Source organism: Triturus cristatus, chromosome 12 (assembly GCF_964204655.1).
Source record: "Triturus cristatus chromosome 12, aTriCri1.1, whole genome shotgun sequence".
NCBI classification, from domain to species: domain Eukaryota; kingdom Metazoa; phylum Chordata; class Amphibia; order Caudata; family Salamandridae; genus Triturus; species Triturus cristatus.
This window is the reverse complement of record NC_140595.1, coordinates 703,868,151-704,012,329: the sequence shown is the minus strand read 5'-3', so window position 1 is coordinate 704,012,329 and position 144,179 is coordinate 703,868,151. Positions and strand designations below refer to the sequence as shown.

At 45.6% G+C, this 144,179-nt stretch overlaps 1 protein-coding gene across 1 annotated transcript; it reads right to left on the bottom strand.

Annotated features, from left to right (window-relative positions):
* Nucleotides 1-29,314: 29,314 nt before the first annotated feature.
* On the bottom strand, nucleotides 29,315-140,193 carry LOC146780156 (hydroperoxide isomerase ALOXE3-like). Its single transcript, XM_085636702.1, has 14 exons — nucleotides 139,962-140,193; nucleotides 112,008-112,212; nucleotides 107,554-107,635; nucleotides 91,445-91,564; nucleotides 91,185-91,288; nucleotides 76,630-76,802; nucleotides 73,463-73,606; nucleotides 61,135-61,338; nucleotides 58,492-58,578; nucleotides 58,241-58,410; nucleotides 43,201-43,322; nucleotides 40,993-41,093; nucleotides 32,271-32,441; nucleotides 29,315-30,227 (listed from the first exon to the last, which is right to left on the bottom strand). The coding sequence occupies exons 1-14, from the start codon at nucleotides 140,106-140,108 to the stop codon at nucleotides 30,048-30,050; spliced, it is 2,010 nt and encodes a 669-aa protein (XP_085492828.1). The 5' UTR covers nucleotides 140,109-140,193; the 3' UTR covers nucleotides 29,315-30,047.
* Between the last annotated feature and the right edge of the window lie 3,986 nt (nucleotides 140,194-144,179).

Genomic DNA, 144,179 nt, shown 5'->3' with positions numbered 1-144,179 from the left:
TGTCTTCATGGTTCGGTGGCGGGTATTACGTAGTGCATAGGTGCATGAATGAGTGGCTCACTCTTTGTATATGTTGAAGACAGCATGTGTGCAGGACTGTATGGGTGGATGAGTGTGTGTATGGGTGTGTTAGTGAGTGAATGACTGTCTCAATAGTGTCTTTATGAGTAACTACATATGTTTTAAACTAGTATATGTGACTATTGGTGTAAATAAGTGAGTATATGTGGGAGTGAGACATTGGAAGAGTTCCTGTATGAATAAGTATGTGTTTCTATAAGTGATTGTTTAAAAGTATGTGTAAGTTTCCGTAGAAGTAAGTGTGGTGGTGTGTGAATAACTGTATATGCAAGTAAATGTATGTTTTATTCTTTATTAGCATGGGTGACTATGTGTGTGAGTAGCTCTACGGAGAAGTGGCATTGTGTAACAGGATGTATAGGTGTATGAGTACATATGATAAGTGAGTACATGTATGAGTGACTGTATTGAACTGTTGGTGAATGAATGGATGTGTATGTGGATCTTAGAATTACTGAAGAGGTTGTTGTAACTGTTATTGGTATGTCCATTCTTTTGTAAATTTTAGTCTCTATTTTTGTATGTGTGTATCAAAGGTTATATTAGGGTGAGAGGAGGTCTACCACTCTATCACAAGGATGATGTCATCAGTGATGTCATTTGAGATGTCATCAGTGATGTCATGAGTGATGTCACTGACCATGTCATGAGTGATGTAATATGTGACGTCATCAGCAGTGCATTGCGGGCGCGCGAGTTATAGTTAGCTGAACTAACTATAACGTGGCAATTTCAATGGTTTTTTACGAGTAAAATGTCCAGCTAACTATAACATGTGTGAAACCTATGGTTTTTTTCACTGAATTTCTAAGGTTTTTTAAATCCTAATTCCTAACTATAACGTGTGTGAAACCTATGGTTTTTTCACTGAATATATATATATATATATATATATATATATATATATAGCGATAGCTACTAGGTAGTTATAGTTAGGACCAAAGTTTCCATAGCAAAAGTGTTTTTGTTTTGCCAATAACATTGGCGCCGCTTGATAAATCTTCACAAAATTTTCACAAAACTTCAACCTTTTTGGTTCAGCTGCTGTATTGAAAGTGTTGGGGTTATTTGTCAAGTGGGGGCCAAGATAAAAGGAGGGTTCCAAAGTGAATTTTCCTCATGTTAAGTCTATAGGGATTTTTCATTTTTTGAACACGACTACAGGCCAAACCGCTAAACAGAATTACACCAAATTTGGCAGCAAGATAGATGTTGGTTCAGAAAGCACGCTTTTGTGATTTGGTGTAAATCCGTTGAGTAGTTTCAGAGACATTCAGGCTTAAAAAAAAAGATATCTGCGAGCCCAAAAGCCTACTGAAATCTGATTGGCTGCCAACACTTCAACAAGGAAGCGTTGGCAGCCATCTTAGGATGAATATACATGATAACACCCTATTGAAATGCATTGTAGTGAATGGCAGGTTTTGAGGGTCCCAAAAAGGAACATATATACAGGATCATAAGTTAACAAATTTAGTTACAATATAAATAATTTGTTGATGGTACCATACTAATTTTAGGAATTGTGGTGTGTTCTAAGGTGATTTTACCCCGTGGAAAAGCCTTCTGCTGGGATTTCAAGAGTCATGTTTGAGAGAAAAATTGTTTTCTCATAATTTCTCCATTAAGGTTATGGAAGGTGCTCCAGAAGCTAAAATGAGAGCATGTTTTTGGTAAAAATACATTATCTTTCTCAGCCATGTGAAAATAAAGTCTCCCAGAGTGTTCTAAAGAACAACTAGAGCACTAACTGTGTTAATTATGACAGAAGTATGGCACGCCTGAAGCCCTCTTGATTGAATCAAAGTGGTAAAACCTAAAATATTTAATTTAGAAAGGAACAAAATGAGGGGGATCAGTTTATCACAGAAATTATAGTTAGTGCTGTAGAAAGAAAAAGTAGGACACATTTTAAGAGAGTTCTCAAATAACTTCCTCTTCTATTTGATTACAGCATTCTGACATGCAGACTGAAACATGCACTTTCAACACATGCACACATGCAGACTGAAACACGTCCTTTCAACACCAGCAGCAGACTGCCAGTTAACTCCCTGGTGATCAGCAGTTTTACTATAGGTCTATAATAAGCAACCAGAGTGCTAATATTCAGAATTTATGCCAAAGGTGTGGCACAAATGAACACATTCTTGATGGAATCAAAGTAGAAAACTACTGAGGATACAACAGTAAATGATGAAATGAGGGAGCTTCATAACAAATAAGTCTCCCAAAATGGCCACCACAGAAAAGAGAGTCCAAATATAGCACAAATGTCACCCAAATGTATTCCAAGTGTAGCCTAATGACAGAAGTGTGCAAAACACTTAATTATTTAGCTTTTTTCAGTTTTATTTAGTGCATTGGCCGAAAGTTATAGGAGTGCTTTACATGATCATCAGTTACATTACACAAGAACACATTCAATTTGGTTTTAGGCAATGGGGAGATAAAGTAATTTAATCCAGACATACAGAATGTTTATCTGATGCTGAAACCTGAACCTAGTTCCCCAGTTGCAAAGTCTGAAGCTCTTACTGTACGCCACATCCTCAACTGGAGAGAAAACAACATAAAAATAGAAAATTATTTAAAAGTGCTTTGTTGCTATTTGAGAACTCAGAAAATATGTCCTCAGTTTAGTTGTTTAGAGCACTAACCATAATGTCTAAGAGAATAAGACCCGCACATGGAAAAGGTACAGAGGCAACAAGATAACCACGCTGTGCAGGTGGGAGGGGCAAGGTGACAGCACAATGGACCATGGTAAGCAGGGAAAAGGGGCCAACCATGACGTACAGGCAAGAGAGACTGTGGCAAAATAAAAGACCATTGATGGCAGAAGGAAGAGGCAGTGGCAGTACAACTATAAATGCCAACAGACCCGATTCAGGCAGTAGACTCCCAATGTTTTTAAGCCCAAAAGGCCTTTATTTTATTTGCCTCCTGCGTAAAATCTCCTCTTTTTCAATGTAAGTCAATGGGGAAAATCGATTCCCCAGGTTTTTTTTCAAAATCTCCCTCTTACCAAGTTCAAAATGTTGGCAACTTTGGTACATTAGATCACAGAGTGCAGGAGGAAAGGGATAGAGACATGGACTCCGATAAGAGAGGGCAGGAGGTAGATGGCAGGGGCACCAAATTGACCTTACAGGGCAGGCGTCAGGGGTTGCAGCAGCACAATACATCATACAGGGCAAGCGCGACAGCAATGCTGCCAATGGACCATGGAAAGCTATGGGGGGGGGGAACAGTGCCATGCACATTGACAACAGAGAGCAGAAGAGAAAGAGGCAAAAGCAGCAAGCTGACCATAGTGGACAGACAGGAGTGACAGTTGCAGTATAACGGACCATAAAGGGCAGGAGAGAGGGGGCAGGGGAACAACAGAGGACCAAACAAGGAAGGAGGGAGGCGATAGGGTTCTGCACATGGAAAACGGAGGGCAGGGCAGGTGCAGCAAGTTGGCTATGGAGGGCAGGTGGGATGGGCACTGGAAGCACAAAGCACCATTAAGGGCTACAATGAGACTATAATGGCATACACAGAGTCAACGGAGGAAAGGTTGGAGGGAGTCAGGGTCAGCAAGCTGACCACACAGGGCATGTGGGAGGGGCTGTGGCAGCACAGAAGACCATGCATGGCAAGTGGGAAGGTTAGTGGCAGCACAACGGCAATGGTAGGCAAAAGAGATGGGGGCAGGGGCATGCACAAAAGAACATGGAGGGCAGAAGGAAGTGGCAGCAAAATGGACCATGGAGGATAGGTGGGGGAGGACAGGGCATGGAACTTGGACGGGGAGAGTGGAGGTGGCAGGGACAGGTGGCAGCCAACTGACCCTGCTAGGGAGGTTGAAGGGGCAGCTCGACAGAATAGTCAGAGTGGATAGGAGGGTGGCAGGCCCATGGAATATTGTGGGCAGGAAGGAGGGAGCAGGGGCACACAGACATCAGAGTGCAGGGGGAAGGAGAGTAGGGACAGCAAGCTAAGCACAGAGGCTCGCAGGAAGACAATGATGATGCTTAGAATTGGGAAATGGAGGGCAGGAGGAGCGGCAGGGACATTGAGTAAAATGGAAGGAAGTGGCAGCACATTGGACCAATGAGGGTAGGAGGGCGGGGCTGGTGCATGGACTTGACAACAAAGCGTATGGAGAAGGTGGATGGGACAGCAGACTGACCATTTAGGGTAGTTAAGAAGGGCTGTGGCAGAACAACGCTACACACTGCTGTAATGTGGGAGCAGGGTAATGGACAATGCATGGCAAGAAGGAGGGGGGCAGGAGAAGCAAGCTTGGGTGGAGCAACACAATGCCATGCCAGGCTCTGTGTGCAGCTCCACCCCTACTGTGCATTGTGATAGGCATGAAGTATACCATCCATGTTAAAATGCCAGGTTCTAAGATTCATAGAAATAGGGACAGATAGGAGGGATACTGCAGATTATATACTAACTTTAGAGATAACAGTCAAAATACAGTGCCCAGATCTTCTCAAATTTCTTAAGTCCCCCAATTCGTGCAGCATAGGTTCGTTCGCATCTTTTAACCTGACCCATTTTCCAAACCCAATCAATTTTAGACGGAATTAAATCTGTTCGCCATCTTTGAAGTAAAAGTGATCTGGCAACAGCCATGCCAATATATAAAAGTTTAATCAACTTCCCCCGTAACCGAAGATCTGGGTCATAACCCCACACTATCAGTCGATCGTTAAACCCAATTGATATCAAACATTCTGCTGCCAGATAATCAAAGATATCATTCCAGAATTTCTGAATCAAGGGGCACTGTAATATTATATGAGTCCAATTGGCTGCAGTGTGAATATGGCACCGGAAACACTGCCCCGATTGACTGGGATAAACCTTAGCTACGAAGCAAGGGGTTCTATACAATAGCCACTTGCTGAAGTATAACATCCTTCTCCAGTTAGCCCCTCTGACTGAGCTAAAATTTAAATTATTAATTGTAGACCACATATTTGCTGTAATTTCCAAGTCCTCATGTTTACCCCATTTTGTTATGGCCTTGGCCTCCAGATCAACCCCTTTAATTATGGCCAAACATTTTTTCCAATCACCCGGCTTTTTCACTACCCTATCTTCCAACAAGTCGTAAACTAACTGTTTCTGGACGATAATCTGAAGCAAATTAAGTTTGCTAAAATATTTACTGAGAATATTATATGACCCAAGGAGGAGGAAATCGCCGGGGATTAATTGAGACATTTCACTAACATTCAGCCATCTATCATTCCGGAGAAATTCGGAGAGTTTATGAAAACCAGCCTTGGTCCAATTTTGTATAGTTAAAAATGAATCTCGAATACCTGCTGAAACAAAAAGATCAGTTATTGGGGTTGTGACATAAATGACTGGAATGGAATACCGTCTACAAAATGCCTGACGTTTATGAAAAAAACAAGGTAAACACTTATATCTTACTAATTTATGAGATCTAAATATTGTTAATGGGCAGTGGATATGATTTTCTTTGCATATTAAATTCATAAAGAAGTTAATAAAAAGACCCGAATGTGGACCCTGCTTAAATCTAGACATGTATTGTCCAAAATACATGAAAAATAGTATTCCCTCAAATTGGGGAGGGGTAAGCCACCGTCTTCCAATTTCTCATATAAAGTACTAGGTGCAATTCGGGGAACTTTCTTGCCCCACAGGAACGATGTAAACATTGACTCTAATTTAGTAAAAAAGGAGTTCACTAAAACACAGGGAATTGCTGAAAAAAGGAAATTGAACAGTGGAAGCAGCAACATTTTGATCAAAGCGACCCTACCGAGAATGGTTAAAGGGAGAGAATTCCATCTTGAAAAAAGGTCCTGGACTTTTCGTAGCAATGGGACGAAATTCAAATCATATAATTCTGAAAATTAATAGTGAAAAATAGACCCCTAGGTACCTCTTGGGATTAGAATTTAAGCACAGAAGAATATCGGGTGTAAAACCCTAGATGCGCACCCACACAAAATTATTTCTGTTTTTCTTTTATTAATTTTGTAGCCACTGAACGGTCGAAAATCTGGAAGGCTTTTGCCTGTACTTCCTCCTCCGGCTTAAAAATAAGCATAATATCGTCGGCGTATAATTTAACTTTACCCATGGTTGGAAGCGGAGGGCAAATATCCCTATTATTCCTGATTGCTATCACGAGAGGCTCAATAAAAAAGGCGAATAGCACTGGGGATAACAGGCATCCTTGTCTGGTTCCCCTTTTAACTTTTACTTGGCTGACCTGAGTGGCATTAATGATAATACTTGCCTCTGCATTCATATATAATTTCTCAACCAACCCTGTAATTTTAGAGGGTATGCCAAATTTCGTTAAAATACAAAATAAAGTCTCCCAAATAACCAAATTAAGTGCCTCAACTAAAAAATGGGTATTGGTTCCGAGCTGCCTCCCGGCTATAAAACCATTCTGATCAGGATGGATTAAATGCGAGGCGATCCCATTAAAATGATTGGCTAAGAGTTTAGTAATTAATTTGTAGTCAGAATTTAAAAGTGTTATCAGGCGATATGAGTTAGGATCTTCACTATTTTTACCTTTTTTTTTAAAAAACTGACTACATTCCCTTTTCTAAAAGACAGAGGTATGGACCCTCCTTCAAGAATTGAATTTACCAATAAAAGGAGATAATCAACAATTACACTAGCGAATGCTTTTAAAAACTCGGCAGGGAGGCCATCCGGCCCGCAGGCTTTACCATTCGGGAGATTAATAATAACCTTCCCTAGCTCTTCTTTTGTGAATGGTCTTGCCATATTCCTTTTTTCTAAGTCTGTTAAGACATGTAATTCATTTTCCTGGAGAAAATCTCCCAAAGATGACATATCGATAGATTGTTGTTGGCCATATATCCTCTCATAATGTTGTACCATGATGTCTCCTACTGCTCCCAAGTCCTCCAAACGAGAACCTGAAGTGCGGCATCTTATTGCAACTATTTGATTACTTGCAGCCTGTTCCCTTGCCTGCCATGCCAGAAATCTGCCTGTATAATTGCTTTCCTCATAAATCTTTTGCCTATCCTGCTGAAATAGGGATTCACTTTTAGCATAATATATATCGGCCAGGTTCTGTTTAGCCTGATTCAACTGTCGACGGTTCGCCACCGAGGGGCTAGAAAGGAATCTGCCAAAAGACCTTTGCACTTTTTGCTCAAGTGTTTGCTTCTCCTCCTTCCTATTCCTTGAGTTATCCGCATCTTTGGCAATAGCAAGCCCCCGAAAAATGACTTTAAACGAATCCCAGACCACATGTAGTGGAGCTGAGTCATGATTTCGCTCAAAGAGCTCTCTGATTTCTGATTTAATAGAAGAGACACAGTTTTCCTCAAATAAGTATTGTCAATTTAGGTGCCATCGTTTGGAGGTTTTGCTGCATTCACCCAGTTAACTCCAAAATAATCAGTGCATGGTCCGAGAACCCATTCTGAAGAATTTTCTGTGTATTAAAAACCAAACGCCTGGAGATAAGGAAAGAAATCAATACGGGAGAAAGTATGGAATCTCCCTGAAAAGCAGGTATAAGCGATTTCAGTGGGAAATGCAGCCAGCCACGGGTTAGCTATATATAGCTTTGAACCATTTTAAGAGAATTTCGCTTTAACTGTTTTTTTGCGTTAGATGAGGAATAAAGTTTTGGATTCATTAACAAATTCAAACACCCCCCCCACAATTAGATCACCTGATACTTGGATTAATGATTGGAAGAATTCCTCATATGGGGTAGGATTATCCTCTACTGGGGCATATAAACTAGCGAGCGTCAAAGATCTGTGTCCTAAATTACAGGCGAACCAACACCATCTTCCACTTTGATCACTCGCCGAATTAACTACCTCAGTCTGAAATTTCTTACTGAGAAAAATCGCTGTCCCCCTGTGGGCTGCAGAAGATGAAGAGAAGCCCCTATACGCAGCCCAGGATTTAAACATTGAGAAGTCTGCTATTTTCCCCGCTGGTATATGGGTCTCTTGTATCATGATAGCAGAAGGGTTCTCTGTCTTAATCCAGGCCTCCATGGCCTTCATTTTCTTATTATTATTGAGGCCATTTACATTAAAAGAAACCACCTTCAATAATTCCTTATTTCCCATTTGTCTTGTTTCCAATTGTGCCATTTACGGAAAATGAGACACACTTCTATATACCCAGAGAGTCTGAAAATATTAGAAATCCCTCTTTGACACAAAGTTTTCTACCAAAAGGCCAGCAAGATAACATGTCGCCCCTTCTTCCCCCTCCTTCCTTTCTAAATAACGATGGACAGATGTATTAAAGCCTAGAATATGGTTTTCGTTTTTTCCCACATGCTCTCTTTCCACCCCCGTGTTCCTACCCTTGGCCCATTGTCACCCCGGGCAGAATGCCTGCTCAGAACCAGACAACCTATTCCCCCCACCCTTCTACTGGCACAATGACTTAGTGCCTAGAGCTGCCGGGCAGCCCTCCCCCCCTTCCCCTCCCCTCCACTTCTTAAACGAAAAAAGCAACATTTTAACAGCATTAGTCATCTTAAAAGAAAAAAGCAAAAGAAAAGGGAAAAACAATAACAGTCCTCTGTGAACAAGAAACTCTTTGCCTTCCAAGAAAGAGACCCCCAACCGCCTGACTAAAGACTAATTTAATGCCATTAGGGTTTATCCACAGAAATCTGTTGCAATAATTCCTGTGCATCTGGAACACTGCGAAAGATGTGGAATCTGCCCTTGACTAGCATTATCAGCTTACTCTGCTGGGCTATCATGGCTTGCGCCCCCTGTGCCTTAAACAAATGTAGCATTATGACAAATTATTTCCACCTTTTCGCTGTGGAGGCTGACATGTCTGAAAAGATACGACATAATGGCACTTCTGCAGAGGAAAACTGTCTTTGTTTAATGGCTCTTGATAAAATATGTTCCTTGACCCTAAAGTCCCCGAAGTTAACCAAGATAGTCTGTGGGAACGTAGCATTAGGAGGGAGGTGTGCTGGGACACGGTGGGCTCTCATTATCGTCAGATCACCATTAAATTCTGGGAGGACATTTTTCTTTATAAATGAGTCAATCCATTGTAGCGTCTGCAGACCCTCGATGCCCTCCGGGATGCCAAAGATTCAAAGATTTGAGCGCCTGGAATGGTTCTCTAACTCCTCCAACTTAAATTCCAGCGTGGATCTCTAGGACTGAAAGGTGGCGACTTTGAGATTCATAGATGACACTTGATCTTCCAATTGGGAAATCCTGGTTTCAGCCTCCGAGAGCCATACCGGGATCTGAGCCATGTTTTCCTCAATCTTTGTCAGGCGGGCATGGATTGCTGCAATTTCAGCACATTGGGAAGTTTTTAACTCACAAATTTCTTCCAGAATCAAATTAAGAAGACTCTTAGCGTCCCATTGCATGGAAAAAAAACTACTGTCTAGAGAAGGATTAATCTGATTTACGTTGGGCCTGTCCACCGCCTGTGGGCCCTCTGAATCAACCAGCACAGACTCCACTGGTAACGTCAAAATAAACACCTCTGGGGCCACCGGAATAGAATGATACATGGATCATCCTCCAGCTGGTGGATTTAACATGCCTAAGGAAGGAAGGGAGGGATGACTACCAGTTACAAGATTTAGAGTCTCCAGACCTGAGTCCGATGAATTATCAGCTAGTAGGAGGTCATTCCCTTCCATCTCCTGCTCAGCTTCAACCAAGAGCCCACCCTGTTTGGCTTTAAAAAATATAGGGTACCTTCTAGACTCTGTAGTTTCCCCCACTGCTCTATCAGGTGTCATAATTACTTAAGTCGAAGCAGAAGATATTGGTTATTGGTGAATCCACCCTAAAGGAAGACAACCCACTGGGTCTAATGGTAGAGTCTGAATCCGCCGAGGCTGCTTTGTGATGGTCTTGTTTAGTGGCCTCAGCACATGCCCTCTCAGAATATTCAGACACAAGGGGATGGTCTTTTCTGATGGCAGCTGCGTGATTTGACCACGCCGCGGCCTGTCAGACTCCCTTTTTAGCTTTTTGGCCCAAAATCGGAGACTCAGACTGAGCAATCCCTTTAGCTCCTTTGGTAAGTTTTCGCATAATGTACTGCTTGCAAAACCCCTCTGCCAGTCACTGACCAGAATTTCTGCCGAATTTATTTATGGCACCTTATGGGACCTCCTCAGCGACTCTCAACCAAGGTTGATTTTTCTCGCTTGCGCTCAACAAGTTGATATTGGGGAGTGTAAGCAAGGAAAAATCTTGCCGGGAGGTGGATTTTTCTTGCTCATTCTCACCAACTTGACGTTGGGGAGCTCGAGCGAGGAAAAATCTTTTGAGTAGGTTGATTTTACTCACTTGCACTCATCAAGTTCATGCTGGGGAGCACAAGCGAGGAAAAAAACTCTGCTCAGCTATGCGGAGCAGAGTTTTTACGGAACTCCGTGTGCTCCGCAGAGCATGGAAAACTCCACAAACACCGCCAACGGAGCAGAGGTCACCGCCCAGGCTAAGTCCTAACTGTGCAAGGTTGTGGTGTTATTTTGCCTGATCATCTTTTTTCCAAGGGCATACTAATTATCATTTTTCGGGCACATAGGATAGGATAGGATATATGCTTGTATAGCGCTCGAATGCCATAGCTTCTTGGCGCTGGTGTATGTGAAAATGGTACAGCCTGTGTTACCGGGGAACTAGATCTAAGTAAACAGCCATGCTTTCAAATCCCTCCTGAAGGACTGTCGATTTAGTTGGAATCTCCTGGCTATTGGCATTCTGTTCCATAACTTTGCCGCACAGTTTGAAAAAGTTCTGCCGCCCCATCTTAACCGCCTAATCCTATTGATCTGGAGAAGGCCTAGATTACTGGACCTAAGGACACGAGCGGGGATATAGGGTAAAAACATTTTATGGATGTCCCTAGCACCTCCCCCATAAAGTGCTTTATGAACCAGGCATAAAGCCTTGAATTCCACGCACTGCTGTACAGGAAGCCGATGCAACGCCTTAATTCCTACCGAAGTTGATTGAACTCTAGGTATATTTAGAAGCAGCCTTGCTGCGGCATTCTGTAAGGACTGCAATTTTCTCATCTGGGTTCTATCAATGCCCAACAACAGGGAATTGCAGTAATCAAATTTGGATAACAAGAGAGCCACCAGCACCGTCTTTTGTAATTCCTGTGAGATGAAAGGAAATACCTTTCTCAAGGTTTTTATTAGAAAGAAACAGGAAGAGGTTAGGCTGTTTACCTGCGCAGAAATCTTTAACTGGTCATAAAAGATGACTCCGTCCGCACCTGGACCGCACCCAGCGCCAGAACCCCTGGACCATGCACCCCCCCCAACACCAGACTGCACTACGACGCAAGCACCCTTCACGCACTCAACACCAGACGAGACCACCCCTGCTACCGGGCCACCCCGAAACGCACCCAGGGGCCTTTCACCTGCCGGAACTGCAGATTCACCAGCATCCAACCCTTCACACCATCAGCCAGAGAACCCAACCACCTCCGCTGCATCCTCCTCAACACCCGCTCCGCTCGCAAGCACGCCGAACTCTGGGACCTCCTAGACTCCACCGCCCCCGACGTCGCCTTCCTGACGGAGACCTAGCTGAACACCACCTCAGCACCAGACATCGCCATAGCCATCCCACAGGGCTACAAGATCTCCCGCAGAGACCGCACCAACGGAGTGGGAGGAGGAATCGCCATCATCCACAAAGACTCCATCAAAATCTCAACGAACTTCGACGACACCCTCACCACCGCCGAGCACATGCACTTCCAGATCCACACCGACCCCAACACCACCCTCAGAGGAACTCTCATCTACTGACCTCCCGGACCCCGCCCACAGTTCAGTGACACCATCGCTGATCTCATCAGCACCACGCCCTCACTTCCACGGACTACATCCTCCTCGGGGACCTGAACTTCCACCTCGAGAACAACAACAACGCCAACTCCACCGCCCTGATCGACAACCGTGCCAACCTCGGACTCAAACAGCTCGTAACGACACCTACTCACGCCGCTGGACACACGCTTGACCCCATTTTCTCCGCAAGCCCCCACGTCTCCTTCAACCACACCACCGAACCACACTGGACCGACCACAGATGCGTCCACTTCACCTTCAGAAAACCCACCACACACCACCGCACCCAACAGCTACCACGCCGCTGCTGGGGCAAGGTCACCGAGGACCAACTGACTACCGCCCTCGCCCTGAGACCACCCACCGACCCAGACACCGCCACGACCAACCTCACACAGTGGATCAACGACTGCGCCAACACCCTCGCCCCTCTCAAGACCTCTACAACCAACCACACCAACAAGAAAGCCGCCTGGTTCACCGAGGACCTCCGGATCTCCAAGCACACCTGTCGGAAGCTGGAGAAGAAATGGCTCCACGACCGAACACCAGACAACCACACAGCCCTCAAGAGTGCCACCCGTAGACACCACCAACTCATCAGGACCGCCAAGAAGACTGCCTTCAAGGACCGCCTAGACAACAACGCACACAACACCAAAGAGCTCTTCAGCATCGTGAAAGAACTCTCCAACCCCAGCTCCAACACCAACGACATCCCGCCATCTCAAGACCTGTGCGACTCCCTGACCACCTTCTTCCACCGCAAGATCACCGACATCCACGACAGCTTCAACTCCGACCCCCCCGCACCCACCACCGAGTCCACCACCCCTGCTACTACCACTCGCACCAGTCGCCTGACCGTCTGGTCCAGCGTCAGCGACGAAGACACCATCAAAACCATGAACTCCATCCACTCCGGATCCCCATCGGACCCCTGCCCTCACCACGTCTTCAACAAAGCCAGCACAACCATCGCGCCCCACCTCCGGAAAACAATCAACTGTTCCTTCGAGACAGCAACCTTCCCAGAAAGCTGGAAGCACGCCGAGATCAACGCCCTTCTAAAGAAGCCTAAGGCGGACCCCAAGGATCTCAAGAACTTCCTGCCCATCTCCCTGCTCCCTTTCCCGGCAAAAGTGACAGAGAAGATTGTCAACAAACAGCTGACCCGCTACCTCGAAGTTCACAACATCCTGGACCCTTCCCAATCCGGTTTTCGCAGCAACCACGGCACCGAGACCGCCCTCATCGCCGCCACTGACGACATCCGGACCCTGATGGACAAAGGAGAAACAGCCGCCCTCATCCTCCTGGACCTATCAGCAGCCTTTGACACGGTCTGCCACCGCACCTTATCAGCACGCCTCCATGACGCCAGTATCCAAGAGAAGGCCCTGGCCTGGACCACATCCTTCCTCTCCGGCAGAACCCAGAGCGTCTGCCTCCCACCCTTCTGCTCCAAAATCACTGAGATCATCTGCGGCGTCCCACAAGGGATCCTCCCTCAGCCCGACGCTGTTCAATATCTCCATGGCTCCTCTCGCCCACGTCGCACGACAACACAACCTCAACATCATCTCCTACACCGACGACACCCAGCTGATCATATCCCTCACCGAATATCCCCACACCGCCTAAGCTAACCTCCACAGAGGAATGAAGGCCGTAGCCGACTGGATGAAGGACAGCAGCAAGCTGAACTCAGACAAGACGGAGGTCCTCATGCTCGGACCCACCCCATCAGCCTGGGACGACTCTTGGTGGCCCACATCACTTGGCACAGCCCCGGAACCCACGGACCACGCACGCAACCTGAGGGTCATCCTCGACTCCACTCTCTACATGACCAAGCAAGTCAACGCCGTCTCCGCGTCCTGCTTCAGCACCCTCCGTATGCTCCACAGGATCTTCAAATGGATCCCCCTCGACACAAGAAAAACCGTCATCCAGGCCCTCATCACCAACAGACTCGACTACGGGAACGCCCTCTACTCAGGAACTACGAACAAGCTCCTGAGACGACTCCAACGCTTCCAGAACGCCTCGGCCCGACTCATCCTCGACGTCCCCCGCCGCAGCCACATCACACTCCACCTGAGAGGCCTGCACTGGCTCCCCATCAACAAAAGGATCACCTTCAAGCTCCTCATCCATGCACACAAAGCACTGCACAACACCGGACCCACCTACCTCAACAACCGACTCAGCTTCCACACCCCCGCCCGAAGCCTCCGCTCAGCCAACCTCGCCCTCGCCACAGTCCTCCGCATCCGGAAAAGCACCGCCGGCGGCAGATCCTTCTCCTACCTCGCTGCCAAGACCTGGAACACTCTCCCCACCATCCTACGACAGACCCAGGACCTGCTGGCCTTCAGAAGACTCCTCAAGACCTGGCTCTTCGGCCAGTAGCACCCCCCCCCCCTCCCCAGCGCCTTGAGACCCTCTCGGGTATGTAGCGCGCTTTACAAATGCAGTGATTGATTGATTGATTGACTCTGACGTTTCTAACCTTAGACACGGGGCAGGGGCATTCCCCTGATCCCACTGGCCACCAGGAATCATTCCACAGGGATCGGCCCTGACCAAACTCTATAACCTCCGTCTTATCTGTGTTGATTTTCAGGAAGCTGTGATTCATCCAGGTCATAATCTCAGTAAGGCATGCATGAAACCTAACAGCTGTATCTTCAGGTTGTTTAGCTATCGAGATTACAAGCTGAGAATCATCAGCATAAGATACCAGGGCGAATCCATGCTTTCTGATGAGTCTGGCCAGGGGAAGGACATAGATGTTAAACATCGTCGGGGATAAGGCCGATCCCTGTGGAACCCCACAAGGAAGATGGAAACTGTCTGATTGCAGACCTTCCCAGTACAGGCTCTGTTCCCTTCCCTCCAGAAACGATGTGAGGAGGGTCAGGGCAGTACCCTCGATCCCAACTTCCTTCAGCCTCTGCATTAACACCGTGTGGTTCGCGGTGTCAAAAGCTGCTGACAGGTCTAAAAGTACCAGGACTGCTCTACCCCCTCCGTCAACTATTCTACGAACCTCCTCTGTTGCTACAATCAAGGTTGATTCGGTAGAGTGGTATGACCGAAAACCGTGTTGAGTAGAATCTAGCAGGTTATTAATGTCTAGATAATCAGTCAGCACCTTGTTTACTGATTTCTCCAGGATTTTAGCTCCTATTGGTAAGCCAGCTTTCAGATGATAGTTCTTAGGTTCCGTAGGATCTAGGGTAGACTTTTTCAAAATCGGTCTGATGATTGCTTTTTTCCAACATACTGGGTAGCTACCTGATTCCAAAACTTGATTGACTAGAGGGGTGAGTTTGTCAACGATTCTCCTAGCAACCAAATGCATAACCGCTGGAGGACAAGGGTGTTTTGGTGAACCAGATTTCATGGAAATGAAAAGCTTGTGTACCTCATCGTTTGTAACTGTCTGAAAACATGCTAATCTGCAATGCATTGATACAACGTCGGATGATTGACATGACTTATCCGAAACCATTGGAGTGTTCAAGAGATCATTATGAATTACTTGAACCTTGTTCTGGAAATATAGGGCCAGTTTGTTGCACATAGCTTGGTCTGGTTGAAAAGCATTAACTTGCTGCGATTTAGACAGAAATGTGATAGTTCTAAAGAGTTCCTTAGTGGAGATTCCGGCTACCTCTATCTTAGTTGTGTAAAATAATCTTTCTGCGGCAATGATTGCATCCTTGTATTGTTGGAGGACAAGGTTATAGATAGTTTTCTTATCTTTGCTATAGTCTTGTCTCCAAAGACGTTCCGCTCTATTACTTTTAAACATTTCAGCTCAGGGCTTTACCAAGGTGACAAAGTCTTTACTCTCTTGACCGTCACTAATGTTTCAGGTGCCACACAGTCGGCCGCTGTCAAGAGCCATTCATTAAACAGAGACGCTGCCTCATTATTGTCCTTCGCCCGCGATAGAGGGAAGTAGCCAAGGGCCAACTCTAAATCATTGGTTTGGACTTTGTTCCCTCGTCTGGTTTTTACCTTAACTGCTTTGGTTTGAATATGATGATTCGGCTGCATGACCCTGATATTGAAGTCGATGGCCTTGTGGTCTGTCCATGGGAGGTCAGTTACTCTAGTCAGATTGATGTCGGCATTGTTAGAAAAAATACCATCTAGGGTATGACCCACCTGATGGGTGGGTTCAATGTCTAGTTGGCTTAAGCCGAAAGCTGCTAGGTTATCTAGTTATCTGACTGTATCTGAGTTGTTTGATAGTTCCAGGTGATAATTAAAATCGCCCACAATTGTGAGGGGATGGGAATCTGTGTAAGACTCCAAATGTGTCATTAGTGCCTGTGTGAAAGCAGCCCTGGTTCCAGGTGGGCAATAAATCAGAAGTCACTGAAAGTTAAAAAGATTATTTGATTTTATACTATAGTACAGCACCTCCGCTGGTAGATATGAAATGGCTTCCACACGCACCTTTAAAGAGTCTCGGTATATTATAGCTATACCTCCCCAGAGGCTCGAGATATTCTTATATTTCATGCTCATGTGAGTCCCATGAGCTGCATTTCTGACTAACGTAGCCATAATTTCGAAGGAATTCTATCAGCATCTATAGCCTCACACAAACTTGAAAGTCTTTCGAGCGGCAGCCGAGCCTCACACAGCTCATCTGACACCTCTGAGGAACCTGTGTGGCCCCCCTCCCCAGGCTGATTTTGGCCACAAGGACCCCATCCCCCAGTGCCCGGCCTGTAGTGTGAGTTCCCTGGTCCCACCCAGGACACCCACTCTTGAAACGTTGAGGACCGCGGGGGAGCCTGAAAGCTCCCGTTATTCCTGCCAGCTACACGCCTCTTGCGGGAGCTGGCATTTCTTTGAGAACCAGGGAGCTGCTAACGTGCAGCTCCCTGGATCTCAAAGCAATGTCTGTTTCCCTGCTCACTTAATAGCGGGGAGGGAAACAATCATGCTCTGCTTTCAGCAAGCGAGAGCGTTTTTGCTCTTGCTTTGCTACATCTTGGCGGGAGCATCGCTCCCACCAAGCCATAGCAAACTGCAATGTCCCAGGGGTGGGCACCCCGGAACATTGATGGAGCCGGCCCTGGGGGGTGGCGGTCCCCAGGGTCATCTAGGGCTCCTGGGGGAGGGCCTGTTGGACTTGGCCTTTTTGGCAGGTTCACCCCTAAACTTTTTGCTTTTTCTGTGACCTGATATTGGTAGTGTTTAGCCTCTGCGCACTTTAGCACTGTGGCCCAGTGTAAAGTGTGTGTGCTTTCTGAGTGCGTGTGGTAAGATTGGCCTGCCCTCCCATAGGAATGCATGGGGGATAAGTGTATCCATGGTAATTGCTGGTATAAGAGGAGTGCAGGGCTGAGTTTATTATGTATGAGTTTGTGACAATAAATGCTGCGCAACAGTGTGCGAAGATTTATGGTGACTGGTGGAAAAGTGTGTGCTTTCTGAGTGTGTGTGGTAAGATTGGCCTGCCCTCCCATAGGAATGCATGGGGGATAAGTGTATCCATGGTAATTCCTGGTATAAGAGGAGTGCAGGGCTGAGTTTATTATGTATGAGTTTGTGACAATAAATGCTGCGCAACAGTGTGCACAGATTTATGGTGACTGGTGGAAAAGTGCCACTTTTAGAAGTTGGCATTTCTGTGTGCTATGTGTCTGCCTGCCTGATGTGGAATGCATGTCTGGCTTGTGAGTGACAGGAGCTGAGGGATGTGGGTGGCTCCAGGGGACAGGGTGAGTAAGCCCAGTGGTGAATAGAGAGATCTGCATCTAGATGGGAGGGAGGAGTTGAACCTGGGACCTCAATAGGGCTGTGCCTTCTCTCCACAATGCTGGCTCCACCCCCTGTGGTGCGTCTGATCACTGAGCCCCCACCTTACAAAGGGGAGAGGATCTCAGCAAAACAAAGTGCTCCAAATCCCCCCTAAACCAGTTCTGACTGGTATCCCCAAGCCCTGTGCTGTGACACAAAGTACGTTTGTAATATAAATATAGGGGCTGTGACCCCAGGAAAATGTTCTGTTGTGCTGTTCCTGACTTGAGGGGGGCCTGCTGCTGCTGCTGGGCTCCAGGAGGAACCACCACTAGGGACTGCCTCCCTGCTGGAGTGCCCTGCGAGCTGGCCTGCCTGGGCCCAGCCTTTGCCCCTTTTTCTCCTGAAGGGCTCCCCCTGGACTTTGATTCTAGCGCCTTGGGAGCGCTTGGCTTTCATTTTTAAAGAGCGCTTTGCTCTCTGCAGCTGAGGAGTAGCACTTCTATTTTTAACTGCAGCACAGAGCTGCTATAATTTTAGAAGGAAATCCCCGATGTGGACATTCCCCCGCATTCTCGCAATCCTCTTTATTTAAGGAAGCGGGAGTCCACCCCGCTGTTTTGAGCGCTCCTGCGTGGGAGCCTACCCGCCTTTGCTGTTATCTACAGCGGGTGCCCACCCCTCAATTGCCAGAATCGGAGTGGGTGCCCACCCCGCACTTCTGTGCACTGAGCGAGTGCCCACTCCGCATCTTTGCCGTTTATTCATCGTTTTTTTAATATACATAGCGGGTGCCCACCCCGCAAGTGTCTTCCTTTTAAGCGGGAGCCCACCCCGTAATTGCTGACAGTGAAGGAGGAAAGAAATCGCCGCCGGCACCACGAGCAGCAACCTGGAAGAAGAAAGCAGCGTTGCCTGCTTGTGGGCGGGGTTTGGCTAGGAAGCAGGAAGTGAAGGAAGGTCTTGGAAGGCAGGGCTCCCGCAGCTGCGGTGTGAGCCCTGCGTGTGGTTCCGGACATCTCCAGCGGGAGCCTACCCCGCAGTGAGGAGCCTTCCCAACAAGGTTCCCGCAGCAGCCACGGGAGGAGCGGAGTCCCCAGGAGAAGAGCCGGCTGCCACACTCCTGCTCCTGCCTACGACAGAAGAGCCGGTGAGTGGGGCTTGATTTTGCTTATGGTGGGAGCCCCACGAGTCGTCCAGTAAGGTCCTGTGGGAGAGGTGTTGCCGAGACCCTGAGAGAGGAGGTGCCGAGTGATCAGCAGCGCCCCTGCAGAGTCCCGGTGAGTGTGGACCTGAGGAGAAATCCCGGGTGCCAGGAGTGGCACCAGAAGTGCCCGTGTTGGTCTCTGGATACAGCGGCACCGCAGTTGCGAGCCACTGCAATGCTTGGGCAAGTTTCGATTTCTTTCTGAGTCCCAAAGCGGGACTCCAACGTAACTTGCACAGTTGTGCCAGTACTCTCTTGGGCAATTTCTTTTTAGAAGTCCCGGAGTGGGACTTGGGGCCATTTCAGTTTGAGAGTCCCAGTGTGGACTCCTAAGGCCCCACCAGTGCCAGTGCGTGTTTTGTGGTTTTTCCAGTTGCCCTGCGAGAGCACAGGCAGCTGCAACGTGGGGCATTTTTGGTGATAGAGTCCCAGAGAGGGCTCAGGGAGCATGCAGGTGCCCGTGCTCATTTTCACAGCTGCTCAGCAATTAGTGGGTAGCTGCTACGTTTAGGCAAGTTCATTGTGCACTTTGCTCTGCTGCTTTTGCAGCCCGCCCTGACATTCTGGACATTGGGCATGTTGAGCCCCTGTGAGAGGCCAGTTGGCCTGGGGCCAGTGCCAGTGCGTTGTGCCCCCGATTAGGGCACACTGTTTTGATGCCAATTTATTTCCTAAGGTGATTTAGGTGATGCATATGCCTAATGTGATGCCTACAAGGATTTATGCTGGTGGGGCCTATGGCGTAATGTGTTTATGCTACTGAGGTTTGGGCTTAATATGTTTTATGCCTAATGTGATTATGCTGAGGTCATTATTGTGCCAGTAGTGACTGGTTGTGTTTTATATGTACTTACCTTTTCTGATGGTTCTGACCGTGGCCTGATTGGCCAGGTCCTGTATATAATCCCCTGTGAATATTGCCTGGGGCCAGTTGGCACAGTGTATATTATGTGATTATGTTTCTAATGTATTTATGACAATATAAGGCTATTTTTTTATATAACCTTGTGTGGAGTTCCTCTTGTAGTGTGCCTAGGGCTCGTGCCAAGCTACCAAGGGGGTGAGTAGGGGTTATCATCGGCGTGTAACTCCCTTGCCCTGACTAGAGTGGTGGTCTCTCCCTGGCTTTGGCACAAGCCTTAGCCAACCAGAGATCCCATTTCTAACAAGGCCCCATGCCCTGCTCCCATATTCTATTTTGCCCCGGGGAGGTGGCGGTCCCCGGGGCTAGGACGGGGATCCAAGAGGCACCCTCCAGTAATTAAAGAAACAAGACCCGGGGAGGTGGTGTTCCCTGGGGCACTGGGTGCCAGGGTGGTCCCTTGGGCTTCATTTACTCACAGGAGGGGGGCCTATGCACTCCCTCCTTTATTTTTACCATGCCCCGGGATTTGGCCCACTGCGGGTCCTCAGAAAAATGAGAAAATAAAGCTTTTAAACTGCCAAGATATCTGGGGGGGTCAGGGTATTCCTACCCTGCCCACTTTCTTTATTTTTTACTTTTTTTCTGGGAATTGGCTTCAAGCTGAGTTCCAAGATGGCTGCCAACGATTCCTGGTTGAAGTAGAGAGACCAGTGTTTGTTAGATCACGCCTAGGAAGGACAAGGGAAGTGAATAATCTCTACTTTGTGTGAAGATGGACATTTCCTGCTTTACCTGATAAAGTACAAGGGTGACTGTACTGCGTTGATTATTCAGAATGAATATCTGCCTCCATGGACTTGCTTCAGGGTTGTGAATGCAAGCCACCTACACATATACTAGAGGGAAATTAGGGTGTCAACTTCTTTGAACCACAGTTCTCAAAACGAGGTGTGTGGAGATAAAAAATCCTAAAGCAGAAGGACCCCGTGGCCCAGTTGGAGTAATGCTAGCTAACTACAAGGGTGCTGGGAGGATTATGTGGGTCTGTTACCTGTTATGTGGAGACTATTACATATTTGCTAAAGGAGCCTGAATTTACTAAAACAAATCAAGAATAAAATAAAAAGAAACCCCTTCCTGAAAGCCTACAATATGTTCACAAAGAAAAAGTGTACACCAAAAAAGGTCTTTCACTTCTTCTCCCCTTATCTGGCCTCTGGGAAATCTGTTGCTCTCTAGTAGATATTCTTGGGACTCTGCTACCCACCTGTAATCATTTTTAATATGGAATGATTTTTAATGTTTAATTGTGCTTTTTAAAACCCTGTGCAAATTTTGTCTTGATTTAGCAAAGTTTTGGTTTTGCCATTTTTGCTATTTGGAGCCAGGGATATTTATCCTTCAAAACAATATTTCTCCTTTTTTCCATTTAACATATTTCATCATTTTTAAGAGATTCTACTTGTTAAATGTATATCTTGCAAACAAAATCTGTTTTTTAAATTTGAGAAGTGTATTTCTTTAACTGCACTGATATTTATTTTAGCTTTAGTGCATTATTCACTTTCCTCTGTAGGTTTGACATCCTGCTCAGTTTATTCCACCAAAGGAAGCCAAAGATATCCTTGTGGGAACATAGAAACTCCATGAAAGACAACTGTGGATGACTTTTCACCGACATCCTCATTGACAAAACACTAACCAACTAGATATCTGACAGCAACTTTGGCCACAGACTGAAAAATGGCATCAAACTTATCTTAATTAGTGAGGCCATTGAGGAAGCTGTTGAAGCTGTTGCTGAAAATGGGACCAATTCAAGAGAAGACAGACAAAAATCCAGAAATCTGGAGCTATTTAAGATTTTCTTTCCTATAGATTAAATTCCTAGTAGTCTTATTCTGTAAGACATCACCCCTTCCTTGGATGAAGAGGATTTTTCCAAGTCACTATCCTTTCAACATATGTCAGAAGAGAAAGAATGATGATAAAACTAGGAAGGTGAAGGCATGGAGGAGGAGAAAGATGTATAATGTATAGAGATTTATGCCAAAAGAGAAAGCACACATGATGGAATCAGTAACACCGTGGGACATTCCTTTGTCTAGACCTGAACAACCCGAAGTATCAGGTAAAAGAACCTAGCCAAAAGGGATTTCAGAACTCAGTCTGAGTTTGAAAATCACCAGGAAAGAAAAGCTTTTCTTTCTTGAGTCCCTTCACTCACCAGGGTTTCCCCACGGTGACATGCTTAATCATCGGGGCCATCTCAGCCCTCTACGGACTGAGGCGTGCTACAACTTGCGGATTATGTAGAAGCACTGTTGTGACAACTATGTCTGGTGCAGAAAGTGTAGTGGAATGGGCTAATGTGAGTTTAAAAATACCTAGCTAGTGGGCAAAATTATTTTATTCTTGCTCCTAGTTGGTATAGACTAAAAACGGGGTTGAATGCTGGAAGACCTAGCTATAATGGGTTAGGTGTACCTACCATTTTGTCAACATGTTTCGAGCATTCCCCAAGCTCTTCGTCAGGACTACACAGGGACCTGACGAAGCTAGGTCTTCCAGCATTCTACTCCGGAGCAAGAATAAAATCATTTTGCCCACTAGCTAGGTATTTTTAAACTCACATTAGCCCACTCCACTACACTTTCTGCACCACACATAGTTGTCACAACAGTGCTCCTACGTAATGCGCAAGTCGTAGCACGCCTCAGTCCGTAGAGGACTGAGATGGCCCCAATGATGAAGCATGTCACCGTGGGGAAACCCTGGTGAGTGAGGGGACTCAAGAAAGAAAAGCTTTTCTTTCCTGGTGATTTTCAAACTCAGACTGAGTTCTGACATCCCTTTTGGCTAGGTTCTTTTACCCGATACTTCGGGTTGTTCAGGTCTACTTATATTTGGAGGGTGGATCTAGCCTACACCTCTACCTCCCCCCTATTTATTGAAAACATTCCTTTGTCTGCAAGCAAAGAATAATACACCATGACCTCAAGAACTAACTGTGAATCTTCAGTTTAGCAGGTAATCAGATCTGGGCCCACCAATCCAACACTTACCTGCAGAATTAAGTTTAGTTCTATAAAAGCTAATTCCACAGAAAGAGACCTATTGAATACAAAACTGTAAAGCTTTTGAGCATGAAGAAACGGAAAGGAAAGGAGACCAATAGGAGGATTGTACAGCACCAGGTGAAGACACCACAAACCTGGATTCTATACTATATCACACCACATTATCTCTTATCATCAGTGCTTAATTAGAGCCATGGTTGGAGGTGTGCCTCACCCTAATTCATTTGTTGAGTCATCAAACTTTCCCCCAGAGCAAGAAAGAGAAAAACACACAGGAGAAAGAAGGAGGAAGAGAAAGACACGAAAACAAAACAAAGAGAATAAGAAGAAATGAAAAAGAACCTGAAAGAGTGAGATAAAGCAGTAGTGAGTGTTTGGTGGTAGATTAAAGAGGCATTGGGAGGAATCAAGACTACACAGCCCTTGTATTTGACACGTTAATAGCACTAGTTGCGCGTGTTTGAAAAAAATGTAGGCCCGCCGCTTATTCTTTTAAAAATTAAGCACTGCATATCATGTTATTCGTTTTTTTGGTTTTAGAGAGCTCTCATGCTTCCATCAATATGGACTTTTATTACGAATTTTTATAACCAGTGAAGTATGTTAAAACTGATTTGGAAGTAGTCTGGAATATCGAGTAGAGAATATTGGTATACCTTTTTATTGTGGTCAAAATATAAAGGATAAACATATATAAATGTAATTACATTATTTTTCAATGGCTCTGCAGCAAGGATGCACTCCTGAACAGATGGTTTCAAAGGACCTTTATTTTCTCAACCGGCAAATGCATTCCCAGTAACTTCATAGCCTGACGCGTTTCAAAGCATTTCAGCTTCTTTTTCGAAGGCAGTGCTGGAAAATTCACGGTGTTGCTGGCGTGATACTTTTCAAGTTTTTTTCGAATTCATGCCTCTTCACTGATTGGTCTATAGTAGTAACCTTTAGTAGGTAAGTCATCAGTGCATTGTGGGCTATGTAGTACACGGCAGTTTTGCATTATCCCTCTTAGTGAGTTCCGTGAATCTTCTCATATTTATGCAGATTATTCAGCCTTTAGTGGGCCCCAGGGTAGCACTCCGGTTGCTTGTGACGGAATCTGTTCTGCCTACGAGATGCTGCAAAGTTCCCAGCTCCTCTGGCCCCTTCATTTTTGGGTGGTGCAGCCCTTCACGGCCGAAGCCGCCGTGTTTATATTATTTTTCAATGGCTCTGCAGCAAGGACGCACTCCTGAACAGATGGTTTCAAAGGACCTTTATTTTCTCAACCGGCAAATGCATTCCCAGTAACTTCATAGCCTGACGCGTTTCAAAGCATTTCAGCTTCTTTTTCGAAGGCAGTGCTGGAAAATTTACGGTGTTGCTGGCGTGATACTTTTCAAGGTTTTTTCGAATTCATGCCTCTTCACTGATTGGTCTATAGTAGTAACCTTTAGTAGGTAAGTCATCAGTGCATTGTGGGCTATGTAGTACACGGCAGTTTTGCATTATCCCTCTTAGTGAGTTCCGTGAATCTTCTCATATTTATGCAGATTATTCAGCCTTTAGTGGGCCCCAGGGTAGCACTCCGGTTGCTTGTGACGGAATCTGTTCTGCCTACGAGATGCTGCAAAGTTCCCAGCTCCTCTGGCCCCTTCATTTTTGGGTGGTGCAGCCCTTCACGGCCGAAGCCGCCGTGTTTATATTATTTTTCAATGGCTCTGCAGCAAGGACGCACTCCTGAACAGATGGTTTCAAAGGACCTTTATTTTCTCAACCGGCAAATGCATTCCCAGTAACTTCATAGCCTGACGCGTTTCAAAGCATTTCAGCTTCTTTTTCGAAGGCAGTGCTGGAAAATTCACGGTGTTGCTGGCGTGATACTTTTCAAGGTTTTTTCGAATTCATGCCTCTTCACTGATTGGTCTATAGTAGTAACCTTTAGTAGGTAAGTCATCAGTGCATTGTGGGCTATGTAGTACACGGCAGTTTTGCATTATCCCTCTTAGTGAGTTCCGTGAATCTTCTCATATTTATGCAGATTATTCAGCCTTTAGTGGGCCCCAGGGTAGCACTCCGGTTGCTTGTGACCGAATCTGTTCCGCCTACGAGATGCTGCAAAGTTCCCAGCTCCTCTGGCCCCTTCATTTTTGGGTGGTGCAGCCCTTCACGGCCGAAGCCGCCGTGTTTATATTATTTTTCAATGGCTCTGCAGCAAGGACGCACTCCTGAACAGATGGTTTCAAAGGACCTTTATTTTCTCAACCGGCAAATGCATTCCCAGTAACTTCATAGCTTGACGCGTTTCAAAGCATTTCAGCTTCTTTTTCGAAGGCAGTGCTGGAAAATTTACGGTGTTGCTGGCGTGATACTTTTCAAGGTTTTTTCGAATTCATGCCTCTTCACTGATTGGTCTATAGTAGTAACCTTTAGTAGGTAAGTCATCAGTGCATTGTGGGCTATGTAGTACACGGCAGTTTTGCATTATCCCTCTTAGTGAGTTCCGTGAATCTTCTCATATTTATGCAGATTATTCAGCCTTTAGTGGGCCCCAGGGTAGCACTCCGGTTGCTTGTGACGGAATCTGTTCTGCCTACGAGATGCTGCAAAGTTCCCAGCTCCTCTGGCCCCTTCATTTTTGGGTGGTGCAGCCCTTCACGGCCGAAGCCGCCGTGTTTATATTATTTTTCAATGGCTCTGCAGCAAGGACGCACTCCTGAACAGATGGTTTCAAAGGACCTTTATTTTCTCAACCGGCAAATGCATTCCCAGTAACTTCATAGCCTGACGCGTTTCAAAGCATTTCAGCTTCTTTTTCGAAGGCAGTGCTGGAAAATTCACGGTGTTGCTGGCGTGATACTTTTCAAGGTTTTTTCGAATTCATGCCTCTTCACTGATTGGTCTATAGTAGTAACCTTTAGTAGGTAAGTCATCAGTGCATTGTGGGCTATGTAGTACACGGCAGTTTTGCATTATCCCTCTTAGTGAGTTCCGTGAATCTTCTCATATTTATGCAGATTATTCAGCCTTTAGTGGGCCCCAGGGTAGCACTCCGGTTGCTTGTGACCGAATCTGTTCCGCCTACGAGATGCTGCAAAGTTCCCAGCTCCTCTGGCCCCTTCATTTTTGGGTGGTGCAGCCCTTCACGGCCGAAGCCGCCGTGTTTATATTATTTTTCAATGGCTCTGCATCTCGTAGGCAGAACAGATCCATCAAGCCATCAACAAAAGGCAGGCAGAAAGGGACATTGTAATCCCTATGGCGGCGCCTGGCATGCACCGCCACTCTTGTAGGGTTACAAGTCCCTCCGAGGGACCGACAGGCTCCATGAGCCCGTCTGATCCATGGTGGTCTCTCTGACCACCAACAATCCACCCGCCAACCTAATATGGCGGGTGGCAATCAGGATTACAATGGCAGTGGGACGGCCACTGAGTGGCGGTCCCACCGCCATCATAATCAGGCCCTATTTTAATGGATAGATAAAAAAAATAACTACTCTCCAGTAAAAAACAATATGGATGTCTTTATTCCCCACAGTCTTTTCTTAGCAACAAGATTGGGCTCAAAGAGGTTTCTCTGCACTATATTAGCGATAGGCACACTAATGTTATTTTACTTACCTTCATGCCAAGATGATCAACTAGAGGGGGCCGAAAAGCCCAGCTTCCCAGACAGCCAGAATCCAGTAACAGGGAGGAACCTGATGCATCAACCTGTCAAAGATATACTTATCCCATTTGAAACTCACTTTCAACTTTACTGCCCATCCAGTTGATGCATCGGCCCTGGATGCATTCATTTCTTTTTAACTACTGACAGCTCCCTTATTCTGGATACGGTTTTGGGGCAGAATCTGGGTGGAAAGTGATTACTCTCATATATCACCATTTTAGCACACATTACTGCCTTTAACATTTTACTTTAAGTAAACCCTCAAAAAATTATCATATTTTTATCAGCTAGCATAATTTTTGTTTTCATGGTAAGCTTGTAGGTCTTGCACTACCAACGGTTCTACTTTCTCAGACCCCAACAGATGCCCTATTTTTTTTTGCACGATTACACATATATGTGTGGAAAAGTTACCACAATCTTTTGCTGGTGGTGCACTGTAATAAGTTATATGTAATAAGTTATATCTGTATTTCAGTAGTACACATGCTGTGAAACTGCAGTACTTTGAAATTCATATCTAAGCTATGATATGTGGTATAAATGTAGCAAAGGAATTGATAATAACATAATTGTTTCACTGCATGTTTTAGAAGTACCAATGTGATTCACAGCAGCCACAGAGGGCTAAAAAATATAGACATTTATGTGTGCAGTTACTAACAAACATTTTCTTGTGCTAGTGATCAAACGTATTTCTCCAATGTACCACTTTACGTAAGATGAACAGAACCTTTTAAAGGTAGTGTAATAACGCAGATACTCATAGGCTCTAGTGTAAAGAAGGGAATGTGCATCCGAGCTGCTGTTTAAACTACAAAATAAAACAACAATCAGGCTTCAGTGGGCCCCTCAGGTCTCTGGTCAGGTCTCTGTACCCCGGTGCCACAGCACCCACTGCACCAATGGAAGATATGCCTGTGAGATTGCAGCAAAAACCTACATCTAGGGACAATTTACCAGCAGAAGCCGTCCACCATGGTTGATGAGATTTCATCTCTGGATACTCCATCTTATTAAGAACTTTATACAAATCTACTTACAAATGTAAACACAAACCTATGAATAATTCACAATTGATACATAAAATCCACAAATAAATTACTCCTCACACATCACAGAGGAGCATCAAGTTGCCATCATGGGGAGTTCATTCACATACTGAAACAGGCACCCCTGCTGCTTCCTAGTCAAGTTGTATGTACTCTAGCCATATAACTTTAAAATTATAAACACATCTTTTCTACTTAGCGATGTGTGTACTTTGCCCACTTAGTTTATGTCAACATAGACATAGCTTTACTGTACAGTAGCTCTAAAAACCTATAATATGGTAGAGTGTGCACTTCTTTTCTTTAAATAATTACTCAACTGCAAAAAAATAACATAAGAAAAAAATATTGTCACTTACTACGCCAGTAGCTCTAACTTTCACAAATGCAAGACTGATTGCATTGACAAAAGCTTGTTCTTCGTCTTGTTACCTTTATAAAGCTTGTTAGTAACCAGTCTTTGAAACATCAGTTTGTGACTTATCTCATTCAGGTTTACTTTTACTTTTCTTTTCAGTGAATATTGAATTTAATTTTGATGTTCAGCACACAACTTGATTCATCCAGTTTAATTGCATATGTGAGTATTCATTTACATATCTTGTTGATCGGAATATTGTTTTCTTTCCATTATATAAAAAATACATTTTTGGTAAACATGTTAATTGGTATGTGTTTTTAATTGTATTTTCAGTTAGTCTATGGAATCGAGTAACTTGTTTTTGAAAGTGTGTATTAGTATTGGTATCCCATTTGTTATCTTAGTATGATAATGATCCAATCTTTAACACCTTGTTCTTTCATGTCCGGGGTTTTAACTTCTGTAGTCTAATGCACGCTGGATCGATGTGTCCTTTTTTCACAGCTCTTCAAATATGCAATTAAAATATGTTTCCTTTTTGTATCTTCTTTGTTTAAGGATCATTCTCAAAGTCAGCTCTTCTCATTAAGTCTTCTGCACAAGGATCTTCGGTTCATGCATGGTGATCAGTGCACCTGACGGTTATAGTGATGCTGTATTTTTGTTTTTGACCTCTCCACCTTTTTTCAGATTATATCCTTTGTTTTATCACATGATGTCTTGCAAAGAGTTTTTACAGTGAATTAATGCATAAACTTGTGTTTTCATTTTCTTTTTCTTCAATTTCTTTACTTTACATTAAAAACTTCTATCTGTTCTTGTTCATTATTACATTTAAAGTGTATAGTATTTGGTTTCGGTTTGGCCCTGATGAAGCTATTTGTGCCGTGAAATACGTGTTGGCCCCTGTTGTCGATTTTGATTTGAGAAAACAAAAATCAACGTGTAAATTCTCTTTCATTTACTGGCAGATGTTTATTGTATCATAAGACCGTAAAACCCAGTCTCTTTTTTACATCTCATTGTTTATTTAGAGATTGTCTTGTGTCCACTCTGCCTAGTACTGTTTCCCCTTACCTTTCCCACATAACCACAGCTGCTATTTTTATAGTAAGATAATTCTACAAGGTTTGTCTTTGTGATTGTCTGCGGTGGGCCACCATCATCTCCTTAGATGAGTCTAGGAATGGACTAGCGAACAACACAACACTCCCTTGCTATTCGGGATTACTGTAGCGATCAGACCATAAAGTAAGTCGTATGTCGGCAGGGGCCGCATGATGGTGAGTTGTGCTGACTTAGCACAGAGTTGGCTCATATTTTATGTGCCTGCAGGGTGTAAAGTGAATTCATTTAGCCAGATATTTCTTTAAGTCAGTGCTTTATTGAGTTGGTACCGCATGGAAACAGTGAGTAAGATGTGCCTCTTTCTGAGATGTGCTGTCTGAAAATATAACACTAACTCAGAAAAATATTGTGACATAGACAATCATGATACGGGATCTAGATATTTTGGGGTTTCAGCTGAAATACACCACCACCAGGGGGCATACCACAGACCCCTAAAGCCTCTTCGGTCAAATGGGGATGTCTGATGCAGCTCCTTTGGTGCAGTGTTGGACCCCACCTTCAGAGGTCCCTGTTCAGCTCAGGATGATAAGTATCAGTATTCTACTTCGGAGTCTCTGTGGCTCCTTGCCACACCCCACAGTTTTGCTACTGACGCCCACGGATGCTGTCCAGAGCTCACATGCTGTTATCCCTCTTGAAGAAAGCTGTGTTTGTGGAGTAGTACGACTTTCTCTAACTAAAGGTGGCTTACTGACTGGAATTCTTGGGGAACAATGAATCTGTCTTCAGAACTTGGAGAACCTGAGTGAGGCATTCAAGGTGATTCCACTGTGCCTAGTAGTACAAACAATAAGGGTTGACAAGAGAAAATGACAGCAAATATGGGGCAGGCAGGTCAGGCATGGGGCAAGACTGTGAAGGGCTGGAGATAAAGAGTAAGGTCTGCTAGAGATCCATCACCAAACTTCTGCAAAGTTGGAAGGAGAACCAAAATGCATGTTGAAAGGCCAGGGCATATCATTTTGCTTATATAGAAATGCTGTTCTCTATCTCTTTGGGGTCCAGGTAGTTGTATTTCAGGGCCAGGGATCTGTTCCTCTCTTCGATGCGCAGGGTTATCTGGGCCACACGCTGCCGGAAGTCCTTGATGCATTGCTTGGGCTCCTCTTCTGTGAAGTATTCTTCAGGATACCAACCCAATGGAGTCTGTCAAAAAAGACCGGGATGTGCAAAATGAACATGTGCAAGGACTCAGATACATAGACATGTTCCCAAGAATGCCCTATATTTTATCGAATATTACCTTTAATTTTGACTAATCAAAAGCGTTCATGTATAATTCTGTGCATTAATTTTAAAAACACGCAGGTCTCTTCTTTGGATGTGGCAATTTTTAACCTTTGTTACATGGGATAGTTTGCAACTGAGGGGGCTTGTTAAATAAACACAATGTTGTATCATGTGACCAGAAAGATTAGCTACATTTTAAAAGCACTCAACTGGAATTCTTCGAGTTCAACTAAGGGCATGTATGCCACGCAAATTAGCTGTGATGTAAGTGCAGAATCTCGGTGGAGAGCACATATTTGGTATAGTACACCAGGGGGCATATTTACGAGTGTCTTGTATCATGCTTGCACCATGACACGTGATACATGCAAGACACAAGGCTCAAAGTCATAATTACGAAGCCACTCAAAGCCACTTTGCGTGGCTTTGAATGGTTTCATAAATTTGGAGTCATGCAAAGCAGTGCAAATTGCTTCATTGCGCAGGGAGGAGTTCTATGGGCGTTGCAGTGGTTGTTCCCAAGCAAATCCCATGGCTTTTGACGCATTCCCAGATTTACCAGAACTGATAAACCTGGGAATGCACTAAAAAGATATGCCTCCCCAGGTGAGGTGTAACAAGGAAAAATATCTTTATTTCTCCTAGTTGTTTCCTCTTTCTATGTGGGCTGCCACTATGGATTGTTTTTGTGCAGGAAGGTGCTTGTTGACAAAGCCGACAGATCTGCTTTATATAGGTTGATGTGCTGAACCTTTGCTAAAACCAATAAACCAGCCTTTTATATGTTGGTGTTTTGACCCTTTCAGAAAGCCAGTAGGTCTGCCTTACTTAAAATTACATATCTTTAGATAGTTACTTTCCATTAAAAATAAAACTAGAAATTCAATGGAAAAAAATTAATGTGATATTACAGCACTGATAACATGTTCCATTATAGCTTTGATAACATCACTGACCAAATTTGAAATTACATCATTGATGAAAACACTGTGCACAGGTGCAAGCCGCGGTTACTTCAGTTAACTTTAACTGGAGATTATCATTGTTTTCTTTAGTTTAAAATGTTGCATTTTAACCAACATTTTCACCAACATATAACATCACTTCACTTCACCTATGCTTATTTCAGTGTGTGTGTGTGTATTTTGTATATATAAGCCTAAGGCCAAATAACCTCAGTGTTTACAAACAGTGAACACATTTCAATAGCCTGGTGATGTGCCATTCTGGGGTGCTCAAATGCTGGTGCCTCTGTATCACCTCTCATCTGAACTGAAACCATCTCTTCATTTGAGAGGCTACGGGGTGTAATGTCTCCTCAACAGAACCTGAAGGAGACAGAGGGGTATGTCTTTGTCTCCTTCCCTTGTGTGTCCTTCACATCTATGGACACTAAAAACTATCTTGGTTTGGTGACTTTTCATCAAGTTGGGCAGGGATCTTACATCCAGTGAACTTGAAGTAATGTGATCCTATTTGGGAGGACCCAACATTGCTAATGGCAATGTGTGCATATGCCAGCAATATGATGCATGGTATGAGAGGCAGGCATCTACTATTGTACAGGCAATTCACACCAATTAAAAGTGGAAGAAAAAAGTGAGGCTGATGTTGGAGTCACAACTCCTACATATTGATGCCACTTGCAGTTTTCTGTAAGCCAGCTGGTTATTTTTTGTTTTAAAAGCTATCCAGTTATTAGGATTCAAGGATTATTTGCTAGTTACCTCAGAAACTGCCACATAGCATCTACTTAGTGGGTGTATCTTTTCTAAACCTTAAATTGTATCTTTGTTTGCCAACTGTTTTGTTCTTTTCCCTCAGGGATGACTCACGGCACCACCAGTAGAAGGTTTCTCAAACAAAACAGGTGCAGCAAAGGCAATACAGTGCACAAATCCCTTACACACAATACAGATTTAGTGGCATAATGCTGCTCAAGGTTTAAACATTACTTACTATGTCTACGGACCACCGAGAAAGCATCAAGAGGACCGAGATAATGGTGCAAGTGCTGTTCACCTCTGGCAAGGTCTCCAGGACACTCTCCAAGGTGGCCAAACCCTTCGCTCTTGGTGGAGGATTCCTCATGGAGGCCGGAGCATTGGGCATCCAGGAACAGAAATCATACTGCAGTGGTAAAAGCAAATGCATATGGGATACGTAAGGAAAAGAGAATTAGTCTACCTAAATACAAATTTACAAGCAGAGTCTTAGTAGATTGAATTGAAAGCTCTTCAGCCCAAATTCAAAACTTGTAGGACGTGTTTCAGGAGAGATTGAAGCAATGCCTAAGCCCTGCATCCTGAGGGATAGTGCTGGCTCAAGTATTTCTTTCCTAATTATCTGTTTATCATTTATCAGCATTGTATGCATTACATAAACATGACTTCCACGGTATGCTTGTATACATTACATTCCACCATTAAAGCATTTAGCAATGACTTAAACAATAAAAAAGAGAACAGAGAATGGTGCGTTTACTATGTTCATTCCTCTGCAGAGTTGATACCTTACATGGATGTCAACCACCCTTCCCTCCAGTCCCAGTTCCCTTCTCGGCTAGTCCCATCTTTGCCTCCTTTTCGGGAACTATTTCTCACATGGCAAAAAGAGTAGTTATGTTTTGGGGTATTCAGCAGCTGGGTAGTCCTGTTATTCTCCCCCCCTCCCCAAACCACCCAGCAGCCATCAAGAGCCCAGAGCAGTCATGAGTGATCCCCCCAACCCCCTGGGTTTGTTCCTGCATGCTGAAGGGGGCTGTGTCTTGAGATTCCACCCCATCCATCCTCTGCCTTTTGTTCTGTGTGCATAGTTTTTGTTATTACTACAGCCGATGTTTCCAAGTCCTCCTTCAGCTTATCATCCCTACGACTAAGTTTCCACAGAAAACACCAATTTGTCTACATTCCTACACCATAGTGTTATGGAAGGGGCCCTAGAACTGAGCCATCCAATAGCAACTCTTCTCTTAGCTAAGACTAATGCCAGCTTCATAAACTTCCATTGCATTTACCCCTTTTCAATAATGTCATGCAGGCATACTTTGAGCAGTCCTTCGATTGTCAACACAGTCACCGCCCTCAACCTCACAATCACTCTAAGCCAAAAATCATGCACCCTCCGGTACTCCCAGGCCATATGTAGGAATGAGGTTCCCTCCCTTCCACATCTGAGGCAATCTGCCCCTCTGTCCGCATACATCCTGCTGAGCTGGACCAGCATTAGGTAGGTGCAATATACAAAATTAAAGTCTTTCCATTTAAATCTAGCGTAGCACGAGACTGTCTTAACCAGTGTGCAGGACACGTCCCATTTCGGGACTGTTAGGGGTGTCTCCAAATCCTCCCCCATGCCCACCACATCACTGGATCTGACCAGGTCCTGTTCATCCTCAGTGTCTTGTAGCTATGTGTCCCCAAATGTCTTGCTGATGCCGCCATCAATATTAGGTGTAAGGTTTATGTCTGCTGGGGTGCTCTTGGGAAGTTAGTCCAAATTCCCCGTGCCGTACTTGCCAATTTGGCGTATTGCAAAAATCAACTTACCCCCAGTGCAAAAGTCTCCCATGCCTCCGCAAAGGTATGAGAATATGAGTCACCCAATTTTTGCATCCTCCTCACCATCTCATTATGGACATGTCCTCCTCAATACAACTAAATGGGAGTAGCGTCAATAGAATTAGGTTCATAGCAAATAGAGTTTGTTTATGTACTCTCATGACCACTCATCCTCACACCTCTGCCAACTGATGGATCAGCTAAGGGCTGCCTGGTGGTACACGCTTGACACGCATCAGTAGAGCCATCAAGGAGTACTCGCCATATGTGCCACGCAGTACCCGTGTTTCCCGGTTTTCTTCTCTGGGTGCCAGCTTTTCAGCAGGCTGCAATTTGGATGCAGAGTAGTATAATTCTAAGTTCAGAAGGGTCATGATACCCTCCTACTGGTCCTGCTTAAGCTGTAGTAGTGCCACCCTACTTCACTTCCCCACCCACACAAGGGAAACAAGCAGACTAATCAAAGTCTTGAACAAGCTGCACGGCAGCGTATAGAGAGCATTCTGAAGTACATACAAGCATCTGGGTAGGAACCCCATCTTAGCTACTGCAACCATCCCTGCCATGGACAGCAGCAGTGTGATCCAGAATCATACGGACTTCATCAGTCTTTTGAACAATGGCTCAACACAGTACTGAAGCAAGACCTCGATGGTAGTCCAACTGGAATCCCTAAATAGCCGAACAAGGTAGTTTCCTATTTCAGGCATAGCAGGGGCAAATCTTCCCTGTGGGTGCCTGCCCGGGCCCTGAGAGGAAACAATAATGATTTATGACTGTTAATATGCAGGCCTGCTACCATGCCGAATTCTTCCATATGTGCCAAGAGCATGATGACCAAATGCTCCAGGCGCTGCAGGTAAACCAGCACATCCTCTGCCTATAGGGATAACAGAAGAGTGACCTCCCCCACCACAATGCCAAATTATTTGTATGTCTTTCTGAAGCTTTGCCACTAGTGGCTCCATCGCCAGGGCAAAGAGCAGTGTGCCCTCCTAACACTCCATTCTTCAGTTAGCACCCCCCACTGCACACTCTAGCCCTGTGCTCCATGTACAATAATCTGACACTAGTGCAGAAGAGGGGTCTAAACCCCATTCTCCGGAGCACAAGCTAGATATTGCCACTCCACTGTGTCAAATGCTTTCATAATGTCTACCGAAACCAGAGCCAGTGTACAGTCACTGTAGTGTACTGAGTGCCTCACATCTGCAAGCCTTCGCAAGTTCAAGGCTGTGCACCTCCCAGAATTTGAACCCACACTGGTCCTCGTGGACCAGGGTTGCCACTTCACCCATCAACCTCTCAGCTAGAATCTTGCTGTCTCAAGTATTTAAATGCTTAGAGTCACATTTGAACATTGGGAGCTGTGTTGTCCTGCTTCCATTGTGGCAGATGTTTTGCCTCTGCCACATAGGTGGCAGAGAGCCCACCCATTTAATGTTCCAAACCACTGTGGTGGGGCTTTATCCCCAGACAGTGCTATCAAAAGCATGGCATGAGCCAGTCAAGGGGAAAAAGTCAATATTCTTCCATGGCTATCTGGTACGGTGTAACTGCAGTAACTAATATGGGTACTGGAACTGTACCCTCAACGTGTGGGTATGTTTCCTGTACTGAAATGATAACGGGCTGTGATGAGCTAGGACTTTTCTCCTGAGATTTTAGGGGCTGTCTGCTCCTTAACACACTGCCATGGTTCACATGACTGCCATAGAGGAGATGGTGATGGAAAGTCACACATAATTGAGCGATCAGTCCACTGCAATGTTCATGATCTCTCTATTACAGACATGGTGGGGCTGGAAACAAGGGCTTCTGCTGCTCTCGTTCTTAGGAGGTGACATTCAGGCCCGGGTCTAGAGGTTGGGCCAAGCCACCAAAGCAAGATCCTGGCACACCCAAGGTCATTGAGAAGCAAATAAAGCAGGTCCATATACCTGTACCGACTTTCCTGCAGGTGCAAAACCGGAAAGGCTGCTACAGCTTTGGTGAGTGTGACTCTAAGCAAACCTCAGAGGCAGGCCAGTCCATTGTCATGTGCATAATGTCAATGGACCGGCCGAGGAGGAGCAGAATGCAAATGGGCCAGCTGAGGAGGCACAGAATGGGGTGCACCTCCTCACACCCCAGGCCTCAGGAGAGGACATTGAGTCCTCGGGGAGCTGCAACTTTTGAGCAATACAATTAGAAAGTCTTGGGCAGGGGACGTGGGCTTTAGTCTCTCCCAATAAGCCACAATGATCAAATACAAAAGTTAAGGGTGCTTCATGCCAGTCTTTTTGGTTTGAAAACCGTGCAGTGGTATACCAGATTGAGATTGGGAGTTTAGTTCTAATGAAATTCCATCTGTTTATTGAATGGGGATATTGCTGTGCACAGCTCACAAGTGATGGAACTTCAGAAAAAACACTAATAGGCATATTTATGTCGATTTTGCATCACCCTTGCACTATGAAGGGGGTACAAGTCTGACGCAAAAACTAAGTAGGATTTGTCACGCCATGCAAGGCCACCTTGCGTGGCCCTGTGTGGCTTGATAAATCCAGAGTAACCCAACGCAGTGCAAATCGCGGCATTGCGTTACTCTGCTCTGGGAAGGCATTCCATGGGTGGAGCATGGAATGCCATGGATTCTGAAGCATTCCCAGATTTACCAATATTGGTAGACCTGGGAATGCATCAGAATGCTATGCCTTCCCAGGTGAGGTGTAACAAGGAGTAATATCTGCATTATGCAGCAAATATAGACAGAGGAATATGCTCCAGGGGATTGTTTTGGTCAGGAAGGTGTCCATTACTGCACAAAAACAATCTTGGCTACAAACAGACACCCTTGCACTGTGGTGCAAGCGTGCCAGCATTGGTGCGATGCAGCACATTGTGCGCCAGCGCTGGGAAATGACCGGTATGAGCCATATATTGTTTAGTGTGGGGCATGCCTGCTCTTTCCCTATTATGTAGCAAGGTGAAATGCTGTGATGCGTGATATGTTAGTAAATATGCTAGAATATGACTAGAAATGGGTAAAACATATTTTTCTGAAAGTGTTGCAGTGGAAAAAAACAGATTCACCCTGTTTCTTGGAGCAAAAGGAGATTTGAAAGCAGAGGAGAAATAAGCAAAGGAGATAGACAGACAAATGGAAATTGGAGAAGAAGTGGGTAGTAGAGACAAATGGAGAGGAAGGGGAAAGACGGAGGAATGATTGAGGGAGATAATGGAGGAAAGAGGGTAGAGAAGAAGGAAGTAATTCTGGATAAGCACATGGAGTGAGTCAAAGAGGGAGAAATGAGAGAAGGAAAAGGCCAAGAAAAAGACAAAGTGAGAAAAGATTAAGTTTAGAGAAGGGTAGAACAGTGAATGAGAAGGTAAAGGATGGATGCAGAAGAGAATTGTAGACATTTCCTGGTAAGTATTAATAAGGACAGGATGGATCAAGGCCTCACACACACGTCAGAGTTCTAACTTTACAGCAGTCTACAGCTTGATTTAGAGTTTGGCAACACCTAGAGGAAAAGAGGAATCCAGGGTAAAGCCCAAGCAAGGAAGAGTATGCGCCTGTCCCTTCTAGAAAGGGATAGTATGATAAACGAAATGCCACCTGTGGATTCTGCACTGTTTTAACCCCTTGCGTGCTCATGACGGAACCACTCCGTCATGAGCCACGGGCGCCGTGTGCTCATGATGGAGTGGTTCCGTCATGCTGCGGCCGCTGCGGCCAATCCGCCCACGCGGCGCTGATTCCCCGCCTGTGCGGGCGAATAATGCAAGCGGGCGGAGTCGTGACGGAACCACTCCGTCATGAGCACAGCGTGCCCGTGGCTCATGATGGAGTGGTTCCGTCACGAGCATGGCGGTGCCGCGCTGACCCCGAACCCCCCCAACGCCGCGGCGGAATTCGTGCCGCGGCGAAGGGGTTAAATAGATGGATGTTCCATTACCAAACAACTATAACTCAGACTTTTTGTCTGTCCTCTACTAAAAGTAAAACAAGGCCCTACGCTCCTGAACAACCTTTGGAAGCATGCAAAAATTAAAGCACTCACAAGAACAGAAATTTCTTTAATGTCTACAGAGAATGGTCTTCTGCAAATGTCAAGGTTTGCTAAAGCAGGTAGTTCCTGACAACAGCAAGTCAGTAAATGGGACACCAATACTGGGTAAATGACACAAACAAGTTCAGGCATATTATCAAGGGCCTTATATCCGCTTTTTTGGCTTTTAAAGCCAAAAATCGGAGATAATCTTTTCGCCCTATTTGCAAGCCGGTGCTAACATGCATTAGCGCATGTTATCAGCTGCTTTGCAGACGCCTTGCTTTGCATCTTTAATGAGATGCAAAGTGGGCGTCACTGGGTGTACCCCTGACGGACTACCTTGTAAATTATAGCTAAATGCATATAGCGATATTTACAAGGTGGCCTTCAGGATTTTAGTAGACGTTAGTTTTTTGCGAATACCGCGGTTTTCGCCGAAAACTAACGTCTGCTAAAATCCTGACTATTGTATGTTGACAATGGGAGGTGGATTGATGTGTTACGACCACAGGGTCGTATCATCAAGCATATCGCCGTTTTGCACGGAGCATCGCTGGAAAACCAGCGATGTTCCCTGCAAAACCGGCGATTACCCCGCTATCGCTGGATTATATATCGCCCTTGAGCTATGCGTTGATGATAACGCGCTAACTCAGCGATTTAATTCAGCGGTAGCCGGTGTTAGGGAAATCAGCGCTAGGCGTGCTGGGCGATAATTATCGCCCCTTGTTGTTGATATGCCCCTTCAGTCCTAAAGAAAAATGAGGGTGACTGACATGAAAAAACACAATTGAAGAAAGGGAGAATTTTCAAAACAGGTAAAAGAAACTAAAGTAAAACTCAAAAAGGCAATAGAAGTTGAGACAGTGGGTATTAAGGACATGAGAGGTAGGAAAACAATGAAGGATAGAGCATACACAGGAGACAGAGGAGCAAGAGGGGGGATTTATAGAATAAGAGAAAGAGATGGAAATAGTGCAGTGGTGATGGCAACGGGGAATATCAGAGCAATTAAGAGGTGTAGAGAAAAGACAGGAAGAAAGAGAAGTAAAACGAGATAGGGGAAGAATGGGAAGGAAAATGATTCAAATAAATAGAGGGGTTTGTAGAATTAGAGAAAGGCAGAAGGCGGGAGACAGAGAATTAAATGTTGGTATAATAGATAGACAGAAATACAGAAACATAGAAAATCCAGTAAAAGTGCTAGGTGAGAATGTGATAGTGCAGGTGAAATGAGAGGGTACAGAAAGGGGAGAGAGGGATACACATCAGGGCTGTTCACATGTGTGGGTGAGTGAAAGAGAGAGCAAGGGTGCAGATAATATATATATATAGAGAAAATGAAAAGAAAGGCTGTAGCTGAAGGGATGTCTTGCAGTATGTCAAGAAGATTCATATCATGCCTCTTCCACATAATATAAAAGTCAGCAAGTACCAAGCTTCGTTAGATCCTCAAGACATCACACGCTATGAGACTTATGTGTGGCAACAAAAAGGGTCCACAAAAGGCTTGGATGTGTACAGCCAATGAATACCTGAGGTTTAGCAGGGACATTCCTGACTATCTAAGACTGGACAGAAACCTCAGGGGTCCTCAAGGTGACCAGGAATGTCAGTGATCTGAAGGTAAGCAAGAATATATGGGATCTAAAATTGAGAAGGATATTCAGCAACATGAGAATCAGCATGTGCCCCATAGCCATAAGGTGAGCAGGAGCTTCATTTGTCAATATCCCTGAGAAAGATCCGGAGACTTGAGCATTGCCAGGAGCCACAAGTAAATGACATTGAGTAGGAGCCTTGGTGCCCCCTGGTGAGCAAGAGACATTGAGACAAATAAGAGCATTGAAGACCTTAGAGTGAGAAGGAATTTTGGGACCTAAGAGTAAGCATGAACCATAGGAACCTGAAGGAGAGTTTGAGGCTCAGGGACCTAAAATGAACAATGTCCCTGAAGCATATGTTCACTCCCAATTCCCACTGCAAGAACCAAGGGTGAGCAGGAGCTTTAGCACTCTGGTAGTCACACCTCATGCCCTTAGAGTCGTAGTGTGAGCATGACATCGAGGGTGCTATACAGATATATAGGTTTTGTGGGATTTCATGGTGAATATGGTCCCCAGGGAAACGACGGTGTTCTGGAGCTTCCAGATAAGAGTCAGCAAAAGCTGCAGGGTCTGACAGTGAACAGTTTAATCAGGTGCATTAAGTGAGCAGTGAAATGGATGAAGTGTTTACAGGAAGTAAAATTCTCTAATTGTCACTTTTTGCCTCCCAGAGAAGGGTACAAAAACGTCCAATTTCACACTGAGCCACTGGAATCCAGATTTTATGGCATTGGCCTATTCCAGTCCATGAGAGGAGTGGCTGCCTCTTGGGCAGAGTTGAAGGCTGTGGCTTTGGAGAACATTTGCAGAGCTGGGACTTGGGTCTCTAAGCACACTTGAGGAGACATTATAGATTGCATGACCGTTTACATGATTGACGAAATATTGGATAAGGAATATTGCAATCTGCGTTACCCTGATTATTTTTGCATTATAACACGTCTGGTATTGCATTATATCTTGATCTTTCCGGTTTTCTTTCTTATCAAAGGCCTTTATTGAAGCAGTGGTATACCTGATAAGTAAGGAGTGGGTCAAAGATGAGGGAGCAGAGGTAATGCCCCGATGACTTACGCCTAATCTTCATTAATCTTAGTTCAACTCATCCTAGACCCAGTTGTTCAACCCACCCACCGTCCCTGTTATCCAGGCCTTTGATAAGAGGCTTGGTATTACAGGAAGTGCAGGGGAAATACTACTCTTTTGTAGTTGTCAGTTTAGGTTGGGTAGAGTTAGTTGGTATTTCCTGTTTTGTTTCCTGTCCTGGGATTGGATGACTAAACCTCATAGGTAAGTACTGGATCATGGATGAGTAGGACTAAGAGTAATGAAGATTACCAGTAAGTAATCAGGCCATTCTGTGCTATATAAATAAACACACAAATACACTTTATCCAGATTATGGTTGACCGTGGTTAGTGATGTAAAAGGATGCAGTAAAACATTCCAGGGTAGTCACAAAGTTCTCACTTACCTGCCCACTATTGATAGCAGCATGCTGGGCAGAGCAGGTGAAAATCACCATGGTTAGATACTTAACCAGCTCTGAGCAGGTCTTCAGTGAGTCTGGTATACCTAAGGGAGTACAAATAATGATGATCACAATCGTACACTACTCACATACGTTTACATAAAATGTTGCTATGCATTCATTTGAAAACAATGTTATAGGCATCAACTGAGCCATGTTTAAAATATAGTATATGAATTTTACAATGGAAAGGATAATAGGGCACTTTACAAAAAGTTATTGGAGCACTTGCTATAAGAGAAAGAGCAAGAGAGATACAAGAAGACACAGAGAAATGAGGGACAGTGTCATCTTTGTGTTAAATGGTGATGCTACATTTCAAAACTCCTGTGTATCTCCCACGTCTTACCTTGGGTTTTGTAAGGGATAGTAAGCTGACTGCATAGATGTATCCTCTGAGGAGACTGGCTAACACCAGGTATATACAGTTCGGAGACCATTCTTTGCTTAATGGGCCTCTAGTCCAAAAGGAGAAACAATCTCCAGGCATTTTCTCCCTGTGGAGTCTATATTTTTTTGCTTCCTATCAAGGGACTATTGGTGCTAAATTGCTGACACAACTGGCATTCATTGATAATCTGGAGGCCGGAAGTCAGGATTTTCCACGTTCCACAGATTTTTAGTGATTCTAGAAGACCAGTTACAATCAGTATTAAAAAGAAGTTGATTTTTGTTTATGCTTGACAACAGCTGGTGAGTGGATGTAACTCACAGCTCCTCCATAACTGAATGGGTAAAAGTTCCCAGGGGGCTACCTATCCACTTTTTTAGCCATTTCCTGTTTGCCCAAATGCAAACAGGCCATCCTGAAACCAAGCTAGGGGAACCCTTTCTCCCTTGTGCAGAGCTTAAGTGCCCACTTAGAGGTACAGTCAGGTCTTCTCCTCTAAGGTGACTCAAAACCGGTTCTGGGGGTAGCTCTACTTCTACTGGGTTTGGAGCCAGCCTGGCTGGGGGAACAAAGGTTTTCATCTCTAGGTCTCAACATACATGCAGAGAAAATGTAACTTTCTAAAAGTTTATTTTTCTAAATATTTATGAAAAACTCAACTTTACCATGGAGTTGGACTTTAAATAAATATTAAAACAGTGCTTAAACTATTCTTCTAGCTGATCCCAAACCATAGATAGCAGAATCAATATTTTAATCTGTACTCTAGCTTTCTCATAGGACAGCCGGAGCCTTCTGCAGTGAAAACAGTTTTTGAGGGCTTATTCCTGAAGGGGCATGGCAACTGTAAGAAATTGTTACACAACACATTATACACAGAGATGGGGTAACATCCACTGTAGAGTACCCTTACTCTCCTTCAGTGAAGATTAGGTACACCTATATAGTGTTTGGTCCTCAAGAAATGCCACTCGATTTCTTTTGACGATATAGGCATGAAACATATTGACCTTGTAATTTTAACTAACATATTTAATTTGAATAAACCTGTTTCCATCTAGGAGAATCTAGGATCATCCTTTCCCCCTGCTTCCCTCACTTTTTGACTTTGACATAGATATTATCCCTTAAATTAAATTTTCCTTTAGAAATATCTATAGTCATTTCTATATGATAGTTCATTCCTACCTTCCTAATATTATTCTAGAAATACACAATATATCCCCAGTATCACTTTGGCAAATTGAGAAGATCTCCAGCAAAGAGCGCCGTTGAGGGGCACGTTGGGCATTGCAGTGCCAGCACCAATGAGGAGCAGGCCCGATGATGAAGCATGCCACCTTTTGGTGGGTGAGGGCACTTGCTTACACAAGCTAATGCTCCTGGTGATCAGAAACATTCCAGGTCCCTAAATTAGACACCTAGAACTGACATTTTGAAACATTATTCCCTTTTGCTACTATTGTATGAATTAGGAGACTCTATACTGGACCGCCCAATTCTCCTTGTCCTTCCACTTTGGAGAGTTTCTGAAATATGATAGGCAGCAACAAACCATGATTTTCACAAATAACACGGCAGTAGAATTAGTGCAGAGAGAAAGCTGGTTCTCTATGGCTCCTAATTGCTAGAGTTTATGGGGAAACATGATGCTAGGCTGCATGTGACAATACAGTCCAGGAGTCTTCTCTTTAGAGTTTCAATTCCTTCGGTATTTTCTTAACTAATGCATATTCATTTTCATATAAGATGTGTCTTACCAGAGGATTTTCTCTCCAAGAAGCCTTCTCTGTAGATCTCATTCACCCAAGCCTGCAGTTCATGGTCATTCTGCACTGAAGTATCACTCTTAAAGTAGAACTCCACTATGCCCAATACAAACCTAGAAGGTGAATACAACAGTGTTTGCGACATCGGTGTGTGCATTTTACATTTTAAAGCATCAGGCAAAGCATTTGAACACCCAAATCTCTTCCCTATTACAAACTCTATGGCCAATCCTTCATTAGGGCTGGTATGTGGAGCATTACGGTGTAGTAAAGGATGGTGTGAATAAAAAAACATGGTGAATGCAAAGAACTCAAAGTAGGATGAACGGGTAAGAACAGATCTGATCCTTTTCATTCAACTATGACCTATTAGAGGTAGATATGGCAATGCCTTAATTATACGTAAGTACTCCAGGGAAGTCGAGAAAGTTCATACTTCTTGTAGAAGCTAAACGTTTTCTTGAATTTGCTGAGGCTGATGCAGTCCCATCTCATCCAATTCCAATATTCCCTGTAGTTGGCTATAACCATGAACATGAATGGGCTATTTTAATGCAGGGAAGCTGTGTTACCCTTCTGTTATCTGAGTGGCAGTGGGGAGACACAATAACCACACACCAAATTACCTCTCTCCTCTTTCCTACTGTTGCCAGTTCTGTCTTTGGGCAACAGGGAAAAGCGCTTCTCCAGGGTGGCGCTCTCCTGCCCATGCATGGAGGTAGACATGTTCCTGCTGAAATGTAGGCCCCTTTTTTACCCCAGTTTGTAAAACTTTGCCAACTTTACCATTTGCAAAGCTGATGTAGCTTAAATACACATTTTTTGAAGTTGTGCCACTTTGCACATGGCTAATTAGAATGTCACTCCTGTATTAATATATCCTGTGTTCCAGTTCGTAGAAACCTTTAGACTAATGAATAAAAAAACGTATTTATTATTCATCAGCACTAGAATTTCTCTCCCTCTGTGAGACATCACAGTACACTTTTTTATAGATAAATATCTGGGCCAGATGTAATAAGCACTGGTCGCAAAAAACTGCTCGCGATTTGCAGCCAATATTTTTAAAATCAGAGTGGTATTTTGTGAACTGAACTATAGGCCAAACGTCCAAACATTAGGAACACTGATTTCCTAATTGCGATTCTCTCCAAATCACAATTTGGAAATCGGTTTTCCTAATGTATGAAACTCATTGAGTTCCATTTAAGGATTCCTTGTGGGTCGTAAATCAACCTACCTCATGAATATTAATGTGGTCAGTTGCAGTTTGCGACCCATTAGAAATCACAGCCATCACAGGGATTGTGGCCTGCTGAGGTCAGCAGACCACCATGTCTGTGATTGCTTTTAATAAAGCAATCTTTTTTGTTTTTAAATGTAGCCCATTTTCCTTAAAGGAAAACGGGACGCTTTTAATAAATAAAAACATGAAACCATGAAGTCCCATTTTTTAAGAAGTGGCACTGGTCCTTTGGACCACTGCCTGCACTTAAAAAATATTGTTATTTACATTCTCAAAGCGGTCAAAGTCCCTTGGGGACCCCTTCCCTTTCACAAATGGGTTGCCACCAGTTTTTAACTGATGGAAAAGTATTACTGTTTTGCAATCGGAATTCGGTTGCAAAACAGTAATACATACCATATTGATTTGGTATTTGGAAAGGATTTCCTATAGATGCCTCTTACAAATACGAAATTGAAAAAGCAAAATGTAATTTTGTAACAAGGTACCAAATTGCATTTTGTACATTCGGAAAAAAAAATTGTTGCAAGCAAGCAGTTTTGCAGTTTGCGACCAGAAAAATGCTTTGTACTTCTGGCCCTATGTACTAATAGGTCAGTCTGCAAAATACCATATTGTAAGGGGTTTGGACCTGCCTCATGAATATTAATGAGCTACTCGCAAATAGCAACTCACTCAAGAGCAGGAGTTCATAAAAAACTTGATTTTCCTTTTCAGGATAAAAAAAAAAAATTGGATGCAGGTGTCTTGCTTCACTCTCTATCTTTAAAGTTCTAGTATGTGGTCTCACTGCTTTTGGAGGTCATGTTTATTTTTCTTGTCCTATCTTTCATTAGCAGTCACACTCAGGCTGTTCTCCTTCCTCCTTTCACCTCTGCAGCAAAACCCCTGGATTGCAGAGTTCCTCAGGGTTGGCCTCTCAGTTCCACCTTTTTTTTTTAGAAACATTTTATTGACCTTTTACAAGTTAACATCCAACCATTTCCCTTGCACACAGGAAAATTAATTGACATGGTATAATCAATATCTTGTGTATTTGGAACAAGTCCAGCATAAAAGCCCCCCACATTTACAAAATGTCCCTTGGGTAATATCTAAATTGTCAATCCATTGTAGTCCCACCATTTTTTTCTGCTTTTATCATATTTGCAGGGGCATTCCCTGGCTTCATAAATCGTTTCTTCCAGTTTGGCGCACCGGTCCATTCCCTTAGTCCACACCTGAATCGACGGGGCCACAGAGGAGGTCCAGTTGTGGGCAATGTATTTTTTAGCTAGTACAATACCCAGGCCTACCAGAGTCCTGTCCCCCCTAGGCCCTCTCAAATCATCCAGGATACCAAGTAAAGCAATTTTCGGATCACTGAAAATAGTCATAACCAACACAGCTGAAAAATCGGCCAACCCAGTGGCCCAGAATACCTGTATCACAAGGCATTGCCACAAAACACTATCAAACCAACTTTCCACAACGAGAGAGAGGTCCTATAAGCATTGTGGAGATATTTGAATTAGATAAAGTGGAGTCTGGCCGAAATTGTGTGATGAGCCACAGCGGCCTCTTGCCAGTACGCCTCGTCCAGAGCCCGCATCGAACTTTCCTAGTTTTTCTTTCAGACAAGGTAATGAGATATGCGAGTGTATCAGAAGGGATCTAAAAATTTAGAATACCCTGCCCTTGCCCAAGTGACCTATAAGAATTTTGTTTTCTAGGAGGACTATGCTTGGGAAATTCCTGCAGCTCATCGATATGTGAATGTAGGGCATGTCGGAGTTGTAGGTATCGACAGAATTAGGAGGTTGGCATTCGAAATTCTGTGAGGACCTCTTGGAAAGATTACATGTGATGGCTGCCCTCAAATTTCTGCAACTCTTGATATCCCAATGGAGTTGTACCCCTAAAATCCCTTCAAGGTGGATACCTGAGCCAACCACCTACCCACCCATAATTGGGTCTCCCTTGTGAGATTGTGATCCCATCTCAACCTTCGAAGAGCTGCTCTCCACACTCTGAATGATACTTGGGTTACTTCTAGCACATTTGAAGGAATAGGTGCACTGTACAGAACATGGACAAACATATCTAGTGACTCTAGTCCCAATATGGCTAGTTCACCTCTATAGGCTGGGTCTTCCCACCCTCCGACAAGCCAGACATTAATGGGGAGTAGGTATGTCGCTCAATAATAAAGGCGAATATCAGCCATGGCCAGGTCTCCATCATACATTGCCCGAGTGCATTTCCCAAAAACCACCATAGGGGCGCCTCTGGCCCAAATTAATCTACATCCTATGGCCAAGACTGAGTCAAACCATGTTTGAGAAATGTTAAAGGGGTAATTCTGGAAGGTGTAGAGGAGTCTGAGCAAGATCATCATTTTGTAAAAGGCGATCCTACCTATGGTATTAAGATGGAGACAAAGCCATCTTGAGTGGTCCTCTCTTGTCCTGCGTATCACTGGACTGAGATTCAGGCTCCACGTCAAGTCCGGCTCCCAGGATGTATGCATCCGGAGGTTTTGAAAGCTCGATTGCCAGGCCTTGTCCCAGCAGTCTCCCTTTATCAGTACTAGCAAAGATTTGCCCCAGTTTACCTGAAGCCTCTATGCCTTCCCAAATATGACGAGTATCTGGAGAATGCTGGGCCTTGTTTCAGCCAGTTTGTACATAAATAAACGGACATCATCCACGTGAAGTGCTATGCGGTCCTCCATCGCCACTCCCCAATCAAAACCCCACACCTGAGCATCGCAACAAATCCACACTGTCAGCAGCTCAATGGCGAGCGTAGATCATAGCGGAGTTAATGGGCAACCTTGCCTGATGCCTCGCCTCACATAAAAGGCATCCGACAATACACTGTTAACTCACACTGGGGCCCACGTAGAGGACCCTGAGGTACGCCCGGAATCGAGGCCCCAGTCCCATCCCACCCAGCACCTCATCAAGATAAGTCCAGTCCACCATATTGAACACCTTCTTAAAGTCTATTAAAAGGAGAGCCGCCAGGGCTCTTAGCATTCTGATATGAGATAGTGCTATGTGTAATCGACTGATACAGTGCCTGGTGCTGCGTCAAGGAAAAAATCCACATTGGTCTGGGTGAACCAAGGTATGGAGGGCAGTCAACAGCCAGTTAGTCAGTATCTTAGCATATAATTTGATCTCGCTAATAATGAGGTCCATGGGTCGGAAAGCTGCGCAAGTCATTGGACTGTGGCCCTTCTTGGGGAGGACCACGATAGTAGCCTGGACAACCATGGGGGAGAAATGGCCTTGGGTGTTTGCCTCAGTGAATAATCTAAGGAGGGATGGGATTATGTCGGGGCAGAGCTTGGGCTACATCTCTATAGGAAACCTATCAGGTCCAGGTGTCTTTCTGGAATTGAGATCTGTCAGCGCATCCCCAATTTCTTCTTCAGTAATATCCTTGTCTAGGACAGTTTTGTCCTGGGATGATACACAAGGCAAGGGAAATTCCTTCACCAAAGGGGAAGTCATGTCGGCATTGGGGCGTGGTTTGTGAGTTTAAAGCTCCTTGTAGAACTGAGCAAAAACATCAGAGATCCCCCTAAAGTAATTCACCCATTCACCAGAGTACCCATAATATGGGGTATCACCCTATTTTTAGCTTGGTGTGTGGTGAGCCATTGTAGCAGTTTACTTGATATGTCGCCCCATTCATAAACCTGGCAGATGGAAGCTAGCCAGCATTTTCTGGCATCTCTCCAATCATAAGTGGTGCAACAAGCTCCTATCTGTTTCCACCTGTCACGTTTCCATGTTAGAGAGTGACCCTGGGTCTCTGCGGTCTTTATGTGTTATCGAGGTTTCAAGCTTGGTCATTCAGTGATATTTTTCGCGGTCGGCTCCTCGGATGTAGGAGCAGGACACACCCCTCATATATGCTTTACCCGCTTCCCATAAGGTCATAGCAGAGCCAACAGATCTCTTGGTTGCCTCAACAAATTATTTAAATTTGACCAATAAATGTTCCTTGAACTTCTCATCTTGTAGGAACCTGGCATTAAGATACCAGATAGACAAGTTACCCCTGGGGGGCAAGTCAAATTGAAGTAGAACCGGTGCATGGTCTGATATACCCCGAGGCAGGATCAGGGATCTCGATCTCTGAAGGAGGTCAGCGGCTAGTGGGAACAAGTAATCAATGCGGGCTAGGGAGCCGGGGGTTGCAGAGACATGGGTAAAGCCCAGGTCTTCAGGGTGCCACACCTGCCAAGTGTCTCTGAGACTGAGACCTTTTGACAAATCCCCTAGACCCGTGCTATGTCTGGTAGTGAGTCCTTCAGGCCCATACCAATCTTTTTAGTCCATGATATTATTAAACTTTCCTCACAGTAAGTATTGTTGTTGCCTGAGGGAGGGCTGCCACTAAGTCCCCAAGAGCTTTCAGTGTGACCTGGTTCATTGTGGGGGGAATATATATGCATAGGATATTGTACAGAACACCTTCCAGTGTGCCCTCCAGGAGGATATATATACCTTGGGCATCTTGTGTGACATTGGGTATGGCTTTTGGGAGAGACCAGTGACGAAGGATGTCAACCGCCCTGGAGCCCCTAGCATATCCAGCATGGAGTACTCTGTCTTAACCCTTGTGCGCCAAAAATTTACAGTTGATGCCCTGAAGGTGAGTTTCCTGCAGCGGCACTATTTGTGTGGAATGGTGCTGAAGATACTGAAAAACAGCCCCTTTCTTGATACTGTCTAAAAAGACAGTAACGTCAAGACCGTGAATGATTGAGTAATGGGCGGGTCTAGAAAAACAAGTGCTAGTCAGTGGGGGCGAGTGTGGAAGAAGCCGATAGCTTCAGTGAAAGGGAGGTAACCAATAGGGGATCTTACCTGGGGGGCCACGAGTCCTGCGCCCATCCAGAGTAAAGATAAGGCAAAAGAAAAGATAAACAGTGCCAACAGAACAAAAGCATAATGAACAATCTCCATTCCCCTAACTCTCCTCACTCTATACTTCCCACCCATAAAAAGTACCTGTGGTCCAATACCAACCCTATACCAACAAAGGGCCCCCCATCCGCTGCTCCAAAAACTGCAGTTAACATTAGTTGTGCAAGTTACAATGGTACCGGCATCCAAACAAACGTTCAAGAGCAGATGGCCCACTCATCCAGAGTTCGCAATGAGAGTGGGGTCTGGGGCCACATGGCTCACAGGTGCAGCATCTCCCGATCGTTGGCTCTTCTCCCCGTCAGAGTCTGTAGTAGCATTCACGTCCAAGTGGCCTGTCGTCGATGGTGTGACTGTTTACTTTGCCATTGGATCATCAGTCTTAACATACATACATCCTCCTGAGGCTCAGCCGGGAGAGACGCGACTGATTGGTCGTTTAGCATATTTTGCACAGCATTCTTTTAAAAACAACTGTTTTATTCTCATTTTGACTGCCTACTTTTAAGTGTATATTGTGTTTTTATTCTTGGCGTCCCATTATTATCCCTGTTGACAGCGCAGCTGTGAAGATTCAGTGCCTGCGCTTGGCGCACGCGAGCTGACACAGTGAGCTGAGGGGGTGTGTGGGGCCTAGGCCAATCGCAGCACACTAAGAGGCATTTAACGGCAGAATGGTGCGAGCGCGCGTTACTGCATCCTCCTGAGGCTCAGCCGGGAGAGACGCGACTGATTGGTCGTTTAGCATATTTTGCACAGCATTCTTTTAAAAACAACTGTTTTATTCTTATTTTGACTGCCTACTTTTAAGTGTATATTGTGTTTTTATCCTTGGCGTCCCGATATTATCCCTGTTGACAGCGCAGCTGTGAAGATTCAGTGCCTGCGCTTGGCGCACGCGCGCTGACACGGTGAGCTGAGGGGGTGTGTGGGGCCTAGGCCAATCGCAGCACACTAAGAGGCATTTAACGGCAGAATGGCGCGAGCGCGCGTTACTGCATACTCCTGAGGCTCAGCCGGGAGAGACGCGACTGATTGGTCGTTTAGCATATTTTGCACAGCATTCTTTTAAAAACAACTGTTTTATTCTTATTTTGACTGCCTACTTTTAAGTGTATATTGTGTTTTTATCCTTGGCGTCCCGATATTATCCCTGTTGACAGCGCAGCTGTGAAGATTCAGTGCCTGCGCTTGGCGCACGCGCGCTGACACGGTGAGCTGAGGGGGTGTGTGGGGCCTAGGCCAATCGCAGCACACAAAGAGGCATTTAACGGCAGAATGGCACGAGCGCGCAACGGACGCGCGCAGCGGGCGCGCCAAAGGCAAGCCCGTCTGCGCCCGTCCCGCGCCAGGGGCCGGACACTCTGCGCATCATCCTCCCGGGGGGAGAAAAATTTGGTCTAGGAAACAACTGCTTGATTTGTCAAAACCGAATTGTGCAATTCCGACCTGTTTTTCGCTAGACAGGATGCTGATAAAGGGTAGAAACCCCTGCGAGTCACAGTGCAAATCTTGTAAGTTCTTTTTGCCTAGACCGACACCTATAAAGTCGCTTGATATTTCTATAATACCAAGGGCTAACAGTTTGGACATTTATCAGGAGATTGAGAGGTTGGCCCCTGCTATCTGAGACAGATGCTCTAAAAATATCAGAATGCCAGAACTCTACGATCTAGCAACTTGAACCTCTTAGTCATTCCACGCTATAGGAAAGCAAGGCTCGGAGGGAGAGCCTTTGCAGTAAAAACGGCTACGCTGTGGAATATGATGCCAGACCCCCTGCGTCAGATCAAAGCGGAACTGCCATTTAGAAAGGCCCTCAAAACTTGGCTGTTTGACCTATCCTCCTCCTTCTAACGCCTCGATCTCTCTCCCGTCCTCCTCCCGCCCCTCCATGGATGCTAGCGCCGGGACACCTCCATTGGAGGTAGCTGTTGCGCTCTACAAATGCTTAATAATAATAATAATAATAATAATAATAATACATGCTTGTAATCCATCTGAGGCAAGTCAGAGGATCCCAACTGCACTGGCGGGTTAGTGGCAAGTGGGCATTTTTCATTTAGCTATGTCTGGGCCTCTTTTGGAGACTCAAAGAAGACAGCTTTAGAGTGGTGAATAATTCTTAGTTTAGCTGGGTAGAGGAGCATATAGGAGATGTGTATTCTCTGCAGTTTGGCCTTAACCTGGTTGAACGATTTGCTTTGTGTCTGTACCATGTGAGTAAAGTTAGTAACGATCAGTATACACCATGACTGGTATTTAAGATATTCGGCCTGGCAGGCACAATGCAGGACTGGGCCCCAGTCTTTGTACTGTATGATACAGGCAATGAGGGGTTGGTGAAGGGCCCCTGGAGGGGGTCTTGTGGCTAAGGAGCGATGTGCCTGTTTGTGAACATAGCAGGGGGAGAGATCTTCAGGTTGTAACCAGGATCTAATCCATTGTTCTAGGAATCTCTGGGGAGATTCGCCTTCTGACCCCTCAGGAAAGCCAATGAAGCGCAGATTGTTGCATCGTGCCCTATTTTCAGCGTCTTCTGTGTGGTCTTGGAGGAGCTTTGCATCACAGGATAGTCAGGACACTTCTGAGAAAAGGTGTCTGACAGTGTCTTCTAAGGTGGATCTCCTCTTCTCTGCTTATGAGATGCTTTCATCTGTTTGGCGGTGTTCTTGGCGCAACAGAGAAACATCTGTTCGCACCTCCCCAATCTTGGTTTCCAGGAGCATCTTGGAATATTTAATGGCTTGCAGGATGAGGGGCGAGACCTTGAGAGAAGATGGGCGCAGATATTACAGCAGTAGTTATCCCCCAGAGGCCAATATGTCTCATGCTGGCATAAATGAATCAAGGGGTCTGGGCCACTCCAGTGGCACCCTCAACAATGTGGGGGAAGCTCCCCTCGGTCTCCAATGGCATCCGCCGGTCCAGGGCCCACGACCAATTCAGGCAGCTTCCATCCCCTCGTAAGTTATGGACCACAGCCACCCAATGTCCAGAAGCAGGGCAGGCAGGGAAGGATCTAGTTGGTGCAGTGTTTCCTTGGGCCCCCAAGGAGTGACGATCAGGCCACAACCCTAAAGGACAGGTCCCAACAGAGTCTCCCAGACTGCAGATGTCTTCACCTTTGAAGGGCACCCACAGCATTTCACCAGGGTTCATCATATGCACAGGGCCCAATATGAGCCCACATCAGGTAGAGGTACAAGTCTGCAGTGGGCCACCACACCAGCTGCAGAGGTTCCATGCTGGTCGGACCCCAATCAGCCACATCCAACAACGGGCATCTGGAAAAGGAGACTGTAGCTTCCAGTAGCCACCAAGGCAGCTGCCACAAACGTCACAAAGGAGCGATGTGCCTGTTCGTGAACATAGCAGGGGAAGAGATCTTCAGGTTATAACCAGGATCTAATCCGTTGTTCTAGGAATCTCTGGGGAGATTGGCCTTCGGTCCCCTCAGGAAAGCCAATGAAGCGCAGATTGTTGCATCGTGCCCTATTTTCACCGTCTTCTGTGTGGTCTTGGAGGAGCTTTGCATTACAGGATAGTCAGGACACTTCTGAGAAAAGGTGGCTGACAGTGTCTTCTAAGGTGGATCTCCTCTTCTCTGCTTATGAGATGCTTTCATCTGTTTGGCTGTTTTCTTGGCGCAACAGAGAAACATCTGTTCGCACCTCCCCAATCTTGGTTTCCAGGAGCATCTTGGAATCTTTAATGGCTTGCGGGATGAGGGGCGTGTTGTTCTTTATCAGTGGAGCCTCTGGACCCCGAAGCACCCCTGTGCCCTCAAGGGGAGCTGTATACTTATCCAGCTTGATGTGACCCGCCTTGCCTTTGTCTCGGCACATCATGAGCTGGCAGTGGCAAGAGGCACGCTTCTGCAGTAAGACTCAGCGGGCAGTGAAATGCCGGACCACCGGGGGAGCATGAGAATGTTGTAGGATGTACAGATGGAGAGCACTGTGGACAGCAGCTGACCCGTTTGTGGCAAGTGTGGGGCCCGTGCAGCATGCGCTGTCTGTGATGGTCCCAGTCTTAAAGGTGTGGTGAGTCCATTAATCCAAGAAGAGACCTCGAGAAAAGATGGGCGCAGCTATTACAGCAGTAGTTATCCCCCAGAGCCCAATATCTCTCATGCTGGCATAAATTAATCAAGGGGTCTGGGCCACTCCAGTGGCACCCTCAGCAATGTGGAGGAAGCTCCCCTCGGTCTCCAATGGCATCCGCCGGTCCAGGTCCCATGACCAATTCAGGCTGCTTCCATCCCCTCGTAAGTTATGGACCACAGCCACCCAGTGTCCAGAAGCAGAGCAGGCAGGGAAGGATCCAGTTGGTGCAGTGTTTCCTTGGGCCCCCAAGGAGTGACGATCAGGCCACAACCCTAAAGGACGGGTCCCAACAGAGTCTCCCAGATTGCAGATGTCTTGATTTTCGAGGGGCACCCACAACATATCACCAAGGTTCATCATATGCACAGGGCCCAATATGAGCCCACATCAGGTAGAGGTACAAGTCTGCAGTGGGCCACCACACCAGCTGCAGAGGTTCCATGCTGGTCGGCCCACCAATCGGCCACATTCAACAACGGGCATCTGGAAAAGGAGACTGTAGCTCCCAGTGGCCACCAAGGCAGCTGCCACAAATGTCAGCAGTTCAGCCACGAGGTACGGTCCGCTGCCCGCACCTACCTTTCCGCCGGGACCCACAGAAAGCAGCACAGTCAAGCGATCCCTCTCAGCACACTCAATGGAAGTCCAATTGGGACCAGTGATTGCCTCCCTCCAGACAACCCCCGAATCACTGCGATCCCCGCGAGGAGGCACCAGCTAGCCCCAGTCCATCATTCTGGAGGCGACACACCTCTGGCCGCAATTGTTGATGACGTCTAGGGCCACAAAATGACCCCAGACTGCGGCAGACAGTCACCGCTGTCCACAAGGGGGTAATACAGCACCTCCCCCCCATTACAGGAATGCCAGCACCTGCAAAATGAGGTTTAGGAACAGCTTGGTCAGAAGCTTACAAAGTTGCACTTGCCATCTAGTTCACTTCACAAGCCAAACCCTTTATAATGTTTACTTGTCACCTTTGGCTAAAATTTGTGAGTCTTGTGGAGTGAGAGTTGTATCCTATGTGGACGATCCTCAACAACGTTTGGCTTTTCATAGAAATGTTCCTTCTTCTTTGAGTTCTTGCCTTAACTCTGTTTGGGACTTGAAGAATGCCAGCTTTTTAAAGCTTAACTTAAACAAGACTGGGGATTCTTTTCTTTGGTTTGAAGTCCACCCCTGACTCTAACCTCTGTTGGCCATCAGAGATGGTCCCTTCCTCCTGCCTCTCCCCAGTGGTAAGAAACCTTGGGGTTAGATTTGACTCCAAGCTCACTTTTGAGCCTCAGATTAAAAAAACTGTCTGTCTCTTGCTTCCTGACTCTGAGGTCCTTGAGAAAAATACTTCACCTCATTCCAGTGGAACATCAAAAAACAATTGTTCATGCTTTGATCACATCTAAATTGGACTATTCCAATAGTTTGTACTTAGGGCTCCCAGCCTTTCTCATTCAGCGTCTCCAAAGGATTCAGAATGCTGCTGCCTGGCTGATCATTAAAATCCCTCCCGGTGTTTCAGTATCTAGTTACCTATGTCGGCTTAACTGGCTTCTGGTGAACAAAATAATCCACTCTTTTTTTTATAGCAGAGTTGAACTTGACCCAAATCCAATCAGGTATCAGAGTGCTTTACACAGCACCAGTTCCGTTACATGAGGACACACATTCATTTTTTTTTTTTTATTTTGTTAGGCACTTTAAGGCCCTCGCTAGTGCCTTCAGGATATTCAATAAAAAGGGACACCTCTATCTCAGGTGCTGTTTGAAGTTGTCTTCTCAGGCACGCTCACAGTGGACTAACAAACTCAAATTGTTTCAAACTCCTCCCATATTTAAGACTAGAAGAGGAGGCATATCCTTCGCCTATCTGGCAGCCAGGCTGTGGAATGCGCTTCCACTGGCTTTGAGGAGCAGCTCTTCTGAAATTATATATAGATTTTTGATTCTGCTATAAACATCTCCTAACCATGTTCTCTTTTTTTATGCTGTGGGTGATCTTTCCCACTAGCGCTGGGATGTCTCTTGAGGTATCTGTGTGCTTTAGAAATGCATTGTATTGTATTGTATTGTATTCACAGCCTTTTCGCTCTCCTGCTTTTTCAATAAGGTTGGAAATAGGTCCTAGCTATTTTCACCTTCCAAGCGTTCATATGACTGATGAGCTAAAGAAAGCCTCTAAGGTTAGGAAGATCAAGAGTACCACTTGCTACTGCTGGGCTGATGTTAGATCACCAATCATGTTTCAAACTAAACAGATCTATTACTGGACATCCATCAAGCACCCTACTGTCTATTACATCTCCTGGGTTGACATCTGATTTTCCATTTTGCACCTCAGATCTCCTGTCATGCACCATAAGACTGACAAGATAAGGAATGTAAACTTCCCAAAATGCACCACTCAATATCTCTCAGACGGATGGCCTCAGACATCACATTAAGCTCCATGCTATATGCTCTTAGCGCTGGGAAGACATTTGATCATGCTCCATTGTATACTCTACTACTGCTTCTAAGACTACAGGCCTCCTATCATACACACTCCCAAAACTCTCATTCTCTCCCGAGTTGGCTTATTGCATTCTGTTGATCTAAACAGACAGTCCACACCGCTGGCCTCCTAGGCACATCTCTGTTTGCTCTCTTTAATGGATTGCAGTTTTCCCTAATCCATACAGGCTGTTCTGTTGGCTTTATACCCCGCCCCCCACCTTGTGATCTTTAGCTTTGAGCCCCAAGGCTGTACGTGATAGGCAGTATAGTTTTGTATTGGCATAAAGTTATTTGGTGACATATTATAAAGGTTTTACTTATAAGTTATATGTATTGCTTTTCACATGGAAATTGATGGAACTGGTTGTGCTGAGAAAATTAAAGATAAGGCACAGGGGCTCATATTAAGTTGGATGGGGGGGGCCAGCCGACTTTCCAGTGCAGAAGAGGACTCCACCCACCCAATGGATGATCATCCTCCCCATTTAGAGATCACTGCCATGTTTGTGGGGATCATTTCCATTAAGGTGCACCTACTGATCGGCTGGATGTCAAGAAGATCACCATGTTGTTGCAGCTGATTTTGTATTATTTATTTTCAGAAACAAACCTTCACAGAAAGGGGGCATTGCTTATTTTCTCTGCTTTCATGGCAACCTATACAGGCAAATCTTCATTTGGAAGACAGTCCTTAAAATGGATGGACTCCACAATCAACTAATGGTAGCTAGACTGTGATTGACAGGCTGTCACACAAGACTTGCACTAGCGAAGATGATGGAGCCTTGAAATGTGCACTGTCAGTGTTTTTCCCACCCATAAATGGGACACTTGAACAGTGTATTTTAAAGAATGCAAGCTCTGCCAACTCACTGCAAAGTTCTCAATCTGCCAAACTCTAAATGACACCTAAGTTACTATAGACCATAGTTTATACAGATTACATAATTTGGCTAAGTATAAAGTGATTGTTCTAAAATAAGGAGGTTCTTGGGGCTACAGCTACAGTTATAATTAGTTACAGGATTGTGAGAAGACCCAGAACCAATAAATTGAGGATGTTGTAAACTATGTGAAGTGGAATAAGTGATGGTGTACTTCCCCTTACCTTCTATCCCACAAAAGAAGGGACTCCTTCCTGAGAAGAGAATCACAAAGGGAGTCATTGAGCCAGGAATGAGTGGATAATCCATTTTATAAATTGAATTGCAAATAAGACATTGAAAGAAGTATTTATAAGTCTCACAGTGGATGAGACCTGACCCATCAAACCTGCATTATTCTCTTATTTTATATCTGCCACTGATGGTGAGTGATGCTTTTGCAGTTATTTAAGACAGAAGAACATTCATTTGCAGACCACTTTGGGATTTGTGTAGACTCTGTTATCTTTCTGTCCAAGTCTAGGGTGGTAATCATTCAATTATTTTTTCCTTACTATTCTCCAGTAATGAGCTTACTGTGCTACAGGTGTATTCCGAAATAGTTTTTTGCCTTTTGCCCTCTTCCTATTGGAAGACAGATGCTGAATTCCCATTATTCAAGACCATTCTTGAAAAGACTGGGCAGTGTGGTGCTTGCTCTTTGCTCTTTCAATGGGTATGTGTGTATGGTGGTGTGGATGTGTGGGTATGTGAGAGAGAGACAAATTGACAAGAGCGGGTGTGAGCGAGAGAGAGAGGAAGAGAGAGAGAGAATGTGAGCGAGAGGGATGGAGCTTGCCAAGTTCCATGTTCACAATAAACAGAAGCACTCATGAAGGGGCTCATGGTAATTCTATTTGTGGACATTTATTCCACCCATGTGCAAATAATATTTTATTCTGTTATCTCCAGACTCTCTACTTTCAACTGAAGTTGGAAAACAAGGATGTAAAAATACAGCATACAATATCATATGAAGAAACCTGATGTTTGTTATACCTGAAGCTACCCAGCAACCACCTTAGCAAAACTGTTTGTTTCTCTCCAGCCTTACCATAAACATCACTTTATCTCCATACCTCATATGTATTACCCGTCCTCCTCACCTCTCCTCTTCACATGCATAATTGAATGTCTCTTGCCTTCAATTTCTTAATCATGCACTCTATATTTACTTATGACAGATATCTAGCTGTGCACCATATCACATCTCTCATCTTCAGCCTCTCTATCATGCAGCCCACCATTCTCTGATACTCACTAGAGTTCCCACCATGTGCCTTGAATGGCCTCTTCTTTCCCCAGTCCTCCTCCATATCATGCTCCTCACCATACCTCTCTATTGCAGTCCAGACTTCAAGACCATCATCCCTGTAATAATACTGGGGTATCGAGAGCACATTGCGGGATCTGAGGTCATCTGGCAGGCAGAGGTCACAGTAGGTCATATTCTCCAGCCCTCGCTGTATGAGTATAGGAACTCCTCCTTGTCCTGTAGCCACCGCCTGGAAAGAAAACAAATGTTCTGTACTTTGAACAAATTCAGTGTAACTTAATGAGCAATGTCTTACAAATACTGTTCTTACCCGGTCAAAAGTCCCGCCTGTGCCAAGTAACCCTGTTCGAGCAAGAATATTGACTTGTACCGTATTGTTCATGTGAGGAGTGAGAAGCTGCAGAAGGAAGGAGAGAGAAAAACATACTGTTTCAACCTGTGACCAGACATAGGCTTAAGACCTGATAAAGACCACTTAGCTCAACTATATTTCGAGCTTAGTGGAACCAACGCATCTGGAGCAAAAGCTACTTGGTTCACCTTATAAAATTCTCCAATAAAAGTGCTGCCACCAACTCCTACACTACCTTAAGCAATCGCCCTTGAAAGCTCCTTAGGGAAACAATGACTGTGACTCACAGACTATGGTCTTATCAGGAAAATACCAATGGGTGTCATCAGCTGCTGAAGGATCACAGAACATCTATGTGAACTCGGTACAGCGTACATGTTAGACTTACATCACAGTCTCTGCAACATGATATCAAATGGGGCTTGGGTTCCTTGAGGAAAATAGTTTACATCTTCTTCTCAATGAAGCACCTATACAAGGGACATATTGCTTGATTTGCCTCTGAGGTCCTTCAGAACTCCACTTGGTGTTCCTTTTCTTACCGGCTTAACTAAACTTTGAGACAGTGACCACATAGAGCCAATGCTACTGAGGAACCATTACCTGAGTTACATAGCATATCATTCACCCTGAAATCCATGAACTGTTTCCCAGTATTACACAACTATGGTATTGTGTGTCCCTTTGCCTATAAAGAAACACATTTGCTAAAGCTCTTCTGTATCCTTCATGCCAGATGCCTAAAGATACGCTGGCATGAGATTTATAAACATATTACCAAGGACACCGAATCTCTATCTTTCAGAAACATTTGGATAACCAATTACAAACATTAGTAGAACCAACATTGCCACCATAAAAGGATTTGCCTTCTCACTCTGAGCAGAGTCAACAGATTGACTTCAGGATCTAAACAACATTTACAATTAAAACCATGAAATAGACAAAAACCCAAAAGTGTGACTTGCAGCCTGCACAATTCTCCCCACCATCTGTACCCCCAAAACAAAGCTTCATGAGTAAAGAAGAAGAGTACAATACCTCTTCGTGGTGACCAAGAGAAAGAAGAGAAGAACATATCTCAGGTATTTCCATGGCACAGAGACTACGATGACATGTTTAATGGCATCCAAAATATTATAGACCATGCGTATATGCTAGTTGACGTGCTTAATGACATCCAAAATATTATGGACCATGTGTATATGCTAGCTGATGTGTTCAATGACATCCAAAATCTTATGGACCACACACATAAGCTAGTTGGCCTAAGGCTTGACTCTCACAGGTCTTGGGCATCGTGAGCCATGAAGTTTTGATAATCCTCCTGGAAACTGTGGCACACACCTTCAGTAAAATCTCAAAGTGACTTCAGGCCATTTTTACACGAAGGAAATAAAGACCTAAAATGTGGAGTTTACTCCATTGCTAGGTGCCACAGTTGTGTGGAGTTTCTCGGTGTCCCCATAATCCTCTACTAGTTTAAGACACATCTGTTATTAAGACTCCATAAGCTCAAGCATCATTGTCTGCCTGCACTGCTAGGAATATGATACCCAGCTCTACTTCTGAGTAAGCAATGTTGTTTTCTGTGTAGCCTTGAGCTGGCAATTCCAGCTAAGGTGTCATTATTTTTATCATTCTAACGTGCCTAATGTGGGGCCACTCTGAAATAAAAGCCTACCACTGTCAGTAAACATACCCAACACCAAATAAGGCAAAATCTCCCTGTGACTGAGCTATTAAAAGTATCTCCCATGAAGCACAGCTACAAAATATCAACAATACCCCACAGACTTTGTCAGCCGATCCATTCCCCTCATCCCATGATCCAATCTCTCTCATAGCAGGTTGAAACTTACACAAGTATTACATACTCAGGACTTCCAGCATTTACAACGTTAGATCTGTAGAAAGCCTATATCAGACAGAAAGCCCAAATCAGTTTGCCCAGACTTTTGTCTGTCCAGACACATTGACGTCTTTCACAGCGTATCAAGGTTATACTTGTGGGTCCCTATCAAACATCCTGTGTGAAACTCACTTTAGGGCAAAGAGTTTACTGTGTAGCTGGCTCATCTGATGTCTGTAATATGATCAATAGACACTGTTCTAGACAGACTCTCTGATCCAGTAACTAGAATCCGCAAACTGGACTGATAGACATATTCTCAAAGCAACCATCAGGGTGTTCTCCTTTCTAAGGGCTTGCGTCTGTAATACCTTTCAAGAATACTCATGTAAGAACAATAATCACTTCTCATTCTTCATTTTCTCATGGCCATGCACCCAAATCCAGTGCAGAAGCATGTTATGATTACAGGCTCAACAGCACTAAAAGTACAGTCAGGAATCAGAGTATTATAAATTCCAGATTCAATTCCAGTAGGTTGGTCATACCATGGTTTCTGGCAATACCGATAGTTTGAGTTATGGAAAACTTGCTCCTGGCGTGCAGGTGAAGAAGAATCATACCTTCCTCAGAGGTAGCATCAATGGATTTTACCTCACAGCTCCTGTGTTGCTTTAGTAGGAACAAATATCTAAATCTAATCTTCCGCATCATTTTCAATGACCATGCAATTTGGCTTCTTGGCTTACCTTGTAGACTGGATGACACATAGGCAGGTGTCGAATAGTGGCTATGCAGAACACTTCACTGCAGAGGTGGGCCCGGAGCAGGTGAGAGACAATCTGGTGAACATGGAAGTCAGCATTGCGCACCCAGATCTTGGCCAGGGTCCAATCCCACTCAGAGTCAGTGGGCAAGAAAATTGGGCTGTCTGGCCCTGGAATTTGGCTGATCTAATAAATATGAGACAAAGAGGCATCAGACACACATGGAACCAGTACAGGACTATGGAGGACTAAATGGTAACCAGAACTTCTGGGCTTGCAATCCCACAAGAGGAAGACAAGACATGGATAACTATATTGATTTAAAAGAATGGTTTTATATTTGTTTTTCTTTTTTGAAGACAATGCACATGTTAGAGAGTGGTAGGCGGTTAAAATGATTGTTGAAATGGGGCAGAAATCAAGGAAACGGAATACACTCACCTAATAAATATGCAAATATTACATGATTGGAATAACAATAAAATATCAGTTCAAACCAAAGAAAAAAAATGAGGACATTTTAATAAAAAGAACAGAGAAAAAAATATTTCTGAGAAATTAATTCAGGACATTTCTTGAACTCAGATTACAACAATGGGTTCGTAGAAAGTGAGCAGCATAAGGTAGCCAGTATTTGTTATGTAGGCAGTGATTGTGATACAATACAAAACCATTCCTGCAGTACCACTGAACTTTATATACGGAAGTACGGATGCCCTTGGCATCGTAGAGCTGAGAAGATTCTTTGAATTCAAGGAGGTGGTGTTTGAGGATTAGTCAAAGGTTCTCACCATAACCCTGAATTAACTTAAGAAAATTCAAAAATTAAAATTAACCCATGTTTTTATATGCTTAAAAATATTTTTATTGTAATCCTAATACAAACCGAAAGCTAATCAATAATTATATCTGTTAGAAAATGAGTTTCTGTTTGAATAGGGTAAGTACCTCAGCCAGGCAGAACCACCCCCCCAGCCAGGGCAAAGTCTGCTACACAACCTAAATTAACATGTGCTCACCCTCTGGTAGGTTGGCGCAGAGCAGTCAGGCTTAATTTAAGAGGCAATGTGTAAAGTATTTGTGCATCACTGTCAAACAGCAACACAGTGAAAACACTACAAATAGATTCCACGCAAGTTTAGAAAAATAGTAAATATTTATCAGGATAAAACAAAAACAAAAGAACACAAATCCTTTCAATATATCATGAAATACTTGTTAAGTTAAAAGAGTGCTTTAAAATACAGATGCTTTCTCAGTCATATAACTTTATTTCGGCATTCATGCCATAAACGTTTTCACATCTTCATTGACCAAACAATTAAATACAATCACATATATATTTGAATATGCAACTATACATAACCTAATTATGAATTCCATAAATGCACAGCTTCTAAAAAAATGTCCTAAGGTACCGAAGATGCTTACATAAGTAAAACGTGGTAAGATAAAACCATCTGAAATGATAAAAATGCAGAATTATACAATTAATAATCATATAATAAAATTGACACTTCAAGACTTTTGTACTTTTCTCCTAATTCCCACATATGGCCCAATAATTTGGCAACAGAGCAAACAAACAGGGGTCTAGCATCTGATCTTAAGATTCGCAGAGCTTCTTCGTGATTGCGAGTTCCGATCCACTTACATATAGGTTTTAACCATTTCGCTCTTGGGGGTGCATAAGCCAGTCAGGCACACAATACCTGGGTGACAGATTCGATGGTGTATTGCAACTAAAACAGAACCAGGTGGCTGCTGGATTGTGGTGCTAGATAGATTCAGAGGGAGTGTCCCAGGCCTAAACTAGACACATAGTTTTCTGTCATTTGGTATCAAATCTAGGTAACTCTCCAGAGAACTGTTCAGTTTAAAATCCATAACCTCAGATGTTAACCTCCACCAAGAGGTATTGGTGAGTGCAACTTGCACTACCCAATCCCAGGACTGTAAATTCACAAGCTCTTTAGAAGGGAGAGATGAAGAGTCAGTGTTATCCCAATTTCCCTGCAATCCAATGACAGACAGTAGTCTCTTTACATTGCTTAACCACCCTATTTTATTAACCTTGTCCAGGTGACTATCTTCCATGAGAGCGTTAGCATAGGGTAGCAGTTCTGAAGTGCACCTAATTCTCCCCCAGAATAACAATGGGCACAACTTAGTTTTGTCTGTAATGGATTTCCTGCACTTATCCAGCTTAAAAGGATGGAGTGGTGTGCTCGGTCATCAACACTAACTTCCTCAGGAACTTATTTTCAGATCTGGCCAGGTCACCCATTTTATTAAAGTCCCACAGTTCGGCTACATAAGCGTTCTAATATGCGTGAAATATAATGATTCTAGAAGCAGGTGCGCTTCTATTGAGGTAATTCTGGTATCAGTGAAGATTACTGTGAGAAGGGCTGTGAAGGAACATTGCGACCACCCGGGTCTGAAGCAAGTGAACCACAGTCTGTCTTAAATCCAAGCTAACAGTGCTAGCATGTAGGGAAGCATCTTTGAATAACATGCTGTCTCAAAAGCAAGCTATGTATCCCAACAATGTTAGTTCAGAAGGTAAATTGTAGCTGTTCCCTTTAAGGGAGTTAGGGTAATGTCTCCCATAACAGGTAGAGCCTCACAAAAGTTAGTGCCGGCACAGTCTGTGGACCAAAGAAAATCCACGGGGACCCAAAACTCCCGCTGGCAGTGTGGTTGTGGTCCCTCTGGATCAGCGCATGACAACAAAGCACCAAAACAACAGCTCAGACTCTGCACACTGCTATGCTTCTGGTACACGCACCCGGGGGCAGAGCAGACCACACCACTCCTCTTGGCACAGTACCTGGTTGGTGCCAGGCAGCTGCAGAGAGTGGTCTTTGACCCTGGTACCGGCCCGGCATGTCGCAATGTACTTAGGCTTCCTCAGGCATCTTGGGTCGGCCCTCTGTGAAGCAGGATTTCCTTCAGTGGCTGGGCCCTGCCCACGGTCATTTTCAAAAAGGGCTTCACTGTTGCTAGGGCGCCACTCAGATCTCCTGAAGTCAGCAAAGGCTCCAGCACACGCTGTTAAAACAGCTGGAAAGAGTGCTACACATGCTGGATACATAAGTTGGATAGTGCCCTACTTACACTCACAGACAGAAGTGAATACAGCACACTGGGAGATCAGACACTCTGATCCTTGTTAAAGCGCACTGCTGCTGGGCTTGCAAAGGGGCTGAGTCCCTCTGTAGTGGTGCACGGGTGAAATATTTTATGGCCCTCAGATTTATAACAGGAGACAAGCTTGACAAACCCTTAGAGTTCCTAGGGTAATTGGATTTAGATGGCAGGATGCTTCCTCTGTCACTGCAGAGGCAGCAGGCCAACACAACAGAGCACAGTCCTAGGTGGCAGTCCCTCCTGGCAGCACAGCAACCAGCAAGCAGCAAGCCAACACAGCAAAGCAAGTGTTAAATTAGCAATCATTCCTGGCGGCGTCCCTCCTCTTGGTTGCCTAGCCTCCTCAGGACCCCAAAGTGAGTTAGTTTGGGGGTGTCAGAGGTCCAGTTCTTTTACCAAAATGTGTCTTTGAAGTGGGGGAGACAACAAAATAGGCCTTTGATCCTCACAAGGCCCCGGCCCTTCCTTCCCTAGCTTCAGACGCACTGCAGGGGAGAATGCAGCTCTTTGTGTGCGGACAGGCACAGCCCTATTCAGGTGAAACTGTCAGCCCCTCCCTCCTAATCTACCGCAGGAAGGTCCATCAGCCTGGTGATGGGCCATCAGGATGCAATGTCACCCCAGCTTCCTTTGTGTGACTGTCTAGAGGAAATGTACCAAGCCCAGCTGTCACCCTAACCCAGACATGTATTCAGAGACATGCAGAGGTACAGAATGGTTTAAGCAAGAAAATGTCAATGTTTTAAAGGTATTTTCTTGCTCAAAGTGGCACATACCTCTGATTTCTGCTTTTTCTATTTTTCCCCTTTTCTTCTTCCCAGTTTCCTCCATAGATGCTGTTATTTATAAATAAAATGGCATGCATTCAGAATAGTTTACCTCTTGATTTGCGTCAGGAGGAGTATATTTTTAGTTTTCATCGCAATCTCAAAACTTGGCGATTTGTATAACTGATCAGTGGCCTCGGGCTGTAGAGTTGTGTTCTGTCACTGGTCTCCTTTTCCTTGTAGCGCCGGGACACTCCTGGGAGTAGCCGTGCATTCTATAAATACCCAGTAACATTAACATTAACATAATCAGGCATGTATTTTGAAGTCCTGATAATGTTCCTGCATTCATCGTGGACCAAAGTGTCATCGACCTTAAACACTCTGACCCTTTAAATATGTGTATATGACTTCTGGGTACAGTAGTTTTCTCCTTGATGTAAGTAAGTGACCCCATATTGTGGATACAACTGACGGCCATTTAATGTCTCATGCCTGTTTTTCCCATGTTTTTAACCCCCGTTGAGTATTACCCAAGTGGGGTTAATCTTCCACACATATATATGTTTGATTTAAAAGTGTACTACATATCCAATTTTGGTTACACCTGAACATTATTCTGGTCTTCAGAGCGTTGTTATCTATTGATTGACTGAAGGGACCTTTGTTCCTGAAAATACTTACTATCCTTGGTCCCTATCGATTCTTGGGTTCCCTTTTACTTATTAACTTTCTAAAAGTGGCATTTTGAGACCTGCAATTTTTAAACCAACTTTACTAAAAGAAGTGTTTTCAAATGGATATTCTGAGACACCAAGCTCAAATTTGACTTACATGTAATGAAAGTGAAGGTTTGGGCCTGGCAAGTAGATTAGCTTGCCAGGTCGAAATAGTTGTTCAGAACTGCACACAAAGGCTCTGCAATGGCAGGCCTGAGTGATTTTTAAAGGGCTACTGAATGGGTGACAAAATCTGTGCTGCAGACCCACAAATAGCATTTAATTTACAGGCCCTTGGCACATATAGTGCACTGTCCTTGGGACTTACAAGTACATTAAACATGCGAATTATGGATATGCCACTGTTACCATGTTTAGAGTACAGAGCCTGTGCACTTCCTCACATGTTAGCAGTGGTAAAGGGTCCGGATTCGTAAAGCCAATAAAAAGAGGGTCAGAAAAATAGGAGAAGGAAGGCAAAAGGTTTGCAAAAACCCTGCAGAAAGGGCCTGTTCCAACAACAACTAATTAATTCATGTCAGATTATTTGTTTGTTTTATATTAATTCTCACACTGCAATCTTAAATGATAAAATACAAATAATTGTACACCTTATCCTGACCATGGTGCTGATGCTACTCTGATATTTCATTAAAACATGTTTCGAATCATATTCAATAATTTTAGTACCTGCCTTAACTATAAATGTCCTAATATTGTTATATAACATATAATTACCTTAATAGAGAGTGTTGTTCTCACACTAACCCTGACCATAACCCTTAATCATTTTAATTGCATTTGGTTTCAATTGAATTACAATAATTATAAACCTAAATTATACTTACATTAAAAGACTTTCTCCCAATACGCGAAGTGATGGTGTAACTAAGTAAATGCAGATAAAGTAAAGAGGTGTTGAATTAATTTTAAGGAAGCAAATGTTACACAAAGTAAAAGGGGAAAAGTAAAGTTCATATAGCCTGAGGTTGGTGGCAGATATTTGGTGAAAGGGGAGATCTTGCTGATGGAAAATGTCTGAAGCAGTGGACGTTCATGTAAGGGAGCTGGCTTTGCTATTAAAGGAGTCAACAATTGATTATAGGAGATGGTATGTGTGTTTGTGTATGTGGGTGGGGATAGAGAGGGAATCATAGTACTTGAGCAGGGACCTACTGTTCACTGTAAGGTAGCCTGACATCTCTATCTCTATTTTTTAATCAGACTCACCATCAACAATGCTTACCAAAGAGATGAACAATGTCTCTCCGCAAGCAAGAGGTCAAACAGGGAACTGAGGCACACAATACATTCACTCTTTGATATCTCTTTTGCCTACCTGCATGTTATGGAATTCTGTGTGAAACAATATTAAAATATTTCAGGCAGGAATAGTGTAGTAATTAACTTTATCAACTTTATTGATAAAATAATTGTGAAATGTAGACCTTGTGTGCCATTTTTGCCCTGGTGGAAGAAGAACTACATGCAAAATTGTTCCAGGTGTTCTCACCGAGCTGTGACATAACCATTATGGGTCTCTTCCTAATAGGATTGCTACAAGTCGATATATTGAAAAGACACTACACTGTTAAAGACACAAAGGGCTTTACAAGTAGCCTGTTAAATTGCAAAACTTTGAGCAAATAGGTGTGGTGCAATGTTTATTGAACCTTGTAATTACTGCGTGCGATAAAGTTTGCACCTTCCTGAAAATGTTGGCAGGTCAAATTTGCCAGATTTTAAAAGGGGGGAAAAAGGTCCAGTATTCACCAGGTCAAGTGCAGTATGGTGCCATAAACACCAAAATCTGCATGCTATTTCCCAAACAGTTACACACAGAAAGCCCTACTTTCCCATCTGTTCCAGAAATGTGGGGTTCATAACCACTCTAAATGAAAGCTACGGGAAACGGCATTTACCACACGTGTGGAACCACACATTTGTTTTCCCTACATGCATTGCCACGCTTGCCGTTATCACGCATATGCCTTTACCACGCATATGCCTTTACCACGCATATGCCTTTACCACGCATATGCCTTTACCACACATATACATGGTAAAGGCAGTCAGCTATCTACATTCAGAGCGGATTGGTGGGGAGAATGGAAGGCAGAACAGGAAGGATCGGGACAGGAAGGATCGGCATGCGGCTTGGTAATTCGGGCTGGTGAATGAGTTTTGGGGCTCAGGACACAGGGTTCAAGGTAGTTTTTAGGGTTGGGGACCAGTTTTTTAGGGCTCAGGGTGGGAGGAAGGTCAGGGTAGTTTTTACGGCTGGGGGACAGGTTTTAGGGCTTGAGTCAGACAGTATTTAGGGCTGAAACTGGTTTTGAACCTCAGGGTGGGGGGATTGGGATAGTTTTTAGGCCACGGCAGGGTCGTTTGCAGGGCTGGAGGCCAGGTTTTAGGACTCAGGACGGGGGGCTGGGATGTAATATATACCACGCATATGCCTTTACCTATCATGCCTTTACAATCAAATTCGTTGTAAAGGCATGTGTGGAAAAGGCATGCATGGCAAGGAAGCGGTCGTAATTAAGACCGTGTTGTTAAGGCATACAATATAATTGCATGCGTGGATCCTTCATATAACCGAATGCTACACCATTATCTCTTCTTTCTGGACCAGATCCAAATGTGCTTGCTCAAAAAATCAAAGCCTGTTAAGGGCATGAATAAGGAGCATAATCAGTCCAGTACTTATTGGAGACGGGGTAATGGAGTGGGTAGCAATACCTCAGGGTCGTGGTCAAAGGTTCAGGAGGAGACTATTCTACCAAATGGGATTTTAACAGCTGCAATAATGCAGAAAAGAAAGACTGTGCTGATGCTAAGAAAAATGTGCATATCTTTAACTTCCTAGTGCCTAAGATGAAATCATATTTTCCTGTCTAATTCAGTAATGAGAATACTCACATCTATTACAGTTGCTAGCAAATGATCGTATTTTACAAATCATCATATTTTAATTAGCTAGGTGTTCACACTAAAAGAAAAAAAGTTACGCTACTTTCTATCAGTAAATTGTATGAAATAGACTACATCTGTAACACGTTGCTTATTACTAGCAGCCCCGGCCGCTGCAGGTAAGAGTGGTGGGGCCAGCTGAGGGGGTATTTCGAGAGACGACCAAGAGGGAAAATTAAATAAATAATTAATTTTCCCTCGTGGTCATCTCTCGAAATCCCCCCTCACCTGGCCCCACCGCCCAAACGCTCATACCTGCAGAAGCCGCAGCTAATTGCTAGGTGTAGGACTTGGGGGATGACTTTGCAGAGAAAGCCACCTTTTTACCTTCATCACTCTTGTTTTCTGAACCCGTTTTTGTTGGATTTTAGGACTGTATTTTAGGACCTACTAAAGTAGTTCTACATATACCTACACTGTACACTGTAATGATTGTATTTTAATTGTGCTTATAAGATATCTTGCATATCGAATAAAAGCTTATGATGATGATATACCTAGGGCCTGCAGCACTTATTGCACTAGGTCCTAGGGCCTGCAGGTCTGCAGCACCTTTTGTGCTACCCACTTTAGTTGCCCTTTTTAAACATGCCTTAGGCCTACCATTGCAGCATGTGTGTGCAGTTTAAAACTGCGATTTTGACCTGGCAAAATAAACCTTTTGCCAGGCCTAACCCTTCCCTTTTAATACAAAGAAGTAGGGCTCCCGGTGTTATGGTATTTACTGTTTTGCCATTTCCGTCTGTATTTATCCATATTTATTTTTTGCTAATTGTATCTGTATTTATCCATACTTCTTTTGGGTTTTGTAGAAAATTAAGCTGAAATTAGTATATTTCCACATGTATTTAACCGATAAATATGCACTCATGCTTGAATGTCTGCCAGGTTTCAATGCTGTTAACACCTGCAGAAGATAAATCAGTGCACCTATATGAAAATATGCACATTCCAATATTAACCTTGTGCATATCTACTGCTGTTAAAGCCTCTGTACTAAAATTCCTTTCTTTTTTAATCCCCGTATCTATCAATCCACACATCTATTGGCCTTGCAGTCATGGCAGACACTATTTAGAATTACTCAAAAAGCAACCCAATTTCCTTTTCTATCCACATTTAGAAATAAATACAGACAAGAAAATGAATGTTTTCTGTCTGTATTTATCTGTAAAAATGGAAAACAGAGAGCCTTACATATAAGTTAGTCACACTTAGGGTAGGCTCTGGACAGCCCCAGGGCAGGGTGCAGTGTATTTAAAACGTTGGCGCAAACAAATCCTTGGGTCTAATCTAACAAAACTAAGCACATAGAGTGATGGACTAAAATCTCATATAGTTCCCTTGTGGGATAAATCCCTTTCAGGACTAATACCATCACCCACCAGAGGTGGCATGCTTCATCATCTGGGTATCTTCTTTTGGTGGGAAAACCTAGTCCCAATAAGAGCTGCGACCTCTTCTCTGAGAACGTTATGGCCTGGTCTGCATTTGCAGTGGTAGGAGGAGTAGCACCTCCACCTGAACAGGGCTGTGCCTGCCTTCCACAATGATGGCTCCGCCCCCCTGTGGTATGTCTGGAGCCAGGGCTCACGCTGACAATGGAGGTTGTTGTGCACTTGCAAAGTGCCCCACAGAACTGGTTTTGGCTGGGTACAGATACTCTCTGCCTTCAGAGAACAAAGGATTTTTGTGTATAAAAAGAGGGACCTAGACCCTAAACTTTTAGATCATTTCAGGGAATCAAGAGGAACCTTTGCCTAGGAGAAGAGCTGGAGAAACTGAGGAGGAATACTGCCGCTGTGCTGTTTGCTGTCTGGGGTTGGCCTGCTTTGGCTGTTTCTGCCAAGGAAAGGAGAAAGGACTTTGCTGTGTCCCCTGCTTGAAGAAGATCTCCAAGGGCTTGAAATAGAGCCTGCCTCCTATTAAGAAGTCTCGGGGACACAAAGGCCTTCCTGCAACTCTGCTGGTGCTGCTGAACTCTGCCATCTCTGAGTCCTACCCTTGCCTGATGTGCCTCCTGCAGTCAAAAAGCATCAGAAGTTGGTTTTGCAGCAGCTCTCTGCAAGACCTGGCGCGAAGCATCGCAAAACCGTGCAAAGCCTCTCGGAACCGACACCGCGTGAGGTGAAACTGCGCCGAGTCCTGCCGGGCGATGCGAAGCCTCGCTGCGCAGCCCAAAGCACCGACGACGCTAAAGCCTCATAAAGCGACGCCTCACCTCCGGTGTGCAACACATCGCAACACATCGCACCGGGACACCAAATCTACAAGAACAACAGGGCCGCAGTAAGAAACCGATGCATCACCTCCCCTTCAGTGAGAAACGGACGCATCACCTCCCCTTTAGTAAGGAACCGATGCAACACCTCCCCTGCGTGGCAGTAATGAACCAACGCATCACCTTCCCTGAAGTAAGGAACCAACACATCACCTTCCCTGGGGCTGTTTTTGTTTGTGACTGTGACCCAACCAAGGTACTTTGTGTTGAAAGTGTTGCATCCATAGTTTTCTATGGACAGAACTGTCTCTACCTTTTGAAAGTCATATTTTGATTACTGTATTGTGGATATTTGTTGTTTGGTCTTGTTTGCTTTAGATAAAGATTTCTTATTTTTCTAAACTGGTGTGGTGTCCCTTTGTAGTGTTTTCACTGTATTACTGTATGTGTTCACAAATGCTTTACACACTGCCTCTGAGATAAGCCTGCCTGCTCGTACCAGGCTACCATGGGGGTGAGCAGGGGTTATTTTAGAAGTGTATCCCCCTTATCCTGACTAGAAGCAAGGGCCCCTATTTGGACAAAGGTACCTACCTCTGCCAACTAGAGACCCGAATTTCTAACAATAACATTGGGTTACCTTATTACTTTTAATAAGTGATAACTTTTGATTGGTAACAGATAGAAAGGTCATGTTTACATTCAAATTAATCCTAATTTAAAAGTATCTTCAATGGTAAAGTCAGAACTTAAGTCACAAATCTGAAAATGCCAGTTATAGAAAGATGTTATTTTTCTGGCCTAACCATTTGGTGCCTGCAGCCTGTTCCTGAGTCACATGAGTATGTATAATCAGCCTTTGTGTATTCCTCCCAGACAGCCACACAATGGGGAACTGGATTTTGGCAGGACAGACCATGCTGACTTGTTGGGAGGGGCGAAGCTGTTACCTACTTCACTTGCAGTTGCACTCACAGCCTCAGTACACACACAAAGAACTTCAAAATAGCCTTTTGTGACTCCAGACATCCTAGAACAAGGGTAGGGAAGAAAGGAAATCCCAGAACCAGAAGTGAGGCGAAGTCTAGAAGTTTTTCCCACTTCAAAGATGGCACCAGGTATAAATACTGGACCCTCAGACCAATTCATCAGTACAATTCTGGACCTGCAGAAGACTACAGAAGGACTGCAGTATAGTTCAGAGGACTGCCCTGCTGCTTGAGACCTACCTTGATTCTTAGAGGTTTGCCCAACTGCTTGAGGTCTGCCTTGTTTCTCAGAGGACTACACTCCTGCTACCAGATGACTGCTCTGCTGTGTGAGGCCTACCTTGTTCTTCAGAGGACTGCTGTGCTGCTTGAGGCCTGCCTTGTTTTTCAGAGGACTACCAGGCAGCTTGAGGCCTGCATTGCTGCTTGAAGGAGAAAGAACCATCTCCTTGAATCCAGGACTACTAGAGTGACTCCAAGGGTCAATTGTCTGGCCTCCTGTCCTGAGCTACAGAAACCCATCAAGCTCCAGAGGCCTCCCAGCCACTGCACATGGTATGTGAATATTCAACAGTAATGGCATGTCTTTCCCGCTGAATTTAAACTTAAACCTGTACATAACACTTAATTTGTTAGAAAACAAACAGGAGTAAATTCATAGCTCTTACGTTTTCTTGGTAACCCGCCAGTGGTGCCATCAAATTTAAGGTTTGCTTCATACCAAGAACGCCTAGTTTTAATTCCACCTCAAATCTCTTTCTTCCACCACCTGACACTTCATACCCCTTAGCTTCTTTTTCACCTGAATTCTGCCTTGTTTACTGTTTGACTTTACTGTTTCTTCTTTTTTGCACTTTTTTCTACAGACCAGGGTTGATAATGAAAAATAAGTCCTAAAATGAGCGCCAGTGACCTCCACCTGCAATAATGGCAACATTTTTCCACCTGCCCCCAGACAGTGAGCTGTCTCTTATCACATTGACCAGCACTGACATTGTTGAGTATCAGTAGTAACCCAAACCAGTTGCCTTTTATAAAAAATACTCTAGAATACATTAGTGGCAGCTCTAGCAGGCTAGTCTATTTGAAAGCATATTATTAGTAAAATGTTACTATTTATAGGACTCTTAACTGGCATAGGAAATAGATTTCCTACATTGAACACCTGAAATACTTGTTCTATTGGTATGTTTGTTCCTAAAGGATATGTACTAAAGCAAACATATTTCAAACATTTTACGTTGCCTGCCAAACTTTTTCATTAGCTTGTGTTTCTTTTTTCCTGCAGGTGAAAGGTAACGTGCAGTAAATTGCTTTAAAGTGACGTAAAAGGGATACAATCAGTGGAAGTCGCTATGGGTTGGCTTATTAGCCCTATTTACATTAGCTTTTCACGAACGATCATTGCCTTTCTTTGGCTATAGTGGGGGTTCAACAACAGTAAAGTTCAGAAATCTGCTGGTCTAGATAAGAGGTAAATGTGAATACCTGGATGGCTATGGGTACAGTCTCATCAGTGGGGGTCCTGTATAGGAGACATAGAGGCGCAGCGATGTACTGCTGGTGGCCATTGATCACGTTAGCAGGGATTCCCTCGAGGATCTTGTAATCAGCAATAAAGATGTTTCCTTTCTGTGAAAGCAAAGAATCCATTCAGACCAGGTGCAATCATTGAAAATATTACACAGATGGGGGAGAATAGTCGCAATAAAAAGCACCCATGTTTTTTTGCAATACGATATACAAGGCAAGGATGACAGGAAATCAGGTTTTCAGATAAATGAGAGGGTGAGCCAAGAGCAATAATTACTTCTTCAAAGAAAGAATGCTTCCTAATGGTATCACTCCCTAGCAAGAATGTGCACAATAAGATTGGTAACTGATTCTATACAGTACAGAACAGGTGAAAGGGAACAATAATACAGTTAAATTACAAGATAAATGAGAAGGTTAGAAGTACCTCTGAGAAACATGCCTGTTACCGGTGAAGTATGCAGTTCAACCCTGCTCTTTTATAGTTGGCACTAGCTATTTCCCAGTATTTTGTGCAATTCGCTAACTGTCCATGAGCTCAGGATAGTGAAAGGCTGCTCAAACTGCAAATCTGGTGGTCCTATGTAGCATACTTTGGTGTGCCCTGAAAGCACACAACTCTCCATTTGTCCCCCTCCTGTAGAGTTGAGGGGTCATCCACCATCAGCCCTCAGCATAAGCCTTCGATGGTGTCAACAGCTATTGCTTTTTAGTTGAGATGTCTACTGACCTCCTCTTGTAGATATCCACTGGCCTCCTCTTATATATGTCTACTGGTTTCCACTTACAGATGTCTACCAGAGTCCTCTTGTAGATGTCTACTGACCTCCTCTTGTAGATGTCCACTATCCTCCTCTTATAGATGTCTACTGGTTTCCACTTATAGATGTCTACCAGTGTCATCTTGTAGATATCTACTGGCCTCCTCGTGAAGATGTCTACTGGCCTCTTGAAGATGTCTATTGGCATCCTCTTCTAGATGTCTATGGGCCTGCTCTTGTGCATGATTCATGGGCCTCCTCTTGTAGATGTTTACAGGCCTCCTCTTCTAGATGTCTACTGGCCTCCTCTTCTAGATGTCAATGGGCCTCCTCTTGTGCATGTTTCATGGGCCTCCTCTTGTAGATGTTTACAGGCCTCCTCTTGGAGATGTTTACAGGCCTCCTCTTGTAGATATCTATTGGCCTCCTCTTGTAGATGTCTACTGGTCTCCTCTTGTAGATGCCTACTGGCCTCCTCTTGAAGATGTCTGCTGACCTCCTCTTCTGGATGTCTATGGGCCTCCTCTTGTGCATGTTTCATGGGCCTCCTCTTGTAGATGGGGGTTGCTTTTCTTTTGATTTTATTTATTTCCACAACTGCAAATGTGTGCATATAATACATGCTTCCATTTTGTAACAGAGTATGCAAACACTAGAACATGTGCACAGCAAAAATAATTCACCATCACTAGAGTTGCATCTGTTGTTGGAGTTACTGTTACTTGATAACAAATGTTGCTATATTTGGTAGATTGGCTTTCACCAGATGAATAACGGATCTGCCCATTGAGAATGACTTCTCCCCCACTCCTTCCCCCAATCCTGTTTCCTTTGCACCAGGACCTTGGAAAAAGGAATACAGGTGGTTTCCATGACAGTGGGCCCTGGAGGCTGTACATGGCCTGCCGAACATAGACATTGGCCACCACAGTGCATTTGAGGAATGGTGCAAGGGGTGCCCTCCCCGGAAGCCTCTCTGTGAAAAGAAGTGCTTCCCCAACCTAGCAGATTGGACTTCGGTTTTTCAGAACGCATTGACTGATTAGCAGTGGGCTGCTGCTCCCCCACCAAGTCTAGGAAATATTATCCCATGCACCCATCAACTTACTCAACATCCTTGAGCCAAACACATGTAGACTCTGCTGCTGGGGCTTTCAGAAAATGGAGCTGAGTGCTGAAGACATATTCTTGACTGTGCACATGCCTGAAGGTCTCACAAGTCCCTGCTGTTGCTGCTTACTTTGCCTTTGTTATTGGTCACAGCACCCTAGCTACTCAAGAGATGTGGGAACAGCACTCCTCTCTCCAGAGATCAGAGGTCAGCGTCGGATTGGTAAACCGGGCACTCGGGCAATGCCTGAGGAGCCGGTATCCGAATTCCAGCTGTGGGCTGCTTTTTTGAGCAGCCTGGGGGCCGATTTGGGCGGTTTCTGCCTTGTTCCATGCCGCCAGCGGGTGCCTGAGGGGACTTTCTGGAAGCAGATGGGCGTCCATTACCTCCCCTTTATCAACGGGCAGAGATATCATTCCCTTTGTCTCACTAGGCCGGTCCATCAACATATGCATATTGAGTGGGGGCAGGTGGCCTAGGCAAAAGTGGCCTCACTTGTTTTAAGGTGTATTACACCTGTGCAAAGTAATCTGTGCATTTTTTTTAACCACCTCTTTTTTTAAAATAAAATATCGCCAAATCTGAATTTTGCCGAAAGGCAATATGCAAATGTGGGCCACTTTTTTTAGCGGGCCTGGGGACGATTTTTAATCCCAATCCAACCCTGTCAGAGGTTGGTTACCTCAAGAGTTTTTTGCTTAAAGTGTTAGCGATTTGAGTGAGCACACTCTCTCTCCACACTGACTTCCATCTTTTCTTTCCTCCTCAGACCTGCTGAATGAGAAGATGTGGACCCGAAACCTCTATCGACCATGGCTCACAAGATGCCCTAATTTGCAGATATTGACTCCCTTAAATCTTATGCCATCAATTAGGAATATTTGCCAAGCCTTCCCAGATCCTAGACACCCTTCCTTTCCTTGGCATGAGTTCTGTAATGTTACCGTTTGGTTTGCCACTGCCTTGCTTTGGTTTTAGCTGTTTCCGGTGTTTGCAATCATCAGGATTAGCATCAAGATACAGAATGTGAACTCCTCATCAAGGAAGAAGATTTTGACGGGAGGATTGCAACCTTCCATTTTGCAGCATGGAGTTTGTGATGAGGGAGCACATGTGAAAGTTACATGAATTCTGGTGTCCCATGTTTATGTGATGATGGTGAGCAGTATAAAATGTTTTTACCCGGTGGTGCTGCCCCCTGTTGTGCTTGAGCACCGATATCTAGCAAGAAATATAAATAATACCTCTACCTGTAACTCGTTCTGGAGGCACGTGCTGCCTCCCAAAATGGCTGCCACCATCTCGTCCGTGAGCGGGAAGTTAGCCGGGATTTCAGAGCACTTCCGGATGAGCAGCGGGTTGGTTCCGTTCAGGAACTGATATCCGAAGAAGGCATCCTCTTTCCAGTGCTGACACACATACTCTGATGGACGGAAAGGAAAACGTGAATATTAATACAAGATAGATGACATTGTTTTCATCACAAAAGGGCCCGTGCAGGGCAGATAAGCGCTAAGCGGGACAGCTTATGCAGGCATAAATGTATGAACATAAATAAAATAAAACTGAGGAGCGAACGTTCGGTACACTGCACCAGTGACAGAGGAGCGGGGTTATAGAAGTCTTTGAGAACCGTGTGCACAGTTTAAGTTATACAGTGTGTCTACAGCAAGCCTTTGTTCCCATTTCATGTTTTAGTAGTTGTGCAAGCACAGAGATTTTAGATAATTGTATAATATGTCAAAATAGATAAATGCAAATTGGCCAGGATGCAGCATGTTCAGTGTTATACAAAATTCTTGAGAAAAAACGAAAGGAAAGAAAAAATTAAAGGAAGTGGAAAGAAAGAAAGAAAGAAAGAAAGAAAGAAAGAAAGAAAGAAAGAAAAAACGATAGAAAGAAAGAAAGAAAGAAATAAAGATAGCTTATCTACGTTCAAACACAGCAGCCTTTACCTGTACTTTCCCTGAATCTCAAGGCACAAGGACATGAAATGCTGTTAGAAAACCATTCAGTTCAGCTCTGCAAAGCTACAGAGCCGCTAAAGGTCATTTAATGTGAGTAAGACAAATGACCCTTGAGGGGCGTTGCTCCATTGGCCTGCTGTTTTATGATCACCTCTAGGGGCATATTATCAAGAAATCTTTCGCCACTTTAGTGGCACATATCGCCAAAAAAGCGGCAATTTTTTTATCGCACTATCAACAAGAACACGCTAACATGCTTTAGAGCTTGTTTTTTTGTGATAGCTGCTGGTTTTTAAGTCGAGCCAGCAAGACATTTAGTAAGGGGCTTTAGAAAGCTCACCACATGCTTGTGCGTGTGTTTCTTTTTTGGGTCGCAGGCTATTGGCCTTTGCGTGCGTCTTTCTAAGAAAGACAGCACGAAATTGGGCAAAGGCGGGTTTTTGTCCCACCTTTTCTTGGAATGTTGACGCCTACGGCCTAAACCATGCGGTTACGGGCAGAGGCACACAGTGTGCCATCTGCTTCAGGTCACATTTCAAAGCTTTGTTTTAGTTGCTTTTACTTTTGTGGATGCATTCTTACAGCACGCGCAGGGGCCATCTGGGTTTAATTAACGTGTGCGCGCTTGTCTCCCACGCAGTGTCTCGCCCCCCTCTTTCAGGCTGTGTTTGTAAGTATTCACTGTGCGCTGGAGTTACGATGTTCATGGAGTGGCGTGCATGGGCCATCTGTTTTTTTTTTTAAAACATGTGTGTACATTTACCAGCTATGAGGACAGTCAGGTGAGAGACTTCGATTTTCGATCACGATCGAATCGACCCGCCATTTTGTGGCCCGCCGCCATTTTGTGTTGCCATCACTCAGGCAGCACGGCGAACAAAGTCTATTCTGCTTTTTCTGTAGCCTGGTGTCGAAATACGCCCTCGGCCTCTATTTGCAAAGCTGGTGTTAGAACTAGCCGAGTACACTAATCCCTGTCTGGCTCTTCTAATCCCTGTCTCAACTATCTGTTGGCTCACACTATTCTTTCCTGACCTTATCTTATCGACTGGCCTTCACTGTCTCCTGCTAGCATTCTCTCGTTTCACAACTGTCCTCCAACACACACAAACGTATCTCGCCACCTGCAAGTTAGTCATGAATCTGTTAATGTATTAGCTTGAGGGAGGGGTGACAAACACAGTTGGAGGAGAGGTCTCTTCGAGTCATCTGACACTTCTGTTTTCAAACCTTTCTTATTGGTTCCGCCTTGTTTTCCAACTTTCCTTATTGGCTCTTTCTTGTATGCTCTGGGAGTGCATTTTATTAATGATTATAACATTGTATGGTATAAAACCCGATGCGCCACAGAGTGAAGTGGCAGTCTCCTGAGAACCTACTTTGTGTACTTCTAGGATAACTGTACTAGCTGCAGCTAAATAAATCTGATCTTCTAACGCCGACAGAGTGTCCCGTGTCTCTGTGCAGCGAAGCAGGTGAACTCCGGAGACTTTGGGCGTACCCTGCGCCGCCAGGCCCAAAAGGTTCTGGTTCTTCACAGGCTAAGGGGAGCCTCATTGGGGCCCTTCCCTGGTAGGTCTCACGCGCTCCAGTGTTGTCACTTTCCATAGACTGTCCACTTGTTGCAATCCGCATCCTCACTGGAAGCTTCCTGCTGCTGCCTGGTATTGGTAGGCAGCACTAGGACCGCGCAGCTTATCTGCCCCCCACACACCTATCGGCTCTTGCGCTCAGTCGGGTTCAGACGAGGCTGCTGTCCCACTGTGGATATCACCCCCGACCACACGTCATGGACAGCCTCATCCACACCCTTCAGGACTCGGAGTTGATGGCCCACTTTCAGCGCATATGTGGGTTGTACGTGGCTCCCACGGGGAGCAAACACCTGCACAACGGGGAGGCGAGCCTTTCAGCAATGGTAATGGGTGCCCCACCCCACGTGAAGTGGGCCATGGGGCGCCCTGCCGGAATGGGAGTGTGGAACGTGCCAACGGAGTGACCTTCAACGGAATCCACAAGCAGGTAGTGTGTGCAGAGAATGGTCGCATGTCATGTTGTGTGACAACTAACTTCATCCTGCCCTGGCTTGTAGCTAACAACACTTTCTGTACTCTTGCAACATTAAAGTCAAACTACAACTCCCAGAAGGCAATCTGCTTCTGGTGAAAAGCATGAACTCGCTGATGGTGACGCATGTGATATGAGGCCACTTGGAAGCTGACGCGCAGGGGTACGCTTATTGTCGCAGGTGCCGCCTCCCCGGTTGTGACAGATACAACAAATAGCACCCCAGGTTTGACTCTGAGCCTCCGGCGTTTGAGTCCACTTTGAGACTGGGTAATTCATGGGTCTCTGTCACCCACACTTGTGAACAGTGCACCCCATTTTCTTTCAGAACATGTCGCGGGTCTTTCATGAAACATATCTCCAACTTTAGGACACTGCGCATGCACTGGTGCTCGTTGGGTTGCCCTAGCTACAGCCCACATTAACGGCGAAGGATCAGGAATGCGGTGCACGCTGAGCTGTCAGTTTGCCACCCAAATCGCAGGCACACCCACCCAGGTAGCACCCAACGCCCACTGTTGCACAAATCCAGTGAAAACACAAGAGGTCATTAGTGTATTTATTTCCCTGCATTGCCCTCACCTGAACCATTTGGAACAAGTGGCTTTAACAGTTCATGATTTGTAGATAAAAGTGTGTGTGTGTGTGTGTGTGTCTGGGGGGGAATAGGTGGAAGAAGAGCAAATATTGTTTAAAGCCCGCTGCAAATGAATATCATCGCTGCTTGCTCTTGGTCCCACCCCATGCCTCCTTTTCCCACCACGCTTCACTTCCTGTCTCTTTATGTCAACCTTACAGAGTCTTTTTCATCCCTGCTTTCTCCTTTTTTAACTGTTCTTGTCTCTTTTTGTTCCTCCTTCCATCTCTCCCTTAGCTTAATTAATCTGACAAAAATTCTGACGAGGAGAAATAAGTGCAGGTCCCCAATAATAAGAGCCGGCACCCATGACGTGGGTGGTGAGCAGTGGCGTAAGGGGAAATTCCCTCCCCTGTAACCCTCAGAATATGATGAGGGGGCCTGTGTCTCCCATATTTAACAGGTGTACATTGGCCTTGGGCTGAATGGCGACCCTTTGAAGGGTTGGGGGACCCCAGCGCCGCAGGGGCTTGAGCTACGTTTCTGGTGTTGAACCAGAACGTAATTTGGACCATTTCGTTTTGCACGGACTGTACCACTAACCTCACTCCCATAGTCGTTCCTTGTAGATGCCAAGGCTTGACATTCAAGTGTAGTCCCAATTAAAAAAAGGAAAACCTAAAAGTAAACGTCTTCATTGCCGCATAAGGGCACTGAACCCCTTATGGGATCACGTGGATATGGAAATGAGATGGGAGCACGTGCAAGTCTGCAGAACCTCCTCCCCCGAAGCAGTTTTACTTGTAGGTCTGGTTCTGCTGTTGAACCAACAGCGATTTGTGTTCAAGCATCCCAGGTTACCTTGGTGAAAATCAACATTTTTATGTTTTTATTATTCCCCATGGCCCTTGTAAGCTTCTTTCTCCAGACAAGAGTACATATGTGATTAGAGGTGCGGCGACTCCCTCAAAATAAACTCTGTAAACGGTACTGTGCAAACACTGTTTTTCTCTGCTTGCTGGAATATAACCGTAAAGCAGGGGGTGAGCACAACCGTGCTATGCGGACAGGTATTGTGAAAGTGCTGATATATGGTGCACACCAAGCGAGTCTTTGGCAGAACGCTGCACACCTTCGGGAACTGTCTGCCCAAGTTACGTCTCCATATAGCGCCTAATCGCCGCCTCTAGGCATCTGCGTGGGTTCACGGTTGTCCGTCAGAGACACTTGGCAGGGGACAGCGAGCTGGAATCTCAAGTCTTCCACTGCGGCAGCTTCTTCACCTGCTCAAGCAGATGTGAGAGTCGAGTCTTGGCCTCTCTGCTGAGACTTCAACAACGTCGCCCTCTATAAGAGGATACTGCATCTGCCCATTTTGAGCCGACCTAATGCCTTTCACAATGACTTCCGGTTATTGCTAATCTGTCACAAGAAATCTGGTTCCAAAGCAGTCGAGCTGAAAAGTAGTTTTGATGATAACTAATCTTTATGTCTGAGCGAATGGAGCTCACCCAAAAGCATAGCTTGGTCAGTCAGATTGAGGAGCTGTGAGCTTCAGAGATCCCCACCATCACACAGACTTCTGTACAGCACAGCTTAAAGACATAGGCAAGGTCAATATCTCTGGCTAAACACTTATAAGGTCCCAAAGGCGAGACCTATTGGCTACGCCAATGCTTGGTTTTTTTTCCTTTGCTTGTCAGCGATATGTATCACTAATGACATGCAAAGTAGGCGTTCCTCACCAATACTACATGAAAACAGTCGCAAACACAACTTCGCACTATTAAAAATGAGGCACCGGATCCTCGAAGCGATTAAAAAAGCTGCACTAACCGCAGTTATGTCAGGTATTGAACACATGTTTGAAAGTTGACTTAACCATCTTTTGTATTGGAGGTGGATTGTGTGGTTAAGTTCACACTTGCCTATTAGCAAGCTTTTCATTAGGGCACACTAATTATCGCTTGATTTCTCATGGTATTAGGGGCATATCATCAAGGCTCCGAGATAAAATTATCACCGCTTTAGCGTCCGTTTTCGGGCGAAAAGCGGCGATAATTTTATCGCACTATCAGCAAGGTCACGCTATCGCGTGAATCATGCCTTAGCACCCTTTACCTTAACGCCCAGCTTTGCATCTCTAATGAGATGCAAAGTGGGCGTTCCTCCCCAAAGTAACGTGAGAAATGTCGCTAACAGACATTTCTCCTATCAGTAAGCTGATCTCTAACCTGCGTAGCGATAAGAAAAGTAGCGCTAACCGTGGTTATCGCTACTTTCCTTACGCCTGCTTTCAATTTGACTTAGCCATTATATCCAATGAAAGGTGGATATAATGGCTAAGTCTGCCCTGCCCTATCATCACGCCATCGCCAAACGCTGTGCGATTATCGCTGGATTTCCAGCGATAATTGCACATTTGGCAGCTTGCGCTTGGAATTTTATCGCTTTGGAGATAAGCGTCGCTGATAGCGCGCTATCTCAGCTATAAAATCCAGCAATAGCCGGCGATAATTATCCTCGTGCTAAGGGAGCTTAGCCATAATTATCGCCGGCCCTTGCTGATATGCCCCTAAGTGCTGATCACCGTCTATAGCTGGATTTGACATCGCCTCTGATCAAAGCGTTGCTAATTCGCCGCTAACACGGCGATGTCAATTAGTGATAGACAGCGAGGAAAGAAAACGCGCTAAGCGCGATTTGCGATAATTATCACATTCTGTTGATAATATGCCTCATAGTCTCTAAAGATGGACAGATCATGTTTAAAGTTGCCACTCTACAACATTAAGTGCTTGCATTATAAAAGCAGGCTGCATAGAGAATAAAAAACAAGGAATAGGAGGATTTTTTCATCATCAAACTTTGACCCGCAGTGAGCTAGAGCTAGGCAGTAAAGGGACGAAGACAAAACCAGAAAAGCACCACCCCCGGACTCTTAACACAAACGCCGGGCCAAGCTCTTATTTTGTTGCAAATTAAGCACTGCTAGTGTCTAATGCAAAAAGTGCGTTTGTAACGATTGGTTTGTGTTGGATCAAAACAAGTTTAATGAAACATCGCCCTCTGCTGGATTTTCGCAAAAAGGCAAACCCCGTATTTGATAGAAACATCAGTTTCAGTCTTAAATTATGTACAAGACTAGTTTCCTGTATCACATCCTGGTTAGACATAGGAGAACATTTCCATCCTGTTATATTTCCAGTTCGTCATTCCAATTTTTTTTATAATATGGCTGCCTCTTCTCATAACTATAGGTGTTAATGGAAATACTTTCTGTATCCATTCCCTACACTTCGCTCTAACGTCACTCCACTGTAACCAATTTCTGACATCAATAGCTAATAACTTCAAACATTTCACGCCTCCATTGTGGCCTGTAAATGATGGGGCTCAGTGGCATATCTCATATCCCGCCTTTTAATTGCATTGACATATTCTGCTATTCGTTATGTAAGCGGATAGGCTTGTAGTGTTCGGCACGCGCGAGGCGTTCTAGCCTTCCGCGCTGCCGAGGTGCGCTAGCGCTGACGCGTGACGTCAGACGCTAGCGAGTTAAAATAAAGAGGCGTGACCTCGACGGGTCAGTCGGAGCCGCGTGTGTAACATAACTATACCGGCTCCCGTGTAGTATTTAGCGCGCTCGCGCTGCCATGCTTTCTAGGCCATTAGAAGCATTACACTGGCGACGAGGGGTCAATTGAGCCCTGCTGTGCTATTTTGGGTGCCCCACATTGCACACCTTGTCCTCCCATGGTGCCTGAGCCTATGTGTGCTGCTCCCCTCATGGTGCCCTGGCTGAGCCTACTGTGAGGCCTGGTGGGGAACACTGCAGGTGCCCGGAGGGTCCATCCTGACATCGGAGGTGACGCTGGGTGTGCCCCGGTGCCCCAATCCACAGCCTGGAAGGGGTATGTCTCGCCCAGGTGATGCCGCACCTGCCCCCACGAGGTGTTTGACGACGGCCGCGCCCTCCCCCTGATCCAGGCCTATGACGGGGGTGATCGCCTCGAACCAGAAGCGCCTGAGGGTCCCGCGGACGACGTCTGGAGGTAGGCGCGCCCACCAGTTGGTGCAGCAGCGCGAGGAAGGCCAACACGCAACGCCCGGAGGGAGTGCACGCCTGGTGGCGTCGACGCAGTGGAGAGGAAGCTAGCTTCCACCGCGTGCTGCGCACGTGCCAAGATGGCGTCGATCCCCGCCATTGAGCCGTTTGTCATTGATGGTGCCCCGTCATCCCTCGCCCAGCGCTGGAAGGATTGGACAGACCGCCTGCAATTTTACTTCGAAGGGGCTGGCATCGCGAGGGAAAGGCGCAGAACACTGCTGCTCCACCTAGGAGGCAAAGACATCCACCGCATCTACAAAACTCTCGTGGAAGCCACGCCGAAAACGTACCACACACTGCTGAACGCGCTCAACGCCCACTTTGAGCCCATGGCGAACAGGGACTATGAAAGGTTCATCTTCCGTCAGGCCAAACAAGAGGCAGACGAATCTCTGGATGCGTTCCATGGCCGGCTGAAGGAGCTAGCCAGCACGTGTGGGTTACGCGACGAACAGGAAGAGATCCGAGGGCAGATCATACAGGGGTGTTACTCGTCTAAACTTCGCGTCACGGTCCTCCAGGAAAAAGGAAAGCCCCTGGCGGACATCCTCACCCTCGGACGGTCGAAAGAGCTATCGCAAGCGAGAGCCTCGCACATGGAGGCAGCCCTACATCGCCCTGTGAAGACGGAGCAAGTGCAAGTGGCGGAAACGGTAAACGTAGTGCGGCCAAAAGGGAGGCAAGCTGGAGGAAAACGACAGCCGGAGGCAAAGAAGAAAGACTGCGGGTACTGTGGCGGCCAACCCCACCGCATGCAAGACTGCCCGGCTAGAGGGAAAAAGTGCGGCGCCTGCGGGTGGATGAATCACTTTGCGGCGGTGTGCCGGTCCACCAAAGCCAAGAAGGAGGCGGCCCATGCGGTAGGCGAAGAGGCAGACAGTGAAGACATGGACGACGACACCGGAGAGTACCCAGTCCATTATGTGTTTGCAATCCATCAACCACAGAAGAAGAAGCGCAGACTTCCGAAGTGTCGCATACTAGTCCAACAACAAGAGGTAAAGGCGACAATCGACACTGGGGCCTCCATCGAGCTGATGGCCGCCAACGTCTACCACCAACTGCGAGCCAAACCCCCGCTGAGAGAGGCGAAGATCAGGGTGTTCGCATACGGCCAGAAGACGCCCATTCCCCTCATCGGGTGCTTCCAAACAGAGCTACAACATGGCGAGAGGAGCATCAAAACCACCGTCTATGTCACGGAAGAGGGCAGCGGAATGCTGCTGAGCGGGAAATCGGCCGAAGAGTTGAGGTTGATATCGTTTGCCATGGCAGTTCTGGAGGAAGAACTGGACACCATCCTGGAAGAGTTTGGAGAAGTCTTCAAAGGCATCGGATGCCTGAAAGGAAAGGAAGTATCCTTACACATCGACCCGTCGGTCCAGCCAGTGGCGCTGAGGCACCGGCGGATTGCTTTCCACCTGCGGCAGAAGGTGGAGGAGGAGCTAGAGGCCCTGGAGAGACAAGGCATCATCGAAAAGGTCAGTGGGCCAACCCCGTGGGTATCCCCGATCGTCATCGCCAGGAAGCCGAAGCAGCCAGGACAAGTCCGCATCTGTGTGGACATGCGCCTCCCCAATGCTGCGGTCAAAAGAGAGCGACACCTGACGCCCACTATTGATGACATCCTGGGAGAGCTGAACGGGGCCAGATGGTTTTCAAAGATGGACCTACGGTCAGGCTACCACCAGCTACCACTTCATCCGGACTCGAGGTACATCACTACTTTTTCCACCCATGTGGGCCTCAGACGATATCGGCGCCTAAACTTCGGCATTTCGAGTGCCGCCGAGGTATTCCAAAATACCATCAGAGAGGTGCTCAGTGGGCTCCCCGGCGTGCTCAACGTGAGTGACGACCTGCTCATATACGCGTCACCCATAGAGGAGCACCACCAGCGATTGAGAGGGGTCCTCAAGAGGATTCAGGAGTCAGGCCTGACCCTGCACCGGGAGAAGTGTCAGTTCCTGCAGAATAAGATCAGTTTCTTCGGATATACCTTCTCGGACCAAGGGGTGGCCCCAGACCCGGATAAGGTGAAGGATGTCCAAGATGCCCCAGCTCCGACGAACATATCGGAGGCCCGGAGTTTCCTGGGCATGGTCAACTTCTGCGGCCGCTTCATTCTGGACCTCTCCAACCTCACTAAACCCCTCAGGGAGCTGACCAAGTCGTCCACCACGTGGCAGTGGGGCCTGGAACAGGAACAGGCGTTCCAAGCGACGAAGGCGGCCCTATCTGCGGACACTACCCTGTCATACTTCGACCCGGCAAAGCCCACCAACGTGGCAGTCGGCGCGAGTCCGTTTGGGTTGGGAGCGGTCCTGACACAACGCCAGGACAATGAGGAATGGGCCCCCATCGCCTACGCCAGCCGGTCCCTGACCGAAACAGAGCAGCGGTACTCTCAAATCGAGCGAGAAGCCATCGCCATCCACTGGGCATGCCGGTACTTTCATGTGTACATCTATGGACATCATTTCACAGTGACAACCGACCACAAGCCGCTCATTCCTCTATTCCAAGGGTCGTCCTCGAAGCCGCCGCCCTGGAATGAAAAATGGATACTCCAACTACAAGGGTATGACTACCGGGTGGAGTACAAACCAGGGGCCACGAACCCAGCGGACTACCTGTCACGACACCAGCGGAAAGCCACGTCAGAGGAGAAGGAGGAGGCTGAGGATACGGAGAAGTATGTCCGGTATGTGACGGAGCGGTCACGACCCCTTCCAATGAGCCTGGCCGCAATAATAGAAGCATCAGAAGGCGATGAATGTGTGAGAGCAGCAGTGGAGGCCGTCAGATCGGGGGATTGGAGGACAATTCAAGCCTCGCTCAACAGACGGACACCCCAAGCCAAGCTGACACTAGAGTCGTCCCTGAGGGTGAAAAGTGAGCTGTCCGTTGACGCCCAAGGATGTCTTCTGCGGGGTCCAAGACTAATCATGCCGGCCAGCCTCGCTCAACAAGCAGTGGACCTCGCCCACCGGGGACACCAAGGAGTAGTAAAGACAAAGGGCAGGCTCCGAGCCAAAGTATGGTTCCCAGGCATGGATGCGATGGTGGAACAGACGGTGAGAACCTGCACGTGGTGCAAAGCCGCAGGCCCGCCAGAGCGCCCGCACCCAGTGGCGACCGAAGACAATCCTCGGCGACCGTGGGAGTGCGTGAGTGCCGACTTCGGACATCTCCCCGATGGGCGGTATGCGTTGGTCATCATTGACGACTTCACAAAATACCCAGAGGTCGAAATCGTGGGGAGCCAGACAGCCACGGAGGTGATCGCGAAGTTTGAAAAAACCATCGCCACTCACGGCATATTCGGGGTGGTCAAGACCGACAACGGACCGCCTTTCCAAGGGCAGGAGTTCGCAGAGTATCTCAAGAGCTGGGGGATCACTCACCGCAAGATAACACCACGGTGGCCCCAGGCCAATGGAGAGGTAGAGAGGTTTATGAGGACACTCAATAAAACCATTCGCATCGCCATGGCTGAGGGATCTCCACTGGAGAGAGCGATCTACAGTTTCCTGCGCGAATACCGTTTGACCCCCCATGTCACGACCGAGGCAGTGCCAGGAACAGCCACCATGGGGAGAATCGTAAGTGACATGATCCCACACCACCCTACTTGGGTTCCGGCACAAGCCACCAACGAAAAGACATTAGCCAACCGGAGGCGCTCGAACGACCACGCCAGCCTGCGAAGAGGAGCGAAGGAATCCATGGTTACAACAGCAGGATCGAGTATACGTGAGGGACCGCTACCCAGGCAGCAAGTTCAGACTTCCTTTTGAACCTCAACCATGGGTGGTCACCCGCCGGACAGGCACGATGGTGACCGCTCAAAGAGGCGCGGAAACAGTCACGCGAGACGTGTCCTTCTTTAAAAAAGTCCACCCAGGAACACCGCCACGTCCCGGGGCCGAGCCCGAGGGGCCGGATCCCGACCAGCCGAGAGGAGATCAGGAAGTGGAGGACGGTCGGAGTGAGGATGGGGGTTCCCAGCCCGTCCCAGCCACCCCAGGGGGTAACCCGCCTGGCAGCTCCCCAGCCCGGGTAGAGCCGAACACCCCAAGGCGCAGAACCCCCGAGGTGGTCCCTTCCAGAGGCGGCCCGTCCCGCTACAACCTGAGGAGGAACCCGGCACCGTCATCCCAGCTGGCGGACTATATGGTGTGACCCGTAAGGACTGGCGGACTGGTAACAGACCCATCGTTTTGCTTTTATGTTTTGCTTAATGTTTATAAAGGTTGGAAGGAGTGTAGTGTTCGGCACGCGCGAGGCGTTCTAGCCTCCCGCGCTGCCGAGGTGCGCTAGCGCTGACGCGTGACGTCAGACGCTAGCGAGTTAAAATAAAGAGGCGTGGCCTCGACGGGTCAGTCGGAGCCGCGTGTGTAACATAACTATACCGGCTCCCGTGTATTATTTAGCGCGCTCACGCTGCCATGCTTTCTAGGCCATTAGAAGCATTACAAGGCTGGGTTCACTATACATGGCTTTTAAAAGCAGCAGCGAATATTAAGCTTTAGTTAGGATCTTTCCTCAGTTGATAACCTAGCGAGGGTTATTGATTGGAAGCAAGGTAGCTGTTAATCAATATGTAACATGAGCAAAGGCAAATATGTGTCAATGATTAGATGAAAACGAATTATCATCCTCGGATTAGTGTTCTCACTTTTATTGGTAGATTTGCAACACACACACGCACACACGCACACGTGCACGCATGCACGCACACACACTTAACTTGCAACGCAGTCATGCATTGCTTGTGACATCAAACACAACATCCCTCATGAGTTTTTTAAAGTGCATTATTGATCACATCAATGAAGACGTCATATCTGACATCACCAGTGACCAAGACTTCTGAAAAGAACTCAGTTTAGCACACCAATGAAAAACTAAACGGGAATTCCTTACAAACAGCAGATGTCTCAAGGGGCACCAATGTTAGAAGGAGATGAATACTTTGGGGGTTTTTTGCATCCTTTTATTCATGTCGCCCTTGATGGGACTATATGTACATTAGCAAATCAGCAGTAAATTAAACATGCTAATTATCGGTCAAATTCTGTGCAATTTATGAAACGGCACAAAAGTTATTAGCAAACCGTATATCAATTGACCGACCTAACTTTGCCATTCTTTTGCCAAATCTTGTGGAGACCCTGAGAGCACTGCCTTGGGCGTACCTTGGCAACAACCTGCTAAACTTCATAGAGATGAATTAAACACTGCCAGCGTTTTTAGCAAAAGAAAACGTTTTGTTCCATGCTAATGGTGTTCCACCAATTAATACATTTCCATGAAACTCAAAGCATCAAAAATAAGCTTACAATGCTGATATCCTGGCCCATGTCAAAGTAATGATATGCCAGCATGCATGGCAAAGCTGCTATGTTGAATAATAAATGTATTTAATCCAAGGCATCACTCAAGTTCTGATCTCATTGCCATTACAATTATTACTTACTTTTAAGAGGGTGAGGAGCCTAGAAGTTTGTAGAGTTTTGTGTAGTGTTAAAATCGGGGCTTTCGTGCCACTTTTAAGTTGTGTCAGGAAAAAAAGGTTCTATATTATATATTCTGCAACAACAAGGGAACCCAAGAGAAGTCGACCAGGGACCTTGGGAGACAATTGTTTTCAACAACAGTGGTCCCCAGAAAGTGAAATGGAAACCAAAGGAATGAATATTGACTCAATCGTAGCTATATTTAATGGACTTGTCCAGCCGGACAGAGGTCTGATATTTACTTGTAGGTTTAGGATATAATCATACCAAACAATACATTAAATGGGACACAATCCTGTGTCCTACTTAGCCAGAAGAGTACATAAACAAGGGAGAAAACGAACAACAGGGGGCTCAGGCAAAGCTTTTCCGGTTTGTTACACAAGGAGGATATACAGTGTTACAACAACAAATCACTAAAAAACACCTTTACAGTGGAATGAACAAAAGGGTTTGTGACACACCCGGAAGAATCCTGCTACTCAGCAACTTCCCTGCAACATACTGGCGACTGAGCCGTTAGAGTACGCGAAGGCGACTCCCCCCATATCCGAGCTGGAATTCATCATATCTGGAGCTGCCATTATAGCAGCCCTCGTCTCCCCGCCTAAGTTCCCTCATTCTGGAATTGTGGCTAATGAGGCTCTATTTAACAGGCATGGTATTAAAGTCCTGATGATGATCCGCTCATCCCTTAAACGGATCGAAACGCCGTCGACACCCTAATACACCTTATACGCAAAAAACCTTTTGTTCATTCCGCTGTAAAGGTGTTTTGTAGTGATATGTTCTTGTAACACTGTATATCCTCCTTGTGTAACAAACCGGAAAAGCTTTGCCTGAGCCCACTGTTGTTCGTTTTCTCCCTTGTTTATGTACTCTACTGGCTAAGTAGGACACAGGATTGTGTCCCATTTTATGTATTGTTTTGTATGATTATATCCTAAACCTACAAGTAAATATCAGACCTCTATCTGGCTGGACAAGTCCACTAAATATAGCTACGATTGAGTCTATATTAATTCCTTTGGTTTCCGTTTCACTTTCTGGGGACCACTGTCGTTGAAAACAGGAAAAAAAGTTCACCATCATCTGTCCTTTTTCAAAGTTGTCAAGAAATCAGTTGAAAGTTAACTCAGGAGAAAATGGAACATCCCTACTCACTGCACACAAGGACTTGCAAAGAAATATTGCTAGTTTGTGGGGGGAAATCACACCTAGATTCAAACTTAGGAAGAGTTGGAAATTTCTCAAGCTATGTTTAGGCCAATAACAGGGACACATGTAAGACCTTTCTCTTGCGATAAAACCTCACAGATTATCTTAGATTCGCCCAAGTAAACATGTTTTTCACAAACCTTGGAAGACGGTGAGAGAACCTTAAAAAATGCACTCTGGTATGATGCATTTTATCAGTTCAGTGGAACTGCTCTTCAGGACTTGGACATCTTGGACAGTAAATAACAGGTTCTTCATGTCTTACCTCCTGGAACCAATATTTTCTTCCTGATACAAGAACATTTGGCTCAATAGGTGCTTCACCCTTGTATTGGACACAAACCTGATACAGGTGTTCTGGTGAACCAGAACACCCTCTGAAGGTCATCAAGGGACTTCCATGAGTCGCAGCAGCCTGAGAAGATCTTCAACTTCTCCCCCACATGTCTGCAAACCAAAAGGCAAGAATAACATTATGTGAGAGAAAGAAGACACAACTCAACCATCCTTTGGCCTTTGTCTCACCTTTAGGCAATGAAGGTCTTACACCTTTCTCACCCCCTGGACTATGATTAAACAATTCTTGGAGGGTGTGATACTTACGTAGATCTGTAGAGAGGTTGAGAGGAGGATTTGAGGAGGGAATATGTAATGTTGGAGTTAAGCTCTTTTGCAGAATTGACGTCGATGCATCTCGGTGTTCCAGGAGAGAAATCTCTCCACCTGGGAAAATGTATGAGACAAAGTTTGTAATGCTCTTACAACAAACAATAACTGAAATTAAAGTTGGGGAATTTGCAATACTTGGGTCTCAAATAAATTCACTCTTCCATACTTTTTTTAAAATCAGCATTTACACTGGTGTTACTCAAAGAAGGAAACCCAGGAATTGGCCTCAGGTATTGCTAAAGAATTTTTAAGGACTTGGATTGTTTTATTCCATATAGGTACCCTACATAGGAGCAGGTAACACTGCAAGCCTTCACCTATATTCTTCCCCACATTACATACATAACGGTTCTTTGGGACTGACCTTTTACCAAGATACGACACTGCATTCAGAACTCGGGTTTTTCCCTGGTTTGAATCTCATACATTATGCATGAGGTTTCTTTGAAGCACAGCAGGACTACCATTCCCTGTATAATATCTCTGTATAAAGTTCAGTCCCGACGTCATCCTTTAGGCCGACACAGTAACACAGCAAGGTAGGTCCACTGGGGAGACCTATGGGTATATATACATCATGCCTTGCTTAAAAAGAGAGAGGAGCCCGTGACTTCCCGGCTGACACACTGACCAGAGATGCTGAGGTTTCTGCATGCAGATGCTTCAGCTAGCAGTGGTCTAACATCCCTCGCGGGGTGTCCAACTCGAGACCAGTACAGGGTCCTATATTCTCTCACTCTCAGGTAATGGGGTTGACTAGATCCTAGAGGGATTCTTGGCATAACACCTACATAGAAGCTAGGTACATTTAGGTACATCTAGTTAGGGAGTCATCGTAGGAGTACGCACTTTTTATCATTTATTCTAGGTACTTGTATATTTTCTGGATTACTGCAAAATGGTAGAACTGTACCATCCCTTTACTTTGGTAGTACTGCTAATCATATATCTCTGCTACCGTCTAATGGTTGTTGTAGCTCATCTATTCTACACTAGAATAACAACTGTTCAATAAATCCTTATTGACAAACGCCCAGTATGTCTATTCTGTGTATCTCTGTGACAAACTAAGTGAGCACGAGTGACTGAGCGAAAGGTAGCATATTGTTTCCACAATTCTGAGGGATCAGGGTTGTCATTTCTGAGGTTGCCAGAATCTATTCTCTCCCTGGTAAGAAGAGATAATAGTGACACTGTGAGCTAGCTGATACAGACAGGCTAACATATCCGGTGGGGGTGCACGGAACCAGTCTGCCACCAATCCCACAGTTTATCTCATCCAAATGCGCAGATCCTGTATAGGGTATATCGGAACTACACAAAAGGACAATCATCACTGTAGTGACCTACTGGTCACTGTTCTAGTTGCTCTGTCACCAGTCACTTCCCAAGGGCTGTCTCACACCCCACACCCTTCTAGCACAGGCATCACAGGACATGTGACCCTAATAATAAAAGGGGCTGAGTACACTTTCCCATGGCTAGTTCTATACCCTAATCAACCGTGTCTATGTGGTCACTACATATGCATGGGGGCCTACGGCACCACACTATTACATTGGCAGCGGGCGGAGCCTGCAAGTGCAGCCGCATTGTTTGATTAGTGGTTGTAGGGGAAGAGTGCTGCACGTGTTGAGGGCACCCCTTGCGAGCAGGAGCAGGATGCATATGATGGCCCGTGGGGCATGTGAAGAGTCCCTGGGTGAAGGAGGTGATCGGGGGCCCACCCTGCACCGGGTGTGCCCGCAAGCACGTGGCGGCACACGAACAAGGAGAGTCCACATGGAGAGTCTGGGAGCCGGTGGCATGACCCTGCCACCAGCCTGCTGAGTCCCAACTGAAGGAGCTGAGCAGGAGCCCACCCCGCATCAAAATGACTGCCCGCAGGACATGAGGTGAGCCCCAGAAGGTGCATGGAAATGGTCAGGCGGTGAAAACAGCTATCGTGGGGAAAGGAAAATACCCCCAGAAGCCAGCGATGAGGCTGACCCCCACCCGGCACTAGTAAAGGACCGAAAGAGTGTGGCAAGGGGAGAAGCGAGGCAGAATGGGGCCAGTCAGCTGAGGGCCCTGCAGCCTCTGCTGTGACGATCAAGCAGCAGGAGGAAGAGCTGCTGCTCTGATCGAGGTACCCAGTTGCGGGTGATCGAAGTACTGGGCTGCAGGCGGTGTCGTGCCGGAATGGTGTGCAGCCCAATATGGTGGTCGGGTTGCGGCCTTCAAAAGTGGTGCCCAACAGTGGATGTGAAAGAGAAAGCACCGAGGAGCAGATCGCTGTCAGCCGCTAGTGCGCAGGGTAGGCGGGTGGCATGAGAGAGCCCCAGGGAGGAATGAACATGGTTGCGGCATAAAAGATAAGCAGAGTGACCCGCAGCGTGATGGGAGCTGCTGCAGCCGCCTAAATTAGCCAAAGCCTTCAAGCATCCTGCTACCCAAGAGTCATCAAGGTAACTGCCCGCAGACAAAGAAACGCAAGATTAGGCATGTCCCACAATCCAGCACCACAGTCGTGGCAGAAAGACGCGTTTCACTCACCGGCTGTGATGTGGGGAGCCATGCAGAAAAGAAAAGGGCAAATTGCTCCATGGTGCCACAGGAAGCATCTGATGCAGGAGTGAGGGCCTGCACGGGTGTGGAGAAAAATCCGCACTGTGCCCGTGTGTGCCTCCGGGTGACACGCAGCCAGAAGGATGATGTCTTGTGGAGGCAGGAAAACCTCCGAGATAGAGAGCACGAAGGCCCGCAGCATGAAGGAAGCTGCCGGGACCTAGGACTAATGCAACAGTGCCATCTAGTGGCCATGTTGCGCTACCGAGACTGGCTGAAAAAAAAAACCAAAAACTGAACACTGAGCACTTCAAGAAAACTGAAAGGAATCTTAGGCAAAGCGGCATACCGTTAATGAACTGCTCTTTGGCAGAGGCGCCAGAGGAGCCAGAGGAGGAGAATGGGTAGTATGAGTGCCTTGAATTAGGCCAAGGGTGTGACTATTGCCAGCAATGCCATGTGAGCTACACAAAGCTAGAAGAAACAACACACACTAGCAAAAGACCTGGTGAGAAACAATGATTAAGATAAATGAATGCAGCACAGGGACAGCTGCTGCAGCTCAACCTGGTTGGGGGAAAAAAGTGTACTTGTATGAAGAGAAGTGGCGTGACATCCGATGAAGAAGTAAGAGCACAAGGGAAAAAGTTGAGCCGAAGATGCAACCCAGACAGGGACAGTACGGGCTGGAGTCCGATAGTGAGCGCTCTATGAGGAACAGGGCCCAGGTGGTCACACGGCATGACTCATCCTGTGAAGCTGACCTGACAGGAGGCTGCAAAGAGAGAGCCACATTGGTGTGATATTGAGGTGCCTGGAGCATGTGCTCAAGAGAGGAGATGCCCGGTGTGAGAAGTTGGCCTGGTATATGCTGTTCACTAGTTCTAGTGACCACCTTGTACCATGCCAAGCAACCCTTATGGTGTGGTTGTAAGTCAACCTTTTTGGACTAGCTGCCCTAGTGGTAGCGTAGGCTAAGCAGTCTTTGAGGCTAAACTCGTGATGCGTGTTAAGCAAGCTGTTTTACCAATAGTAACCCCCTTTTATACCAATGAAAGGACACCACACAGATATATATTCAAAATATATATGTATTTATTTCTCAAAGTAACCCCTAGTCTCTTTATGAGCACAGGAGCACAAATCGTCAAGCAAGATTATCACAGAATACACAGAAGTTGCACTTCATATGGATAGGCCCTGGTGGCCACTCGAACCATATACTAAAATAGTGGTATAAGTACCACGAACAGAAAAGGGAAAAGGCCTAGGGCCTCTAGAATCGCTGGGCCTACAAGGAGCTAACGTCAGTTAGTGACCAGGAGGTCCACGGGTGGCGTGTGCAGAGCAAATAGTCACACGCGTGCTCCCATAGGTTTCAATGGGTGCGTAAAAAGTACAAAGTTACTGCAAAAGGAATCTTCCGGATGACCTAGGAACTTAAGATTTGGAACACAGGCACTAGAGATGTAATACTACACTTGGGCACAGGAGTGCCAGCTTTACCTCACCCACAGGAAGCGGGTGCATAGGCCTCGAAGTGCGTCGGGTTTCTTCTATCGGGTCCGTGGGGCCTGTAGACAAGAGTGCTGCAGGCGGTCGGTCGGGAAGAGATGCAGTGGATCCAAGAGTGGATCGGAGATGTTGAAGACCTGTAAGCAGAGGGGACAGTGTTCACAGTCACTAGCCAGTGACCAGCGTGGCACCAGGTGGGTACCAGGCGATGTCGGGTGCAAACAGGAAGGAAGGTGTAGCTTGACTCTGCAGCCACGTGGTCCCTGAAGGTCGACGACGTCCAGGAGTCGAGTCACGAGCTGTCCCACGCAGGCTCTCGCTGTCGGCGGTGTCGGCGACTTGATCGAAGCAACCAAGCCTTGGCAAAAGCAATTGTTGTAGGCAAGGAGTTTAAGCTGATGGTTCTGACCAGCAAGGTCAGAGGAACTGCTCCTTTGGAGGGGAGCAAGGGCCAGTCTGGAGCAACCAGACCAGCGGTGTTTGTCGTAGATTTCGTCGCCAAGATGGCCACTAGCCAGCAGCCAGCAACCGGTTAGGCGCGTCGAGTGGCAAAATGCAGAAGGGCCCCACGCAGATCGTGGAGATGCTGGAGGGCTCACCTTTGGTGCAGATGCTGCTCGAGGGTTGGGCTTCTCAGGACCCAAAGCACAACTTGGAGGGAGCCTCGGTTGTTGCACTGGTCAGCTTGTCGTAGTCGTTTCAAGATGGCTGGCTCCACGTGTCTCGGTGCCTCCACGGGTCTCCTCTTTGCAGGGACTGTGGATCGGGCGGTGAGAGGTCTGGAGGTCCAGGTCTTGTCAGTCTCTGGGCTCGGGCTCCGGCGGGAGGCGGCGGCAAAGCAGACGTTGATTCGCTGGATGGTGCTTGCGTTAGCAAGGTGGTCACTCCCTGACCACAGGGGAGATTGGCTTCAGTCCTCTGTGCGGCAGAGCGTCGAAGTTCCCGTCTTCTTCTTAGTTTCAAGTTGATTCCAGGATGTCTGAAGTCTTAGGACACAGCTCCTACCTTTAAGCGGATTCTAGGGGCCGGACTACCTGCTAGGTCCCTCCCTATGGGTGGGACCAGGAAGGGGGGTGGTTACACCCCCAATCCTTTGTCCAGCTCGCCCCAGGCCCGGGACTGGTGTGCCCCAGGACCGGTTTGAACTGGCATATGCACCGAGGCTCCTTGTGAGCCACAGGCATGTCTGGTTTCTTTCAAGCCCTACCTGACCAATACACAAAATCCTGTCTGGGGTGGTGCACGCACCTCCCCTGGCAGGAAACCCTTTGTCCACACCTCCCAAGCTGGAAGGACTCCCAGCAGCAGGAGGGCAGACTTGTGTCTGTGGTGGCAGCATCCATTTTGTGGAGCTGAGGCTATGTCTGATTTTACCCGGGTTTCAGGTACTGTACATGTCGTGTCCCTCTAGAAGGGTGGAATGCTAACCCCGTCGCCAGAATTGGCGAGGGGTTAGTATTCCAATTCGTATGACACCTTACTCGACATGTTTTGATAAAGCCAAACCAAAGATAGCATTTAACCGCGAGGTTCATAATGCACTTAAGAGTATATGGTATGACGATATCTGGAAACAGTAGAAGGAAGTTGTTCCGACCACTGCAGACAGGCTCAGCTCATGCCAGAGCACCATCTCACATGGAACCAAGCACTCTGCCTTCAGGATTGTTAAGGCCTGCCATAGGAGTGACTTATAGGTTACCAGGTGTCCCATTTAAGGTTAGGTATAGGTATACTACACCTAAGTAAGAGGTGATTACACCAACTTACCCCAGCTGAGTGATCAGCCAGTTGTGTCAAATTGTTAGGCCAAGCCTGGGGTGGCATAATACATGCTTCAGCCCTTGGCAGGCCTTGGGTACACCAATGCCCTGGGTACCTAGTGTACACTGGTACAGGGGCTGACAGGGTGATCCAACCAATTGGGTATGTACCTAGGGTACATGGAGTCCATTTTAAAGAGAGAACAGCCAGGCTGAGATCCTGAATAGCAGGATCTCAGGCCAACTAAGTCGAAAAACCAGCTAGACACTAGGCAAAAAATTTGGGGGTAACCATAGTCAGATATCCACCTTCCTACACAACCCCCCCCCCAAACGAAGGGAGATAAGGCTGACCTTGACCAGGTAAGCCTATATTGCCCAAGTGGCCATATAAGGAGGAACCAGCACTGGCATGGTTACCCCCTGTCTCATGGTCCACTAAGCAATCCCTCACCCTAAGGGTATCAGAGGGTCTCCACCATAGGGAATCTCTACCTTTGGTGTGTCTTGGCAAAGTAAAAGGCTGGTGTTGAGATGGAGTACTGAAGTGAGTGTCCTCAAAGTGAGGCCTCAGCTTCCTCCAATCCCCCTCCACCATGGATGCCTTTCTTTCCTTAACTGAGTTGCACTGTGCTCTCAGGGTCAGCCTCTGGCTACCTAAAGCTGGAGGCTGGGTCCCTTTTGTGGGCTTACTGGAGGGACAGGTCAGGTTTGGGGCCCTAAGGTCCCAGGTTTGCCTGTGCCCAACAGAATCCCTCTGGGGGAGGTCCCTAACTACCTGTAAAGGAGATCCCTCAGGAATGTTTTTACCCATCACCTGACTAGGGCTACTAGCCAGGCAATCCTCATTCTTTTGATGGGGGGGTTCTTGTGGACAGGGGCCCTCTGGGGGTCCACTGGCCTCCCTGACCTCTGCAGCCCTGGGCTGACTGAGGCAGGGTAGAGAGAGGCAGGCTACCTGCACCAGACTGGGTCCCACCTTGGAAGGGGCCACTGACATCAGAGGCTCTGCCAGGCCAGGCCTGGCTACCTCTGGGGCAGTTCCTTCACAAGGGGTGAGGTCAGATCCCTGAGGAGGCTGACCTTTTCCTAATGTCTGGGGAGAGGGAGACTTTTCTTCCTCCCCACTACTCTCAGTATGTGTGGAGTGATCCATTGTTTCAGGCTTCACTACACCTATGTCAGTCTGAGTATAGGCTGAGACCATTACAGCCTTGCCAACCTTTTCAGGGGGGCACTCAGTTTGTGTTTGAGCTGTGACTGTCACAGCTCTGCCAGTCTCTACAGGGAAGTCTGTCTGTGCCTGGGCTGTGGCTACCACTGCCCTTCCAACCTTTTCAGGGAGGAAATCTATTTGGACAGGGGTTGTGAATGGCACAACCCCCCTACCCTTTTGTGACAGGCCTACCATTTTAGAATGGGTGTCTTGTTCAACTCCAGCCCAAGCTGAGAGTTCTAAGTCATTCCCCAGTAAGCAGTCTACAGGCAAGGTTGGGGACACTGCCACCCTTTTAGGGCCAGTGACACCTCCCCAGCTGAGACATACCTCTGCCATGGGATGACTGTTCTGTTTGCCATCAATGTTGGTCACCTGGTAGGAGAAACCAGGCAAAAGCTGCTCAGAGGGAACTAGCCAATGGGCCACCATTGTGATGCTAGCTCCAGTGTCTCTGTAGGCCTCAGCTTTTGTACCATTGATGTAGGGCTCCTGTCTGTACCTACCCAAAGTGTTGGGACAGGCAGTGAAGTTGGCAAACCCCATGCCACCATCACAGACAAGAGTATCTGCTGCAGGGGAATTGGCTAAGCCAGGGTCCCCCTGTGTTCCCCAAGTAAACCCACCCAGATTTCTGGGGGCACTCCCACCACCTGGGGGATTACTGCTGACAGTAATAGGTGGTGTGACAGGAGTAATTGGAGGAACAGTTTTGTTTTTAGCCCTTGGGCAACCGCTGTCAGTTTTCCAATGCCCAGGAGTTTTACACTCATGGCAGTAGGGCTTTTTAGCTGTGGTAGAGGAGGGAGCTTGGGACCCACCACCCTGTGTGGAGTTTTGGGGCCCTGAGGAAGGTTTCTCTTTTTCTTTATCCCCACCCTTCTCTTGAGGCTTGGTGGTATCTTTCTTTTGGTCACCACCCTGGTTTTTAGGCCTGATCCTGGTCCTGACCCATTTATCTGCCCTCTTTCCCAATTCTTGGGGAGAGGTCAAATCTGAGTCTACCAGGTGTTGATGGAGAAGCTGGTTTTGACAATTACTTAAAATCTGCTCTCTCATCATCAAATTGTACAATCCTGTATAATCAGACACCTTACTTCCCAGCAACCAACCCTCCAAAGCCTTAGTGGCACATTCAATGTATTCAGACCAGTCCTGAGTCTGTGTCTTTTGGGTGTCTCTGAACATTAACCTGTACTGTTCAGTGGTTAAGCCTAACCCATCAACTAGAACACTCTTCAGGACTCTGTAGTTTCTGACATCCTCTTCTCTAACAGTGAGGAGTCTGTCTCTGCCTCTTCCCTCAAAGGAGAGCCAGAGGATTGCTGCCCACTGGTCTTCAGGAACCTGCTGTACTTTGCAGGCTCTCTCAAGAGCAGTTATCCACTTGTGGATGTCATCCCCACTTTTGTAGGGGGGCACAACCTTAGACAGGTTTCTATTATCGAAAACCCTATCTTTGTCCTTAGGGACAATGCTGCCACCAGTGGGTATAGACCCACTCTCTCTAGGTTGCCTAGCCTTGTTCAGTTTTTCTTCCATCAGGGCTACTTCTAGCTCCTGCTTCCTGATCCTCAGCTGGGCTTCCTGCATTCTGGCCTCATGTTCCCTCCTCTGAGGGGTGGTCATCCTTTTCCTGGAGTGACCTTGAGAGCTTCTAGAGCCATGAGAAGCATTGGAGTCACCTGAGCGATTCCTTTGCCTTCCAAGCCCTGTGTTAAGTCCACTGGGGAGATCCAGTGGGGTGAACCCACTGTCAGTCCCCAATAGCCTTGGTTTAGCTGGGCCAAGTATAATACTTGGCACTGGGCTAGTTCTCCCTTCATCATCACTACTTTCTGTATCCTCACCACTTTCCTCCCCTGTAGTATGATTCTCATCTAAGGGATGGCTATTGGAACTGGGTACCTCTGTAGTATCTTCAGAAGGGGGGCCTCCTGTTCCTGACCCTGAGGGGGCTAACTGGGAAGCTTTCTTGAGTGCTCTCTGATTCTCATCATTCTGTAAGAGCTCTCTGAGCTCAGCAGAGTTTGGGTTCTTGGGCTGTTTAAGGCCTCTAAGAGTTGCCAAATGCCTGAGCTCATTCTGATTAAGGGTAGCAAAGCTGGATGGTGCCCTCTGGGGGTCACTCTCAACAGAGATGGGTACAGTGGACCCCTCTGCCCCGGCCATTGCTCTTAAGTGTGGGTGGATGTGTTGCAATCTACCTACACTTGGGTTTACCTACTAAACCTATCTAGTAGTTGTAGTCAGGGTGTGCTACTCCCTTTGCTCTACAACAACTAAGTTCAGTAGAACTTAAGTATATCTAATCTTGTTTTATATGTACCTACAGGTACCTATGTGATCTTTCAATTGGTAACCAAGAGATTACAATGGTAAAACACAGCAAGCTCAAATCCAACCGCTGCTCACCAATGTGAGAAGTTGGCCTGGTATATGCTGTTCACTAGTTCTAGTGACCACCTTGTACCATGCCAAGCAACCCTTATGGTGTGGTTGTAAGTCAACCTTTTTGGACTAGCTGCCCTAGTGGTAGCGTAGGCTAAGCAGTCTTTGAGGCTAAACTCGTGATGCGTGTTAAGCAAGCTGTTTTACCAATAGTAACCCCCTTTTATACCAATGAAAGGACACCACACAGATATATATTCAAAATATATATGTATTTATTTCTCAAAGTAACCCCTAGTCTCTTTATGAGCACAGGAGCACAAATCGTCAAGCAAGATTATCACAGAATACACAGAAGTTGCACTTTATATGGATAGGCCCTGGTGGCCACTCGAACCATATACTAAAATAGTGGTATAAGTACCACGAACAGAAAATGGAAAAGGCCTAGGGCCTCTAGAATCGCTGGGCCTACAAGGAGCTAACGTCAGTTAGTGACCAGGAGGTCCACGGGTGGCGTGTGCAGAGCAAATAGTCACACGCGTGCTCCCATAGGTTTCAATGGGTGAGTAAAAAGTACAAAGTTACTGCAAAAGGAATCTTCCGGATGACCTAGGAACTTAAGATTTGGAACACAGGCACTAGAGATGTAATACTACACTTGGGCACAGGAGTGCCAGCTTTACCTCACCCACAGGAAGCGGGTGCATAGGCCTCGAAGTGCGTCGGGTTTCTTCTATCGGGTCCGTGGGGCCTGTAGACAAGAGTGCTGCAGGCGGTCGGTCGGGAAGAGATGCAGTGGATCCAAGAGTGGATCGGAGATGTTGAAGACCTGTAAGCAGAGGGGACAGTGTTCACAGTCACTAGCCAGTGACCAGCGTGGCACCAGGTGGGTACCAGGCGATGTCGGGTGCAAACAGGAAGGAAGGTGTAGCTTGACTCTGCAGCCACGTGGTCCCTGAAGGTCGACGACGTCCAGGAGTCGAGTCACGAGCTGTCCCACGCAGGCTCTCGCTGTCGGCGGTGTCGGCGACTTGATCGAAGCAACCAAGCCTTGGCAAAAGCAATTGTTGTAGGCAAGGAGTTTAAGCTGATGGTTCTGACCAGCAAGGTCAGAGGAACTGCTCCTTTGGAGGGGAGCAAGGGCCAGTCTGGAGCAACCAGACCAGCGGTGTTTGTCGTAGATTTCGTCGCCAAGATGGCCACTAGCCAGCGGCCAGCAACCGGTTAGGCGCGTCGAGTGGCAAAATGCAGAAGGGCCCCACGCAGATCGTGGAGATGCTGGAGGGCTCACCTTTGGTGCAGATGCTGCTCGAGGGTTGGGCTTCTCAGGACCCAAAGCACAACTTGGAGGGAGCCTCGGTTGTTGCACTGGTCAGCTTGTCGTAGTCGTTTCAAGATGGCTGGCTCCACGTGTCTCGGTGCCTCCACGGGTCTCCTCTTTGCAGGGACTGTGGATCGGGCGGTGAGAGGTCTGGAGGTCCAGGTCTTGTCAGTCTCTGGGCTCGGGCTCCGGCGGGAGGCGGCGGCAAAGCAGACGTTGATTCGCTGGATGGTGCTTGCGTTAGCAAGGTGGTCACTCCCTGACCACAGGGGAGATTGGCTTCAGTCCTCTGTGCGGCAGAGCGTCGAAGTTCCCGTCTTCTTCTTAGTTTCAAGTTGATTCCAGGATGTCTGAAGTCTTAGGACACAGCTCCTACCTTTAAGCGGATTCTAGGGGCCGGACTACCTGCTAGGTCCCTCCCTATGGGTGGGACCAGGAAGGGGGGTGGTTACACCCCCAATCCTTTGTCCAGCTCGCCCCAGGCCCGGGACTGGTGTGCCCCAGGACCGGTTTGAACTGGCATATGCACCGAGGCTCCTTGTGAGCCACAGGCATGTCTGGTTTCTTTCAAGCCCTACCTGACCAATACACAAAATCCTGTCTGGGGTGGTGCACGCACCTCCCCTGGCAGGAAACCCTTTGTCCACACCTCCCAAGCTGGAAGGACTCCCAGCAGCAGGAGGGCAGACTTGTGTCTGTGGTGGCAGCATCCATTTTGTGGAGCTGAGGCTATGTCTGATTTTACCCGGGTTTCAGGTACTGTACATGTCGTGTCCCTCTAGAAGGGTGGAATGCTAACCCCGTCGCCAGAATTGGCGAGGGGTTAGTATTCCAATTCGTATGACACCTTACTCGACATGTTTTGATAAAGCCAAACCAAAGATAGCATTTAACCGCGAGGTTCATAATGCACTTAAGAGTATATGGTATGACGATATCTGGAAACAGTAGAAGGAAGTTGTTCCGACCACTGCAGACAGGCTCAGCTCATGCCAGAGCACCATCTCACATGGAACCAAGCACTCTGCCTTCAGGATTGTTAAGGCCTGCCATAGGAGTGACTTATAGGTTACCAGGTGTCCCATTTAAGGTTAGGTATAGGTATACTACACCTAAGTAAGAGGTGATTACACCAACTTACCCCAGCTGAGTGATCAGCCAGTTGTGTCAAATTGTTAGGCCAAGCCTGGGGTGGCATAATACATGCTTCAGCCCTTGGCAGGCCTTGGGTACACCAATGCCCTGGGTACCTAGTGTACACTGGTACAGGGGCTGACAGGGTGATCCAACCAATTGGGTATGTACCTAGGGTACATGGAGTCCATTTTAAAGAGAGAACAGCCAGGCTGAGATCCTGAATAGCAGGATCTCAGGCCAACTAAGTCGAAAAACCAGCTAGACACTAGGCAAAAAATTTGGGGGTAACCATAGTCAGATATCCACCTTCCTACACCCGGCAAGAGGTAAGCGGAGATGACCTGCAAGAGGTCAGCGGAGATGACCTGCTAAAGGTCAGCAGAGATGACCTGCAAGAGGTCAGCAGAGATGACCTGAGAAGATGTCAGAGAAGCAGCGACCTGATGAGAGGTCTGACAAGAGGACCGAGGAGAGGTCCGTGAAGAGGACCGAGGAGAGGTCTGACAAGATTGACCTGAAGTCAGAAGTAATGAATGGAAGAAGGTCGCTACGACAGGTCTGGTCACCGAAAGAAGAGAATGCATTATCCTAGGGGTAGGACAGAACCAGGGAGACCTGTGTGAAGTGCATGTCACAAGGAGAGGCCTGGTCAGAGAAAAAGTGCAAGACCTGATTGGTTGAGACCGTGTCGTGAAGCAAAAGAACAAGAAGGAGGAATTGTGTGGCATGACGCCACTGTGAAGAAATTTCAAGAAGAAGAGAGGAGTGTGTGATCTGACAACTCGCACACCAGAAGGCAAAGGTGACCGAGTGCAAGAACATCTGGCATGGAGCACAGTACCTAGCAGCATCGGTGGCACCTGGAGAAACCAGTTATTCAAGAGTCTTCAGAGCACCGAGCAAACCTTTTGAATCCAGAGGGGAGCAGGCTGAACTATTCGCGACATCTACCTTTGGGGTCGCACGGGAGACTGGATGGTGAGGCTGCTCGGACGTCCTGAAGAAGAGGATCCAACCACTCCACACTAGATCATGGCGACCCAGGGGTAAAAGTCTCAGGGACACCGGGGAGAGCGGTCCTGCCATGAGAGATGAGTCTACAGCCGCTCTTCCGCAGGTCCTAGGAAGATGAAGGTCTTGTGCTAAGTGGCATGAGTAAGCAACTACCCTTCAGGTGGAGCCAGGGACTTGAAGCTGGGACTCATACTGCTTCCTCCACACACCTAGTGAGTGGCATTGGAGTGGCACAGCAAAGTACACCCAGTCCAGTGGAAGCCTGGTGAAGAGCGCCTTCGGGACATCCTGTGAGAGGGGAACACCTGCGAAGGGGGCATCCTGGTGAGAGGGATGTTTGCAACGACTCCACCATTCTGAAGAGAGAAGCAATGCTACATTAGATAGGATGCTACAACAACCAGGACTGATGGGTGATTCAACATCACTCCACCTGCACCGTCCCAGAGAACTGGACATAGAGAGACACTGGTGTCAACTTCCACCCCTGAAGTCTAAAGAGTACCGGACCCGCAGGGCAACACTGAACCGTGCCAAGCAGAACTGGTGATCCTAGCTGCAGATATACAATCGTCTTGTTTCTGCAAGCAGCTGAACAGAATAAGTGGAAGTTTCTATTTATTGTTTTATTCTCTCCCACAGGTTGGACTTTGTTGTTCCAGTTTGAATAAAGTTTTGGAGGGATGTAGTGACCTGCTGGTCACTGTTCTAGTTGTTCTGTCACCTGCCAATCCCTGAGGTCTGACTCACACCCCACCCCACACCCATCCAGCACAGGCGTCACAGGACATGTGACCCTGATAATAAAAGGGGCTGGTCGCACGTGCCCTTAGCCAGTTCTACACCCTAACCAACTATTTATGCATGGAGGCCTAGGGCCCCACACTAATACAATCACAAGGCTACCATACCCCAAAACTACAGAAACTGACTTTTAAGACTTGCTTACAGAATTCACCCGCTTATTTTCAGATTCTTACCCTAAACCAGTATACCGATGACAGTCATTCAGGGTTGCAGCCACCAACCAAAGTAAGTAAAATACAACATGTAAACTAAATAAATATATTTCAGGGGATCTAGCAGATAACTCCTGAATCTCCAGATTTTAGCAACAACTAACTGTATTACAACTTATTCCAATTATGTAGTGAACCAGCTCCTCAAACTGACTGTACATCAAACAGACGAAGTATTAGGTCCACAACTGTATAAAGTACAGTTGAATGAATTACAACACAAACAGATCACCAGTTGGTTCCTTGGGTAGGTACACAATAAGCAGGTGGCAAACAATCTCAATCCAAATACTCATCAAGTGAGTCCTCAGGTACATGACAAAGTAATCAACAATTGACTTATTACCTCTAATATAAATATGTAATCAACAGGCCTGTCACCATTTGTAATAAATGAGGAGACTCATTATTTTACAAATGACCAAAAGAGATAATGCAGATGTCATTATATCAAATTCAACAGTCCTGAATGTAACACCTTTAGGAGTGCGCAGTATTTTACCTATTTTTCACTGGGCGAGGGAGGAGATTCCACCATCCCTCATGCTTTTCTATGCTAAACATTCCCAAACTGTTCTTCACGCCTAATGTTTTTACATTCTCGACATGGCAGATTGCATAGTAACGAATACTTTAATGTGTAATTAGAGTAGGCTTTAGGTCTATCCCTTGCTTATGATAGACTCAGTGTGGTGGCCATCTTGAAATGATAGCAAATTACTATCTAAGAAGACCATTTGCTTATTTTGTGTTTGCTCATGCTAACGCCGTAATTCTACAATCATTGGTGAGCCAAGAGCATTAGCTAGTAAGCATTTGTAAAACAAGAAACTTACCTTTGCAAATGCTTATTTTATATGAGGATTTGGTGGATAGCTATCTACTGCTAAGTTATTTTAGTTATTCTTTCAATTTTTTTCCTTTTTTTTACTTGTTTGCTGCTATAACACACAATTCCGCAACAGAATCACATTGTTGCTGAACTACATAATTTATTACACATATAAAATGAGAAAAGAAAAACAGTTGATTATTTGGTTTCTCAGTTATATGCTATGGAAAAGATAAAATAAATCACAAATTACACAATAAGCTATTTAGAAAGAAACCCCTCAACTGGATCTCAAAGAGTAGAGTAACTAAGGGCTTGGTTTAGATCTTTGCGGCCGGGTTACTCCGTCACAACCATGACGGATATCACATCCGGTGAACTATAAATCCAATAGGATATAGTGGGATTTATATTTCGGCAGACAGGATATCCGTCACCGTTGTGAAGGAGTAACCATCCACCATCGGGCCCTAACTCCTCATGTGTAGAAGACAGACAGAGACTCCCATGTGATCCCATAGACTGATTTTTACTTCATCTCCTCACTGATGCACTTCAAGGCATTCATTGTCTTCTCATAGCACCCTCAACAGGTTGTAGATCAAATCCACCACTCAACACCACACTACTGACAAATGAGCCACACAGCAAAGAATTCTGTTCATTTTCTCTCTTCTGGGGTACACTGAAAACAGCAACAGAACTTACAACCATACCATGAAAAACTGGAGTGCAAACATTTTCTATAAGAACATGCACACAGCATGTAAGTTTCTGTACCACCACAATATAGAGATCACAGGTTGACTAGACCTCACTTGCATGTGCACCAGTGATACCCATCACAGACAGGACCTGGGTGTAAACCAAAATCAGCCCTGGTAAGAATTTACAAACCAGCCTGACAAGCTGCTACTAAAATGGATTTATGGGGGCATGGTTGGGCCATGACAATGTATCCTGCTCTAAAAGCATCCCCTAGACTGCACACTACAAGGAAAATGCTAAAGTGACTGAAAGACCAGTCTTTCCCTGGTCTCACACATGGTAAACACGACTTATTTTTCAGTTTTACTACCTGTATTATTGGATATTCCAGACAATTGGATGTCTGCTTAGTAGCGCGAGATATCATGGAGTGACCTCCCTCATAGAAATTGGTGGCAAGCCAATGAAGGTGCTGCAACTATCAAAACTTGGGATGAATGGACATTATGATCATGGGCTACACATCTCTTTTTGCCGTGATCTGCACAACATGGAAATTCACAGAATTTACACAGACCTGTAGGATTCTCTTCTGCTTTTTAGCTCCAATTCTCTGTGCTGCAAAAGTAGAGGGTGGGTTTCATCGGCTGCTGTATGGGCTGAGGGAAAAAATGAGTTACGATTACCGTAAAGATTCTCAAGTGCATCTTAAATCAGTGGTTTCGCAGTCATCATAAGCATTGAAACGCAGATATGTCTATCCCTTTACATTTCCCAATGTTGATTTGCAAGCGTCCTTATTATATAACCTGCATGTAACTGGTAGACAATGTTGTGGCACAATAGTAAAACCTACTGTGTATATCACCCTATTTAGCCAGTTATAAACTAGGACACTCTCCAATGTTTAGACCCACCAATGGCAGAGGTCATTATCACCACTGCCGAGATCTGCCTAAGGTAAAATAAAGGAAAAATAATAAAAATACTTTCAATGTAAAATAGTTGTTGTAAACCAAAAACTATAAGAACAAATGTTACAGTACATTAACTCATCAAATTAAATATTTAATAAATAATTAAATATATACATTTAACTTATCATTGTTATTTTTTTTTTAAATAAAATGAAAATACCACCCTCACTATTATTTTTATATTTGATTATTATTTTGTAAATGTGATTAAACTTTTTTGGTTAATTGAATGTACTTAATTTTAATTTCTGATAAAAAAAAATTAAAGTGGTATTTAATCTTTTTTTTAAATGAAATATTTAATGGGGTATAAAAATGTTAATTGAATATGAATTTTAACAATAAAATATTTATATAAGTGTGTGAGTGTCTGTATTTGCGGGTGTGTGCATGTATGTGTGTAATTTAAAATTTTAAATAATTTATTTTAATTAACAATACCTAAGGGGCAATCCCTGCCTCCATTTGTTTTTATTTGAGTGTGCTGCAGTGCCTGTGTGGGCCACGTGTGGTGCTGGACGTACCCCAAGGATGCGTTGCAGAATATATTTATTACTGCTTTGGCCCTTTTTGGCTGAAGTGTCTTTAGAAGTGCAGTTTGCTAAATAGCAATGAGAATACTGTTTTGTGGGTGGATGTTTGTGTAAGCATGAGCCTCTCTAAACCCCTCTTTAACCCTCTGTAAGCCCCTCCTTAATGCTCACTAATCCTCTTCCCATTTAGTAATAAATATTCCCCATTCTTCAGTCAATCCCCCAAGCTCCTCCCACATTTACTAAAATATATACCCTCCTCTGCATTGGAAAGATAAGAGAGGCAGAAGTCTCCCCACACAGGTTTGTGAATACCATTTTGTAGTACTGAGTAGTTCTACTATAGTACAACTAAACTTGTTACAAAGTGCAGTTTGTGAATAGGCCTCAAGTAATGTTTAAGATTCAAAATCAAAAATCTATATTCCTTTTGTTCTAAAATCCACTCTTTCATTCTATACTAAGTGTATTTCAGCGCAAATTTTGCATTTTGAAGGGAGGATAATAATTGCTAATCTCTAGGCCAGTGAGTAGATCCTGGACATCTAGGCAAACAGATTAACCTTACCCACGCTGCCATCTAGGTGGGTGCAGTGCGTTAGGTGTAGCTAAAGTGGCAGTATCAGAAAAGCCCTCCTGGAGGGGGAACAACCTTTACAACGCAACTTTTACAACGCACTACACTTACAACGCATTTTTTACAACGCAAAATCCATTACAACGCATTCCATTACAACGCATGACACTACAACGCATTTTTAAAAACTACCTTTACAACGCATTCCATTACAACGCATACTACCTTTACAACGCATACCATTACAACGCATAATATTACACTACACTATCCAACACTTACCCTACTGTTGCACCCCCTGGAGTTAGAATAGTAATTTTTACCCCTATACTATCCAACACTTACCCTACTGTTGCACCCCCTGGAGTTAGAATAGTAATTTTTACCCCTATACTATCCAACACTTACCCTACTGTTGCACCCCCTGGAGTTAGAATAGTAATTTGTACCCCTATACTATCCAACACTTACCCTACTGTTGCACCCCCTGGAGTTAGAATAGTAATTTTTACCCCTATACTATCCAACACTTACCCTACTGTTGCACCCCCTGGAGTTAGAATAGTAATTTTTACCCCTATACTATCCAACACTTACCCTACTGTTGCACCCCCTGGAGTTAGAATAGTAATTTTTACTCCTATACTATCCAACACTTACCCTACTGTTGCACCCCCTGGAGTTAGAATAGTAATTTTTACCCCTATACTATCCAACACTTACCCTACTGTTGCACCCCCTGGAGTTAGAATTGTAATTTAAACCCCTATACTATCCAACACTTTCCCTACTGTTGCACCTCCTGGAGTTAGAATAGTAATTTTTACCCCTATACTATCCAACACTTACCCTACTGTTGCACCCCCTGGAGTTAGAAAAGTAATTTTTACCCCTATACTATCTAATACTTACCTTAAATGCAATTTAATATAATGCGTTGTAATGGTATGCGTTGTAAAGGTAGTATGCGTTGTAATGGAATGCGTTGTAAAGGTAGTTTTTAAAAATGCGTTGTAGTGTCATGCGTTGTAATGGAATGCGTTGTAATGGATTTTGCGTTGTAAAAAATGCGTTGTAAGTGCATGCGTTGTAAAAGTGTGCGTTGTAACGACATACATCCTCCTGGAGGGAACGTTGCTTTCTGTGCCCATTTGATGTTTCATTTTGCCCCTTTGAAAGTAGAAATTGGGAAACATTTCTAATAGGATGTTAATTGACAGGCAGGTCACTACAGTTTGTAGGGCCGAACATTTAGTGACCTGAGCCAATTTGTATGTGGCTATTTATTATTCATCGGGAGACAATAGAAATGGAGTGACTGGAATCTTTTTCAGAGCGAGGTCAGGTAGGCTTGTGAAAGTGAAGTCTTTGCTTGGGATGGTCTGTGGCCCTTGTAGAGAAGATTTGGTCTAGTGGTTGACTAGTTATAGACTGTAGGAGTCCTGATATTTCACATGAAATTCTGATTATTTAGGCAGATTCTGAGTGAATAAAGTGATTTATAATGTGGCTTAGTTGTGGCATTGTGTGGAGGGAGGCCTAGAGAAACCCGGGAGGCAGACCCAGTGGGTGGTGTGGGAAGAGGACTGCTGCCCGCTGGTACCTCTTTCACCATACTTGGAGGGAGTGGTACTGGAGGACTGACGTGAATAGGCACTGTTGCGAGGTCCATTATCCTGGTAAGGATGGCGAAGTGGAACCATGATTGAACGGCCTGGAGAGTTTAAGGCAGAAATGAGGTCAAGGTGTTAAATATTAGTCGATCATTGATGATGCCTCTCATCCTAATATCCTCAACCAACACAATTTTGGAATCATAGTCAAATTACTTGATTTTCTTGCAAAGACCTCACTTTCTTTATCTGCAATAATTAAATATTTTGCAAAAAAGATGAACAGGTGAAGCTTAATCAGTTATTTCTATGAACATGATGATACACTGTGCCTGGCCTCGCCTAAGACCCAGGAGACACTAGCACTGGGCTTCTTCCTGGCCACTGTGCATAGAGGGCTGCTGCTTTTAGGCTACAGGGACAAGAAGACTGAAGTCTGTGGCCACTGTTGCTGGGTCTGCTCAGATATCCTGGTGTTTTTAATCAGAGAGGTATCCGCACAAGGAGGCAGGCTGTGTTGGGGTGCTTTGCACCTGAGGACACGCAGCTGAACTGCCGCCTTGTAAAATTTTTGACACAAGTGGAAAAGAAAATGCCAAAATATCGAGATGCTGATTTCCGGCCAATAACATCAGATAAAGCATCAATATAGCTAAAAAGCAAAAGTCGGAGGCTGCTAAACAAATGTCTATTTTACCAATGTATACAAAAATCAATCTTGCACAGGCTTGCACTGATTTTAACTGATTTTTTAGTAAATTGTTTTATACTATTTAAATAATTACTGAAATATTAGGAGATATTTTGTAGCAATAGTTTTAAGTAACTGTGCTAAATAAAATACTTGAAGTGGGAATACTTGAAGTGTGGTGCTTGATTGAGTGTTGGGAGGAAGTTTGGTCTCTTGATCGACTACTATCCGGATCCCTAATTTCTAACGATGTCACTTGACTGAACACAATTGTGTGATTTTGGGAAGATCAGTTTATATCCTGCCTGTGTCTCACTTCATGGTCTTGTGATAAGTAATTGTTGGCAGTGGAACCACGAGACCTCATTTCTAATCCCAGCATCCTTATTCCAACCTATTGCGTAGTCCTGGGAAGTTGACTTTATCTCCTTGTGCCTCATGTTCCTTACCAGCACAGACCATCCCACGCATCCATTAGCTGAGCTCCAGCTTACAAATAAACAAAACCACCATGACAGAACATAAAGTGCTCTGAAGCACATGAAATTGCATTTATTGTGCAGTGTATAGAATGTGGTGCTCTGTAGTTTTTACTTATTCCCTAGAATTGTGGAGGAGAACAGCTGTAGAAGACTAGTACCTGTGCCTTCCCTAAGCTCCATGGTCCGATAGCCCTCGATCCACTGGTAGCACGGGAAGCGATAGGTCTTGCCCAGAGGACATTGTACGATGACCCTGCAGCAGTACCAGCTGCTTTCTGGAAAGAAGGGGTGGGGCTCCTTGTAGAGGCGGATGAGAAGAATGTCTCCCAGATCATCTGCCCCCTTGATAATAAACTGGTCCTGCTGAGAAACAGTAAGAAGAAACAGTTTCATGAACAAACCCAATTTTATTTCTGTTGCCAAATATTCAGACAAATTATAGTGATTATATTCGAAAAATCAAGAAAATACATCTTTCTTGCATTTTCACCCCCATGTTTTGATTAATTTTAATGCTGTATTTTTACTCTGTACACTGGAGAACTGCTATCCAGTGCCCAGTGTATGTGCTCTGAACCCGAAAACATGCAGAATTTGATTAATATGGGATTTCCGTATTTAGTTCTCCTATAAGACCATAGTATATGGTGTAGAAACTGCACATATGGCATGCAAAGTAAAATGTTACTTGTGGACTGCAGCACTTATTACGCCATCCACTAGTGTGAGAAGGAAAAGAGGGCTTACCATGGTAGCCCGACTGCTGATGTTTAAACTTACAGTTGGATCTGTAAAAATAAACCTTTTTGACAGGTAAAAGCTTATCTTTTAATTTTTACTAAATTTCTACTGTGTAGGTTTTGTAGTGTGATTAGGCACCCACTTACTATATTGTAACTCAAGGTGAGCCACCTATAACTATCAGGAGTGCCTTACAAGAGTAAACAAATATCACATTCTACCCTTCACTGCAAGTTAAAGAGTAGTAGTTTTTGCCAGATGATAATTAAACAACAGCATCAGGATAACTCCCACAGATGTGATACCATACAAAACCTTAGAAACTGGTCTACGGCTATGACAAGTACATACACACAAGATATCCACTGACAACGACTAGGATTATAACATAGACACAAAATTCCACTCTGTATTTCCTAATATTCTATCTCACAAGGGGTCCTGCAACAAAACTACAATATATGACCTGATTATGACTCACATTTATTGCTGCCCACCCAAGCAAGATTAATGAAAAGTAATTTTTACACCAACTTGGGTCTATAAAAGTCAGATTAATATCACATTAACTCCTTAATGAGCAAGACATCTTGTATTTTCACTTTTTTACTTCAGCTGGCCCTCTATGTTGGCTCTATGGGTGTAAGTCATTCTTAAGCAAATCTAGGGCCAATGGTGTATTAACCATGATGGGGATCTTTCACTGTGTGATGCATGAGCCAAATGCTTGAAGAGTGCACATTGAAATATTTTACCACAAATGTATTTGCAGTGTCCACTCACTGTTTAACAAACAAGTCACCCACTACAATGGAGCAACGAAAAGAGATAATATTTATTGCTATTTTTGATTTTACTCCAGAGCCTAATAACTAATGAATTGCAATAGATGTGCCTAAAGATCCTTTGGGTTAAGTAGTAGGCTTTTTTACCTTTTGACTATACGGCCTAACAAGGTCTTTCGTACAGATAATTTCATCTTGGTCCTGAAGAAAGCTCACAGTACCTCTTAGCAAGTCAGGGGCTGAAACATGTTGGCAATCATCCGGATTTCAATTAGTCCACCTTTCAATTTTACCTGTGCCATAAAGGGACACAAATAAAGACTGCTTTGTCCACCATAGGATATGTTTAACCTTTCTTCTCTGTATTGGGGTGGTAGAAAAAACATCGTCCTTCTTCACCAGCTAAGTGGGTTACCACCACCACATTGCAACTTCATAGGTCCCCTATCTTAACATGTAGAAGAGCTCCCCTGACTATCAGAGTTGAAGCCCATGCCAATACCATGTTGATCTTTGCCAGCATGAAGAGGAGCCCTATAATGAAGAATGCCACTAATTGGGTTTTCATCTTTTAAAGAAGGGACTCTGCAATATTTATTCCTTTTGGACATGTACATTTCTTTTTTGTCTGTAATTCTTGCAGATTACCCATATCTTTATTTCTCCTCATTACTTCCTCTGCTTTCCATATTTGCTGCATTCTGAAGCACACACAGAAAGAGGAATAAGCCTCAGAGGATTGTTTTTTATGTACAAAAATAATCCTGCTTGCAACTGAGGTGCAAGGGTGCACCCGTTGGCACTAGGCTGCCAAAAGGGCACCAGTGCAGGGGAAAAGGCAGGAATGCACTGTATCGACTTAAATGTGGCACATTCCTACCCTTTTCCTGTAACGCAGTGCAGCGAGCCGACTTGCTTTGCTTTGCTGCACTGCGTGACAATTTCATGAATATATCCCCAAGAATCTGCGGTCAACCATCCTGCTTCTATGTTTCAGTGCTGCTTGAGTGATCAAAAGAGCATCTGCAATACACAGGCCCCTAGTGTACTCTGACTAGAGTGGTATTTTCTGTAGGTAGTACAGCTTTTTCCCTAGTAAATCTTAATTGTGGTGCAACGTTTTTTAACGTATCGCTGGCAATCATTCAGGGCTAATGGATCATTCAGAGTTGGTCTTATGTGGTCAATGGAATCATAGTCTAGTTACTTGATTCAGGAATCTTTGATGTTTGTTCACAAGCTTCTTTGGGATCCCTATAAAACAATGTTACAATCACAAAGGTGTGTGAGAACGCCCCACAGTCACCTGATCTGTGAGAGGATTTGACAGAACATGCAGAGTTGGTGGTTTATATATTTGACCTTTGCCTTCATGTAGGGAAGGATAGCTCAAAATTCTGAATGACACGAAGGGGCTTATTTGCAAATACAGTGCGCTGCTGGAATGTCACTTTTTATGATGTTCCAGCAGAGCACTGGGCTAACCCATATTTAGGAGGTCACGTAAAGCCACCCTGGGTGGCTTTCCATTGCCTCGTAAAAATGCTGTGAGGCAATGCAAGACAAATCACTGCGCTACTTCACACTGCGATGGTGAAGCGTGCCATGGGCATTATGTTGGGTGTAACCACGTAACACCCATGGCATTTGACACATTCCCATATTTACAACATGCTGTAAATGTGGGAATGCATCAAAAGCCTACGCCTCTCCAGAGTGGCAAACGGGTTGTTTTGTGAGGGAAGGGGTCCCTTTCTCTACACAAACTACCTGATTTCAATGCAGACACCCTTGCACCATGGTGTAAGGGTGCCTGTGTTGGTGAATGGCAGCCATTTGTGAATCAGCACTGTGAAATGGGTCAGGAATGTGCGGTATCCTGTAGATACAGTGCATTCCTGACTTTTTCTTTTGACGTAGAGCAGGAAGGCTTGCGGTGCTGCCCTATGCCAAAATATTGTAAATGAGTGTCTAAGTCTCCTCACTATTGGAGCAAGTTTTAGATCCACCTCAAATTTGTATGGGCGGTTAATGTGAAATTAGTTAAGCCTGCTCCACCTTGGAACAGGATTTCAGTTTTAGCTTCATTCCTACAAAGTAGGCTCTTGTTCCTCCAATAGAAAACATGGTCCCGGCACATGCTGATGCCGTCCCTATTTCTGTTATTTTTTCTTGTAGGCTCACTTTATTGTTTTAAGTGCTGTGCTAAAGAACAAACATAAATGTAACTGTAGTAAAGATAGGTTTATTGGGGCAAATGTTCTTAAAACACTAACGCAGAGAAGTTGATATATAAAGCCAGAGGATGTTCGCAAAAATGGGATAAAATTTGGGAGGATTGGAAGAAGTATCAAGGGTATTGATGTTGTTGGGGGTGTGGTGGGGGGCTGAACTCTAGAAGGGACTAGAGACTTCCTACTGATCACTCTGGGCTGTTTAGAGTCAAGCAAATGTTGCTTAGCCAAAGACAAAAGATGATGATCTTGGAGTGTGTATCCCTAACATTGTGATTGTGTGACCTGTACTGAGCTTCGTTCAATAAAAATAGTTTTAAAGAAAGAAAAGTTCATAAAACATTCTAAGTCCAATACAATATAAAAAAATCAAACTTAAAAACAGGATAAAACCATCACTATCTGATACAACCAAAATTACATTTTATAGCTTACAAATTAGAAAGATTACTCTCCAGTAAGCTTTTCTGCTTAATAAAGAGTAGAAAAACATACTATTCCTACTACCACATGAAAGTAGCACATTAGTCAAAACTGCAATTGCACCAGATCTTGACCATACCTGAAAATGTAAAAATATGGGTTTTAGAAACCTAAAACAAGCAATTTTATAGAAGGGACAATCAATAAGTGCATGACATATTGAGCAATTCATGTTTCAAAAACATTGGGCCAAGCCACTTTTGTCTCTTAAGTTTTTGTACAACTCTGGCCTACAGAGAATTGGATAACACTCAATCTGTACATTAAGAATTTCTATACACAGCACGGGGTGAGGTAACTTTGGGCTATAAGGAGGAATATCCTGATGACCCCTAGGGTGTTGAATGTAAATCTAATGGAATGGAATAACTCATATACAACCTATGAGACACTTTGAAGGACGTCTTGTTAAAAGTATGTTTGGAAATGGCACCCACGTTCCTATAAGTCCCAACAAGCTGTGTATGGTTTTAGTTTCATTAATATTTAGGAGCAGAACCTTAGCCCATTTCCTTTTACTGACAAGAACTACATCCCAGCATAGCTTTGATATTTTTGTTGAGAATTTGCATAATGACTGCTTTTACAGGAACCTTAAAAGGCAGGAACTTGCCATTAGGTACCATGACATAAGATTTAATTCCCTTTTAAAACTTTATACGATGGTCCCCATGGATACAGTAGGTAAATGATTTAGGGCTGCGCTCTCAACTGGCTCCCAAACATGATTAGATTCCAAACACATACCTTTCCCCCATACAGAGCAATTGGGTGAATTTTGCAATATTACGCTTTCATAAGTGATGTCAGTAAGAGCCCCCCCATGCATCTGGTTGAATTTCACTAAACACCCCATTTGAGTTGGTCTTACACTTTGCATGGGAGCATCCTACTTTAGGATTCTGGAAAATGTTAACACTAAGGGGCCAATTATGATGTCGTCCGGAAACTCTTCCGACTGAATTGATTCCTAAGTCTTTTCCGACCGAATCGGGTTCTGCAAGTCCGACCGAATGATTACAATGCTTCCGGACATCATTTGGTCAGACTCCCATTGACTTCAATGGGAGCCTTTTTTCCAAACGAGAACACAGGTTCCCATTGACAAAAGGGGTGTTTGGGTGTAGGAAGGTAGGATCTGACTGCATAGTTACTTCCACTTTGTGCCTGGTGTTTTGCTGGTTTTTGACTAGTCTGACAGGGATCCTGCTAATCAGGACCCCAGTCTATCTGCTGTCTCCCTAAATTGGTTGTATTATGTACTTAGGTACACTCCAGATTGCACATTGGGTACCCTTCTCAGTCCCTAGTATATGGTACCCATGTAACCACGGCGGTACCCCAGAGGCTTCCCATGGACTGAAGCATGCATTATGCCACCCATGAGAGGCCATGTAACAATAGAGCTACAGGCCTGCCATTGCAGCCTGTGTAAGTTGGTGCATGCACCACTTACTTAAGATATAGGTTTACTATATCTCAGGGTCACTAGACTTAAAACCGATAAGTCACCCCTATAGCAGGCCTTGACAATCCTGAAGGTAGGGAGCCTGGTTCTAAGTGAGAGGGTGCCACTGCATGAGCAGGACACCCCTGCAGCCTACGGAGTCCAATCTCCCGGGTAGTTATTGCTGCAGCCATTTCCGACATCTAGAGTGGCATTATGCGACTGCGTGATGACCAACTGTAAAACGGCTGAAAGTAACCCTATCGTGTTTGGTATCAAACACTGTGGAATCATACCCTCTCACCAGTAACCGGTGTGGGAGGTATGATTCCACCCCTCAGAAACGAGCTTTGTGAGGTGCCTGGTGTTCTCGGTACCAGCCTTCTAGTCCCGTGCAGCCCAAAAGGGTTGCTGCCGACCAGAGACACATTTCTGCCCCCCTGCTGGTGAGCCAAGCTCGAACAGGGGATGGCAGAACAATAGGCATCCTGTCACAGGGAGGTGTAACCACCTCCCAGACAGGATTTAGTGTATTAGGCCTTGGTGGGTGCACTTACCAGCAACCAAAAGTCTGCATGAGGGGCACATTTGGTGTCCCTGTGCATAGTCCAGTTCAAACCAGTCTTGGGAGCTGTTGGCTCCTGCTCTGGCGCAAAACTGGACAAAGGACATGGGAGTAACCTCCCCACTGTCCTGACCCTCCACTGGGAGGGTCCCCTGAATTTGTCCAACCCTCTCCCGTGGATACAAAAGGGCTTACCTGGCTATAGGACCCTAGATTCGACGTGGACAAGATTCTGATCAAGAAACCACTGAACTTCGACCATCTGGACACTCTGGACTTTGCTGGACTTCATTTGGGCCCGACTTCGTCTCCATCTCAGTCTGAAGCATCATCTGTGCCTGTGCACCATACAGGCTCCTTGCAGGACCTGTGGAGCATCAAGGACAACCGAAGATATCTCCCTTGGAGTGAAGGAGGTACTCCCCTGCATTCGCAGGCACCGTATTGCAACTGACCGGTCTGCTGATCCTGAGCTCCTGTGGACTCCAAAGGCTCCAGAAACACAGGAAGTTGGTTCCATGTTCCTCGAAGTCCAAGCTGCCCCCTCACCAAGTTTGGGATCAGAATCCCTCGTGGGGGCTGCAATACTTGTACCCCTGTGCAGCGTGTACTTTTGCAATTGCACATGCTTGTTGGCGTTCCGAAAACAAGTGTAGTGGACTCCGAGTAGCCACAACCTCTGGCATCTTTTCCACCAAAGAACTTTGGCCTCCCTGCACTGAGTGCTCCGTGGGCTGTTGCTTTGTAGATCTGCTGAAGATCCCCTTGTGACTCCTGTGCCTCCAGCCTGTGGGTCCTCTTGAGGACCAACACTGCTTTTCTTGTGCTCCTCCGGTTGCTCCAGGCTTGCCCCGACTCCCCTGTGCTTGGTGCATCTCCTGGACCTTGCTGGTCTGAACCGTAACCTTTCTTGACCACCTTCATGGCTTGCTGCTGGCAAGACTTGTTGGTGCTCCAGCCGGACACCGACCCCATAGCACTCGACATTCTTCATGGGATAGCTCGTATTTGGCTCCTGGTTGTCCTCGACATCTCCTGGTCCCGGTGGCTGCAGTCAAGAACCCCCTCAACGCACCTGAAGCACCCCACATCGGTAGGCATTTGTCTACCAAGCCCCTGGTCTCCCCTGAATGACCCAGACTCTGTCCCCTCTGCTTTCAGGTACTCTTCACCAAGTTCCTTGAAGTCCTCCATTGAGATTGACGGCTGTTTCCGACACCAATTCAGCCCTATGGACCCGGCTTCCCTGGGATAGGTAACTTTGGTACTATGGTATCCACAGGTGGGGTAGCTCTCCAACCTCCTAGGATCCAAGGGGCTTCCTCGTAATCCACTGGGAGGGGTCCTTAAACTTTGAAACTGCAACCATGACTCTCCCATAGAATTGTACAGCTCCTGCGGTCATGTTCCCACGCTGCACCCTGCCTCCGTGGGGTCCCTACTTACTCACCTTGGGTGGTTCCTAGGGGTCTCAGTGATTCTACATCCTCTATACACTATCTTGACTCGAGTCAAGGTTCTTATACCACTATTTTAGTATATGGTTTGGTCTCCCCCTAGAGCCCACTGTGTATTAGTGCTACTTACGAATATTTCTGTGCTACGGTATTGTGTGCTTTGTGTTTAATTGCATGTAGCAGACACTGTGAAGTATTGAGAGTGTGTTATAATAATAAATACATATTTGTAGAAGTACTGTGTAGTTCTCCTTTCATTTAACCAATACAATAAGGTTGAAGTCAGGTAAAACAAGCTGCTTCACATTCCTTCAAGACTAAGCCTGAAGACTGCTCTCCACAGCTACCACTTGGATAGTTTTCCAAGGTTATCTTTGACCTCTTAAATCACCATAAGGGTTGTTTGGACTGGTACAGGGTGCCCACTTTAATTAGTGGACAGCATACACCAGGCCAACTTCTCACATTGGAAAAAAGCTTGCACCCAGTGGCGGGCACCTCATGGTGCCTGCCACATTGTGCATTCATGGGAAGGGGTACCATGGGTACCCCCATGGGCCTGATTCAAAGGGCCCTGGGTGAAGGGGGGCCTATTACGGGCAACCAAAGTCAGATTCTGACAGCTGATCCATGTCGATACAACTGATTCGGACAGGCTGTCCGAACCTGACATCCTGAAATGCGGTCCGTAGACCACTACGATTCAGCGGCCCTGACCAACATGGTTACTCCCAATGCCTTTCTTAACTGAGACGGACAGTCCAAACGCTTTCCAGCCATCATAATCGGTCGTTGGGAAAAGTGTCTGAGTCGGTAGAAAAAGGCGGGTTCTGAATCGGATTTGGACGATTCTAATGCCGTTCGGAGCCTTTCTGAATGACATCGTAATCGACCCATAAGTATTTATATGATTTCACCACAAGTTGTATCATGTAACCATTTAAAGTTAATTACTTTTTTTCTGAAGATCATATTTTTTGGTTTATCTAGGTTAGATTAAAAAAAACTTTTCTGTACAATATAATTCTAGGGCCTCCAATTTTCTCTATAGACCAATGGGCGTATAATCTAAAAGAATCAAATCATCCACATAAAGAGACATTGGCAATGCGTAGAGCCCACCTGTGGGGAAAAAGACTTCGTAGACTTTAAAATAGCAAGCAAATCTATCACATAAGGTAAACTAATTATGGCCAGGAAACAGGCTTGCCCAAAAAACATTCAACATTTTATTTTTCCTCAAAAAGCACCCAGACTTGTTCAATTCCACCTGTGCCCAACTCACTGTGTGCAATTCCTGCACCTAATATAAAAGGTTACAAGGAATGTTCCAGGATCACAGTTTATCCCAAAGCAGTCCTCTTCACACTGTTTTGAATGCCCTGCGGAAATCAATAACAGAGTAACACAGCCTTTGATTCACTGCCCAAGATTCCCTAATGATAGCCCACAGGGCAAATCAGTGATCCGCAGTGGAAAGGCTCTCCCAAAATCCACCTTATTCAATTGGAACTAGGCTGTTGGCTGAAATCATTCTTTAAGGTGGATCAATGAGATTTTTTAGAACGCTTTCTCTGAGATATCTAATAGTATGCATGAGATGGCCAACTGTACATATCACCAAGAATGATAATGATGCTACAGCCCAAAACTTGAAACATTGGCTGCTGGTGTAGCCACCAATTATACTCTTTCCTGGGTAGATCCAATAACGCAAGACCATCACTATTCCTCAATGCTTTGCACATTATAATGTGATTCAGAATGTTGTACGCTGCTGAGAGGCGAAGCAATATGAGGGCTGTTTTTTTTTATACCTAAACATCTCATTTATCTTCCACTGAAACAAAGACTAAGGGCCTCGTTTAAGGGGAAGTCATGCAGCCCTGCAAATCATCTTGCTGTGCTGCATGGCGTGACAGGGAAATGGCAGGAATGTGCTGTATTTAAGGCAATATGGCACATTCCTGTCCTTTCCCTTGCGCTGGCACCCTTTTGGCTGCCTTGTGCCAATGATAGCACCCTTGCACCATGGGGCAAGGATGCCTGTGTTGCATGCAGGATTGTTTTTGTGCAGGAAGGGGCACCTTCCTGTACAAAACCAATTCTTGGAGGCATATTCCACTTTCTATATGTGCTGCAGAATGCCGCACACATAGAAAGAGGAACAAAGGAAAAGTAGAAATATTTCTCAGAGTTATGCCTTCCCTGGGAAGGTGTACATCTTTGGCACATCCCCAAGTTTACAAGTTCTTGTAAATCTGGGAAGCATCAAAATCTATGGAAGTTTGCTTGAGAACACCCACCAACACCCATGGAATGTCTATCCAGGGTAGAGTAATGCAGTGTAGCAATTTGCGCTGTGCTGCGCTACTCCAGATTTTTAAAGCAACTCAGAGCCACGTAAAGTGGTTTGCGTGGCTTCAAAACTCTGACTTAGAGGTTTGCATCACGCATGTACCACATTGCGTCATTCAAACGTGATGCAAGCCTGTCATAAATGAGGCCCTAAAAGTATTCATTTTGGAGTCTAGGAGCCAATTTCCTAATTTTTCAAGTAACACAGTCAATCAACCAAATTAGTTTCACTGCGTTGCGCAAGGGAAGAAACATAGCACATAGCCATACCAACCAAGACCGACTTGCTACTACTGTCTCCCATCTGCTGGCACACAACTGGCTGCCTTGCACAATGCATAGCCTTCCATCATGGTACCCAGGTGAGTGTGCACTGTCTAGTACTTGATTGTAGCATACTTGTTCCAGTCCAAATTTCTACGCCTAGACACATTTCAGGACTCCACACATTGGTTGTGTCGTGCATTTCAATACGCATACAATTTGTTGGTTCTTTTGAGGCATTAATGTTTACTTCAAATGAACATTATTTTTTATGAAAACCCCAGGCTGGCTGCCTTATAAGATTGGGCACTGCATCAAAACCCTTATGTATTTATGCTATTGCACCCCATTAGCCCCTCATACGTACAAAGCGAACAAAGCAGCAGAAAGAGATTTTTGTGCTGAAAAAAATGCCTCTTTCCAGTGGAAAACACCTTGCATACTTTATAATGCTGTTGTAACACGTTGCATCACTTTGTACTGATGCAAACCTTTAGTAAATCTGGGCTGAGGTATGTAATCAAAATAACTCATGCACCTCTTATCTTAGTCATTAGAGGGCAAATTTACAAGAAAGTTACGCATCTGTACAGATGCGTCACTTTCTCTGCGCTACCCTTAGAAACCCTTGCGCCACCATAGATGCGCCGTATTTACAATACGGCGCACTATGGTGCAAGGATTGACAGATGCGTCAGAAATTCTGACGCATCTGTTGGCGGAAAAGTCACGCATTGCTGGACTCGTGTCGCAAGCACGACGCAACTCCAGCAATGCGTGTTGAGGCCTATTCCCACTACACTGCGTCACTACTTACGCCTGCTTGAAGCAGGCGTAAGGTGTTGACGCAGTGGCGTCCTAAAAGAGGCGCAGTGAAATCTTGTAGATTTCACTGAGTCACTTTTACGAGGCCTTCCTGCATGGGAACGCCCACCCAGCATACACTATACCTGACGCAGGTATAATGTGATGCAGGGCTTTACAACGTGACGCATCTCCCTAGATGCGTCACATTGTAAATAGGCCGCATTGTTTACGCCGCTGTTGCGTCAAAAAAGTGACGCAACTGCAGAGCAAAAGTCACTCAAGGGACTTGTAAATCTGCCCCTAGGTCTCCCCATAGGAGTCTCACCAGTAAACATACCTGGATCTCATAATCCCTCTCTCCTCTAGGGGTGTTCACTGCACCTAATAGTCAATGTCTCAGTGTTTGACTAGAGGACATTCTCTAATATAGGTGAGCTGAAGATTAGCGACAGAGAGGGTAGCAACGCTCCAAGAAGCGCAGTCTGTGATAATGCGTCGAATTAGGTTCTTTCTTTCTCTATTTCAACCTGTCAAAAGTAGAGGTGTATTTATGTTGACTCCATCACTCATAAAAATAGGCGCCTTCCATTTTGTGCCGGTGGCTATCAAGCCATATCGAAGCAGAATTGTAAAACGGTTCGATTTATATGAATTCAGCACTTGGTCATTAGTTCCCTTTTATAAAAGGGAGCCAATTGGTTATGGACACCATTGCTTATCTGATTTAGGTTTCTGGTATGGTAAAATTATTTATAGAGTGCACATACACCATACGATTTCTTGGCGCTAAATATAGGGATAGCATGCAGCCAGTTGATTCAATCATATGCTTGGGAGAACAGCCATGCTCTTCAGAGTTTTCAGAATTGAAGATAGCACGGTGGGAGTGAGTTCCCTAAACGAGGGGCCAGAAAAGAGAACCAGCCTAACCTAACCTTTTTGAAGTGGGGATAACCAGGAGGTTGAAGTGAGATGACCTCAAATTCCGAGCAGGGATATACCTCTGGGTGTGAGTTTCAGGATTCGGTATTTACTGAATCGGTAAAATTACCGAATCGGTAATTTTACCGATTCGGTAAATTACCGAATCCTGAAATGTGCCCCCTACATACCAAAAGCCTGAATACCGGTCGGTAACGGGATTTTTACCGAAAATCGGCCGTTACCGACCGGTATTGGGCTTCCTACATATGGCCCTATGTGAGGAAACCTGAAGCACATGTTTACAGAATACACGAGGATTAACCCACAGAGCTTCTCAGTGGCCCACTCTGGCTGCCACCTTCACTGGTGAAAGCTGCAGTGCCCATCTCTGCTCTGGGGAATGATCAGATCCCCAGAGTGAGCATCTCTCCCATGCAGCTTCTTCGTCACCATCATTTTTGAGCAGTTGGCCTGTAGGTAGCAGAGCTCTAGATCTATCAAGGTAAAATCTTAGAGGGTGCCAGACATCGAAGCTGTGCTACTTAGCCCAGCCATGTAAGCATTTGTGGGGGAAAAGAAGGTTTTAATGAAAATGCCCTTTTTGGGGGCATGCTAGTCAAAACCTTTGGGACGGAAGCAATTTGAGTCCTCAATACAACCTGTCATGAAGGAATACAGTGTAGGGTTTGTAGAACCATGTTTTCTAATATATACGTATGAATTTGTCAGAAGTAATTGTAAAAAAGAAAAGACGTTTGTCATGAAGCCCTATGTCCACTATCTGGATTTGAGGGGTTTCTGCACGAATCTATCCAAGATCAGATTTAATTCCCAACTAATGTATATAAGGTGGGACATATGGGTAGACCAGCCACACCACATGTGACAAACTCATTAATAGCAATAACAGATTTCCTTGGATGGCTCTTGTACTTGTATGCACCTACATAAGTTGTCAAACTGGACATCTGGTTCGACTAAATATCATGAGAAATCTATCACCCCATGAAAAAGTGATCAGGTTAACGCTCTGTGGCTTGGGTGAACAATCGAAACCTAGCAATGTGCTTTTTGCTTTGTGCTGTAGTCGAAGACCTCCTGGCAGCTGCCAGGACATTTAAATCCCCTGACGCGGGACCTTGGTAGGTAAAGCTTGACTCATCAGGATCCAGGGGCTCAAGTTGAGTGGTGGTATAGAAAGAGGCCAGCTGGTTTGTACACATTGGGACCCCTTTTGGGGAGGTGGATACCTGAGCGCCAAACATGACCCTTTTGCGGAGGTTGATACCAGAGCGCCAAACATGACCCTTTTGCGGAGGTGGATACCCGAGAGCCAAACATGACCCTTTTGGGGAGGTGGATACCTGAGCGCCAAACATGACCCTTTTGCGGAGGTTGATACCTGTGCGCCAAACATGACCCTTTTGCAGAGGTAGATACCTGAGTGCCAAACATGACCCTTTTGGGGAGGTGGATACCTGAGAGCCAAACATGACCCTTTTGGGGAGGTGGATACCTGAGCGCCAAACATGACCCTTTTGGGGAGGTGGATACCTGAGCGCCAAACATGACCCTTTTGGGGAGGTGGATACCTGAGCGCCAAACATGACCCTTTTGCGGAGGTTGATACCTGAGAGCCAAACATGACCCTTTTGCGGAGGTGGATACCTGAACGCCAAACGTGACCCTTTTGCAGAGGTTGATTCCTGAGCGCCAAACATGACCCTTTTGCGGAGGTGGATACCTGAGAGCCAAACATGACCCTTTTGGGGAGGTGGATACCTGAGCGCCAAACATTACAGAAGCAAACAAAAGCCACCAAAATTCAAGAGCATCCTGGCCTGACTGCCCTTGATTTCCCAGAGGGCTCTCAGAATCAGACGTTTCATAGGAAATTAATATCGCAACCACCTTTTCCAAGGAACATCTGCTGTCTGCAAGGGAACAGAGCTTCCGTCAATCCATGAGACGAACCGCTCAAACCGGCATTTCTGTTGCAAATTAAGGTTTTTCTGAATGTGCCTCTGCAGGCGGCAGGCACAGTGTCAATGAATCCATGGTGAACTCTCCACATGTAATGATAGAATGAAACCAGTGCCTGCTCTCTTCTCTCTATGTGTGGACCTCAACAATGTGGAAACCGGCAGGATGTCCACAGTTCCACTGCCAACCAGCAGACCTGTGGAAACTGGATGCCTCCTTGACCTCTAATGTGTAAGAGGCCCCTGGTGTTGCACATGAGATCAATACCCACGCTTGAAAAGACCACGACAGGAAGCATTCATAGCCAAAAACACCTGGAGCTGAACCAACCTTTTTGTGGAGAGATGGCTCTGACCAGTCTAACAAGGTAGTGATGGGCAGATCCATCCAGTGACTACTACCCTATCCCTGATGACTCAGCTGTAACTGAGATCTGTGGACAGAGTAGCTGTGAAGGGCAGCCCCCCCCCCCTCCAAGAATATTAGGTGCATTGGCCCACCAGCTCCAAGTTGGTGAGAGAGATGTTTGGACTGCTCAGTTGCTGCAGCTGCCCAGCACAGAGGAGCTACAGTGGCAGCAACGGACACTTGGCACAGGAGACTCTTGCAATATGTTAGGAACAAATCCACAGTCACTGACGGATAATACTTTCCATCTGTGGGTAGAATGAGGAAGGCATCTTGGAGATCTTCAGAGCACAGTAGTCTTACAACATCCCCCGGGCCCACATATCAGTGATTGATTGCGTCTAATGCTGATGGGAGAGAGAAAGCTCCATTAGCCATTGGAGCAGAGTAAGCCTTCAGCCTTCACACATGGGATCTAGGTCAATAAGGCCATTTTGCCACAGCTGAGGTACCTGGGAGAGGCATGGGTTTTCTTGATGCATGACAAACTAAGCAAGGGGTTGCCAAGACAACAATGAGAATGCCTTTGGGCACCAAATATTTGTTATCTGGATAGATCAAAATATTTGGTTCAGAGTGTCATTTCTTCCACACACCTGAGCCTGCTTAAGGGCCTGAGCTGAATAGCTTTGTGATTTTGGGGAGGTTATCAAGGCCCCCATCAAAGAGTCAATGTTCTAATCCACAAGTGGCAAAGCATCTGACTTTATGTAAAATACCTGGCAGGCATCTTCAACCACCAACAAGGAGTGGTTGGTTGGGTCTTTGGGTTCTCTAATAACTAGCATTGGGGTCAACATAGGGCTGTGTTCAGATCTAACAAGCAAGGTCTCTTGCGAGCTGGGGATCTTGAGTTGAATTGGCCTCCCTTGATCATGCTGCTGCTGTATCCAAGAGTGGGGAAAGAAGAGGCAGGCTGACTGCCACTACAAGGTACTTGAGTGTCAGGTGGGGTATTTTGTTTTGCTTCTAACACCTTGAAGCCGCTGGTTGGTGATTGAAGCACTCTATGAACAATTAAACGAATCCATACTGTCAATGTCACAATGAGCACTGCCAATCATGCATTCTGGTGTCCACTGCTGTACTGTACAAATGTGCTTTGGGAGCAGCCAGGACCAATGGAACCAGAGCACATTCTCTGACATTCACCTAGTCCAATGAATAGGACTTGGTAGGGGTCTTGGTAGGGGCCAATGCCTATACTTCTACTTAAGCCCCAAAAATAGGACCTGGCAGGGCCTAAGGCCTCCCTGGAAAGTGTGTCTCTCTGGATCACGGACATGCAGGGTGCTAAGGACTACGCCCGATTTCTGATCCCCTGAACCTACTTAGATCTCGAGCCTCTCTTATAAACATTGGGGCATATCAGCAACAACCGGCGATAATTATCGCTCAGCGCTCTTAGCGTGAGGATAATTATCGCCGGGTAACGTGGATTTTTATAGCTGAGATAGCGTGCTATTAGCAACGCTTATCTCCTCAGCGATAAAAATCCTAGAGCTAACTGCCTAATGTGAGATTATCGCTGGAAACCCAGCGATAATCTCACGTAATGTGGCGTTAGCTAGCTGATAGGGACTCACAAACTTAGCCATGATATCCACCTTCCATAGGATATCATGGCTAAGTCAGTCTTGAAGCAGGCCTAAGGAAAGTAGCGATAACAGGGGTTATCGCTACTTTTCCTGACGCTATGCTCCATAGCGTGGGGCTTGATGATAGGAGATTCTCCTGTCATGTTAGGTCAGGAACATCCACTTTGCATCTCATTAGAGATGCAAATCTGGGCGTTAGGAATCCCCACGCTAAAGCAAGGTTTCACGCGTTAGCGTGGCCTTGCTAATTAGGCGATAAAATGATCGCCGCTTTTATCGCCAGCTTGTAAATATGCCCCATTGTGTGGTAGGGTTACCTTTGCCTGCTATCCAGGGCCCTTCGCACAGATGTCATCACGCCGAGCCCAGGGCAGGTACGGGGGGGCGGAGCTCCCAGCAGAAGACACAACCCATATGCAGATTCGCTGCTGCAAACCGCCAGTGTAATAAAGCACCTGGGAAGAATCTGGAGTCTTGCAGCAGAAACTTCCCGAGTTTAATTAAAAACGAGGGGACAATAGAGTGAAGAGCTGCATGAATTCAAAGGGGAAAACGTGACGAGCACTACTTAGAAAATGCTGCAGACAAAAAAAGCGGTTTTGACCCGCAATAATGTACAGAAAACTGAACTAATGAGAGTGTAGAGTGGGCATACATGCATAGGGAAAAGAGCAAACTACCGTCACTGACCTGCGGTCTCGGAAACTCATGACACACCTAGCTATAGTTGCAGTTTCCTGTTTGGCCACTTGGTGGCGGTCTAATCACCCCTTGACAATAAAAGAAAGCCACGCGTTAGAAGTAGTACGGGGTTTCAAATATTTGTAGGCATGAACAATGTATTCAATGCACAGAAGAAGAAAAAATACAGAAACGGGGACTGTATTCTTGGCTTCAGGAAGAGAGTGTGAAAGCATGGCACCTCCTTGAATTTGTTCTGTATAGGATATGTCTTGTGGTATGCGCTTGTACGTCACTATATAGAGGTACGACGCTATTGCATCTACTACATCGACCCACCACTACATTGTAAGGTAAGATAATACTTCATGTGTTGAACAGAAATGTAAGGATGAAATAGAATGACTCAACTCCACATTAAACAATTCCTCACAAACGTGCACACTATTTTCCATGGCCCCTACCATCTCCTGTCACCAGTGCTTTAAATGGGAAAACATAAGTGCAGGTACTCATCAAATTGAGCTAGAGGGCGGGGCAAGGGGCGGAGCCGAGGGCGGGGCATGATTATATAAAGACACTTCTGCCATCTATCAAGTTTTCATTTTGCCCTTGAATTACAGGTATCAATAGTCTCAAATTGCCTGCATGTGCAAATTACCTCTGCACATGTGGGCATGGCATATGTAGACAATTAATAACCTGTCTCCTACTCTGCCCCTTTCAACTGTGTAAGCCCCCCCATTGCATTTAAAGGTACGTGTTAGTTACAGTAGTTTCAGCACACACCAAAACACATGATAAATGTATGAACATAAAGTGGGTAACTCCTCACAAAAAAATTAAATAAAGGCCAAAAATGTGTAATGCTTTAGTTTCTGCGTCTTTTTTTATATTTGCAGCTTCAGTTCTTATTTGTTTCATTAGGTGCAGCATTCATACATTCTCTTGCCCATGAGCACGCACTCACACATAGGTACAAGAACAAGCAAACATGTACACACAAAACATTCCTCACATGTTCTTTAAAATACACTTTTTTAAAATACTTTTTTAAAATACACTTTTTTAAAATACACGATGCACTCTCTGTCGCTTCCGCACTCACACACAAAAGCAGACATTTGCTGGCACAAAAGGCTCATAACAGAATTAAAGACGTTGTTTGCAATTCTTACCTCCCATGGCTTTCTTCTTGCAGACTCTCAGCCAGTTTTCTGGACCTTGAGTGCCTGCACAATTTCACACCTGTGATTTACAGTGCAGGGTCTGATCGGACCCTGTCACTCACAGCGTGATACTGAGCTTGCTCCCTTGCCACACTAACAAAATGAGCTGCTGCTGAATGATTCAGCAGCGGCTCGACACAGGGCTATGGTGGGTGGCACTTTGGGTGAGAGTGGCATTCAGACAGCCTCATCCTCAGCAGCACATGTACCACTGAGCAGTGGTCGAAGTGGGGGAAAAAAGTAGGGGAACTGTGGGTGGAGAATCAGAGGGCGGGAATAACCCATGGACTGGGTCAGTGGGCGGAGTCAAAGGTGTGGCCAGAAAGAGCAAAACATCCCAATTTTTAGTATTTGTTTGGTATTTCACTGACCATTTACAACTTATTAGATTATTTAATTCAACCAAGGGATACACATGTTTATTAAAGGTTGAATATGAGTTATTGACATTAAAAGGTATTCACAAAGTGGGATACGTTTCCAATCACAGAATGAACCAAATACACTTAAAAGTGGGAGTACAAGCCATTTGTCTCCGAGCCATGCAGTTTCTGTCATCAGCACTTCTCCTCCCTTTTTCCACAAGAGCAGTTCAAACATGAATGACTAAATATCCCAGTTTGCAAATGTTTTCCACCTAATTATGGCTCTGCCATATTTGCCACATATTACACCATCTGCTGCATAATCTGATGATTTTAACTATTACATTGTTTGTAGCTCAAATGGATCAAAAGTTACAAAAAAATGTGACTTGTGTTACGAAGTGGAGGGCCCTTTGCAAAGGTTGACTGGTAACCTTTCTCACTGCTGCATTTGACTGGTACTAATGAGGCAAAAATGTGCAGAGACTTTTAGTATGTATAAAAATGTCAAAATGATAAAGTATCAGAAAATATACCGCTTTTGCTGCAGACTTTTTGTTTGCTACATAATTTAGTCAACACTGTGGCATCATTTTGTTCTTTCTTGCTGCATAATTCTACTGGCCCCAAAGCAGGCAGCACATGTTAAAAGTGCTTGTGCATGGAGCAGAGAGGCCGTGAAGTTTGCAAACCTAGTTTGGTGTGCATGCAAATCCTGCATTGCCGATCCCTGGTGAGCCTCACTACTATTGCTGGAACAAGGCCACTTGAGGTACCAGTGGGTGAGGCAGACTGACTTCAAGGGTAGTGTGACCAAGTCACTGTCACTCTGGGGTGTGTTGCTTCGTAAGCCTGCCCGCAAGACTGGAGGTGAACTTCAGCATGGATTGTGGTGGACAGGCCTTCAAGGATAACCCACACTTGCCACTGCTAGGACCCACTTTCATGTGCTAAGACACCCGGGCTTCTACAGTCTAGCTGGGCCTTCTAAGGTCTAGCATGGGAATGTGCTCCCTCTGGAGAGTGGTTTGGTGGAGTGGTCATGAAGGCTGAAATGGGTTCCCCAGACCCAAATTCGGCAGCTCTGGCCATAGTGCCACATCCTCTCCCACACTGAACACCATACCACCCCACTGAGAGAAACTTGTACTGCCTTCAGCTATAACCCAGTTGGGCTGCGCTGTAAACACCTGGTTGTGACTCAATTCAAATTATGCACTAGACAAGTAAAATGCTGCCTGAAAAAAAAAGTAATAACATCTTGGGAAAATCAATTATTCATAGGGAATGCAAGATTAAGTAAAACATTTGAAATGTCAGCAGAAACAACGTGGTGTTAACAGGGTGCAACAAGGAGAAATGCTTTACTTCTCCTTGTTTTTGCTGTTTTCATGTGTGCTGCATTGTGCAGCAATCACAAAAACAGCAAAATCCCATGCATGATTGTTTATGTACAGTAGGTGTCCCTTCCTGCACATAAACAGTCATTTAAAAAATGACGAGTTGCAACTTCTATTTGTGCTGCACAAAGCAGCACAAATACAAGTTACAAATCGGCATTTAAGATTGTTTATGTGCAGGAAAGGACACCTTCCTGCACATAAACAATCATTCCACCGCAACGCAGGCACCCTTTCACTATGGTGCAAGGGTGACTGTGTTGGCAATAGGCAGCTGAAATTATCACCAGCGCAGGGAGAACTGCAGAGCTGCACTGTATTGTTGTAAATACGGTGCAGCCCTGCATTTCTGAAGTGGCGGAGCACGGCGTTAAGCCAAGCAGGCTAACGCTGCGCTCTGTCACCTCTTTGTAAATTTGCCCCGTTGTTTAAAGAAAGACGACAAAACAAAAGTGGCTCTTCACTGGCAAACTCTGTAAAAGGGCCCTAATGTGTTTTGGTGTGAATAAAACCATTCTGGCCACTTTGCAACCACTCTGACTTGCTTTATTAGTTATTGTTTAGTATTTTTAACCATTTTTCTCTCCACCCTGAGGCTGCCCTTTGCAATAGAAAAATGTCAGAAAAAGACATTGAGGCATGCTATGTCAGTATTTCCTCTCTGTTAGGTCTATTTTTATGTAAATTGGAATTAATAGGGCTATTGTTTCCCTTCATGTTCTAGTTCGGAACTCTGTTGTGTCTGTTTGAACTCTATCTTTCTTCGTGCTCCTGGGCCCTTGGTACCCGCAGTTTATCTCCAGCCTACAAATAAAGAACTACTAAATTCTTGATGAGAAGCATCTTCAATACATTACAGACATTTGCAGCAAAAGGGCTTCTTTGTTTTTTTGGATCTATTGCACAGGGGAACAAATAAAGGGAAGCGAGAGTAAGAGAGCTGTTTCTTAAAGTCACGGTTTTCTGCAACAGAGAAGAAGCCACACAGAAAGAGAGGCAATAAGAGGAAGAAGTGAGAGAGATGGGGGCAGCTGCCAGCGGCAGAGCGGAAGCGAACACTCTCCTTGTATTCACTGGACAAGAAGGAAGAGAGGCAGAGTCCTTTTCCTTCTATGCCCACCCCAACTGTCCCTGAACGGCCAAGAATGGCCGAGACTTATCTATAAGCTTTCACTATTTCTGCCGTCCTGGTACACATTTCCAAAAACAGAAAAGTAGGGGAACAGATTGCTTAAATTTTAAGAAGATGGGGCACGCCGTGCCCTTCAGAACCCGCCCACTTCGACCACTGCCACTGAGCCTACCAGTCATGAGTACCGGTACACTCCGTGGCAATGAAAAAGTGCCGGTACCTTAGGAGGTTAAAAATAAAAAGTGCCGGTACTCAGTACTGGTGAGTACCGGCCCATTTAAATCACTGCCTGTCACAGTCTCAGATTTTCTTAGAAGCTGAGAGGCTGCAAGATGCCTCTGAGTCTGTCTCCACCTGCACATTTGTCCCTTCTTCTTGCCTCTCCTGACACAGCTTTGGCCACCCATGCTATCAATGCTGCTTCAGAGTTGTCTTCTGCTCACAAATCTCCTCCTGAAGAGTTCCCTTATTTATCATAGCCTTCAGTTTTCTACTTCTCTCTCCCTGTATCTTTCCCTAGCTGAATCTCACAGGCCGTGTTAATGCTTTCATTTTCTCCCTCCACCTGTCCTTCTGAAGATTTCTATGTTCCCTCTAACCGCCCCTTACCTGGTACCATTCTTATTTCTCTTCCTGCACCTTTTGTTTCTACATCCCACATCTAGTCTTTCTTCTTGTGAACTGTTACACCCACTGCCACCCACTGACCTCTGATTGCCTACATGCAACTGACCAAAGAGGCCCAAACTCCCCTTCCGTCACTATTTAGCTACTAAGCCCCACCCTTAGCCTGTAACCCACCAATGCTGAACCTCCTCATTTGGCCAGCACCACCTGCCTGAAAAGCCCTGGGGTGGGAGCAAGGCTTCAGTGTCACTTGCCCCCTAAAGCCCCATAGTTTGATTGAAGACCCAGATTATTTCCGTCTCTCCTGCCTCTCACCCACATCTGTCTGGCTCGTCCTAGAAGCATTGCTTTAAATAGAAATGTAGTGTACTCCCTATACAGAGTACCTGTCTGCTGCTGAAAAGTGCTGGTTACTCACACAATAAGGGCCATATTATCAAGAACGGCGATAAAATTATCTCTGCTTTAGCGGCAGGAAACTAAAGCGGCAATAAGGGGCTTGATAATATGCCCTAGAGAATTCCAATAGAAGCCCAGGTTTGTAGTCTTTCACACCAGAACCTGGGCTTCTATTGGAATTCTCTAGGGCATATTATCAAGCCCCTTATCGCCGCTTAAGCGGCAGTTTCCTGCCGCTAAAGCAGCGATAATTTTATCGTCGTTCTTGATAATATGGCCCTAAATGTTTTGCAGCAGTGCTAAGAAGTGCAGGTGCTCATCCTTTAAAATTAAAGTAGTGCAGGTACTCCGTACCAGAGAGTGCCTGCCCATTTAAAGCACTGCCTAGAAGCCTCGCCTCCACCTTATATCTGACCTCCATGGATGTGTTCTTCCTCTTATCTGCTGCTAATTCCACTGTTAGTGTTGCTCCTTCCTCTCCCTCTTTCTCCCCTACATTAGCTATCACTTCTCCACGTCTTGTATGTTCTCAGTCTGTCCCTTCTCCCTGTTGCCTCTGTCCTTGCATGTTTTCACCATTTCTGTCACTTCTGCTGTGGCTCCCACTTCTGCCTGTCTTCAGTAATGCTGGTGCCTCAAGTCTCCATGAACTCTTACCCTTTCTACCTTCCTTCCAACTCTGCCTTATATTGCGGCATCTTCCCTGCTTCCTGTTATCTCTTCGCCTTTATTGTCTGTTCTTCATTGTCTTTTCTCGCCCTACAGCTCCCTTTCCCTCACATCTGCAGCTGCAGTCATTTCCCACTTTTCCCTTTATTCCTACAATTTTAACTTCCACCTTCACTTCCTATACTTCAACTTTGACTCTCAACTCACCACTCCACGCAGATGTTCATTCCCCCACCTTTGCACCTGCAGCTCATTTTGCAACCCCTCTGCACTCCTGCAGTTTACATTCTCTTTCTCACCTTTCCGCTTCAACTCTGTCTCCCTTCTCCTCCAGTAGTTTACATTCTCTCCTGTACTGTTACCTTGTTTTCCTCTCTGTCTTTCTTGTCCTGCAGCTCCAGGTTTCCACCCTACCACATCCCATTCTGAAGCTCTTCAATATTTCTTAAGCCCTCTGCTGTACTGTGTCGTATTAGTACGGCCCTCGACGGTTGGGTCTAAAATCTGAGAGGAAGGACCACTAAGGTACAGATTCTGGTTGGATTAGTCCAAGTGATGAGTGGAGAGGCCACTGGGGTACAGACCCTGGTTGGTTGATTCCAGGTGACGAGAGACGGTGGCTTGTAGGATACAGATCCTGGATGGTTGAATCCAGGAGATGAGAGGATAGACAACTAGGGTTCAGGCCCTGGATCCTGGAACTTTGAGTCCAGGTGATAAGAGGAGGCGGCCAGCAGGACACATACCCTCAATGGTTGAGTCCAAGAGATGAGAGGGGCCATTATGATACAGACCCTGGATGGTTGATTCCAGTTGAGAGGGGTGGCCATTAAACTGCAGACATATGTTTAGATCCAGAAGATGAGAGGTTGAGAGGAGGGGACTTTAGGGTAAGGACCTCAGATAGTGGGGGTCTAGCTGAGTTGTTAGGTTGCAGATTCTGGATGATTGAGTTCAGGATTTGAGAGGAAGGGGTTCTGATAGTACAGATCATGGGTGGATGGGTCTGGACGCTGAGACAAAAGGCAATTATGATACAAATACTAGATGGTTGGATCCAGAAGGAGAGAGTAGGGGTCTGTATGGCAAAGATCCTGGATAGTAGGGTCTAACAACTGAGAGGAAGGGCTTTTTTAGTACAAGCCCTGGATATTTGAGTCCAGGAGATAAAAGGAAGTCCGCAAATGTAAAAAAAAAAAACCTGGAATGATGTGTTCCAGAGATGAGAAGAAGGGACGTAAAAGTACAGACCCTGGATAGTTGGGTCCAGGAGATGAGAGTCAGGGCTTTTAGAGTAAACACCCTTGAAATTTGGGTCCAGGAGATGAAAGTCTGGGCCATTAGGGTACAGTGCAACAGTTTACAAATACTGCCGCATCGCTTACCACGAACACAGATTGTTCCCATAGTATGCACTTTGGAAGTATTTGAAGATAGTAAACACACAATTCCACCCTTTAATTGAATTATGCTGCTCTAGGTGATTGTTCTGTATGTCTGGGCACTGCTCTTCCCTGTGGTTGCAGTTAACAATATATAGGAATCACCTTGTTACTTTCAATCCTGTGCTCTTCAAATATGCCCTGGTCACCCTCCATGAGAACAATCACTCGGATACTTACAGCTCCTTGTATGAATCCTCTTCCTTGAGCCTGGAGTGGCTCCTTGGAGCTCTCACTGCAGCACTTTGCCAAGGTATGGGGGATGCAGTCACCCTCCATGGGAATATTCACTCGGATACTTACAGCTCCTGGTATGAATCCTCTCCCTGGATCCTGGAGTGGCTCCTTAGAGCTCGCACTGCGGTGTCCTACCAGGGTAAGGGAGATGCTGTCACCCTCCATAGGAATATTCACCCAGATACTTATAGCTCCTGGTATGAAGCCTCTTCCTTGATCCTGGAGTGGCTCCTTCGAGATCTCACTGCGGTGCCCTACCAAGGTAAGGGAGGCGCAGTCACCCTCCATAGGAACATTCATTCAGATACTTACAGCTCCTCGTATGAATCCTCTCCCTGGATCCTAGAGTGGCTCCTTGGAGCTCTCATTGCGACATCCTACCAGGGTATGGGAGATGCAATCACCCTCCATAGGAACATTCAACCAGACACGTACAGCTCCTGGTATGAATCCTCTCCCTTGATCCTGGAGTGGGTCCTTGGAGCTCTCACTGCAACGTCTTACCAGGGTAAGGGAGATGCATTCTCCCTGCATAGGAACATTCACCCAGATACTTACAGCTCCTGGTATGAAGGCTCTTCCTTGATCCTGGAGTGGCTCCTTGGAGCTCTCACTGCGGCATCCTACCAGGGTAAGGGAGATGCATTCTCCCTTCAAAGGAACATTCACCCAGATACTTACAGCTCCTGGTATGAATCCTCCCCCTTCATCCTGGAGTGGCTCTTTGGGGCTCTCACCGCGGTGCCCTACCAGGGTATGGGAGATGCAGTCACCCTCCATCCGAACATTCACCCAGATACTTAAAGCTCCTTGTATGAATCCTCTCCCTGGATCCTAGAGTGGTTCATTGGAGCTCTCACTGCAGCATCCTACCAGGGTATGGGAGAGCAGTCACCCTCCATAGGAACATTCACCCATATACTAACAGCTCCTGGTATGAATCCTCTCCCTTCATCCTGGAGTGGCTCCTTGGAGCTCTCACCACGGCATCCTACCAGAGTATGGGAGATGCAGTCACCCTCCATAGGAACATTCACCCAGATACTTACAGCTCCTGGTATGAATCCTCTCCCTTCATCCTGGAGTGGCTCCTTGGAGCTCTCACCGCAGTGCCCTACCGGGGTATGGGAGATGCAGTCACCCTCCATAGGATATTTCACCCAGATACTTACCGCCCCTGGTATGACTCCTCTCCCTGGATCCTAAAGTGGCTCCTTGGAGCTCTCACCGCGGCATCCTACCAGGGTATGGGAAATGCAGTCACCCTCCATAGGAACTTTCACCCAGATACTTACAGCTCCTGGTATGAATCCTCTCCCTTCATCCTGGAGTGGCTCCTTGGAGCTCTCACCGCGGCATCCTACCAGGGTAAGGGAGATGCATTCTCCCTGCATAGGAACATTCACCCAGATTCTTACAGCTCCTGGTATGAATCCTCTCAATTCATCCTGGAGTGGCCCCTTGGAGCTCTCACCACAGTGTCCTACCAGGGGATGGGAGATGCAGTCAAACTCCATAGGAACATTCACCCAGATACTTACAGCTCCTGGTATGAATCCTCTCCCTTCATCCTGGAGTGGCTCCTTGGAGCTCTCACCGCAGAGCCCTACCAGGGTATGGGAGATGCAGTCACCCTCCATAGGATCTTTCACCCAGATACTTACAGCCCTTGGTATGAATCCTCTCCCTGGATCCTAGAGTGGCTCCTTGGAGCTCTCACCGCGGCATCCTACCAGAGTATGGGAGATGCAGTCACCCTCCATAGGAACATTCACCCAGATACTTATAGCTCCTGGTATGAATCCTCTCCCTTCATCCTGGAGTGGCTCCTTGGAGCTCTTACCGCGGTGCCCTACCAGGGTATGGGAGATGCTGTCACCCTCCATAGGAATATTCACCCAGATACTTATAGCTCCTGGTATGAAGCCTCTTCCTTGATCCTGGAGTGGCTCCTTTGAGCTCTCTCTACGGTGCCCTACCAAGGTAAGGGAGGCGCAGTCACCCTCCATAGGATCTTTCACCCAGATACTTACAGCCCTTGGTATGAATCCTCTCCCTGGATCCTAGAGTGACTCCTTGGAGCTCTCACCGCGGCATCCTCCCAGAGTATGGGAGATGCAGTCACTCTCCATAGGAACATTCACCCAGATACTTACAGCTCCTGGTATGAATCCTCTCCCTTCATCCTAGAGTGGCTCCTTGGAGCTCTCACCGCGGTGCCCTACCAGGGTAAGGGAGATGCATTCTCCCTGCATAGGAACATTCACCCAGATACTTACAGCTCCTGGTATGAAGGCTCTTCCTTGATCCTGGAGTGGCTCCTTGGAGCTCTCACTGCGGCATCCTACCAGGGGAAGGGAGATGCATTCTCCCTTCATAGGAACATTCACCCAGATACTTACAGCTCCTGGTATGAATCCTCTCCCTTCATCCTGGAGTGGCTCCTTGGGGCTCTCACCACGGTGCCCTACCAGGGTATGGGAGATGCAGTCACCCTCCATACGAACATTCACCCAGATACTTAAAGCTCCTTGTATGAATCCTCTCCCTGGATCCTAGAGTGGCTCATTGGAGCTCTCACTGCAGCATCCTACCAGGGTATGGGAGAGCAGTCACCCTCCATAGGAACATTCACCCAGATACTAACAGCTCCTGGTATGAACCCTCTCCCTTCATCCTGGAATGGCTCCTTGGAGCTCTCACCGCGGCATCCTACCAGAGTATGGGAGATGCAGTAACCCTCCATAGGAACATTCACCCAGATACTTACAGCTCCTGGTATGAATCCTCTCCCTTCATCCTGGAGTGGCTCCTTGGAGCTCTCACCGCAGTGCCCTACCGGGGTATGGGAGATGCAGTCACCCTCCATAGGATATTTCACCCAGATACTTACCGCCCCTGGTATGACTCCTCTCCCTGGATCCTAGAGTGGCTCCTTGGAGCTCTCACCGCGGCATCCTACCAGGGTATGGGAAATGCAGTCACCCTCCATAGGAACTTTCACCCAGATACTTACAGCTCCTGGTATGAATCCTCTCCCTTCATCCTGGAGTGGCTCCTTGGAGCTCGCACCCCGACATCCTACCAGGGTAAGGGAGATGCATTCTCCCTGCATAGGAACATTCACCCAGATTCTTACAGCTCCTGGTATGAATCCTCTTCCTTCATCCTGGAGTGGCTCCTTGGAGCTCTCACCACAGTGTCCTACCAGGGGATGGGAGATGCAGTCAAACTCCATAGGAACATTCACACAGATACTTACAGCTCCTGGTATGAATCCTCTCCATTCATCCTAGAGTGGCTCCTTGGAGCTCTCACCACAGTGCCCTACCAGGGCATGGGAGATGCAGTCACCCTCCATAGGATCTTTCACCCAGAAACTTACAGCCCTTGGTATGAATCCTCTCCCTGGATCCTAGAGTGGCTCCTTGGAGCTCTCACCGCGGCATCCTACCAGAGTATGGGAGATGCAGTCACCCTCCATAGGAACATTCACCCAGATGCTTACAGCTCCTGGTATGAATCCTCTCTCTTCATCCTGGAGTGGCTCCTTGGAGCTCTCACCGCGGTGCCCTACCAGGGTATGGGAGATGCAGTCACCCTCCAAAGGCACATTCACCCAGATACTTACAGCTCCTGGAATGAATCCTCTCCCTTCATCCTGGAGTGGCTCCTTGGAGCTCTCACCGCGGCATCCTACCAGGGTATGGGAGATGCAGTCACCCTCCATGGGAACATTCACCCAGATACTTACAGCTCCTGGAATGAATCCTCTCCCTGGATCCTAGAGTGGCTCCTTGGAGCTCTCATCGCGACATTCTACCAGGGTATGGGAGATGCAGTCACCCTCCATAGGAACATTCACCCAGATACTTACAGCTCCTGGTATGAATCCTCTTCCTTCATCCTGGAGTGGCTCCTTGGAGCTCTCACCGCGGCATCCTACCAGGGTAAGGGAGATGCAGTCGAAGGTCCCTGCAGTGGGACTCGAGCCTGTCTCCACACTGATGTGATAAAAAGCCATCCTTGAATACAGAAGGTTTTCTGAGCTCGCTGGCTGCTTTCAATGGATGAATACAACTTCAATGCTCTGTGATATCAGTACTTCCTCTTTATAGAAAGCAGAGTTGTTTGTTTAGGCAGCTGGGCCCATGGAGTGCTGCTGCCCAGCCCATCCTTATTTGCTTACAACCACAAGACAAAGCAGAAGGGGGACAAACATTTGACGATAATCTTAGCAACATGCTCATTTCCTCTGGAGATAAGCTGGAACATATTTAGCTCACGCTGTGAAAAGAGCTAAAAAAAGTCCAGAATGGCAGAGCAATTGCCTGTGGGAAAGGGTGAGAGCTCTCTCTGCTGGGCAGAAGCACAGCCTATCCGCTGCCTAGCGCAGCAAATGTGTAGGATGCTGAGCCAGCCTAGCAACTGGAAGCCTTCAAAGGAGCTATGCCAGAACACCACAAGCTGCCCTCTGACCCCACTGGCCATGAGGAGGAATAGGGAACATTATGCTGAAGTTGTACAATAACAACATAACGGTGTAAGTGGGGCTGTGGAATCACATACGACGCCCCAGCCCCGTGTGCATGGGCGGTTCAGAGAGAGACATCTTTAGAGCTGGGCTGTGAACTGTGATGGGCCAAAAACAATGCTTTTGAGAAAAAGAATGTGTTGCGCTGTAAACAAAAAGTGAACATTGCATTCTGAAAAGAAGTACTGTTCAAGACAGGATGCACTGACTTGGGAAGCGAGAATCCCTGACCCGAGCGAACATATACATCACACAGGGCCAATGTATGGTTAACAGTAATCAAAGCCACTGCAATTATACAATTCTGCGGTGGCAGGTTTCTTCACCTGATTATTGACTGGCCATATTTGGCACCTATTGCATTATGTTATGCATATTCTGCAGTTTGTTTATTATTATTTTTTATTTCTAGCTCCACCAGATCAAACGTTATTGGAAACGTGGCAACATGTTCACTGCAGTGGAAGGCCCTCCTCAAAGGTTAGCTAGCCATCTTTCAGATGTTTATTTCTGTAAATAGATATTAAACTGATATTAATGAAATTAAATCATTGCCCAGGCAGTATTACCCTCTGTAAAAATGGCAAATTATTGGACTAATACTTTAAAAATGTGCTGCGTTATGAAGCATAATTTGCCTTTTCTAGCCACTTAGGAGCCGATTCCGATCCGGGTCGGAAAGCACTCCGACCGAGTCGGATCCGGAGTGTTTTTTAACCGAGCCAGACCCCTACAGTCTGACCGAGCGAGTACGATGCGCATGTATGGTGTCGGACTCGGTTCGGTCGAACTCCCATAGAAGTCAATGGGAGGCAGTTGTACGACGCGTACATGCACTCCCATTAAATGAATGGGTACATCTCGAATAAGTGCGCCCCCTACAGTGGGTACGCGTCGGTGCCTTCCGCACCGTACACGCCGTGTTGGAGAGACCCATAGGTCTCCCCCTGTGTGTGAGTCGTTCGGCTGCGGGTGTCGGGGGGTCCGACGCGGACCCCCGAAGTCCAACTCCGGGAGCTTTTGCGAGCCGGACACTCCGGCTCGCACAGGCTGTCCGACGCGTGCATCGTACTGGCTCGGTCGTGAATCGCATCCATTGCACGCCACGGTTAGCTTACGACCGAGACATACGGAGCGGTTCGGACCCGGAAACCGCTCAGTCGGTGAATTTCATGTATCTCGCATCGTACTGGCTCGCTCGTACAGCTGTACGAGTCGAACGGAAAACACGCGTACGGCTCGTAGTTTTTCCAGCCGGATCGCGTTCAGTGCCCTTCCGACCCGGATCGGAATCGGCCCCTATATATTGTCAACCTCAATCCTGCCGCATAATGTTGTGCTCCCATGCCGCATAGTTCCAGTGACCTTGGCAGTATTTTATATTCCTGAAGTTGCATTACCCTTCGCAGGAAATGTCCCACCTTGCGCACTGCCGGTAGTATAAAATTTTGCAGTTCATGAGATAATCACAAATGAAGTTTGCATAGTTCAAACCAGGATGTTTTTTAATAAAGTTGTATGGTGACATATGCTCATTGTATTCATGAGATAATCACATGGTTTCAAAAATCCATTGAAGGGTTATTCTAGATGAGAACCCCAATGCATTTCGGGCAGGTAAACTGCCCTTCGTCTGGGAGTATGTTCCTTGTTTCTATGGGTATGGGTCCTGAAAAGTGCCTCCCGCGTATTCCACATACTCAACTACATAGTGAAGAAAGCAATATGATGTCCAACAGTAATGTGCAGTAAAAGAAAATAATTTCTCTTGATGACGTAAGTGCAATGTGCCCTTTATAGAGAGACATCACCGCAGAACCGATGGGCATGGGTGTTCCCAGTCCCACACTTTTTGGATGCTGTAGGGAAATAGTCTGCACTGCTTTGGCAAGGCTGAGGAAGATCTCAACGGTTTCCTTGTTTCTCTTCAAAGAGATTATGACCAGGTTGGATTCATCGACTTTAAAAAAATATCGATTGCCTATACTTATAATGTAAATGACAAATGTATTTTTAAAACACATTGTTTTCAGTAATATTGTAAAAAATATTGTATATATATATATCAACATAAATAATAAAAATGTAATATATTAAAATATAACATTAATATAATGTATTTAGTTAATGAAAAACATATACAACTATTATATTTATTTGTTTAAAACTAAACACACATATATATTATTAAATGCATTTAATTGCATATATTTAATTTTAAAGTAATATTAAAAAAATATACATATTTTATATATCATTTGCTACATTTAAAAAAAAAAATATTATAAAATATATATATATATGTATAAGTACATATATATACATATATGTGTGTATATATATATATATCACACACATATATACCCAATATAAAAAAATGGCCATTTAATTACAAATACAAAAGTAAACAATATAAAAATGTAAATTTACTAAAAATATATTTTATATTAAAAACATTACTAATTAAAAATATTATAATTTTAACTACACAAAAAAAGAATACTATAAATGTAATTAATATAAACTAAACTATTACATCCGACAAATAGTGTACCCACTCCAAATTATAAAACAGTAGATAAATCATTGGACTAGTACTATTCCCACTACAATAAATACAACAGTAGGGAAAGAAGTGGATTGCGCAGGGGTAAGATGTACTATTCCCTCTAAGTCAGTGCAACAGTAAGGAAAGTGTTGGTTAGCGGAAGATAAAAATGTACTACTTCCGCTCCAGTCAGTGCAACAGTATTGAAAGTGTTGGATTTCGGAGGGATAAAATTGACTATTCCCACTCTACTCTATACAACAGTAGGGAAAATGGTGGACTCCAAATGGGTAACATTTACTATTCCCATTCCAGTCACTGTAACAATAGTGAAAGAGTTGGATTGCACAGGGTAACATTTACTATTCCCACTCAGTCAGTGCAACAGAAGGGAAACTGTTGGATTGCAGAGGGGTAAGATGTACTATTCCCACTCCACTCAGTGCAATGGTAGGGAAATTGTTGGATTACAGAGTGGTAAGATGTACTATTCCCACTCCACTCAGTGCAACGGTAGGGAAAGTGTTGGATTACAGAGGGGTAAAATGTACTATTCCCACTCCAGTCACTGCAACAGTAGTGAAAGAGTTGGACTGCGCAGGGGTAAAATTTACTATTCCCACTCCAGTCAGTGCAACAGCAGGGAAAATGGTGGTTTGTGGAAGGGTAAAATTTACTATTCCCACTCCAGACATTACAACAGTAGGGAAAGCAATGGATTGCACAGGGGTAATATGTACTATTCCCATTAAGGGGCCGATTAAGATCTTGTCCAGAAAGCATTCCGACTGATTCGGTTCCGGAATGCTTGCCAAACGACTAGGATCCGGGGAGTCTGGCCGTGCGATTTTGATGCATCCGGATGCTTCAGGATACGATTCAATTGGACTCCCATTGGCTTCAATGGGAAGCCTGTGTTCCGAATGAGAACACAGGCTCCCATTGACAAAAGGGGTGGTTGGGGAAAACCTTGCACCATGTGGCAGGCACCCTATGGTGCCTGCCACACTGTG

Excerpts from the sequence above, each read along its gene's own strand:
- LOC146780156 (XM_085636702.1), bottom strand. The coding sequence starts at position 140,108 with ATGGCTTTTTATCACATCAGTGTGGAGACAGGCTCGAGTCCCACTGCA. Across the intron at positions 76,803-91,184 it reads CACCAGAACACCTGTATCAG|AGTATGTGTGTCAGCACTGG; the intron begins GTTTGTGTCCAA and ends TCCGTCCATCAG. Across the intron at positions 61,339-73,462 it reads CTGTACCCATAGCCATCCAG|ATCAGCCAAATTCCAGGGCC; the intron begins GTATTCACATTT and ends CATATTTATTAG.